This window comes from Camelus bactrianus, chromosome 11 (genome assembly GCF_048773025.1).
Source record: "Camelus bactrianus isolate YW-2024 breed Bactrian camel chromosome 11, ASM4877302v1, whole genome shotgun sequence".
Taxonomy (NCBI): domain Eukaryota; kingdom Metazoa; phylum Chordata; class Mammalia; order Artiodactyla; family Camelidae; genus Camelus; species Camelus bactrianus.
In genome coordinates, this window is record NC_133549.1 from 41,331,405 (window position 1) to 41,469,518 (window position 138,114).

The 138,114-nt window shown below is 50.4% G+C and overlaps 1 protein-coding gene across 5 annotated transcripts; it reads right to left on the minus strand.

Moving 5' to 3' along the window:
• Positions 1-20,154: 20,154 nt before the first annotated feature.
• Positions 20,155-101,072, minus strand: PAX2 (paired box 2). 5 transcript variants are annotated; one of them, XM_074373762.1, is made up of 12 exons: positions 98,857-101,072; positions 97,699-97,809; positions 94,115-94,280; positions 93,166-93,363; positions 67,593-67,678; positions 65,966-66,085; positions 60,318-60,386; positions 41,944-42,119; positions 39,569-39,695; positions 25,442-25,543; positions 23,087-23,173; positions 20,155-22,641 (listed from the first exon to the last, which is right to left on the minus strand). In XM_074373762.1, the coding sequence occupies exons 1-12, from the start codon at positions 99,059-99,061 to the stop codon at positions 22,565-22,567; spliced, it is 1,524 nt and encodes a 507-aa protein (XP_074229863.1). In that variant the 5' UTR covers positions 99,062-101,072; the 3' UTR covers positions 20,155-22,564. The 5 variants fall into 5 exon arrangements, with proteins under 5 accessions (XP_074229863.1, XP_074229861.1, XP_074229862.1 ...); XM_074373760.1 differs by having other exon boundaries at positions 20,155-22,622; positions 94,115-94,283; XM_074373761.1 differs by having other exon boundaries at positions 94,115-94,283.
• Positions 101,073-138,114: the final 37,042 nt, after the last annotated feature.

A 138,114-nucleotide genomic window follows, 5' to 3' on the forward strand; every position in this document is an offset into this window, starting at 1 on the left:
CTGCCAACAGTCCATGAAGGCATGGTTGGCTAGTTTAGACAGACAAGGAAAGACTATTTCTAGCCTCTAAATATATTTCCAGATCCTCAGCCCTGGCTTAAATCCAGGATGCAAAAGAGGCTTCAGGAGCAAGGCCCAGACACAGGGTGGGAGCAGCCCCTGGAAGGGATGGAGCCCTGGAGGCCAGGCTGTCAGGTGTCCAGGCCAGGGCCTCCTGTCAACCTCCATTCCTTGAGAGGACAGCTCTTCCCTCTCCCCCTGGCACCCCACCCCTGTTGACTGCCTTTTGATTAGAATGTGAGCTCTACCTTGGAATTAACCTGATTAATGTAATGAAGGTAGGGCCGGCTCAGCACCGCCTGGTGATGAGGGGAGATGGATTGGGAGCGAAGGTGCTTGGATGGAGGCGCGGCCGTAATTGCTGCGTTTACTGCTACCTGCCTCGCTGACCCTGCTGTTTAGCCCATTAATGATGATGCACAAGCCTCACTTTCCAGAGATAATGACAGAGGATCTCGGGGGAGGGTCCAGGAGGAAGGAAAGGGAACTGGGGGTCTGGGGTCTGAAGGAGGCATCAGTCTGAGGATGGGAGCCCTGGCGAGAGTGAGGGGGTGAGAGGCCAGAGACACGGCAGTATATGAGGAGACAGAGGGTGCAAAGGTACATGATGGGGGCTTTCTGCTCCTTTAGGATAATTTAGGTAACTGCCTTGAGCAGGGGCTGCTACAACTGACAGGGCTCTCTGACTGTATGGGAGGCCAGTACCACTGCCTCCCCAATTCAAGAGGGCTTCCTGAAGGAGGGGTCTCGGAAAGAGGAAGGAAAACCCAAGGAGTTGGACAAAGACTGAGCAGTGCCTTTCCCTTGGCCTCTAGCACAGCCTAGAGCAAGGAAGAAAGCACTGTGGGAGGTCAAGGCAGAGTCTTTGGGGGCACGGTGTGGACACATATACCTGTGTCTATATATTCAGCACGAAGAATCTGTGCCTAAGTCAGTGGGAGGACCTATCACTTTAGCTTCTCATTGATGCCTCGGAGAAGATGAAATGGATGTTCCTGATCTCATCTGCTGCCCCTCCATGTACTTTATCCTCATTTGTGTACATCATTCATTCATTCATTCATTCATTCGTTCAAGATGGTCAAGAGTTGTTCTAGCTCCGCTGAAAATCTGCTGACCCCCCTGGGCCCCTTCCGCTCTGGGCCTCAGTTGGCTACTTTGTAAATGAGGGGGATGGAGCAGGGGGTCAGCCCTGAAATGTGACGAAGCAGGGATGCGGTCTGTCTTTATCAACACCTGCAGTTCCTGGAGCCCAGGTAGGTGGAAGGCCCGCAGAACAGCCCTGAGGACAGTGGGAGTGTCTTTCCAGCCTCTGCTGGACTCCTTTGGGGCTGCCCACACCTATGTTCTAGCTTTTAGCAGTTGGTTGGCTTTGAAGACCCACATTAATCTCAGGGCAACAAAAACTCCTTGCTTTTTCTCACAGAAGCTACTGACAAACCCAGACTGTCTCAGCGCACTGGGGTGATGGATTCGTAACACAAATCCAGGACTTCCCATTTAGCCCTTAAATTACATTATGTTAATTTTGACCCATTATTCCAAACTGTCTGTGAGGCCCTAATATTTTTCTCTGCCATTTAGTAAGTTTTCTATCTTCTGATAATCTGATGAGCTTGGAGGTTATTATTAACAAAAACAGGCACTAGGAGGGCCAAGAATGGGACCAAACTCTAGAAATTTCTTTTCAGTCTTACACCCATCTACTTTGTCCTTTCCTTTCTCCATTTTGACTACTGGTTCTCAGGCAATCTACCCTGATCATTACTGTGCATGAGTGTTCTCTTTTTAGTGCCCATGCACTGTCAATGATGTATTTTCCAAAGATGAGACTGACAAGAGCTGAATCTCTAGAATTTATAAACAGCTCATACAACTTAATAAGAAAAAACAAACAACCCAATCCGAAAATGGGCAGAAGACCTAAACAAGAAATTCTCCAATGAAGACATACAAATGGCCAATAGGCACATGAAAAAATTCTCAATATTGCTAATTATCAGAGAAATGCAAATCAAAACTACAATGAGATATCACCTCACACTGGTTAGAATGGCCATCATTCAAAAGTCCACAAATGATAAATGCTGGAGAGGCTGTGGAGAAAAGGGAACCCTCCTACACTGTTGTTGGGAATGTAGTTTGGTGTAGCTGCTATGGAAAACACTATGGAGAGTCCTCAAAAAACTAAAAATAGACTTAGTCATATAATCCAGCAATCCCACTCCTGGGCATATATTCAGAGGGAACTTTAATTCAAAAAGATACATGCACCCCAATGTTCATAGCAGCACTATTTACGATAGCCAAGACATGGAAACAATCTAAATGTCCACTGACAGATGACTGGATAAGGAAGCTGTGGTATATTTATACAATGGAATACTATTCAGTCATAAAAAGTAAAATAATGATATTTGCAGCAACATGGATGGACCTGGAGGTTGTATTAAGTGAAGAAAGCCAGAAAGAGAAAGAAAAGTACCATATGATATCACTTATGTATGGAATCTTAAAAAAAAAAAAACAGACAAATGAACTTATTTACAACACAGAAACAGACTCACAGACATAGAAAACAAACTTTTGGTTACCAGGGAGGGAAGAGGGTGGGAAGGAATATATTGGGAGTTTGAGATTTGCAGATACTAACTACTATATATAAACTAGATAAACAACAAATTCATACTGTGTAGCACAGGGAACTATATTCAGTATCTTGTAGTAACTTATGGTGAAAAAGAATGTGAAAATGACTCTATGTAAGTTCATGTATGACTGAAGCATTGTGTTGTACACCAGAAATTGACACAACATTGTGAACTGACTATACGTCAATAAAATATATATATATATATATATATATAGTAATAATAAAGTGTAGGAAAAAAGCCAAAAAAATGCATTTTCCAGCCAAAATGTAAACCCTATGAAGGCAAGAGCCACATTTGCCCTATTCTTCACAGACTCTCCAGTGCCCCGCTCTCTGTCTGAGACAAAGAAGGTGCTCAGCAGAGAGTCACTGAGAGAATAGATGACTTCTCTGTCAGAAATGAGGGGGTAGTTTTGTTAGAGTAGGACAATTATGGTGCAGTTGTGCAAGATGTTAGGAACACTTGTGTGTATTACTGCCCCCGGGCGCCCACCTTCTGGACTCTTGCACCAGGCCTTTGATGTGAAGGGGTGGAGAGGAGAGGGAGATTTGGTGGAAAATTTTAAGCGGGAATTCTGGGGTACTTCTAAAGAGAGAGAATGCAGGCATAGGGGGAGAGGGGAAGAGAGAGAGCATGCTTTGGGGTCAGGCAGATTTGGCTTTGAATTGGCTTTAGTTATTTATTAGCTGTGTAATTGAAGGCAATTGCTTATCATTTCAGAGCCTCCATTTTTCATCTGTAAAATGGGCCTAATAATACCACCCCCCCATCATTTGTTGTGAGGATTAAAGGCAGTGAAGGAGACAAAGCCCTGGCTGAGGCTTGGCCCTGGGCTGTGAATGGGAGCCCAACTTCCTCTCCCCTCCCCTCCCCTCCCTTCCCTCTTCCTTATAATGGAGACTGAAACTCTCAGGGAGAAAGAGAGGCAAGTGTGAAGAATGTTATTTGTGCTCCAAAATATCTCTGTACAATTAACAGAATCTGGGAAGTCATCCTTGACTTTTTTTTTTAAAGCTATTTTCCCTCATTATATGGGTTATGCATGTAAACTGAAGACAAGCTGGAAAATTCAGATGTGTAAAATAAAATATCACATTTAATCCAGCACCCATAAATGTGTGTGTGTGTGTGTGTGTTTATGGGGACATGTTGTACCATTTAGTTTTAAACACATTGACTTGGGGTTTCCAGGGGAAATTCCAGGTGGATGGACTTATGAACCTAAACTGGGAGACAGTGATCTGAGCTGAAAAGAGCATTTTAGGAGATGTCAGTGTGTCTCTGTGGCCTTTGCAGCTGTGGGAAAGCCCATGGTGCCTGAGGAGGGATCCAGGCTGAGGGCTCAGGGTGGAACCCTGGAAAGCACCAGCATGTGAGGGTCAGGTGGAGTCAGAGGAGACAGTCCCTGGAAAGCACCAGCATGTGAGGGTCAGGTGGAGTCAGAGGAGACAGTGATTAAGGCTGAGAATCACCGTCAGAAAGGCTGGAAGAAAATCAGGAGAGTGTCGTTAGCAAACTGAGGGAGAGGAAGGTTCCAAGCAGGTGGGGGCATGCAGCAGTGTGACACACTGCAGGGATGTCTGACAGGAAGAGGCCTCAGAGAGCTCTGTGGGATTTGCAACAGGAGAGCATAAAGACCTTGGCTGGAAAAGTTGTCCTGGGGTACCGGGGACAGAAGCCAGGTGACAGTGGGGATAGGGCTGGAGGTGGGCAAGAAAGTAGCAAGTGTGGAGTAGCAGTGATGGAAAGGAGACTATGGGGTTCTGGCCTGGGGGAGGCAGAGTCAAGCGAAGGTAAGCATGTGTGCAGGCTTGGAGGGGAGGTGTGGGGGAAGGGGACAGTGGGGAGAGAGAAAAGAGAATAGTTGAGGCAAAGTCATTAAAAACATCACTTATGGTTTGTAAAACATCTCTGCATCTTCCCAAGCATGTTGAGGATGTTGTCTGTTCTGTAGTCCTGTGTCCCTTCACAGGGGACCATGGAAAGGCAGTAGGGTGTAGCTGTGAGGGGCACAAGCTCTGCGCTTTGCACACCTGAGTCTGAGCCAACGCTCAGCCACTTACTGGTCATGGGCACTTGGGCAACCTCTCTGATCCTCAGTTTCTTCACACGCAAATTGGGAAATAATATCTAATTCACACAGTTGATATGTAAATTAGGTGAGAGACAAGACATGGCATCAGGCCCATAGAACCCATAGGGGGAAATTATTACTATTACTTATGTATTATAAAGAGTTTAGTTGCAGGAAACAGAAACTCTGTAGTAATTAGAAGGAGATTTAATACTGGAAAAGAGGGGGCTCTAGGCTGATTCTCAGGAATGACTGACCCCTAGGACCAAGAAGCTGAAGTGGCCGGCAGACAAAGGAGGTGGGAGGGACAAGATCTTGTGCTTCCCTAGCAGTAGTATTCCTTGTATATATCTACCACATCTTCTTTATCCGTTCATCTGTGGATGGACATCTAGGTTGCTAGGGAAACACAAGCTTATACAAAGAAAGACAAGTATCATATGATATCACTTATATGTGGAATCTAAAAAAGTGACACAATGAACTCATTTACAAAATAGTAAGAGATTCACAGATACAGAAAACAAATTTAGGGTTACCAAAAGGGAAATGGGTAGGCAGAGGGATAAATTAGGAGTTTGGGATTAACAGATACAAACAATTATATACAAAACAGATAAACAACAAAATTCTACTGTACAGCACAGGGAACTATATTCAAGAGCTTGTAATAACCTATAATGAAAAAGAATATGTGTATATATATAAAAGAGAAAATAGTTCTTCCTTATTTCTCTCTCCCATTTCCTGTGCTTCTTTCTGGGTTAAATATGTAGAAAAGCCAAAAAAAAAAAAAAAAAAAAGAGAACTTGTGCTTCTTTGGCTGAGGCTGTCATAAGCTCTGGGTGCTGGAAAGGCAAACTGGTGTCTCCATCAAAGGAGAAGGCAAAACGGTTAAAGGGCCACCTCACTGCACCCCATCTTCCTAAGAACAAGGAAGGAAGGAAAAACCTAGTAATGAAAAGATTCTGAAGGGGAGGCAGGGAGGCAAAGCCAGAGTGAGACCGCCAGCAATAGCAGAGATAGCCCATTTCACCGTCACCGTACAGGTGCTAAGGGAGGAAGTGCTAGGTCATCTCATGTAGGGAAGCTAAGAAACAAAGTGGTGAGAATTTTGGAAATTTCCCTTAGAGTAGGTGGTGAGTGATGTACTGGAAGGTCCCTGACAGAGATCCCAGAGGACCTTCTGTGGTTTGCATCTGAGGTCTGGCAAAACCCTGCCCAGATGTGTTCAGACTCCCAGATACTCTCTGTAGAACTTTGTGGTCTTAGTTAAAGACACTAAAGAAGTCTGGGTACTCTGGGCTGTGTGGGGAATACATTTTCATTTCTGTGGCATTCAGAGTTCACGTTTCTGGATGGAAGGGTGGAGAAGGGATGTAAACGGTGAGCTTACAGATGGTGTTAAAGTCTAAAGACTAGGATCTCCTTCTGGAGTACTGTGCAGAGGTGGTCAAGGAAATTTTGGGAAGAGACTTGCTCTTTGATTAAATGAGTTATAAACTATAAGCTGACAGTAAGCTGTCAGGAAAAGCAAAGTCCAGATCAATCTGCCAAAATGTGTGCTACGGGGACTCCTCAAAGCAGGAAGTCTCTGGCGTCAGGCAGACCTGGCTTTGAATTTTGCCTTAGTTATTTATTAGCTGCATGGCTGAAGGTGGTTATTATTTCAGAGCCTCAGGTTTTCATCTGTACAGTGGGGCTAATAATATCTACCCCCCTCGATTGTTGAGTGGATTAAATGCACCGATGGAGACAAAGCCCCACTGAGGCTCAGGCCCTGTGCCTGTGAATGGGAGCCCCACTGCTTCTCCCCTCCTTCCCCTGCCTCTTCTTTATAGTGGAGACTGGGGCGCTCAGGGAGAAAGAGAGGTGAGTGTGAGAAATGTTATTTGTTCTCTAAGATCACTCTGTACAGTTACCAGAGTCTGGGACATCAATCCTGACTTAAATAAGAAAAAACCCTTTTTACCCTCATTATATAAGTTATGAGTGTTGATCAAAGAAAAACTAGAAAATTCAGTTATGCAAAATAAAACATCATCTGTCATCCTATCACTCAGATGACCACTGTTAATATTTTGCTGTATAGCCTTCCAGACTTTATTTTTATACAAATAATCAATTTTTTAAACAAAATGGTATTATATAAGACATACTGTTTTGGAAGCTTTTTTTCCACTTAACAATATATATTCATGCTAATAAATATAGTAGAACTATAAACTGTACCAACATCATTAATCGTTGCATAGTAGTCTACTGTAAGGATAACTTTATGGAATAATCTGTTATTAATAGACACTTGCATGCTTTCTGCTTTTGTAAACAATAATGCAGAGAACATTCCTGAGCATGTATGTCTAATTCAAAAGAGGCGTGAGAGAATACTAGTGTGACTGCCTGGGAAGGTCTCTAATGAGGCCAGATTGATTAGGCCAGATTGGTAAGTCCACTTGCATAGAGCATGGAAGGAAGAGTGACCGGGGAAAGGGACATTTGATTGGCAACACACTGTGAGAAGCACCTGAGAGGTTAGAGTTCGAAAAAAGTGGAGGTTGGTAAAAACTGCCTGGCAGGGTATTGATCAAGTAACTCCCCTGTACAGCTATCCTACAATCACAGAGGGAGGCGCTGCCAGGTACTGACACAGGGGGCTCCCCAACTGACACTGTTGAATGAGAAAAGCAAGTTACAGAACAAAACATCTGTCATTTGTCTACATAAAGGCATTGTACTTCTTTTTTTCCAAGAGGAATAAAAAGTTTAGTAAAGTAAGAACAAGATTCTCCCTGAATTTCTCCACATGTTGTAAGACTCAATGTAAATAAGAATCTTAGTGCTAAAAAGTTTTTAAAATACAGAGTGCCAAGGGAAGGATGTAGCTCAAGTGGTAGAGCACATGCTTAGCATGCACAAGGTCCTGGGTTCAATCCCCAGTGCCTACTCTAAAAGTAGATAAATAAACCTAATTCCTGCCCCCCTAAAATATTATTAAAAAAATAAAAGAAGAGAAACATTAAAAAAAAAGATAATCATCTTACTGCCCCATGGTGCCTTTCCTTTTTTTATCGTGGTAAAAATATATATAGCATAAAATTCATCATTTTAACCATTTTAAATTATAGAATTCAGCAGCATTAATTATATTCACAATGTTGTGCAGCCATGATCACTATCTATTTCTAAGATTTTCTTATCATCCCAAACAGAAACTCTGTACCCATCAACCAGTACCTCCCCATTCCCACCTCTTGAAGCTCCTAGTAAACTCTAATCTACTTTCTGTCTCTATACATTTGCCTATAAGATATATCTCCTATAATAGAATCATACAATATTTGTCTTGCTGTGTCTGGGGTCTTTCATTTAGCATAATGCTTTCAAGTTTCATCCATGTTGTAGCATGAACCAGAACTTCATTCCTTTTTATGACCAGGTAATATTCCATTGTATGGATGAAACACATTTTGTTTATCCCTTTGTCTGTTTATGGACAGGCAGTTTCTCTCTTAATGTCAGAAATCCTTTCATTCAAATCACACATTCTTTGTTAATATACTAACTGGGAGTCTGTTTTCCATTATTTTAAATGGGAAAAATGGTAACAGGTTATGTGTCAACTTGAATCTCTCAACAGATTTCCTAAAATGTAACTAAATCTCAGTAAAATGCCTATATAGAATTAACAAATTATTATGATAGGATGTAAAATGCTCAGAATATTGCTTCCTGGTTACCAAACAATGAATATGGTCGTAATGAATGGCTACTTTGTTGGCAATAATAAGGCCTCTCAGTATCAGCCACACTCCAGACTCACCTCCTCTTTGTTCACACTTTTCAAAATGTCTACGCATGATTCTGACACCTTACCAATTCTACCTGAAAAATAACTTGGCATTTTCCCTGTATATCATTATGCTTAGAATGCCATATCGAGCTTTGGGGGTACATATACTGTATATGTTTTCCCTAAATGAACAGCAACCGAGAAACATTGTTGTGAGATACATGTGTTCTATAAAGTTTGAGTGCTAAAAACCTGGAGATGTTCTGCCAGCAAAATGTTAATGTGGTAATATGTTCTATAGGATATGTCAACATAGTTAAAAAAAAAGCCCAAATATATGTTTTTATGCACATAAATGTGTGTAAATGCATAGAAGAATATACACCAAGCTAATAACAGCAAAGAATGGACTAGAATTAGAAGGACTGATCAATGAGAGTTTAACCTTATCTGTAATATTTATATTTTAGTAAGTATTACTTGTGTGGTTAAACATGAACGAACAGATGAATGGATGGATGGATGAATTAATGAATGAATAATTAAGTAAATAAATAAATAAAATATGTTTAATATCCAGAACAATTTTTAGGGTAGAAAGTCATGGTATGATGCTAGCCAAAGACATAGAGAAAAGCTGCTACCTTTCCTCTTTTCTTCTTTCCAGAGTGTTGAGGAGAGTGGCTTCAAATCAGAAATAGTAGGAAAAGATAATGATAAAAAGTTCCAGGTCCAGATAGGTATCAAGGTCATTTGTGATCAGGAATTTGCTTTCAGTGACCTTTGGAGAATCTTGGAGGGTTGGAAGGGTGCTATGCGATGGAAATTCACGACTACTACCATTATGCTCAGCAAGGAGTAGACAATGCATTTGGATATTAAAGGATGTCAAGATTGATGTTGGTTCCTGACAAAATTCTGGAAATGATGATTATATATGAGGTCTGGCAATGCCTAACAAGGAGAACGTGTCTACCTTTTGGCAGAAGCCAGAACAAGTTCTCTAAGAACACATGCCAAAGATCAGAATATCACACTTCTTTTGTTAATAAGGACACCTGAATGAGGAGATTAGGGAAATGCAGAGGATACTGTTTTTTGCTTTCAACAGGATATGAAGCAGTTTTTCATATTATTCTCGTGGATACAGTGAAGAAATGTGGGCTGTATGATGGCCCTGCTTGGAGGATTCATAACTGGTGACTCACTGCACCCAAAGAGGTGTGATGATGGTAGGGCTTATGTCTTTCCAGTAGAAGGCCTTTGAACCTGTGGCTCAGCCCTGGTCATGTAATATTTCTATCAGTGGCTCATATGAAAATGTAGGTGTCTAGCTCGTCAGACTTCCAGACAACACAAAGAGGAACAGAATCACTAATATGCTGGATGACAGAATTGCGATTAGAAATGATCTTGACAGGCTGGAACAATGATCCTACGTGAACAAATGACATTTGGAGGAGGGTGGATATGGAGTTCTGCAGTCAAGTTAAAAAGATCAAAGGCACAAATATAGGGTTGGGAGCCCTGGTTTAAGAATGAATCACTTGAAAAAGACCAAGTTTATGTGACAGATAACTCATTGTGAATCAGTTGCGTGGTGCTGTCAGGAGTAAGATGATGCCAGGTTCTCAATGTGCCTTAATAGATGCAGAAAGCTTGGAATAAGAAAGGTCAATGGTCCCACTAAGGTTCCAAATTTTGCCAGGTTCAAGGCTGAGGACCATTCTTAAGAGTCATGTCCAGGGAGGGCAACACCCATTGTAAAGGATCTAAACACAGAGTCCTATGAGTAGAGTGACCATAAAATATTAGCTAAACTGGGATACATTTGAGAGTGAAAAAAAGTGTTATTAATAACTGCAATGTATAATTTTACCTTTGAGGTATCATTGGAAGAACAGGGACTTTTTATACTGGAGAATGAAAGAATTATAACAGCCAAGTGGTTGTCATTTGAGAAGGGAAATAGATTTATATGGCCCATTATTTTTAAAATTATTATTTAAAAAGGAACTCCTTCTTATTGAAAAAACTTGAAATGATAGCCAACTCTTTTCTGTCAAATGGGGATGATACTAGTACCCACCTCAAACTGTTATGAGGATTAAATAAACAGTGCATGGCATAAGAATTTGTAAGATAAGAATAAAAATATAACCGTTTAAAAGAAGAAAGGGTTCTCCCTTTCCCTACTACCTCCCATCCCCTATTTCAGTCATAACTCAAAAATTAAACTGATAGAAGTTAATAGCTATCCCTTACTAGCTCCCCATAGACTACTATTTTAAAATTATTTAGCTACATATTCTGATATTTGCTTACTTATTTCTATTGAAATATGTTTATCTTGCTTTTTTTGACTTTTCATTTTTTAGGTATTATTTATTGACTATCTGTTATTGACTATTTGAGTCATGTGACTTTCATCACATTTTATTTCTTGCATAACTGTTTGTTTTTCCAGTTAATAATTGCCTCAGTTCCCCCAACAAGCTGCTAAATTTTCTAGCTACTTATTCCTAATTCATGTCCAGATTCCAAAAAAGAAATATGAATCATACTTTTTGTCAAGCATATTTTGTAATCTATTGTTACCATGTTTTTATTTGTGACATCATTTTTGGACCTATGATTTTTCCATTCAGGGCCATCACTAACACAAATGTCCCTTTAGAGTAAATTTTTTAAAGGCACCCCCTCTGGACAGATGAATTGTAAAAAGGAGATTCCTGGGATGACAAATTACAGAATAGTGCTCTGTTTGGGAAGATCAATTAGTAAGGATGTCTTCTTCATCTAGGTTTGATGCATCAAGAATATGACTTGGCAAGCATAGTGCAAGATGAATTTTGGTTCTCATTTATGGCCCCCAAACCAGACACCTGTGGTCAGTGAACAATTTACACAGCTATATGTGGTGTACCTGTTCTAATGCCTGTCTGTACTGGTTACTCCATGGATATGTTGCACAACTATCATTATGAAATTTCCCTTCTCCATCATTTTGGGAATTCTCCTCATCCCTCTCCTGTGTTAAATCTTTTGCTAGACCTAAGTGTTCCTCTTTTTTGGTTTACTCATTCATTTTTTGATGAAGAACATTATCCAGTAATTTTTAAAGAAAGAATGCATGGGAATTTTGGGGAAATTTGGAAGTGTGAAAAATATTTTAGTCTCATATTCGATTGATATTTTAGTTGGGTATAGAATTCTAAACTTGAAAGTATTTTTCCCTAAGAATTTTGAAGATATTGTTCCTTTATCTAATAGTTTATTGTTGCTGTTGGGAAGTTTGCTGCCACTGTTATTTTTAAATTACTGTATTTCCCCTCTTTCTCTCATTCTGGAAGTGTCTCTTTATCCTTTGGTGTTCTAAAACTTTATGATTATGTGTTTTGGTGTGGAAATTTTTTAATCCATTGTGCTGGGTATCTAATAGTCCCTTTCAGTCTAGAAATTCATGCTTTTCATTTTGAGAAAACTTATGGAATATTTTTTAAAATAGTTTTCTCACTTCCATTTTCTTTGTCCTCTTTTTCTGAGACTCCCATTAATCAGATGTTTATACTTTCTGTATTTATCCTCTATTTTTCTTATTTTTTCTTTCCTAATTTTATCTCTGTGGCTATTCATTCTAGTTGCTGGATGTTTTCTCATCAGCCTCATCCCAACCCACCCAGGACAGCTGATTTGGGTCAGTCTGATGGGCTCACAGGTTGATTGAGTGTTCCCTGGGGGTTTCTCATCTTCCCAGCCACCCCAGCGTGTCTTGGGCTGCTAGAAGAGGTCTGACTGCAGAGCTTGGCCCCAGAGTTAGGCCAGGGATAGAGCCAAGACAAGATCAGGGCTTTATTCATTCATTTATTTATTCAACAAATATCTTCTAGTATCCATTAAGTGCCAGGCTCCAGGGATAAAGACATGAACTCCATTCTCATGAAACAACATTTTGGTGGAGAGAGAGGACGTGGACAAGTAGGGTGACATGTTGATGAATGGGGAAGGTTGGGGCTATAAAAGTACCTCATGAGGTAAGTAAGGAAAGGCTTCCTGGAGGGAGTGGCATTCTGAGATCTCAAGGATGAATAGGATTTGGTCAAGTGAAGGTGGATGTCACAGGGTAGGAAGAGTTTTTCAGGCTTTGAGAAGATCAGTGTGGGCAAAGGCAAGAAGGGAAGGCCAGTGGGGCTGGAGCAGAGACAGCAGGGGAAGCGTGCTGGAGGTGAGGCTGGGCTTGTGGCAGAGGTTAGGGCTTTGTGGTTTGTGAGTCAAGAGTTTGGACTTGACCTCCTGCAAGCCCATGGTGGTCTACCAAAGAGTCTTAAACTGGAAGTTATTGTGTATGTGTGAGTATGGTGGGGAGCACAGCAGGGTATTATTTGCATTTTAAAAGATAAAATCAGCTACAAGCAAGAGCCTTAATCAGGAGAACAGGCAGAATTACTGATGGTGGTAGGGGGTAGCTAGAAGCAGGTGGCCTAGATTTGCTGTGTTACCAGGAGGTCGAATAGAAAGTTGAACTGATGGCAACTGGATCTGATTGGCTGAGTGGGATGAAGAAGAGGGAAGATTCAATGATGACTGGTGGGATTCTCACTTGAGCAGTTGAGTGGAAGATGGTGCCATTCCCTCAGATTAGGACCAACAGTTGGGACAATCATGCCTTGGACTCTGCACAAACTATCACCCAAGATGGTTGAGGATAATCATAGGGGAGCACAGGGAGTTATGGAGCCCTACCCAGTCAACGGGCCAAAGAAGCCTTTCTGATTAAGATAGCTGATGGCAAGGCCTTGACTAAATGCGACTGAGGGTCTAAGAGATGAAGTTGGGCCTAGGATTGGGATCCGGGGGGACCTGGAAGCTGAGGGAACAGGAGGCCTGGAGACTTGGAAATGGACTCAGGGTGGCCAAGTCCTGGGTAACTCTAGCCTTTGTTGGTGACAGACGGCTGGGCTGGGCTGGGCTGCCCTCTCCTCCTCTGATAATTAATCCCGCACAGGGGCCGCGGGCGATGACAGGGCTGTCTAGCGTGCACTTAAGCATTAAATGACCAATTTCTGTCAGACTAACTTCCCCAGCCTCCTCATCCCCTCCTCTGCCGCCCACCCCCCTGCCTGCACCCCCTCCCTCCACTCCCCACACTCTGAGTTTTTCAGCAACTGATGGCTCCTGGTTCATTTCTGTGGAATTAATTGGTCCCTGAATGAATTCTGTTGACAGGGCAATTTATCATGTGTTTGGGCTGACAGTGCGGGTGTCGGGGGGTAGGGGGATGGGGAGATGAGTGGGGGGCTGAGATGAAGGGGGGAGGGGGTTTGGGTGGGGTGAGTAGTGACCATAGGTAGAGACCTGAGAGGTGCCAGCCTAAGGGCTTGGGGTGCCTTAGAGCACCCCAATCATGGCTGCATCCTTTGCTATCCATCCTTGATCCCACAAGTTTGAGAGAAAACCCTAAGTTGGAGAGGACCCTCCAAACTTTGCCTGGCTTCTTCCCAACCCTTCAATCATCTGAAGTGGGGTGTCTTCATTGGGGGAATTCAGCACTACCCTATGTTAACCCTCTGAAGACTGGAATGGGGACTGGGGCTCTGGGAGAGAATAAGGGGGAGAGAGAGAGAGAGAGAGAAAGAGTGTGTGTGTGTGCATGCTCATGCACTCAAGGAGCAAAGGGATTGATTAGTCTTGGGGGTAAGGGGCTGGTCCCCAGGGAGTTGGGCGCTCAGCCGGCCTGGCTAACAGGGGCCTAAGGGACTGGCTAATTAGGGTACTGCGATGGTTTGGGCAGGCGGGGGTGTTGGGGGAGGTAGGAAATATAGTTGGCCCCAAATAGCTGCTTCCTTTGTCTCCCTCCCTTAGTCCCCTACCCTGCACCTTCAGTGGTCCCCAGCATTCTTCTAGAGATCTCTGGACAGACACTGGAAAGAGACATGGGAAAATGCAGTACTGACTCCCAGATGGGAAAGATGGCAACAAATAAATAAATCTATGCCTCATTTTCTACCTTAAAAAGTCCCCCATCTCCTTCCCCAACAGAATGAACCCACTCCACTTCCACAGAGCTTTCGTGAACTTCTCCTGGCCGCAGAAATTGCCTCGCCACCTACCACATACAACTGCAGAAGCTTAGAATGTCAACGTGGGAAGGAGTCCTAGAGGTCATCTGGTTTTACACATGAGGAAACTGAGGCATAGGCAGAGGGAAGGGCTTGTTGATCTTGGGAGCCAACTTCTGGGTCCCTTCTGCTCTTAGCTTGGAGAGGTCTTTTCGTTCTGCCTCTAGGTTGCATCTGGGTGGCTCTTCTACCAGGAAGTTGAGGCCGAACCTGGGCACCTGAGGATGGACAGTCCCAAAGATCAGATCATGGGAATGGCCCGAGGAGCTGCTGGGGTTCAATCAAGTAGTGAGGCCACATGGAGGAAGGGGATGTGGATCAGGTGGGGGAGGGGAGAGTGATGCAATCTGGGGGCCCTGAAACTTGTGTCCAGAGACATGGAGCCCTCCAGGGCAAGCAGAGCCCTGGATCAAGGCAAGGATCTGCCACCCCAGGTGTTCTCCCTACTGCTGCCTGGCAGCATGCTCCTTCTGCTCTCATAGACTACCTTCTAAATCTCTGAAAAGGATTCTTCTGAAACTCTTTACCCTCATCAAGGCTGGACCCAGTCCTTCTCTCCCAACTCTCAGCAGACAGCAATTGTGTCTCCTGTAATCTCTCTGAGCAACTATACAGCCCCCACACCCTCATGATCTGCCTTCCCTCAGCAAAATTCTCTAATTCTCCTCCACCACTCACCCCTATGCCTCCATGCCATTCTTTCAGGCCTCCTTCCATAAGCCCCTCAGTCCATCTCCAAACAGCCTCTCTTCTTCCGCCCTGCCTCCCACCCTCTGCCTCAGCCCGCAAACTTGTCCATATCACCCGTAGTCTGAAAGGACCCTCCCTTGAGCTCACTGACCCCAGCATCTCCTGGCCCTCCTTGCGTTCCCCTCTCTTCTAAACTTTTCAAAAGAATTGTTGACACTCTGCCTCCATCTACTTCCTCTGGTCTTAGCCACCCCTCCCCTAGAAGCCCTCCCTCTACCTTCAGAAAAGCACTAGCTTTCTGATTACCAGGTGACCCCTATTCACCAAATCCAATGGCCCTTCCCTCAGTCACACAAGAAAAAAAGCAAACTCTGGTTTATTCATTAAACAATTACGCTTATATGTGTTGAGGACCTGGTTGTCTGTTTCTTTACTTTTTTAATCTAAATTTTAATAAACTCAAAATTACCTTAAAAAACATATTCACAGTTATCTAACCCTTACCCAGTCCCCACCCACAGTTTCCTGCTCAGAGATAACCATTTTCTAAATTAGATTATTATTTATCTTTCCAGCATTTATGTGTATGAGTGAATGTGATAAAATTCTTCTTTCCCCTTTTTCCTGCACAATGTGTTCACCATTCCGCATTTTTTTAAATGGAGGTACTGGGTATTAAATCCAGGACCTCGTGCATACTGCATACTAAACATGCACTCTACCACTGAGCTATAACCACCCGCCCTGCACTTTTCTTCTTTTACTTGAAAGTCTAACTTTGTCATGTCTCCATGTCAGGGGCCTTCCTGAGCTAATCCTTAGTGTGACCCCACCACCTCTTGCCTGGACCAGTGTAGTGAGCTCGTCCCGGTCTCTGTGTACCCACTGTCTCTCCTTGTATCCCACTCCTCACATTACAGATGGAGAGCTTCTCCAAAAACTCAGGTCTATCACACCATTCTCTCTTGTCCAAAAACTGTCCATGGCTCTCATTGCCTATAGAAAAAAATCCAACGTGCATAACAGGGCATTCATGCCCTCCAGAACTAAGTCAGAACTTCTAGGTTACAACTGGCAGGTACCCAACACGTTTTGCTGAAGTGAAAAAGAGGAGAACATACTGGCTTATGACCCTTGCAAGTGGCCTTGCTTTGGGCCTAGCTGGCTCCAGGGGCTTGAATGATACCACCAGAGCTCTTTTTCTGTCTGCCTCTCAGCTATGTGTGTCCTTGCCTGACTCTGAGTGTGACCACTGCACTCTCGGGCAGGCACTCTCCGTGTGCTGGGGAGCTGTCCCTAGGGTCCAAAGCCCTCATCACTGCAGCTCACAGTCCAAAAGAAGAAGAGACCCCCTCTCTTCCAGTCTCCTATAACAAGCCTTCTGAGAGAACTCTTCCTAACTTGGCTCTATGTGCTTTGAACAGGGACATGGCGTTCCCATCAGCGAGACATAGGTCTCAGGCCCACATCTATGGTCAGGAGCTGACAGGGCATTCTCATTGACAGTCCCATGAGAACTACAGAGAATGATGGAGGGACAATTTCAAATGAAAGGGGGTGTGCAGAGATCTTAAGGAAGTGAGGGAGCCAGTCATGGGGCTGCCTGGAGGAAATGGCACGTCAAGAGCAAACGTCTTGATGTCTTGAGAAGGCTTGTGCTTGGTGTGACTGAAGCACAGAGGTCAGCAGGCTCAGAGCACAGTCAGCTGGGGGTGGGTGGTAGAGGTGGAGGTGAGGGGACAGGGTGGAGGATAGCCAGAATATGTAGGGCCTGATAGATCAGTTTTAGGATCCTGACTTTGACATTGAGGGAGATGGGGAGCCACTGGGGAGCTCTGAGCAGAGAGGAGCATGCTCTGATTTTCACTTTGGAGGATCACTCTGCTGCTGGGGGTAGAATAGACTAGGGTGGGTGGGGCAAAGATGAAAATAAGAAGACTAATTAGAACTATTTTTGCAAATCAAGGTGAAGGATTATAGAGGCTTGGACCAGGATGGTACAGTGCAGATCATCGGAAGTGGTCAAATTCTGGATCTGTTTTAAAGGTAGAGTTGTCTGATTTTCACTAGTAGATCAGATTTGGAGTGGGAAAGACAGGAGGAGTCAGGGAAGATTTGGGGTTTTGGCTTGTGCTACTGGTCCTTGACTGAGATGAAGAAGACTAGGGAATCCCCTCAAGGTCTCCACTGGGCTTTGCCTCTCATGGTCAATGGCCTCATTCTCTCCATACTTCCTATTTCTCTGTCCTAAGAGAGGGAGACTGATTGGCTGAGCTTGGATTTGTGCATGAATCCAATTGCAGTAACAATCATTGGTGGCTACATGGGCAGGAGGGGCTGTGAATGGGGCAGCTTCTTTAAAGAAGCCATTAAGTGATGGATACCATTTTGACTTTTCCAATGTACTGGCTCATAACTACTTTTAGCTTCACCTCCTGCCATTTCCCCCAACCCTCTCTGTCTCTCCCCAGGTAGCTGATACTCTAGCCACATTTTATCTGGTATATTTCTGTGTCTTTGTTTCTGCTGCTCCCTCAACCTGGGACAGTTTCTAACTGTCATACTTGGTGCACCTCAGCTGGGAGCTCTGTGGGAGTGGGGTAGGGACAGGGCTAGTAGAGTCAGAATTAGGTGAGTTCTGGGGAAAAATGAAGCTAGAGAGCAGGCCCTATTTGCAGTCAGGATGGGTAAATGGGACTACAGTTAGAACAGGCAACTGGTCAAGGACTAGAGAACATGTTTTGGGGCCCTCAGGCTAATTCCAAGCAGAAATCAGCACCTCAGGAGGGGCACAGCAAGAAAGCTTCTGGCCAGAGGTGGTCACTGTTGACAGCAGACTGTCACTGTCTAATTTGGTATGTAGGAGACCAGAAATAGAACAGAAGGTAAGAAGTTCTGATGGGACCAAGGTAAGAGGCCCTGGCTCCCAATCTGATGAGTTGAGCAGGACAGGGCTCCCATTGTGGGGGCACCAGGAAGCAAAGCCAGGTGATGGGGGCCAGGCAGCCTGCTCCATATGACCACAGCACTGACTGGGCCAATCCAGTACTCTGACAACATCCAGGAATTCACTTGCTGGGCATCAGGCAATGATCAGGAGTTATGCCATGCTGGGTTTTCATGGGTTCTGAGCAGGATGTCTGAAGTGGGGTGCACATCTTCCAGGGGGTGCAAGATAATCCATTGAGGTATGAGAAGACAGCATTAGAACTTCTATTTCTATGTATTCCAGTTTCATTCTTTTTCTGTTTTATGTCTTATATGATTCATAATATGCTAGTCTAGTAGTACATTTATGGAATTTGGAAATAAGTAAATGTACTTACATTGGGAGTACACATTCAGAATGCTTTTTACAACTAGGGTGTATGATCAAAGAAATTTAAAGACCACTCTTCTAAGAGACTGGTGATCAAGAGGAGCAGCACTGGGCAGGATGGAAGGTGGGACTATCATTTGCTAAAATGGGGAGGAGGGAGGAGACACAGGTGGGCAGGGAGAAGGAAGGGGGTGGACCTGATTAGAGGCTTGCTGATTTGTTGGGGGTACCTGCAGTGTCCTGATGTGGGCAGGCTGGGCAAATAGGCTTCGGGAAAGGTAGGCCTGTTGGAATCATGAGGGGAAGGAAGTGTCTAGGAGACACTGCCCTGAGCCAGTGGGAAAAGTCACTCCTTAGTCTGCCTCTAGGCTCTGCTTGCAGCTGCCCAGCCATTCCTGGCAGCTCAGAGCTTCAAGAGCCTTTCAAGTGGGAGGAGGCAGAGATGGAAGCTGAACTGGCAAGGTTTCCCAGGGGCAAAGCAGGAAAGCATCCAAGGGCAGAGACTAGGTGGACTCTGTGGCCTTTGTTGGAGAGCTGGAACTGGGAGGCCACTAAAGGTAAGAAGAGAAGACCCCTTACAGGTATCTCAGAAGCAGCCAGGACAATCACTCCATCCCTCCCCCAAACAGGAACAGAAAGACACAGACACACTGATCCTTCATTCGACACCCAGGCACAAGAACAATAAGGGTGTCTGAAAAAATAAACAGTTCTCCCACTTCCCCACCCCTAGACCCACCCAGGGACATGCAGACCCACGCAGACCAACAGAAATGGGAGCGACCCACCAACCACCCACAGACCTAGGCATATGCGCGCCCTCTCCGGGATAGACCAGACCGCACCAATCCAAGCTGCTGCTCGCCCAGGCCCGGACACCGAAAGGCACAAGGGGCGCGCGAGGTGGCTTGAGCCCGCAGGTTCTCCGCGGGTCTCTGCAGTGCTGGGCGCTGTCCGGGCAGGGAAGTAAAAGCGCAGCGAAGAAACCTGTGGCAAGCGTCCGCGGTCTCAGCGGTTTGGATACAGATCCGGGGGATAAAAATTGCAGCTGCGCGGAGGAGCGGAAGAAGGAGACAGGACAGCAACCCTCCACCCACGCAGAGAGGGCCTCCATCGTCGCGTTCTGAGAGCCTGCACCCTAAGTTTGGGTGTGGTTAGAGAGGCAGGGCGACCAAATTGGCTCACTCGAAGTTATTCTGAAGTTTTGCAAATCGAAAACTCAGCCCCAAGGGCGAGGTCGGGCTGGGGAGGGGAGAGTTACTACTGGCGGGCAGGCTTGTCTGGGCCACTGCCTGCTTTCAGCCAACAACGAGAGTGTCTCGGCAAAGGGGTGGGAAGGGCGTCGCAATGGGAGTGTAGCTAGGAGGATTATGAAGTATTTTTGGGGGATCGACCAGTTTGAGGGAAGGCCTGTTGGCAGGTAGAGACAAACCTGGAGCCATGGGGAGTGACATACAAAATTTTATTATTATTATTATTTATTATTATTATTATTATTAATTATTTATTTCTCATGTGCACACACCAAAAAAAAAAAAAAGAAAGAAAAAAAAAGAAAAAAGAAAAAAGAAAAGAAAAGAAAAAAAGAAAAGAAAAGAAAAAGAATTAAAACGAACCGATGCGCTGTAAGTGGCCAAGGAGACCAGAGCCATCGGGTTTTGAGGGTTTGGCTGGGTCCTGGGTCTGGGGCCCCTGTCTGGCCAGCCCCACAGGGACTGGAATGGGTCGGGCCTCGGAGTTTAAACCTTGACTCGCTCGCTGCCCCGCTCGGGCCACTGGAGCCTGGCTGGGCAACGGCAGTTCCTTTAAACTAATCTCTTTTCTCGTTTTTCCTTTTCAAATAAAAAGGCTCGAAGGGGAGAGAGAGATCTGGGCGAGGACTCCAAGCCTTTTAGGATTTGTTCAAGGATTTTTATTTATTTATTTATTTATCACTTTTATTGACTTTGTTTCTGTTATTTCGAGTCGTCACGATCCACGGGTGAGGAGACATGCAGGGCGCATCGCTGCTACGGAGAGAGCAACTACAGGGCGGGGCGGCCCGGCCGCCGGCGGCCCAGGGCGCGCGGGGCACAGCCGCGAGGGGCAAGCCCTGGGGCTAGAGCTGCCACCTCTGATCTAGCCTCAGAGGGCAAGGCGGCCGGGGCAGGGCTGGGGAGAAAGGCCGAGGGAGGGACAGAGAGAGACAAGAGACGGAGACGGAGAGAGACAGAGACAGAGGGGGAGAGAAGCAGAGGGGAGAGATGCAGAGGAAAAGGATGAGGAGAGAGCGAAAACACGGAATTACAGAGAAATAGCCAACAAAACAGAGGCGAGAGGAGTCCACAGGACCATGTTCATCATTTTGCATAGAGATTTTTCTTTCGTAATTTTTTTGTAACGTAAAAAAATGCCCCCCTCCCCCAGGACGTGCTGTGCTTTAGTGGGCATGTAGCTGTGTCCCCCCCCTCCCCCCCAGCGAGCGGCGACTCTCACAGCACAGACAGCGGAGCGTATCTACAGGCAGGGCGGGCGGGCCAAGGGGACTCTACTGGGCGGGGCGGGGTGGATAGGGCGGGGTTATATACACAGGGGTTCGCCTTCACACGACACACACCGTCTTTCTACAAAGCAGCAGCCTGTTGGGGTTTTGTTTTGTTTTCCTTTTTGCAAAGATCATCATATTAAATAAATGTAGACTTTTTGCGGTTCTGTTCAGTTACTGCCAGAGGGGGAGGCTGGGGGTGGGCAGTCCCCCACTTCCACCCCGCGCAGCTCAGACGGCAGCCCAGAACCTGCTCCTACCACCAGCAGATTGAGAGTCTGTATCGGGGGAGGGGGACATCAAGTAACTGCTTGGGAAAGACCAGTGCCCTTGGCCTGCGGAAACTGGTCCTGAGGCAGGCAAGGGAGAGCCTCCGTTGGGGCTGCGAGTTAGGGAGGAGAGATGCAAAGCGTCGTGGGATGGGGAAATAACGGGCAGGAGGGGGAACTGCGAGGTCAGCAGATGGAAGAGATGCTGAGGTAGGGGCAAGGCGAAGCTGAGAGTCTGGTCACTAGTAGGAAGTGCCTGGGCCCTGGGGAACTGGGCTGTTGAGGTGGAGTAGGGAAGAGCCAAGAGTCGGCTCTGTGAGTGCGGGCTGCTGGAGCCTGCGTGCCTTGGGTCTCAACCTTAGAAATACCTGGCGACCCCAACCCGTGTCCCTAGAGCCTGGCCCCCTGTACACCACCATTCCATTCCACCTTTGGGGCAGGGCACACTGGGAGGATGGTGTCAGTCCGGCTGGTGCGGGGGTAAGGACTTTTCCCCGAGGGCTCGGCAGGAGGCTCTTCCTCCTACAACAGAAAGTAGTTTTGTTCTTAATTTCCTTTGCCCAGTCCCTCCAGCGAGGCTTCCTGGCGCGGAAGCGTCCGAGGCGGGCTGCTCCAGGGCTGAGCCGCGCTGCAGTCCGCGCTGATTGTGTGTCACAGAAACGTGTCCCCCGCGCGCAGCGGCGGGCGGGGCCAGAGTCCGGCCATGTGGCTGATAGGCTCCGGGGCCAGCTTGGGCGAGGCGGGGACAAGCTGGGTCGGGCCCTCCTCGCGACGCCGCGCAGTCCAGGCAGGCGGGGAGCGGAGGCGGGCGGGGTTGGGGGCGGCGGGCCCGGGCCTGAGGGTCCCGCCCGCGATTCCGCCCGCAATTCCACCCGTCCTGTCCGGCCTTCGACGGGGTGAAGTGAAGGGCTGCAGGGGTCCTGGGATGGGGCTGGGTCTGGGGCGGTGGCCGGGAGGCTTCGTGTCGCGTCGGTCCTCCCTCCCTCCGGGGTGGGCGTTCAGACGGGGACGATGTGGAGGCCGAAGCTGTCGGCCTGAAGCTTGATGTGGTCCCCGCGGTAACTAGTGGCGGTCATAGGCAGCGGCAGCAGCGGCAGGGGCGGAGCCCCGGGGGGCGGCACTATAATAATAAGGGGAACCTGGAAGTTAACACAGGAGAAGAATGGGCTGGGTGAGAGGACAAACAGGAGAACAAAAAAGGAAAGAAAAACAAAGAAAAAGACCTCCCCGGGCTGGGGTCTGGCTGGATCCTGGCAGGGAGACCTTGGCTGGGCTGTGGGGCCGGTTGTCCCCAGGAGAGCTGCATTCACTGGGTGGGAGTGGGTCCTGATCGGAGACCGAGGGTAGGGGCGGCGCAGAGCCTCCCTGCGACCCAGGAGGGAGAAGAGGGGAGGAAAGGGGCGGGAGGCGCGGGCGTCCTCTAGGGATCCCGGGGCCTCAGCGCTGCGCTAACGAGCCTGCACGGTTGGGCATCCAAAGGTTGGGTCGCGGGGAGTCGGACCCGCGTCCGGAAGCAGCACGGCCGAGGTGGCCGGCGGGCGGACGGACGCGGTGAGCCGCCGGCCAGCCAGGTGGCGTACTCACTTAGTAAGGCGGGGTTGCTGAATCTCCAAGCCTCGTTGTAGGCCGTGTACTGGGGGTGGCTGTACGGATTGCCGGAGAACTCGCTCCCTGCGGGAGGGCGGGGGAGTGGGGATCAGACACGAGCAATGCTAGGGCGGACCCGACGTGCCCGGCCAGAGGCCTCCCCCGGGTCCGAGGTGCAGGGGCGGCGGGCAGGGCAATGCCCGCTGCGGGCTGGCGGCCGGGTGGAGGCGGAGCAACCCACCGGGTCGGCGTGGGGAGACCCTGCGGTGGGGGGATGGTGCAGAAGCACCGACGCACCTCCTACACTGGCGTGGAGGTGGCTGCGGGGCACTGCCCGCCCGGGGCTCCCCAGCGGAGGCGCTCCGGGCCACCCAGGAAGGGTTTGTTCCGGGTCCAAGCCCGCCTACGCCGCTGCGTAGGGGGCTAGGGCCTTTTTAGTGGAGACTCTGGTTCTAAGAGCCACAGCTCCATAGGGTGGAAGAGGGGGAGGGTGGCCAAGACAGGCCCTCGGGACACTTTGTCCCAGAAAGTCCAGAGAATGGCGTCTCAGCACGGTGCCAGTGCAAGGGGTGGGGGTTCTGCTGGGAAACACCCCTCTCCCTCTTTTCCCTCTAGAGACTCGATACGTGGGCCAGCAGGGGAAGGAGGCGGCGGGATGCAGGTGGACTGCCCGCCGGTCCGCGAGCGGTGAGCGAAGGGCCCCGTGGGCTGGGAGCCGGAAGCTGCTTCCCTCCCTCCGCGGGAGAAAGGCCAGGCCTCCGGGTTTCCCCCTCGCCCTTTCTCCTGTGTGATGACCCCAGACTGTTCACAGTGATCCCTAACCGCGGGTTAAGTAGAGGAGAAGGGGCCCCTCTCGGAGAGGGAGCTGGGGTGGGGGTGGGGGATGCAGCCACTGGAAAGCCTGTTTATTGACGAGGAGGGAAAGCATGCGTGCAGCAGGATAATGAGCTTCTGAGCTCAACTGTGACCAAGAGGAACTGAGCTATCTCCTTCCCCATCGCTAATGAAACAAGTGTAATTTCCTCATCAGCACTAGATTCTGTTTAACGACTCCCCCCTTGCCACCATGAGCTCTCTGCGGCTCCCCTCATCCCCACCTCCTTGCAGACTACCCCCTCCCTCACCCCCACCTCTCTAAGACCTTCTCCAGCCTCCACCTGCTCGCTGCTGGGACCTTCTGGGAAGAATCTCCCTGCCCCCAACATTTCCACCCCCCCCCCACGCAAAATCTGGGAGGGATTTCCTCCTACCCACACCCAACTCTTCTTACCCAGTTCCTCCAACTCCCTTCAGCCCCTGTTCTACACCACCTGACAGCAATCTTCCTCTCTGCCATCCCCTCCCCAAGCTCTGCTTACCCAAGGCTGTCCAGGAATGGGGCCACCCACCCTATTCTATACTCCTCCTTGAGAGATTCTTGAGAACTGAGCTTCAGGGAAGGGGCACACAGAAGGCAGCCAGCAGGAGTGGGTTGCAGGCCCAGTGAGTCTCAGCCTCTTTAAGACAAGAGGGTTTTTTTTTTGTTTGTTTTTGTTTTTTTTTTTTTTTTGGTGTTTATATGAATAGGAGCTTCAACTCTTTGGCTTCAAGCCCAGCTCCCAATCTGGGGTGAGGGGTTGGGAAGAGCACAACCTCCAGCTACAGTCACCAGACCCCAAATATAGCCTGTCTCTCTGATCCACACAGCCCAGACCCAGCTCCTGTCAGGCAGGGATGGACCAGGGCCCTGGAAGAGCAATGAGGGCCCGGGGATCTTCTGAGGAGATGTGGGGGTGCTCTAGATTATTTCTCTGAAGCTAGTCTCTCTGATTCCTGCCACAGCCTGTCTTCTGTTTGTCTTTCCTTAGGGACTAACTCCCTCTTCTCCCTGGGGTGCGGCCGGCTCTCAACACTGGTCTTCCCTGTGGGTTGGTGTTGACCAGGGTGGCTTTGTCTGAATGACTGACATGCCCCTGGAAATGGTTCTTGGCTCCAAGTTTCCATGGAAACCAGGGCAGGCTCTTCCAAGCAGTGTCAGCTGGCTGGAGGTGGGCTAGGGCACTGGGAGCAGATCTGAGGCTGAGTGCTCCCTGGGCACAGGCTGGGGTGGGTGGGCACTGCAGAGGGGCCAGGACATCCAGTAGGGTGCACAAAGGGGGCACTTTTTCAAGTTCCCTCCCTAGGATGTTCATGAGGGAGAATGAAGGACTGGCTGCAGCCTCTAGGGAGAGAGAGGGATAGAACAGCAGTGGTTTGGGGCGAGGGGATGTTGAGTCACCCCCCACCCCCAGCCTCAGACTACAGACCACTCAGTAGCTCACCCACAATTTAGTTACCCCAACTAAATTAGGCAGCTACAGCATTGTCACCTACCAGGCACCATTCCTGCCAGGGTGGAGGTGGGGTAGCTTCCCTGGCCAGTGGGGGGCACGTGAGGGGGGTAACCAGGCAGAGTGGTGCTCGCCATGTCACGACCTGGAAAAACACAAAGGGGAAGGGGTGAGGCCTGGAAGAGAGGGGCCTGCCTCTGCTCCCACCAGGGTGCCCTATGGAAAGGAAACTTAAAGCCCTGAGTACAGTCACATAGGGGCACATCTGAATGAGAAGGTCCAGGTATGCCCTCGCATGTGTCGAAGCTTGTGACCTAAATGTCCTATGATCAGCTGGGTGGGTGCACTTCTCCTCTGTGTAGCTTTGTGGGTCTCTCTGTGCATTTGTGTGTGTGTGTGTGTGTGTGTGTGTGTGTGTGTATGTGTGTCTTGTCTGTCTTTGCTTGTGTCTCTTTCTAGTCTAAACCCAGATGGAGAAGGGAGGGAGATGGCTTGGATTTACTGCTTCCCAGTGAGATATTCAACTGTAGTCTCTCCAGTAGCCAAATGGACCTCTATCATCTTGCTCACCTCTCCCCTCTCTAACACCCCATCTTTCCTCAGGCTTAGAGGATGCCCCACCACCACCCGTACAGGAGCTGATGGGTATTCCTTGTCCTCTCCAAGTAGGGCTGCAGGGGTTGGTCCTGGCAGGTATGAAGAGCAGGGAGGCCAGCCCATGGGCTATTTTGCTGTTAGTGTTTACGGCAGTTAAATGATAGAAAACCATCCCTGCAGTAAATCGGGAGCTTTGAGCTAACAGTGCAAGTGGATCAGATCAAGTTCCAATGAGCAACATCTCTCCCCCTCTAGCTGGTGGACTTCTGTCCCTGGAGATGTCTATTAGCTAGAGTGTGAAGGGTGGGAGGAAGGGCTTTCCTTAGTGTCCTGGAGGTAAGGCAAAGCAAGTCAATATTAGGGAGACACCCATGGTCCAAAGACATCTCCTCTGGAACACAGCTGCACCTGAATGGCCTCCCTTCCTTGCCTGCCCCTTCCAGCACCATGAAGGGGTCACCACCGTCTTTGCAATTTGGCACACTCCAATCTCTAATGACAACAATTCGCCCTCTCCCATGCTTCTGTGCCTCAGAGGCTACTCCATCCTCTTCCGGGTCCTGGGTCCCCTTTATCCTCTCCACATTCTTATACCCCTCTTCAGCCAGTGCCACTCTCCCAGTCTAGTGCCTCTGTCCAACCCTGGGAAGACAAGGTGTGGCTGGTGGCTGGAGGAAGTCATAGAACTATGCATATCTGGCCTACTTTCTTTTCCTCAATTGCCCTAGTCCTTATCCTCCTGATGGCTATTCCAAAGCATCTCTCTTTCTCTCTCCTTTCCCCTCTGCCTTTTAAGTTGACCTCCCCTTTAATTTTCCTGAAGAGTCTGTTTTCTCACCGCTATGTTAACATATCTGAGTGATTCATACTTCTCTAAGTGGACAGAGATACAGGTCAGGTTTTTGCATTCCCAGCTCCCTGTGAACATTTTCATTAGCTGTCCCACTGTCACCTCAAACCTAAGAGGAATAAAAGCAGATCATCTTCCCCACAGTCAGTTCTACTGACCCACATGAAGACCATCAGACCAAAAACTTTGGAATCCTTCTTACATAGGCTTCCCCCACCCGTGTATGAAGCACTGTCAATTCTCCTTAGCCATGTCTATTACATCTGTCTTATCTCCATTTCCTCCACCACCTCCATAGCTCAGTTCCTAAGCACCTGCCCTTGGTTTGCCACAACAGTTTTTTATTTGTATTCCCTCCCTCTACATTCTCCTCCTTCAATTTCAAATGTCGCTGCTTGGCTAGTCCTCATGAAACATTGATGTGCTTTCATCACATCACTTCCCTTGAAAAAACCATCATTGATTCTCCTTAGTCTACAGTTTGAGTGTCTCTTTGGCAGTCTAGTCTGCCAGGCTTTCCAAAGCCTCCAGGTACTCTTCTCCACCCACTGTTTTCAGCTCTGATCCTTTGATAAACCCCTCCTGGTTTAGTTTGACTGTTTTCCCTGGCTGGATGCTGTGAAACCTCTGCTTTTGCTGTGTTATTTTCTTCTTCTTACTATAGTTTCCCTCCCCTTCCAGCTCAAGCCTTAAAATCCCTACTGTTCTGCCCATTGGAGAAGTTTCTTTCTTTTAAACTGCTATAGTGCCTGTGCTCCCTGGTTTACCATGTCAGTATATTTCATGAAGCATTAGCCCTGTTGTTTCATATCATGCCTTGCTTCCTCAAACAGATTATAATCAAACTGAGGGCAGTGTCCTGTCTTCCGCTCTAGTTTGCAGTTGAGAACATGGTAGATGCTCAATAAAAACATTGATTAATTCTCTATCAATCAATCTGTTACACTTAATAGCCAATAGCCAATTCTAGGTAAGTTATATTGTTTTCTAGCTGTTTCATATATGTTGGTGTCCTTTGAAGAGATAAAGGGTGGGCAAAATGTAAATGTTTGAATCTGCTTTTTCTCTGCAAACAGTTTGAACAATGGATCATGAATCTTTATAGGATGATGAAAGTGCAGGACTCAGTTTTGTCATGCAACAGAATGATTTTCCTCTCTACCTATCTACTATAGCCAATATCTGACATTTTAAAGCTCAAGAACGAACAACAGAATCGAACTGTCAAATAAGAGATCACTTTGGACTCCCAGAGAGATAGAAGAAAGAATCTGTGTTTGCCGTGTTGTGGATTTTTGTTTTTGGTTTTGGTTTTTATTGACTTCTATTGTCAATTAAAGGTACATTCCTCCTGACCATCTCTCAGCAGAGAGGACGTGAAGTGGACAAGCCAGGAATATCAATCCCTAGAGAGATGAATAAAATGGCATTTTGTGGTTAAAAAAGGCCCAAGACAGAGGAGAGTTAGGGAGGATGTAGAGGTTTTGAATTAGAAGAATACAGCAACCCAGTTCTTGGTCTTGTGAGCCTAATGTCCACAGAGCAGCCAGGAAAAGAAGGATGCTTCTTTCTCAGTAAACTGGAATTTAAATGCATCTGAATTCTGATTTTCAGCTGCATGGTTTCCACAATATGTCACACACAAATTCCTTGTACTCTAAGGTTGTGTCATACAACCCCTTACATAGCTTCAGGAGAGAAGAGGAAAGGTGGGATACCAGAAAGGTGTTTCCAGCTAACCTGGAGGTACCCCTATGGCAGTGTTTATTTCCATTGGATTCTTCTCTTGCAAATGGTCCAACTTCCAGCATATAGAAACTTTTGCCTGCTGAAAATCAGCACAGAACTATTGATTGAGAGACACATTTCCAAATTCTGTTGAAAAAAATGAATCTGGGAAGTGCTTTCAGACATTTTTTAAGTGTGCGAGAAGAGACCCAGGATGAGAAAAAGAGCATAGAAGCTTCCCGATGCTCTGCATCCAGCTGTGCTTCTGCCGCTGCAGATTCTGTAAAATCAGAATCATCACCAAGAGGTGCCTGCTCAGGACCCCTGAGCCAACACAGGTATAAGCCACTGCATACAAAGCACTCTCAATGGCTTCATTAGCACACAGGTGATACCTGAAGAGCAGGAACAAATTGACCAAACTCTTGCCAGAGCCATATATTCTTCTAGAACACCATTGTCAATAATGGAAAACACCTACTGCAGGAAGTTTTCAAATTACTAACACCATCATACCATTTGCCCAGCAGCATTCTTTGAGCAAGCCTCTGCTAGTGAGATAATATGAATGGAGAATGGGGTCTGTGCAAGGAAGAATCGACAGAGAACTGGGCCTTGCATTACTACAGATGGGTGGACAACGGGGAGCAGAGACGGACTCTATAACTGTGAGATGGCACAGCCACCACCTTTGAACAAACAAAAGTACAGAAAGAGAGGAGGATATAGCTCAAGTGGTAGAGCGCATGCCTAGCATGCACAAGGTCCTGGGTTCAATCCCCAGTACTGCCTCTAAAATATATAAATAAAATGAAACTGTTTACCACCCTGCCAAAAAAAAGCACAGAAAGAGGACAAAAGAGCTTCACAGCAGAATACATCAGTTATAAAGTGTGTATCATCTGACAGATGATAGAAGGCAGTAATGCATTAGTTTTGCTCACTGACAATGCTGGGAACATGAAAGTGGCACCAAGAATCATACCTGGATAAGACCCCATGTATTACAAGAGGATGGATATTTCATTTTGAATAATTGCTTCCTAAGATTACCAAATTTTAAAGATGGAAGAGACTTGGAGGTCATCAGTCTAGCTTCTTTGTTTTAAAATTGAGAAAACGGGGGCACAGAGAGGCGGCATGACTTTCCTATGGCAGCAGAGAAAGTAAATGACAGAGCCCAAGTCTGAAACTATGTCCATACCACACTGCCTTTTAATGATAACACAAAGCCAGATACTCCCCAAAAGAGCCAAAGAAAGAACAAAGAAGTCATCCGACTAGCAAAATCTCATATTGTCCCTGCTGTTGTTAAGATGTGGCAAGAAAAACAGGACACAAAGAATAAAATACTGACACCGAAAGTCTGTAGTAAAACTCCATGGGGCGGAGTATTAATCTCCTTTGAGAGTTTTCTGAAAAACAAAGAGGCTCTTCAAGAAACAGGAGTCGCTGGGAATCTAAAGTACCCAGAAGTGTTAGCAGCACTGTACTTGATGAGGATGTCTTCTCAGTTCAACTGCAGAAGTCCCTGAAGATTCTAAAGCCAATTTCTACAGCAATCACTACATCTGAATCAGACAGTGCACTTTTGTCAGACATTCCTTACCAAATGGGCCAGATCAAATCAACTGTTTTGGAGAATCTAAGTGCAGTTCCTTTTACGAGTACAGAGAAAAGCAAAGTGAAAGACTTTATTAAGAAAATTTCAGTCACTGGGTTATTTGTGCTATTTTGTCAGGTCAAAGATCCAAGGGCAGAGTTGCGGTTCTACCGGCACCTAGGCTAGCTAGCATTCACTGAGCACCTACTATTATGCTAGGCACTGTCCTAAATATTTTCTATGTATTATCTCATTTAATCCTCATATCAGCCTACTATGTTCATCTGTTTTTAATCCCCATTTTATAGATGAGAAATGGAAGCTCAGAGGGGGTAAGTATTATGTCCAAGATTTCACAGCTAGAGGGTGGCAGAACCTGGACTAGAGAACGAGCAGTATACTTGGGAACTGATTCTAGAATGACCTTCTCAAATACTGTAGACCCGGAAAACAGATAGCTATTTGGTCCAGGAAAGTAACCTGGGATGATGCTAAGCGAATCCTTCTTATAACAGAACATCTTGCTGGTTCTTGTTTCTTGCATGTTTCAGGTTCTCCCATTTTCTACAGCAAGGGTTTGAAATTGGGGTTCACTGATCCTGTGGGACATCACAGATGTGCTTCAGGGAGTCTATATAAAGCTATATGTAAAAGGTTATAGATACACACATGTAATGGCATTTATCATATTCTCATGAGTCAAAGATTAATAAGCCCTGTTTGTAAAAGGCACAAAGAACCTCTGTTCTTTGGTGTAAAAAAGACACTGATTTCTTTGAAACTATTTGAATTATACCAACAAACCAGATCATATAAAGAGTGGTCAAATAAGGAAGTAGCAGGGTGGCTTATCTCAAGTAAGGCAAATGTCAGCAACCAGAAGACCAAGGAAATAAAAGGAAGCTGCCAAAGCAGAAGAGATGCTGCTTGGTGATGGCAAGACAACAAGACTTATTAGACACAGATTTATACAGCAAAAGTTATATCCAGTGAGTTTAGAGATGCTTTCCCTTAGCATCTTTCTCTGAAAATGAGCACTTTTGCTATCCACTTGACACTGTGGAGGACCCTAAGGCCAGAAAATATAACTCTTGTTTTACTCTCCTAACCTCAAGTTTTGTGTGCTTCTCATAAGAGAGTGAAAATGAAGACATTAGATTGCTTCAAGGTTGGCAGTCTGTGCCTGCCTTTGACACAAACATAATACTTCCAAAAACACACAGTTATTAAATTTTTAATTACTGCCTAAATATACTGTACAATTACATTTACTATACCAATTATGACCACTTTAGGACCAATCCAGGTTATACAGAATACACTAAAGTAACAAACTTTAAATCTGTAAAAGATGCTTTAAAAGGAGAAGGAAAGAGTTTTCTACATATTTAATTTTGTTCCTTATTTCCCAAATTTCCAAATCTTCCCAAAGGTTTCTCCTGGGGGTAGAGATGCCCGTGTGAGGGGCCCCAGCCCCAGCCCCAGGCTTGGCCCTACAGCTCCTCCTCCTGATGCTCGCCTGCTCCGGGTTCCAGTAGAGGGGGCTGTGCCGGGAGCTCAGGGCAGCTGCTCTTCTAGCTGAACTCACTTTCCACTGACAGCTGGACCTTTGGTCCCCAGTGTGTCCTAGGCAGGGATGCTGCCCTGATCTTTGTGGGCTAAGTGAGGTCTGCACCTCGACAGCCAACCAGCCAGACACAACCAGTCATGCTGTTCCCACCCCTTCTCCTCCCAGCACACTGCCCTTGGCTCGGCTGTGGTAGCCTGCTGGCTAAGGGCCCCACAAGAGGTGGTTTCCTTCTAAGCCGGCTGGATCAAGGATGGAGCTGCAGCCTCGGGATTCTGGGATAAGGACAGGGAGTGTTGGGGAGAATCACATTTTCAAAGAGCTGAAACAGAACTTGACTATCATCTAGTCCAAGTCCCTCATTTTACAGAGGAAGAAACTGAGGCTCAGAGAGAGGGTAGACATCCCAGCCCTCTCCTCTTTTCATTTGCCCGGGCTAGGGCTACCGTTTCTGGCTCCATTAGCAAATCAAGTGAAGATTGGAGCTGGGCAGGTGCTGGCACCCTGGAGGCTGGGCCCAGGCTTGCTGATGGGCTCAGAGCAAGAGAGACCCTCGTGCTGGGTGGGCAGAGGTTAAGCCTGTTTGCACAGTCTCCCGATACTCCAGGTCTCCCAGTTCCTCTCTGGCTTTATTTTGTTCTCTGAGAGCGCTGAATTGTCAGCTCTAATCCTTCCGAAAGTGCAGCGTTTTTCAGGCGCTCTGTGTAAGTGAAACCCTAATCCCAAGGAAAACGGCCACTTAAGCTGCTGGAGCATTAGGCTGCTCTCCGAGCCTGCCACAGGATTTCCTCCCTCCCTGCCCACCAGCTGGGCTGCCACCGAGGAGGAGAGGAGAGGATTCCAGACTGAAGGTGTGCAAAGCCCTCTGCGAAGTAACAATAGTGGCTGGGCTTGCCTCCCAAAGCTCAGGGTTGAAAAAGTGCTGGCTTGTTTGTCCTGAGGCTACAGCTAATAGTAGGGAAGGAAGGATTCTGATCACCTTGGCAGGGAGGGTGGGGTGGGATCATTCTGTCACCTTTCACGGTGGCTGGCTCTCTGGGGGAAACAGGCTTTCAGGTCTTACCTAGGTGACCCTGAGACCACCAGGACATTTCTGGGCCCTTGGTCCCAATACATACCTGTAACAGTCACTGGGACACCACTATTTAGGATTTCTGGTCATTTAGAAAGGCTGGGTTGACTGATTTCACTTTTACTTAGCCAAACTTTTCTTGTTAGAAAGTGCCAAATAATAAAGTAAACAGGCTTAGTGCTGGGGGATCCCCCTTTGGAGACCTCTCCTTTGGGACACATCAAGCATCTCAAACATCTGCAGCAGCTGAAAGGGTCCCTATAACCCGGCTAGCCAAGAAAACAGTGCCAGTGTTTTCTATTAGGCAACACTTTGTTGGCCTGAAGTTGGCTATTGCTTGCACTTGAAATAAAGACCACTGATTTCTTGAAGATATTTTGATTCAAATTCAAACTGTCCTCCCTCCTTGATCTCTAAATGAATTAGTGAGACCATGCTGTGGAGGACCCAGCACAGTTCATTTGGCATGCGCCACCTTTGGGTCTCATGGACAGAGGGAAGAGATAAAGGGAGGAGTCAAGAGGAAAGGCCCTTGATGGTGATGGGCCAAATCTGAGCTCTGTTTAGAAGGCCATAGAAACTACATCTTTGTTAAGATGCCTGGGAACCCTTCATACCTTCTTCCTCCTCCCCATGCGTCTCCTCCCCACTGTAGCTCCATTAGCAGCCCCATGTGCTTCTGTCCAAAGCACCCTCCTGGGGAGGGCAGCCCATCACCCACTGGGATGGCTGATGGGTACAGACATGGATGTGGAATTGGGGCTGGAGATTGGGGTGGTACAGCTTTTATTCTGTTCAAATTTATTCTGTTCAAATCCTAGAGTAGATTAATGCCTTTTCTTTGCAATGTCTTCCCTCCAGAGGTAGACTGGATAAAGGAGGAAGGGAAAGAGCCCTGATCCGATGACTCCCTTGGCTGCAGACCCAAGGCACCCACATTATCTGTCAATGTCTCATTGCTATGGAAATGCCCCCGTAATTAAATCAAAGCTGAGGTCTGGGGGCTGGAGGTCCTTGGGGATGTGGTTGGAGGCTAGCTTCTTTCCAATGGGCCTTCTCAGCTGAAGAGAAGCCCTTTGGCTTGGTTCAGCCTCCACAGCAAAAGGCTCTCCGACTGGCCGTGTGTCTGAAGTAGCCCCAGCCCTCTCCTTTCAAGGTTGGAGAGGAACTCTGATGTCTGTGCCCTAAATTCCTCTAGCTAATCAGGGGCTTTGAGCAGACAGACAAGGCTAGGAGACTCCCAGCCTCCTTCAGAAACATTTCTCAGCCTTTATTGCCCTCTCCTCCCCCAAGGGGCTGGCCAAGGGCTAAGCTGTTTGTTTTATGGAGGGAAATGCAGTCCCATTGGAAGGGGGTTGTTAACTACAGGAAAGAGGCACTTCCCAGAGGTCCTCAGGACTCCCTGAGCAGGAGGAGGAGGATTTTCCAGGGTCCACACCTCTATCTGCTAAAAGGCCACTTTGCTAACCATCCCAGATGCGGGCAAAGAGTCTGAACTTCTAAGAGTTTGCAACTCTTTCTCCGAAGCTGAGCCCACACTACTCTCCCCTGTCTCTAGGCTCCGGCGACCAGCCCCTGCTTTCCTTTGAAATTTGCCTTACTGGCCTCCTCCACCACTGCTCAAATTTGTCAGCTTCCAGGAGACAGCATCTTCTGCTCCCTCTCCCTGCCTTGGGTACTTCTCTCTTAGGCAGCATCCACATCTCCTCGTAGATCTTAGCTACAGATTTCTTCAGAGCTGCAGTCTCTGGGCATCAAGAGAAGTTTCTCCCAAGCTCTTGAAACAAACCACTTTCTCCCCACCCAGGGTGGGGAAGCTAACAAGGCTTTTTTTTTCTTTTTTCTACGAGGGAGGAATGGACTGTCCCTGTTATGGTTCTCCAACGTTCAGCCATGTTTCCAAAGAAAAGGGAATATTCTCTGCTGAGACTTAGCAGTCTGGGAGCTTGGATCAGCCGGGGACAGGCTCTACTTTCAGGGCTGCCTGTGACTCATCTCTTTCCATGCCTCCTGAGCCCCAAGCAATACACTAGAGGTGTATTCTTTGCCCTTTAAGATCTCTATTATCTGACAATTTGCTGAGCGGTTGTGGGGAAGGGGATGTGGGATCAAGATCTGTGATGAACACAAATCATACTTCTCTTTTATCTTTCTTAGAAATTAAACATACTTACTTTATAGTTGCTTTTGGATTGTTCTATCATCCCTAGTTCTTGGGGTTGTAATTGTCCTATTTATTACTTCGGCAAACTCTCCCTCATGATAGTTTGTGTTCATATGTGTGTGTAATTTTTTATAGCAAGGTCATCTTTTGTGGTGGATTTTTTTTTCTGTAGGAGTCCCATGTGCCCTGGATTGTAGAATGTCTCTGCAAGGAAAATTTACTCTTGTTCCTGCTGGGATTTCTGAGCAGGTTACTATCCTGGACAAATTTTTATGTAAGTTCTTGGCTGGGGGTTCCTGTCACATCCTCATGGTATAAATTTGGACTCTGAACCAAGGTCAGGCTTGGGAAATGGAGAAATGGAGACATTATTTTCTCTCACTTGCTTCCCTGGGCCACTGGGATGAGTTTGTGTGTTTCCCTTTCATGGATAGTGCTGTCCTGCTTGGTTCCTAGCTTTATGCAGGGGAACACTCAGTTCTAGCTTCCTGCTTCTCTTGGGCCCAAGGTCATGTCTTCTGTCTGATGTGTTACAACCTTAGCCTCCCTGCAGTCAGGGTCTACCTCCAGTGTGATACCAGGAGGCTCTCATACAGGGCTTTGAGTCTCCCTCTATTGCTGGCACCAGAGAGTGAGGTTTGGTTATGAATTAACAATTCTTGTTTTTATATTTATCCAGCTGTGTTCTGGTGAGTTTAGCCTGCCCTGTTTCTGGACATCAATCTCATTCCTCCATTACCCATCCTGGACTAAAATGAGGGTGGTGAGGACTATGCTTGCACAAAGTTCTCCCAGTGCTCTGCAGTGAGGCCCACTAGAGGCCCGTGAAGCCCACTGGTGCAGCAGCTCTGGGGCCCGGCGCATCCCTCGGCTTCTAGAGTGAGAATGGAGAACTGCTGTACAACCCTGACATCCTCCAGCACCATCTTGCTCCATTTGGGCTCCAGGGTAGGGAACCTGCTCTCAGCTTCAGGGCAGACTCTCACCAGCTCCAGGGACTCTCTAAATGCTCAGAAGCATCTCCAAGTGACTTTGGGAATCTGAAGCTACTATTTATCTTCTCCTTCCACATCAACTTAAGGACATCACAGCCAAGGTCCTCTCAAGCTCCCCTGTGGCTGCAGACCTGGCCAGGCACCAGACGGGAGGGGTTGAGGTGAGGAGGTCATGGGGAAGGGGGCTCTTTTCTAGCAGTGTTGGGGACTTGAAGGCACCAGCACACAGTTGGAGCCAGAGTCCTCACAGAAGAGGCCCTGACCCAGAGGCCCCTGGGACTACTAAGGGGTTGATGGCAGCTGGCTGTGGGGTCCTCTGGAAGAGTAAGAAGGTGGCAGCCACAGCCAGCCAACCTGAGGAAGCCCCCACTCTCTCATCTAGTTGGTCCCTTTTTCCTTATCACTTAGGAGAGACTCGGCTCTGTTCCAGACCAGCAGCCTAGAGCAGTGGGCTGGAGAGAAGAGATGCCGCTGAGCTAGAGCAGCCCAGCGGCGGAGGGGAAAGTGGGTGATAAATTTAAATAACCAGCTTGACTTGGCAGCTTGCTGAGTTGTGATGCAGTGAAATTAAAATCTCGGCAGAACTTGCAAACACTACCCAGAAAAATCAGTCTCTCTCCCTGGTTTCCTGATGGAAGGTGGGGAGGGGAGGCTTGCAGGACGAGCCCCAGCCTCTGGCAGCCACCCTTGCTTGCAATGTGATTAGCTGTGTCCTGGCCCACTGGGCCCCACTCTCCCCTCCACACAATAGTCCCGGCTCCTCTCTCCTCTCAGTCCTGACCTTGTGGAACAGCTGCATCAAGTGGCTGGTGAGGTTTGAAATCAGCCTCCAGTGCCAGGAGGTGGCAGGAATATCAATAAGGTTGGCTCCTCAGGTTGGGCTAGAGCTTCCTGGGCCCGTTTCCTTGGGACTCAGTCTCAAAGGTTTGCAGCCTTAGCTGCATGTCCCCAGGGAAGGAGATGAGCTGGATGTTAAAGACGAGGGGGATGAAGACAGCTCCTTGAACTCCTCGTCACACTCAGGCCAGGCTGCGAGGACAGGCTGCCCTCCCTGCTCTCTCACCTTTAGCCCACACCTGGCCAGGATCACCTACTGGAAAGGGCTTCCCCTTTTCCTTCTCCACCAAAGCCCTTCGTATTCTCCAACCAAATAAGCTTTTAAAGAATCTTTGAGGGGAATTTTTATCAATGCACCAGAAGCCACTCCCATATCCCAGCTGTGCTTGGAGCCTGGTTCTCACAGATGCCAACATCTTTCTAGAAGAACTCACCCAAGTCCACCTCTCTGGCATCTGCTCCCCTTACAGCACTGCTCACCGCTACCCACAAACTCCTGGCCCGCAGGCCAACTTGCTGGACCGGCTCCTGAGACGGCACTGCCAAACTCTCCAGGCACTGCCCTGTTTCTCACCTTGACAGTACGGCCAGCAAATTCTGTTCATCCCCATAATAAACACATCATGAATCATTCATCTTTAATAGATTATGCAAATTAGGGGGACATAAAATCAACAAAGATCAATACCTGCAGCCGTTTAATTGCCAGCAAAAACATTTTAAGAATGAGCAGAATCTGTAGCCCTTTCTCAGATAATGGCACCATTAATCCGAACATTGGATCTTGGCCTAAGTGTAGAAAAATCATTCCCTGCCCCCTACCCCTTTCCTCCTCCCCTCCCCCACCTCTCCACACACTTCACTCTTTTTGGTAATTTCCAGTTTCTGAGCTAGTTTCCCCGTCATTACCACTGGTGAACAGCTCCGAATGTTAATGGTTCTGCTTTTGTTACTCCTCGCTTGATTGAAATGTCGCATACAGATTGAGATGTTAGTGCTAACTTGCCACCTGGGAATGTCAAGCTGGGTCTGAAATGAACTTTTCTCACACTTGGATCCAGATGGATCAGCCGGAGATGTTCCCAGGCTGAGCTGGGACCATTCCAGGGCCATGGGTGGGAGGCGGGCAGGGGATGCTCAAGGTGGAGGCACTTTTCTGCACAGCCCAAGTTCTCCTGCAGCAGGAACCCTGTCCCAAAGATCCATCTCTCCACCCCAGAAAGCCCCTGCCTTCTGAACTGTGGCCCTGGGCTCAGGGAAGCCCAGCTGGGGTTAGAGAAAAGTCTCCTGGGCTGTTTTGCCAGCTGCTTGGGGTGGCCACCTTTGGGAAGTGACCACTGTAACTCTCAGCAGATCATGAGAAAATGTGGCCTGCCTAGGCCATTGCTCTTCCTTGGAGCAGAATACCCATAGCTCGGAGAGTTTCCAAGCTGGGCGCAGGAGGGCTCCTGCTGAGGGCCAGTTGATGATAGGCTATGTCCTGATCCAGCTAGGCTGTCACTCCCAAAAGCATGCCCAGTCCTCCAACACTTCCAGAACGCAAACTCTGATTGTCTAGCTAAAGAGCTCAACTCTGTCTAGGCCAGAAACAGTTGTACCAGACACTCCTTAGGGAGAAACTGGGAAAGCTAACAACGAGGCTCTCCCAAGCCCTCCAGGCAGAGGCTGGGTGGCCACTCACAGCCCGTCTCAGGCCTGAGCCATTCTCAGAACAGCTCCAGATCAGAAAGAAGCAGGGCCCTGTCCTCCAGTGGGGTCATGCATGCTCCCTGTCTTTGCCACTGGCCGTGACCCTGGATGTCTGGTTCCCAGGCTCCCCATGCTCCGCAGGTAATGCCTCAGTGTCTCCCAATCCCCACCAAGACCCTTCTCAATCATTCTGTCTCCCAAGGAACCAACGGCACATTGGCTTTGTGTCTCCAGAATAATTAGGTGAATTTTAATAACACCTCAACACGTGTCTCTCCCACTCGGGTTCCTTCCTGGCCCGGAAACCCTTCTGCAGTGCCAGGTGCCTTCCCTAGTCCGCAGCTCTGCGGCCTGGAGCTTGGTTGGCCGAGCTGTCACTTGCGCTGCACCTTGGTCTGCTTCCCCTCTAGCTGCCTCTGCTGCTCCTCATTCATGAGGGCCCTTGGATTAGGTGCCCCCTCCTCCTGCATTTGACTGTGGGACAGGCAGGACCCTGTCTGGCCTTGAAATCAAGCCTCAGTCTCAGTGATTTCTCTGGGAAGCTGGAGAAGAGCTGAAATAATTGAGCTTATCTATAACCACAGAGCTGGATGCCATGCCCTGATGCCCAGAGCCACAGCTTTGACACACTCAGGCTGCCGGAGGAGAGGAAAGCTGGTCCTCCAGGAGCCTGGGGGATACAGACTGTGGAGGCTCGATACTGGGCACTCATGCTCCACCGTTTGTCCCCTGCAGTCTTCTGCGCACATTCTAACAAGAGGCTCATAATTCTGGCCACCTTGGTGGAGGCAAGAAAAAGGGCAAAGATAGGCAAGAGGATGGACAGAAAGAACCAGCGATCCCCTCTTCTGGCTTGGCTCTTTCCAGGCTGAAGCTCACAGAGACCCTGACCACGATTTTTTCTCCCACTTCTGAGCACATCTGTTCAGAAAGCACCCTGGTTTTTGGAGGCTCCCTCTCCTCAGAGATCATGGCAGGGAGCCCACTTGTCACCCTGGGCCCCAGATGGCACGGGCTGAGGCGCTGCCACTGAAAGCAGCTTCCCCACCCTCCTGGAAGCCCCCTTACCGGTCACAACAGGGTATGTCTGTGTGCCTGACACGTTGCTGCCCAGCTCAGGGTTGGTGGATGCAGATAGACTCGACTTGACTTCATCAAGCCCAGGGGTCAGGGCTGGGAGGGAGTACTCGTTCCCCTGGGAGGAGAAAGAAAAGAGACGGCTCACTATTGATGCACACAGGCGGAGAGAGGGCTCAGTGTGCAGATGGGGAGGAGGAACGGGGAGCCCTCCCAGATGGGGTGGAAGGAGATGGCCAGGCAGAGGGCGGGGAGGGTGGGAGGGGTGGGTTTGATGAATGATGGGGAGTTGTGTGTGGGTGGGGGCAGACCTGACTTTGGGAAGCTGAGGTGCAGCTTGTACATTCTCGGTGGTTATCCCAGCACCCTTTACGTTTCTGTAGCATCTCCTGCCTCAGAAGCCCCAAGGGTGGAGTGTAGCAGTGGGGATCCCCCTGCTGAGAGGCAAGGGGTGTTTTAAGGTCCCCCTGGAGTGGCGAGTCTTGGGGAGGAGGGGTGAACCCTGACTCGATGGCAGAAGCAGTAGTTGGGGGAAGGGCCTAGGGGGGCCTCCAGCCTGGCACTGCTGGGCTGGCTGATCGGGTGCTGGCGCCCCTTTTTAAAAAACAAACAAAGACAGCCCCACAGGCCCCTCGCTCTCTGCCTGTGCAGTGGGGTATGAAATTGGGGAGGGGGAGAGTCCACATGGCTAACAGAAGGGTGGGAGGGGGCCAGTCATTGACTCTGAAAGGGTGTCCTGCCCGAAACACTCGGGTAATTGCCTTTTTATTGCAGCCACCGCCAAGCCAGACCCCAGAGCTGGGCCGACCAGGAGCCCGCACAAAGCAGGAAAAGTTGCTCTGATTAATATTACGTTAAATTAAAACTGATTTTCTGCTCTTTCGGGTCCGTTTTTTTCCCTTCCGCTTCCTGGCCCCCCCAGAGGGCCCCCTCCCCTCCCTGGCTGGACAGGATTGCCTCGTCATTTCCAATTCCTTCTCGTATTGATCTTCCTGTAGAAATCAGTTTTGTAATTAGCTGCAAATTAGGCCTTCTACTGGGGGTGAAGCTGCCCCCTGATTTATCACCAGAGTAATTCGCTGTGATCGGAGAGAAATTAAAATGAACTCAATTAGGCTTCGGATTTGCTTTATGGGCCCTGCTCCGAGTTTCAGGGGGAAAAATGACTGTGCTGGTGTTTAATAGTCTAATGAAAGTAAATAAAGGTTATTCATTGTAATACAGCCGGGGACTCAGGGAGGGTGCACAGAGCTGCCCGCCTCGGCCGGCTCCTCCTTTGTTGGTTTATGGCTCAGGGCACCTTAAAAAGACTTTTGATTTTTGTTTTATGAAGACAAACAGCTTATGGGATAAAAGGACGGGCGGGGAGAAAGGCGAATGGCTGGGAACTGCTGGAGTCCTAGAGTGGAACTCTGCTGCACGGAGCCCGTGGGGCTGTGCTGGTGCGCGCACACGCGCGCGCGCGCGCGCGCGCGTGTGTAAGCACTGTAGGCTGTGCTGCGCTGCAGTTGTGGGCCTGGCCTGAGCCGGAGTGTGGGGGGAAGGGGTGTGTGCTCCCGTGTTGCGGCGTGTGCACTAGGGGTGATCCTGATGTGTGGGTGGACTTGGGCGTGGAGGTGTGTGGAGCTGATAGTCTGGGGGGACCACACACCTGGCTGACAGGGCTGTGCTGTGAGTCCTGTGGGTTGAGGGGGGATGGATGGTGGGTGGTGGTGGTGTGTGAACACATGCACACGGGTAGATGTGGGGAGTTAGGAGAGGTGTTTTTACGCTATGTATTGTGCCAGTGTGTCCTGGGCTGCGTCCCATGCTGTGTCTGTGGGAAGTATGGACTCTGAGGCGTAGGCTGTAAGCCTATCTAGGGTCACACTGGACAGTTGGATTAGGGAGCAGGAGGCAGGCACAGTGGGCTCACCTCCCACCAACGGGCAAGAGGAGCAACCCAGGTTTACATGGACTTTCTATAGGGTCCTGGAGACATTTAGGCAAGTGACATTCCTGAATATTCTATACCAGAAGCACGGAATGGCAGGGCTGGAAGGGACCTGTCAGATCATACATCCAAGCCTTTCATTCTATAGACAGGAAAACTGAAGATAGGACTTAAACTGGAAAGGGATAAGATTTACCTAAGGCCACAATCATACCCAGACCTTATGATTTCTAACTATCACATACCATGATGATTTTTCTTAGCTCTGCTATAATGGCCTCATGTGAGCGTGTTCACACAGTGTACACACAGTACACCTATATTGCATGTGCAATGCTGGGTGTGCACGTGGCAGGCCTGTATGCACATCCCCCAGAGGCCTTGGTCTGCCCAGTCCCTTTCCATCTATGCAAGCAGAAAGCTCCTTCCTCACCTGTTCTGATTTGATGTGCTCTGATGCCTGGAAGACGTCAGGGTAGGAAGGACGCTCAAAGACACGGTCCAAAGCTTCCAGCTGCTGCTGGGTGAAGGTGTCAGCTCGCAAGTGCTTCCGCAAACTATCCACGCCACTCTGGGAGTCTCCATTGGGGACTGAGCCCTCGGACACATCTGGAGGACACATGGACACTTGGGACATGAGCACAGGCCAGCAGAGGCAAAGAGCAGTGCAGTGGGCAAAGGGGGTGGGCACCTGGCTCGGCACCCAAGGCTTTGCATCCCTGCTTGGAACCCTTACTCCCAGCTTTGAGACTGGAAGTGCTGGCCCAGGGGCTGGCCATGCCTCAGAGACCTGGCTGAGGGAGCCAGAGCCTCTGAATGACCTGGGAAGAGAAGAAGTTGTCACAGCTTGGAGGGTAGGGGGATAGGGTAGGGTGGGAAGGACTAGGCAGAGGTGGAGCCAGAGGGGCTCCTAGAGGCTGTATCCCCAGGGCATGGCTACCTCCTGAACCCCTTCTCTCCCCAGCCTGGGTCATCCTGAGGGAGGAGCTGGGTGTCTTGGGCTGGCATTACCAAGCCTGTGGAGAATTGAACTGGGCTCTGAGATGAATTTCAGTTCCACTGACTCTAAGGGTGGAAAATCATCAAATCTCCGAGGCTGAGTGTTACATGGAGACTTGGTGAAGTAATTAACTTCACCGCTGAGGAAGGAGGGACTCTGAGGGCTAAGCAGAGGCATTCTGCTCGCGTTGGGCCAGGCCTGAGATTGCAGCAAAAGGACAGCTGGTGGCACGTGAGCGTAAAACGCCAACTTGGGCAGAGACTGAAGACCACTGCTGTGCCAGGGCCACACTTCTCAGCCTCTGTCCCTGACCTGGACCCCGGCTAGGCTTCCACCAGACACCCAGTTCCTCCTGTGGGTCTCCACTGGGAGCTAAGACTTGCCCCCGTGTAGGAAAAGCCACGACGGTGCCACAAAGTGCTGTCTCCCTGGGGCTGCAGGCCAGTCCCATCTGCAGACTGCTCTCCTCAGGCTTCCTCCCCACTCTGCTACCCCTGCCTCCCTGGCCCTACCTTCCACATCCGGTCCGTTGGGGTTTCCAGAGTACCTGTTTTGCCTCCGCTCCCTGAACCCCGACCTCGCAACTCCCCTGGCCCAAAGCTGGGTCCTCCCAGCCACAGATTGGCCACTTCTTGGCTTCCATCAGCCCAAGACCAGCCAGGGAGCCTTGGACCTGGGGCCAGCCCATGCTGTAGGCCCCAGGGTGTTCCTCTGGGACTGTTATATATATCAGTTTATATGTGATTATACGATATGATATAATCAATATTGCATTATATACAGTAACACCGTACAGTATCATTCAGGAGACCATAGAAAATATTACATATTGATTAACCTCAACCTGCAGCCATCCTCTCTTGCTGGCCTCCCAGATGGAGCAAGGGGGTCTGCTTTCCTAATGGGACTTCCTGTCTTCACTCCATCTTGGAAGGGGTGGGAAGGCAAAGACAGTGTGTGTGTGTTTGTGTGTTGTGTGCATGTGTGTGTGAGAGAGAGAGAGAAAGAGAAAGAGAGAAATGAAGACCAGGAGCACGTCCGAGGTGGACAGACACAGGGACAGCCTTGAAGATATTTCCATGTTTCCTAGGTTCCTCTGGCCACAAAACTTGGTTGTCGTGTTTTTGTCTGTGTAAGCCTCTAGAATGATTTTCTGTCGTAGGAGTGTATGTATCTCTCTCTATGAGTTAGGGTGTGACACATTTATTTTTCCCTTTTGTGTATTTTCTGTGTAATGCATTTGTACACGTATAAACATCCAGATGAATAAGTGTCCAGGTATGGGTAAGTGACAGAGCAAGAACCTTTTCGAAAAGATGTGTGTGTCCGTGTGTGACTGCATGGGGAGCCTGAGCCCCCATCCCCCAGGTTTCTCCTGTGCCTGCTTCTCTTTCAAGGATGTGCCATCCTCCTCATTCCACCCCTTGGAGCTATTGGTATGTTTCATTGTGTCTAATTCTTTCCCACTGGAGTCCTCCTACCTTTTGGGGAAGCCCTGCTGTCGGGGCTGAGGAAGACAGCAAGCGTCTTTGTGTGTGGTTACTACAGTGTCACCAGTGGGTCCTGGGGAAAAAAGAGCATTTGTCTGTGAGCCTGTGCTCACACATTATGTGCATGGGTGTGTGCATATGTGTGGTGAGACTCCTACTATACTTCTGTGTCGATTTGTGTATATGTCTGTGTATGGCTTGGTTCAGCCCGTGTGTGTGTGTATGTGTGTGTGTGTGTGTGTGTGTGTACGTAGGGGCTGAACTGAAGCTTTGTCCTCAGGTCACTGGCTGGAGGAGTCTCTTTTCCTTCATTTATTCAGGGGCCCTTCAGATCTTGACAAATCTGTCACTCTAAATTTGCGGGAGATTATGGTGCTCTCTCCCCAGCCCGCAGAGAGGTGATATATGATATCTGCTGCCCCTATTGATTGCCTGATCTGGTGGCAGAGGCCGGCGAAATGAACTTGAAATGAACATCATGCCTCAACTCATTGTGCGTATAATACACTACTTAATCCCACATTTTTCAGCCGCTATGGAATTCAATTGATCAATCATGTTCCACTGATAGTACTGTTTTAGGGGTTATTGCTGCTCCCTCCACTCACTGACCTTTTTATTTATTTATTTTTTTTGTATACTCAGGCCCCGGTGATAAGGCAGGTTACAGAGGCCTTGATGGAAAGGGGGAGGGAGGAAGGAAAGGTAAAAGGAAGCCTGTAGCTACTGGAAGAGGTGGCCAGGGAAGGCGGGGAAAGGAAAGAAGAGGAGAAGGAAGGGGGGTGGGGTGAAGAAGAGCTAGAAGGTGCCAGAGGAGCAGAAAAGCCAACGGGGTGATGAAAGCAGGAGCAGGAGAGGCTGCAGGAGGCATGAGGAAACCCCCCAAAGTAGAAGCAAGGTGATGCGGAGATGGGAAAGGCAGCAGTCATGACAAAGAAAGTTCTGGGGAACAGGGAGGAGAGCCGCAGGGGCAGGGAGAGGGCAGTGGCATTACTGAAGGGGACAGGGAGGCAGTGCCCCCCACATCAGCCAAAGGGCCCAGAGGCTCTCACAGGCTCTCTCCAGAGGCTAGGGTGGCGCCCTTCCCTCAGCTAGAGAAGGAAAGGCGGCGTGAAGGCAAGAGGAAGGGCGGCAAGGGGGTGAGGGAAGGAGGCTGGGAGAAGCCTGCGCTCAGAGGTCCAGGGAGGAGAAGCTCAGGGAAGGAGCAAGCCCAGAGGCAAAGGCAGGGCAGAAGGGGGGCGGGGGGAGAAAGGGAAGAAGCATCCCACCCCAGATGCCTCGGGAATCACAGGCTGGGCTGAGGGCACTTGCCACAGGAACAAAACCACTGGCTCTGCCTTCCTGGAAGCCTGGGTATCCATATAAGGAGAGCAGTCCAGGGCGTGGGTCAGGGTGGGGTAGGAGGGTCGGGGTGGAGGAGGGAAAGGAGACGAGAGTAGAGGAAGAGCAGAAAAGAAAAGAGAACATAGAGGAAGAGAATTGAAGAGAGATCGATTTTTTAAAAATTTTTTAAAGAATAGAGAGAAAATGAAGCTGTTGCCAATGCCAACCACTTGTAGGGACCTCCTCAAGTTGAAGGAGCGGGAGGGCTCAGGGTGGGGCTTCCCAAGGACAGTCTCAGAGGTGGCGCAAGGGAGAGGGACTGGAGCTGGGCTATGAGAGCCCTCTAGGCCCAGACACTGGAGGGCTCTCTGGCAGAGCTGGGCTAAAATGGAGGAGGAGGCAGAAACAAGTGTTGATCTAGGCTTCAAAGTGAGCAGGAAGGAAAGTGTGTGAGTGATTAGCATCCACCCCCTTGTGCCAAGGAGCCTGACTGGGAGCTCCCTGTGGTCAAGAACCATGACCGGTGCCTCTCTGTAGCACCAGTGCTGGGCATGGAGCAGGGCGTAGGGCTGATACCCAATGAATGATGAACGAACAAATGAATGAGGCTTTTCTGGGTGGCATTCAAAGCCAGACCCTTGGCAGAAGGTCTCCAGACCAGCCACTTGACTGGCTTGGCACCCCAGGGCACCCAGTCACTTGTCAGGCAAATCCCCTACATCCCTAGCTGTCAGAGGATGTGAGGAGACCCACAGCAGACCCCTGGGTAGACTCACACCCCTTCTTCACCTGCCCTACTGCTTGTTAGCTTCCAGCAGCATCGACTCTGGTCCACAGGAGGCCCTTGCCACACTCACCAACAGCCTCCTGACTGCCTATGGTACTTTGACCCAAGGGACAGAGCAAACTGTGTTCCCAGTTTAAGAATGAAACTTAACCTTCGAGCTGCAGATCTGCCATCTAAGGCAGCTGGCAGAGGTTGCTTGAGAACGGGGCCCAGAGATAGCCCCTACATTGGATTCCCCTCACCAAGGCCCTGGTCACAGCAGGGTTCAAACAAAATGGGTCTATCTGCCCATGGTGGGAGTTGGTTCCAGGGAAGGCCTTTCCTAAATGACAGAGGAGGCCCTTGGCCTTCACCTTAATGGACAACGATTCTACCCCTCGTCAGGGCTCCAAGAAGAGGGCTGGAGTATTGTGCCACATGTCCTGGGTTTTCGGGAACAATTCTGATTTCCACTATCCTTTCCTACTTTCAGGCCACTGTTTTAGACTGAGGTTGGAAAATGTTGCTGTAGGTTTAGTAGGACCCTCCCCCGCCAGAGCAAGGAAGGGACCACGTGCTAGTCAGTCTCCATACATAGAGGATTCAGTCCTGTTCTGCTGTCCCCTGCCCTGCCACCAGCGCTGGCAACTCACAATACTGAGAGCTTATTACATGCCATTTAGTCCTCCCAACAACCCTGTGAGGTAGCTGCTGTGATACTTATTTTAAAGATAAGGAAACTGAGGCAAAGAGAGGTTAAGTAGCTTATCCAAGACGATGCAGCCGGTAAATGACAGTCAGGATTTGAATTCAGGTCTGTTTGACTCCAGAGCCTACCCTCCACATCATTTCACTCTGTTGCCTGGGTGCCAAACCCAGGGGACCCAGCTGAGGGCCATGTGGCCTCACCCGGGACCCTCCCAGCATCCCCCCTTTTCTGCTTTGCATCCTCCCTACACTGAGCTGGCTACGATCCCTGAGCTGGCTGAGCCCAGACTATGTCCAGAATGATGAGGGGACACTTGGTCCAAACTCCTCATTTTACAGTAATGAAAACTAGCAGGGTGGGCAGTAAGGTGGGGGAGGGGAGGTGACCAGTCCAAGGTCACACAACTGGGTAGGAGGATTCTTGGGACTGGAGCCCATTCCAGGTGCTTTGTCCATGACGGCATGAGCACTCTCAAGGAGAGCAAGCTGCCCCAAGTCCTTTTCAGAATGAGGCAGGATATAAATAAATTAATTAAATTAAACAAACTGCTGAGTTAAAACTTTGACGTAGATTATTCTTTCAAGGGGAACAAAGGCTCATATTGTCTTCTCCCCTGACTACTTCATATTTGCTTAGCAGTTAACAAAAAGCTTTCACAGCCCTTACGTTATTTGGACTTCCTAATCACTCTCCAAGGTAGCTGGGGATTATAAACCCCTCTTAACTGGTGAGGAAACTGAGGCTCAGAATAAATAAAGTGCAGAGTAAAGGAGGGTAGGTCAGGGGCATATCCACCAGCGAGCCTGGTGCAGGGAAGGTGCCCGTGGAGAGTTGTAGCCTGCGCAGCAGTAATCTGCAGCTGCCCGCCTGCCCTGCCCACATGCAGAGCCTGCGCTCCAGCAGTGGGGCCATGCTCTCCATGCAAAAGAAGAGAATTGTAAAACCAAAGATCACCTTGACTGGAAGGAGAGCCAACTACAGGATAACAGTGGTTACTTCCTGATCATGAGCGAATTATTTCCTGCTCATCTAAGTTTTGTCTCATGGTTGAGGCTTTATACCATAAGCACATACCACTTCTAGCATCATGAATAAAAATGGCTTTTACTCCTCAACAAAAAGACATAATTTCCTCATTCACAAGTGGCCTTGTCACTCCCCATCTATTCCTGGGCTGCCCTGGAGCAGAGCCCTACCTCCTACCTCTCTGATCCCAGGCTAGAATCTGTCTCTGGCCAATCATGAATAGGGCTGTCCAGGGAGGTCTCAGTGGCTTGGGGAGGGTGGTGGGCACTGAGCACCACATATTTGGGATGAAAGCTACAGACAAGAGGCAAAACAGAAATGTTCTGTCTTCCTTGCGTGTTGACATTGTACCTGAATTTCCAAAGCAGTCACTGCAAGGGACAAGAGAAATTCTTGTGCACTGACTAAGAGGGATGTTGGTAATACACAGAAGGAAATAATGCCACTTCCTCGGTCAGAAGGCACCACGGCTATTAAAGTCTATAAAATCAAGGTGGAATGAACGGGGGCTGCCCACAAAATCCCAAGAAGTAGGAATTAAGCATTTGAGAGGAATTCTCTTAAAGTATAGAAAAGAACTAAACTAACTTCAGTTTTCTAAGCCCCAATACATATATGTACCTGTCTATGGGGAAACTGACAATATTAGGCCTTCCACATACACTCATTAAATCCATTCAACTTTATGAGGTGTTAATTATCATTCTCATTTTTCAGATGAGAAGGAAAATTATTTGTTTAACATTATCCAACTAGTAAGTAGCCAAAGGCTGGATTTGAACACAGCAATGTCTGACTCTAAGCCTCTCCAGTCTATCAAATTTGCCTTCTCTGTCAAAGATCATCATCACTGTCATTTACTGAGCACTAACTATGTACTAGGCAGGCTCCAGGCCCTTTATAAACATTACCTCTAACCCCACAGAACACTGACAGAAGGGATATCATTAGTTCAATGTTACCAATGCAGAAATAAGCTGAGGGAGAGTAAAAAGCAAGTGCATGACCACACAGCTAAGGAGAAGCAATCTTGCGGAAGGATACGGGAAGAAAAGAGAAAAGTGTGGAGAAAGTGGGGATAGTGGGTGATGGGCCTCAGCCTCTAGGGGGGCTTCGGGGAACACAAGGGTTCAGGGGGCAGGGTGGAGGCTCTTTGCTCCATCCCGTTCTGACTGGTGGCCTCTGCTCCCATTTCTCTCTGCCTTAGCTCCCATAACACCACCTTTCCCCTCTGAGGGGTTCACCTCCAGGCCGGCCCCTAGTCTCCCCAGCTGCCAGTAGTTGCAGTTTCAAACTCAATTGTTCTCCTCGGTACTGAGGCAAATGGAGTCATTAATTACCTTCTATCGGCTGGGCTGAGTTCAGAACGCGATCAATATCCCCGCTTGTCATTCAGGGCAGCCTGCCTGTGCAGCCCCGGCCCCACCCCCACGGCAGCGCAGGACCGTGAGGTTTGGGCTGCCACCCCTGCCTCGCATCTGACTGAGAACAGGGAGAGAGTTTGGGGATGCTGAAGAATAGGGCTGCTCTCTGGACTGGGAGAAGAGCAAGGATCAATGGCATGGGGAGGGGCAGGGGCAGAGGGGAGAGGGAAGGAGAAAGAAAAGGGAAGGAGCATGAGAGAATGAGGGAAGGGCAGAAGACAGGAAAAGAAGGAGGGAGGAAAGCAGGGTCGCCATGTGCTGAGAAGGGGCTGCAAGGGCAGGGCTGGTGAACGAGCTGGTGCAAACACTGTCCAGGAAGATGGGATGACATTCCCTGTTGCCTCTCCTCCTTCCACTGGATAGTCGTGAGACTGCCCTGGCCAGGCACCCTGAGCCAAGCTCAAGAGGAGAGTTTGAAGAAGCCCTTGGAAACCTGGCCCAAAGCTTTGGCTCTGAGCAAGACCAGGTTCTACCCAACCCTCTGGCTCTGGCAAACCTGCAGTCCTTGGCTGAGCCCAGCTTCTAAATGCTCCATGAGTACATGATAGGGTGGAAGGCAGTGGGGTTGTGGGAGGACGGTAGGGAAGACGGTGGCTACCTGCCTGCCTGACCTCAGTCTTACTGGGCCCATTTACACTCATGTGCCTCTGGAGACACTAACTACATTAGTGGCCCTAACATAACACTGGACTGTGAGTAACAGCTAAGGGGTTGAAATCCTAGTCTTGTCCGTCACTTGCTCTATGACCTTGGCCAAGTCCCTTGAGCCTTTCTCGATTGAGTTTCCTCAGATGAACACCAGAGGGTTGCTAGCTCCCATCTCAGCAGTATTCATTTCTCTGTGTTCCAGTAGCCATCTATCCAAACTTCTATTGTAGAAATAATAACAACTAAAATTGATTCAGCTCCTATTATGGTATCAGACGCTATGCCTAACATAATCCACTGATTCAATCCTTAAAATAACAGCAGCTAACATTAAGTGCTTACTATATACTGGACGCTCACCTGAGAATTTTACATATATTAATTCATTGAATTTTCACCGGAACTTCAGCACGAAGCTTCTATTATTATCCCCATTTTGCAGGTGAGGAAATGGAAGTGCAGAGGTTCAGAAACTTTCTTAAGGTTACACTGCTAACAAATGATCGAGGAGGCAGAAGCAAACCCAGGCCATGTGCCTCTGGCAGTTGAGCTCATAACCTGGAGAAACCAAGCGATAGAGAGGCTGGGACACTTGCCTCGAATTATTCACTCCAGCCAGTAAGTGGCAGAGCCAGGTTTGGAATCTATATGTGTTATAGTTATTTTTTAATGTTTGTTTTCTCCATGAAACTGTGACTATTTTAAAGGCAGGGACCCGTCTTTTTCCTTTTTTGTAAACCTAGCCCAGGGCCTGACACATAGTAGGTGATAAAAAATGTTGCCTAATTTGTCAAATAGAATTCCAAAAGCAAAGATTGACATATTCTTTACTTGCCTTGCAGTTTACCTTTTAGAAGGAAAAAGAAGCAGCATAGGAAACTGCTTCTTTGGATTCAGTGTTATCACACTTGATAGCTGGAAACTATCTGGAGATAATTTAATCCAATTCCTTCTTGGAGATTTTTTTTAAAAAGGTCAGAAAGGTTGAGTCATTTTCCCATGTCACACAGCTAGTCATCGGTAGGATAGGGACTGAGGTTCTCAGCTCCCATACCCTTTCCACTAGTCCAGGATGCTTAATTCTGACCAAGAAAGAAAAATTGATAAAGGGAAGTGTTGGGGATATGAGGAGAAAGCAACCACATCAAGGGCTGACAGCGGTGAAGGAAGGATTCTGTTGGGCAGAATCTGACTTGAGGAAAGCAAACTGCTATGTGTTGAGGGAAAGAAAGGCAGTATGATCCCATGGCAAGAGACTCTAGAAGGGACTATAATTCCATGAGGACAGGACGCTCTAAAAATGAAATTCTGCCTCACAAGCTCAAATAATCAACCTGACAAAGTAAAGGGAGTGGGAGTAGGGAGGGGTGGAAAGAGAGGGCACTTAAGGGAAGTCATTGTTGTTGCACACGAATAAGCTTTAAAATATGATGAGTCTAGATTTTAAAAGGACATGTACACTGAACAGTGGAAGATTATGCAGCCATTAAAAAATCATGTTTTCAAAGAATATTTAATGATATGTGAAAATGGTCTTATATAACGTTGAATGAAACTAGCGAGACACAAGCTGCATATGTAGTATCATTGTAATTTTGATAAAAATTATATATTATATATATAATTATACATACATGGGGAGAAATGACTGTAAAGTATATGCCAAAATTCTAACAGTGGTTCTCAGTGATGAGGTTATGGGTGACTTTTTAAGAAATTTACTGTATCTTCCAAATATTTTACAATGAGCATGTATTACACTTACTATCAAACTAAAGTTATTTCTTTCCTCTTATAAAGGACGCACAACAGATGGAAGGAGGGGACCATAGCCAGGGATGGATATAAGAGTGGCAGGAGTCCATCAGGAAGACAAAAGCTCAGAACAAGCTGAAACAACAACAAAAAAAAGGCCTGGGTAGCTACGTTTGGAGAAAGAACAAAAAGGAAGGCAGTTTTAGGCTTGTGCTCGGGAGACAAGGTAATACAGAGAGAAACTAGAGAAAAGGCAGAACTTCTCAATCACTGGCTTGCCTCTGTCTTCTCCATTAAAGGAAAGAATCTTCAAAATAGGACCAGCAGGAGTTGCCCAGGTCAGGAAGAAGTTAGGCAGGTAACTTTTAACCATTTCAATTGAGTTCACTCTCCTCCCAGTCCCAGATAATTCATATATCAGAACCTCAGGTGTGTGTGGGGCAGGTAGATATGACCCTAAATTTTTTGTTGATAATCTTTGAGAAGTTGCAATGAGAGGGCAAGGCAGTGAAAAACCAATGCCTTCTTGCCTAGCAAAAGAAGTGGAAAGGCAAGCTTATGCAAACAACACTCTAATACATTTAATATCAGGGTCTGGAAATCTTTTAGAAGAAATTATTGCACAGTTAATATGTGGGCACTGGAAAAGAAAGTGGTGATACTGTGGAGTCTGCATGCACGCACCAAGAATAAGCTGTAGCACATTAACTAGTTATCAATGCTTAGAGCCAATGCCATCCCCACCAAGGCTTCCTCAGTTGCCCTGGTGGGAAGCTACTGCCCTCCGTCTTTTACGTTTATCATAGCACTTTATACCTGGATCATAGCATCTATCACATATGCCTGTACAATGGTGTGCACCTCTATCTCCCCACTAGATTAGAAGCTTCTCGAGGTCAAGGACTGTGTCCTGTTTACCTGTGTAAATCAGTCCTGCTATGCTTTGTACATAGCAGGCATTCAACCTGCTCATCAACTTATATTGGATTTTAAAAAATTGATTGATTAAGGAAATGCTGTGGGTACAGAGAATGTGAACATTTCATGGAGAATCTTCCTAACTTTATGGACAAGATGAAGAACAATGAAATGGTTGACAGCTGTTGGGCTCAATAGTACCCAAAGCAACCAGGAAGGAGGTCTCCACTGGTGGGCCATGTGGCTTTCCTTTATTTTAAGGGAAAATAACTCTTTAAAAAAAAAAATACTTGGATGGTGACATAGAAGACATCCATATGATCTTAATTGGGTGGAATTAAGAGCCCAAACCAACAAGATGAAATTCAACAGGGATAAATGGAATGCCCTATGTTTAGGTTTAAAAAAAATCAATTACGCAAGTGCAGAATGGGGTAGACCTGACTTGATAGCAATTGATGTGAAAAAGTCTCGAGGTTTTAGTTGACCAGGAACTCAATATGAGCTTGAGTCTGACACGGCTGCTAAAAAATCGAATGTAATCTTAGGCTACATTATGGCTGTAGACTCTCCAGATAGAGAATGGCAATGGTTCTACTGTACTTGGCTTTGGCTAAACTGTCTCTCGAGTTTAGTGTTCACTTAAGAGGGACTTTAACTGTCAAGAATGAAGTCAGAGATGGTAACCAGGTTAGTGAGGGACCTCCCTTCAGTACGGGGATCACACTATGTGAGAAACTGAAATCCACCCGGTGTCTTTCCAGGTGCTCAGTAAATCAGGTGGAATGAATGGAAGGGAGGCATCAAATGAAGATCTTTACCACCATTCTATGTAGTAAATGTCATTATCTGTATTTTCAAGATGAGGAAACTGAGATTCAGAGAGATTAGGCAATCAGTCAAACATCCCAGAGCAAGTAAGGAGTGGAGATGGAGCTCACATCCAGACATTTGGATTCCAGGTCCCATGCTCTTCCCTCAGCACCACAACTGACTCAGTATAAAGGCAGTGCTGCTAACAGTGACTAACTGTCCATCTGTGTCCTATGTCCAGGCAAGGGCTGTGACTTGTTAGGCAGAATTGCTGGAGGGCAGAGTCTTATGTGAGTGGCAGATAAGACCAGGTGATCTTTAAGAATCTGACTCTGCCTTGTCACCACTCTCAGCCCAGCCACTGGCCTCCCTCCACGTGGGAGGTGTCCCTGGAGACAGCCTCTCCAAATCTCAGACATTCCCAGCTTCAAGTCCCATTTCCTGCTTGCTCTTATGGCCACTTCCCCGGATTCCTACTGAACGCTCAGCCACATGGTTCAGCATTTAATTAATAGCTTATTGTTTAATCTGTGATAGCCTTGCCTCTCCATAGAAGGTAATTTCCTTGAGATCCACGTCCTGCATTATTTGCTTCTCTCAGGTATCCCAACACAGTGGGAACTTGGGCCCAGAGATCCCCAGAGGGGTCGGTCGGTGTAAGTTTGCTTAATATCCCACCCATTTACACACGGAAGCAAAACTACAGACTCTCAGCTCTCTGAAATGGTTTATGGGAAATCTGCCCAGACAGAGGACAGAGGGATGGCCTGAATGGTCATTTAGGGCCCTCATATTCCTAACCAACCAGTGGAGAAGAGGAAACCCCAGAGAATTATGCCAGTACAGTTATGTTCCCCGTTTGAGTAAGTCAGCCCCAGTCACCTGTAGAAAAGAAGGGCATGGACACTCACTGCCCACACACAGCCGGCCACGTGCACGCGATTCACGTGTGAAGAACCAGGAGGGTAAGCAGGCATGGATGGGGGTGGGGAGCAAACAGGTAGTGGGAGAGAGAGGACAGCTGCACAGAGGAAGGGGACTCGTGAGTGCTGGGTGGGTTTGGGTGAATTCCCCAGAGTGATCAACTTTCCGGGTTGAGAGCATGCACTGCACCTTCCTGCTGGCCTGTGGGCAGAGGCTGGGGCCCCGGGCTCACTGGCTGCTGGCAGGGAAGGAGGGCTGGCTGAGGGTCTGTCTGTATGGACCCTGAGTCCTCCTTCAGCCCTCTCTGGGCTCTTGGGAGGGGCTGGGGCCTTCTGCCTGGTGCTGGGCTCTAGCGGGTACCAGAACCAGTTGGAAGCCTCTCTGGAGCCAGAAGGGAAGGGGGCTTTGTTAGCTCAAAGGACACAAGCAAGGCAAAAAATTACATACCAGGCCGCTCTAAGTATGCTTGTTTAGAGAAACTGCTTGCATTTATGAAGTCTTTGGTGCGGAAAGCAGGGTTGCAAATGACTGCATCAGAGCGACAGTAAAGGCCATTAATTTCCTGTTATGTTTTCCTGTGTTGGGGGCTTTATTAATTTAATTTTACACTGTCGAACAACAGCGAGAGCTGACACTGCCACACCACCACGGCTGGGGTTTTCTTTTTGTGTGTGTAGCAAGGCTTTGCCTGACATGCAAATCAACGCTATTACCGGAACCAATAAAGATGTGTGGAGGGAAGAGGGGAGGGGTGAGGAGGGGGAGGCAAGGAAGGAGGGAGGGGAAAGGAGAGAAAAGGGGGAGAGAAAGGGCAAAAGCCATTCTTGGCCAGTTGCTGCCTCCCTCTATGCCTCACATCTCCTGGCTTCCCAGAGCATCTTCCATGATCAGCAATTTCTAGCCATCCTTTCCCTTCCCTTGTACTCTCTCCTCCCTTAACTCTCTGCCTCCAGATGATTGTATCTCTGTTGTCCTCCTCTGTCCCAGCTCCTGGAGGAACTTGAATAGGGACACAGAGTTCCCAGGAAGAGGTGGGAAGTAGATTTCTCCCCACTGCCCATCCCCAGCCCAGGTGTGTCTTGGAGGCAAGAGGCTGGGTGTTGCCAACACCCCCTGATCCCCACCCCAGCCAGAGTGCAGGTTACAGATTATTAATGAACATGCACATGAACCCATGTGTTTGTGCACATGAAGAAGAGTCTAGAAAGGCAGTTACTCCACCTTGCTTATAAGTCCCTCTGAGAGTTACCATATCCTAACCTTGTCAGCCATTTATTTCCTCCATATTCCCAGAAAAAAAAATACTGTATCTGATGGTTTTTCCTTAAGACACTCCAGCAGCTGTCTCCAGGAGCTGCAAGGTACCCGGATGGTCTAGACCAAAGTGCCAGAGTAAAATGGACGCCCAGCATCAGAAAACAGACAGGTTCCTGGGAGACCACATTCCAGTCCCTTTTACTACCTAGACCTCAAGACCACCTGCACCGCCCTTCACCCAGAGCAGCTTCCACCAGCTGTTTGTGGTCCGCACTGCAAAGGAGATGGAGGTGGGGATCGGGAGGTAAGAGGGAAGGGAAGCTCCTAGGGTCACTCCTACCAAACACACTCTCCTGTGTTCCTCCATCCCAGGCTTTGCAGGCGGCTGGGACCTAGGGAGATCTGTGACAGCCAGTGAGAGAGAGAGAGAGAGAGAGATTGTGTGTGTGTGTGTGTGTGTCCGTGTCCATGCATCTCTCCCTCTGTCACTGGCTTGCTTTCACTCCTGCCCACACTTTCTGCTCCAGGAGCTGTCTGGCAGGCTCAGAGAGGCTGTTGGATGGACTCCAGCTCTCCCCAGGAGGAGAGCATAAACTTCATAAACTGCATTTACTTTAATGCAGGTTCCTGGGGCTGCTTTCCTCTGGCTTTTCTTCCCTCCCCTTGTCTGCTCTGTCTCGATCACATTTTATCCCTGCCCCTGTGTGCACCCAGACCTCTCTCTCTCTCTCTCTCTCTCACACACACACACACACACACACACTATAGCCAATGCTCCTGAAAAAGATGACGCCAGGCAGGAGGAGAATGGGCAAGGTGTAAAAGCTCTGTCTAAAGAAGAAAGCCTCAGAAAGACCCCCATGAGATGCCCACAAGCTTGTCTTCAGTGGAGATGAGCACAAAGGGTGCTTTGAGGCAGGTGGGCAGGCACCTCAGGGAGGGAGGGATGCTGACATTTCCCAGGGACCTGACGGCCAAGTGAGGAGCCACCTGGAGTCTGGGCTGCGGGCTCCAAGGAAGGGAGGGAGAGGAGGTGAGGCCTCCATGCAGGTTGAGGTCTGTGAGGCCTCCCTTGTCTGGTGCTGTCAAGGTCAGCAGGTTTGGGTTCACCGAAGGGTCAGGATGGTTTGAATTACTGGCTCTGCTGCAACTCAGCTCTGAGGCTCGTGATCGGTCTCCCAGCCCTCCCCCCAACCCTCCCTGCCTTCCCACCCTCACGGGGTAGAATGGGGTGGGTCCCTACTGGCCACCAGGGCCCTGAGGAAGGCAGCAAGGAGGGGCCCTTCTGGTGTAGCCAGCGATGGTCGGGAGGCTGCTGGGACCCATTCCTCTGGAAGGCAGCAGTCCTGCATCGCCCCAGCCTACCTTCTCCCCCATCCCTTTTTCTGAGGGGTCCTCTGGCCCCTGCCCTTCTCAGCTGCCTGCAGGCCTGCAGAAGAGATGGTGCCCAGGGAGTGGCAGGGACCCTGGGGCAGCCTCGGTGCCCAGCTCCTCCTTCCTGAGTCCATAGCCCCCGCCTGGGGGAGACGGGCAGAGCTGAGGCAGCGGATTTCTCGCTTGGCACCCTTGCCCACGGTGGGAGGAGGACGATGCCTATTTGCAGGGCTGGAAGGTAGTTGCCAAGCAGAAGATGAGGGGGTGAAGACCTTTCCTGACAAGATGGGTGTGCATACACATGCACGGGGCGCCCAGCCTCAGGGGTGGGGAGGACCCGAGGCGTCTGCTGAGACAGTTGAAACACTGCGCTACATTCACCCTGACTGCCAGCGGTGCAGGGTCACACACAGGCCCCTGCCCTGCAAATCTGTACGTTCTCTCCTGGGGAGTGGGGTCGACCTAGCTACTCTGACTTTTTGGCACTTTAGGGAAAAAAAAAAGTACTCTTTTGTGCTAAATCACAACACACTTCCTCCAACAATCAAATAAAACTTCATCCACAGCTGCATGATCAGGTAGGGAAACTAAGGTGGTTAATAACTTGGCCACAATCTCTGGTATAAATGCAGGGATTTATGTACAAATTCATGCACCTATGTCAGCTACACACAGCCATGGCTAAGCCCTGGAACCTCCCCACAGAAAAAAGTAAGTCCATGTGTGCACGGGGCCCAAGGTGAAGGTCGTAAACCTACCTCTGTATAATGACCTGGTTGGGGTTCAACAGGCTCGTAGCCAACATTTCCCTGAGAGTTTGGCTAAAATATGTGATCCAACTAAGATAGAAAAACTCCCCCTTCAGGTATGAACGGTCTCATTTCCCAGGTTACTAGGAAGATATAATCAAAACAATGAATGTGTGTTCATAAGTGGATTTTGGGGGGCTGTGTGTCTTAGTGAATGCTGACCTGTGAACTTTAGCTCTCTCTTGGACTAGAGTGGACATTAGCCAGGTTTTGAATATTTGTTGGAAAATGAACATAGGTCAAGCCTTGCTAATGCATGTAAAGTTGGGCACTTGTCCAGACAGATGATTACCTCCGTGCAGACTTGGTTTCTGGACTCTCAAAGGACCTGCCTCCTGAGGGTCAGTGTCTGTGACCTGTGCTAGGTAGTACAGTATGTGTGAAATCATCTAATTCTAGCAATAATCCACAGAGGCACTTTCCTTAGAGAAAGTCAGACTTTGCTTGGCTTCCCTCTGCCAATATACTGTCTCCTCTCAGTGCCTGGCTAGATCTTGGAGGAGAGTGAAAGCAGAAAAAGGCTCTGCGACGCCCTGCCCATGATGGAAGCTCACTTCAGAGGTCTGAGGGCACAGCACAGCACCCCAGATCCACACTCCTGGGTGGGTGGGTATTCTCTAAGAAGGGAATCGGATGGCTGGGAATGTGTGTGTGTGTGTGTGTGCATGTGTTTAAGGACTGAGTGGCAAACAGACATAACTGTGCCCAAGTGCTGGGTTTAGGTTAAGGAATCAGTGCAACCTCGTTTTGTTTATCCAACATAGTGCAACCTCCCCTCGTCTTCTGGGCCCTCCTCGGCACCCTTCCCAGCTCCTTCAGGCTGTATCCTCTCCCACTAAAATGGTGCAGACTCGGCGAAACTTCTCTCTTCTTTTCCCATGCAGGGAACGCTCACATCCCTCTTGGCTTCTGCCAAGCCCCCGCATCAGGACCAAAAGGCCACAGAGAACAGGTACTGTGGGCCCAAGAGAGTCAGGCTCTGGCTCCAGCCTCTGCCCCTACATGTCCGCCCCCTATAAATCTACCAAGGAGCCCTCACCTGTAGACTCCCCCCAGCAGCCTCTTCCAGGACCACAGGCCCAGGCCACAGGCATCCAAAGTCCCCAAAGTCCCCAAATTCCCCAGGCCTGGCAGCTGGCCAGTGGCAACGCCTCTTCTTCCCTGGGGTCTTCCTGGCCTGCCTTTTCAGACACCAGCCCTCCTCTGCTGCCCCTCCAGAAAGACAGCAGGGAAGAGATACTGGTGGCCAGGGCATGCCTGGTTTACATTAATGAGATACAGCGAGTGTAATCCAGCCATGGAGGCAGCCTACAAAAGGAGGTGATCGCGGGCGGCCAGGAGCAGAGCCGCTCAGGTAATTGGTTTATCTATCTGGAAGCAGGGGGAGCAATCTCAGCACAGACAGACTAGCAGTAAAGTCTCTTCCTTAAGGCTATTTCCTTTGTCTTTTCAATTGCTTGCACATCCATGTGAGAGAGGGAGAGAGTGTTAAAGAGAGAGGGAGAGGGAGAAATGTTAATTTGTGAATTAATGGCTTTTCTCAGCGGAATTGTAAATTCAAATGTCACCTCACACGGTGACACCACGGCTGGTCTGCTGAAGAAGCAATGATAAGATCCCCCACCTCCCTCGGTGCCCCTCCCTCCCCAAAGATAGCTGCGGAGTGGAACATGCTACTTTTAATTTGCAATAACAACACAACAGAGGTATGCAGTAATGACTGCCTTCTACCCTCCTCCTGGCTTCCTTCCCCCGAGTCCGGTTGGCTCCCCACTTCCTCCCTCCCACCCCTCTGCTCTTCTGCAACAACACCTCACCTCACCCCGGCTGCCCCCCACCCCACCCCAACCAGGGCCTGATCACATGGGGGGGGTGTGCCTTTGGAATCGACGATGCTGCAACCCTCTCTTCTCCTTCAATAATCAGGGAATTAATGACCCTGAAGTTAAAGTGAGGCTGATACCGAGGCCCTGCCCAGCGTTGGGAAAAAGCCTTCATTGTTTTCAAGCAGGAGGCGGGCAGCAGTGAGGGAGATTCATGGATGGAGATTGAATATGCAATTTTCTTTCACCTTGCCAAGAGCTGCCCCTGGGCTGTGCCTGGCCTAAATTTTTCCTTTTACCATCTCTGCCTTATCCGGCCCTCCCACCTCCCTTCCATTCTTTCCAGAAAATTACCTTCAAAATTGATTTCCACTTTTACAAACAAATATAATGGGAACACAGGAAAAAACTTGGGCCGTGATGAATTAGGGCTGTCAGGTGCTTCCAGGTCTCCTTTGCTTTTGTTTTACTACCCGATCTGCTCTTTGTTTTTCCAAGGGCTGGAAAAAGTGCCCCCCAACCACTGAGTGTCTGACCCTCCAGGCCACGGGGCCTTAGCCCCAAAACCCGGCAGTGGCCCATGGCAGAGTGAGCCAAGCCCTGAGACTCCATTAGTCTCTTGGTTTCCCAGTGGAAGCCTGAGCCACCTTCTCCTATTCTGCTTTCTGGTCCTTGAGAACCCATTCTAACCACCCCCTCCCAGCTGTTACCCCTGGCCCCCGCACCGTGTTCCCTCTGGCCCCCATACCTCTTAAAGTCCAGACCAGATGCAAACCTCCACCTCCTCTAATGTGGGCAGGATCAGTGTATACCTCGACTAGAGCAAATAAGAGACAGACAGACACTGAGAGATCGCGAAAGACAGGAGAGTCAAAGACTGGGGGGGCAAGCCCTGAGATTGGGAGATCAGGCTCCTCTTCGAAGGGCAGCAAAAGTTCCAGTCAGCAACTCTCACACAGCCTGAGGGTGTAAAGGTTCCCAGCCTCAGTCTCCCTTGCCTCAGGCCCCAGGCCACCCCTGGAGGCAGGTTCAGGACAGCCTATCCGTTTGCGAACAGAATGCAGAGTGATGACAAAGCGCCCTTTGGGCCAAACTCTTTATATATACCTGTGCCTCAGGACCATGGAAACTTAGCACACCCAGGCCTGGCTTCTAGCTCTCCCTGCTCCCTGGAGCTGGTGACAGGGATGTGGACATGCACCTCCTCACATTTGACCATTGAGCGTATACACTACCCAGAAAACTGTGTGCCTGTCCAATACACAGCCTTCCCCATTCCCTTTCCCCCAAGATCTCAGAAAGGTAGAAACACGCAATACCCATATTTGCATAAACCAAGTAAAAAAGCCCATGTATGTCCATAAAACAAACATACATTTCCCAAGTAAATAAATACATTTGTATGTGGGAGCGGAAATACACAGCAAGGCTAGAGGAAGGAACGCCTCCACGTTAGAAAAGAAGGGGTCCTATATTTATCTGCACACATCTAAAATGCCTGTGGAGACCCTAGTGGGTAACTGCAGAGTAAATGTTCCAGCACAGATGGACAAAGGTCCTCCCAATCACATAGGGGAGGCTGATGTCTTTCCCCTGGTGCCCTGGTCCCATTCAGGTTGGCTTGTCCCAGCATCAGCTTCCCTAGGCTGCCCTGCTTAAAAGGGGCTGCAACAAGATGAAGGAGTCTGGACCCCCAAAACTTTCTTTCTGACACAACTTCACTTCCCCTTGAAACATAAACCTGCTGATTACGCCCTCCTTCCGAGACACACAGCGAGCCATCTTCCAGGATGGAGTTGGCTCAGCACTTCATATCTGTGATCTCAGGTGGTCCTCTCCACAGTCCCCATGAAGTCAGTGCCATCACCATCTCCAGTTTACAGATGAGAAGACTAAGCTGATGAAGGTTAAGTGAGTTGCCCAAGGCACTAGGATTCCAACAGGGCTGTGCCTCCCTACAGAGCCCTTCCGCAAGGATGTATGCTGCCCATCCCCACTGCACCCTGGGGACTGCCTGCTGGCCTCCACCCTGAATCCTTCTTCCTTGTGGGAAGCCAGGGCTCCTAGACGGGCCAGATGCCACTCTTTTCCACAGCCCAATCCCCTCATTTGCTCCAAGTCAAACCTGAGCAACACACTAGGGGACGTCTAGGAGGAAAACTAACTAAGGAAATAAACCGCTTCTTGCAATTATGGCTTCATCCAAAGCAGAAGGGAGCGATTAAAGGCAGTGACAGGGCTTGGCCGTTTGCAGCCCTGCAGCCCGCCCTGCCTGCAAACGCACAACTGCACTGGTTTGGCACCTCTCAACTGCACAATTCATTGTGCACCTAATTAATGGAATGCAAAATCACAGCTCCCTGCAATCCCACACATCAAAGGATGATATCAACACACCTCCCCTCACACAGATCAAAAGACTCAGACCATATGACTTCATTTGGATTTTTGGACAAGTTATGTAATTGCTCTGGGCTTCAACACCTCTGATGGACAGCAATGCTTTGGGCCACGGCTGAAAGCAACTGGGTGAAGGTAAAGGACTTTGGTCTTTCAGCCTGAAAAATTACAGAAGTCCCTCTTGCAGCCACATAAGGAAAGCATGCAACATTCAGGGAAGCAGTGTTCCCTCAAAGGCCCCTAATATACCCACCCATACTTGTAGCTAAGAAGAGGTGATAGCAAAGATTTTAGCGGGGAACTGAATGGGGAGCTACCTTCTCAGACTGCTGGACAGCCTGTCTGCTGGGTGCTTCGTGACATAACTTCCTTCTCTACCCCCGGTCTGTCTACCTGTCTCACTCTGGGACCTCCTGGACTCTTAGGGGGAGAGAGGAGTCAAAGCTTCTTGACTAGTACTTTTCATAAAGGAAAGTCTGGGGATTTTTCCCATTCTTCCAAAGGCCAAGGCATGAGGGGGCATCTCAAGCAGGCTCATAGTCACCGTCAGTTTCATTTTTCCCCAGAGTCACAGCTGATCGGCCCTTTAGTAATGTCTCCCCAAATCTGATTTCTGCAGATACTAATAACGCTGTCCATATTCTGAGTGCCAATGCCAATAATGCTCTGGGTATTATCACTGTGAACACCAGTAACTACTGCTGAGATTTGTCTCCGATAATGCCAGCACACACTGCAGTGATTGTCCTCGCTAATGCCCACCACCGTGACATTGTTAGAGCTGAAGAATAGGCCGAACTGTACCCAGAGGCAGAAGCCGGAGCGGCTTCCTTGAGGACAGAGAGGCTCACGGCTTGCCCCCGGGGCATGACACTTCTAGGGAGATGCCCCAGTGCGTGGCGCCAAAATAGGGCCAGGCTGGCAGGGGCACAGGGTCCTCCTGGGGGAAGACTTGCCTCTCCACTCCCTTGGGGCCTACTCCCTCTGTATGCATCCCAGTTCCCATGCTGGCGCTCCTTGGGCCCCCAGTCAGTGTTCTGCTTCGCCGGCAGTGCTGGCCTGGGAGCTGAAGGACACACCTGGGTGTCTGTGCAGCCCGTGCCCGCGGCCGCCGCCCGCGACCGGCCTGCCAGCTGCCGAGCTACCTTGGCCCGGCTGCCTGCCGAGCTGGGCTACATCATCTTGACACATAATTATCTCCCCTATTCTTAATCATCGGAGCTGCTTCCTAATGCAAACTGGGCCTGGATGCTTGGAGGCACCCAGAGTTGGGGGAGGGGGGACAGGCTGCGAAAGGTCTGCCTTTGCTCTGCCTTTCCTTTCCTTCCCTCTCCCTTCCCACCTTTGTCCGACTGATCAAGTGTGTGTGAGTGTGTGCGTGTGTGTGTGTGTGTGTGTGTGTGTGTGTGTGTGTGTGTGTGGTGGAGCAGTGTTTCGAGGGGGGTCAGGGAGAACTGAAATTCCTCATAGGCCCCCACCAAAGGAAGGACTGTTCCTTCTGGTCTGTGGTTGGTCAAGAGGAGAGAGAACTCCCCCCACAAAAGAAGTAGGGTCTCTGATCCTTCTTGCCACCTGGTCAGGCCCAGGGCTAAGTGTTTAAGCAGGAAGGGTAAACTCAGAGGCCGCCATTATCTCTCACTCAGAATTCACTGCTACCTGAGCTGTCTCCCCGCTCACCAGGGTCCTGCTGGAGGAGTGTCTTCCCAAACTCAGCCTTGCTCTTCTCCCTTCCTGCTCAGACACCTTCAATGGCTCCTCATTCCCCCTAGAAAAAGTCTTTATATGGTCCTGTCTTGGCCTGCTTGCCTGTGACCCTAACCCTCTACTCAGCCTTCCCTCCATGAGGTCCCCTATGCCCTTTCATCTCAGCCAAAGCGCCCTGGGTTTTTTCACCACAATACCTTATGGTCACAAGGCTGAGTCTATGGGATAGAATTTCACACTACCATTGTCTTTGCATCATGCCCCTGGTCCATCCCTCAGGCTCCTCCTCAAAGAGCAGCTGTGCCTGGAGGTTCACTCCCTCCCTGCTCTGCATTCCCATGGCCTGCAGCCCAGACCTCCAACACGACATAGATATCTAGATATCTGATGGGCCTTCCTGCTCTCTGGGCTCACGGGTTTTACGTGCCCCACTAGACTGTAAGCTCCTTAAGGACAAGAATCATATCTTGTTCTGCTTTGGGATCCTATAGCACCAAGCCTTTCTTGCAATGGTTGCCCAGAAAGGGTTCAGTGAATTGAATTGACTTGAAACAATGGGTGTGATCAATTGCTCAGAGAGGAGAATGCTCTGTTCTGGGCCAGCAGGGCCCGACTCGGGGTGGCCAAGGCCTCCTGCTGGTGCCTCTCTACCCCAGCCTCCTGTCACAGACCGTAGGAGCCCAGAAAGCAGAGGACATGCTTTGCCCCAGCCGCAGACCAATGAGGGAGAGTACAAAGGGGGTCCCTCGACCTCCCCCGGCCCCTGGTCATCTCACAGGTGCTGGTGGTCAAAGAAGAAATTCTCAGGGTCTGAGGCAGAATCTTCCAGGCCACTCAGGGTGCCAGAGGACTTGGTGAAGGCCTGAGTGTGGGAAACCCCCAGGGAGAACTGAGACCCAGGCCCTTTCACAGCCGCCCCCTGCCCATCAGTGGTTGCCGCCAAAACAACCACAATGAAATTTAGTGAGTGGCAAAGGCCGTGGCAGCCAAATGGGTTTGGATATTTTGGAAGAAGGAGAAATAGAGCCAGACAAGCTGTTTTCCTGTGAAACGAGGCCATTAGGGCTTCTGGAAGGAGGCCAGGCCCAGGTCATCACTGTCTTGCCAGACCCAGGCCTCTCCTACTCGCTGTCCCTTCTGCTAGAGGCCAGGGCTCTCACACTCTCTTTTCCCTCTGCCGGGGCCCAGGAAATCTCAGCTTTGTCCCTTTTCTCTCTTTTTTTACCCTCCAAAGCTGCCCCAATCAAGGGCTTGTCTATGCTTGGGATGACCACATGATTTGTTGTCCAAACAGGACATTTTTGAGAGAAAAAGGAGATGCTGACTGGCCAAGATGCAGAGACAAAGGCATAAATTGGGACTGTCTGGACCCATGGGATATATATTCATCCCCTCTATGTTCATTTTAGAGGGTTCTGTCTATTTCATGGGAAATACCCTTAAAATCAGACACCCTCCCTAGACTGGGAGGCTACTGCCACCCCAGCAAGGACCATAAGATCAGGGAAGGAAGCAGGCTTTAGCCACTCTTGTCTCTGGGCCTGCCAGCACGGTGCCCTGGCCTCATGCATCAGAAGAGAACCAGATGGTCACCAAGGGATCCTTAATGTTATTTGAAAAATTCTTTCTCCCAAGTCATTACCACCACTCTCTCCTCTGATTCCCTTCCCTGCTCCTCCTTCTCTTCATCCCCCTCAACCCTGAACTTCCTGTCTAACAGCTGGCTGCACCTGAGGGATTACAGGGAATGAGAGGAAGGGCCAGAGAGGAGCCTGGATGATGTCTCTCCCAATGGAGAAGAGCAGAGAAGGCCCACACCCAGCTCCCTGAGTGGGTTTTAATGGGCACAAGGTCCACGTGTTACAGGGAAAGGACACCAGGGTCAGCTGTGCATGACATCACTCCAGCATCTCCTGATGGGTTGGGATCAAGAGAGGACAAGGCAGGTTGGCCTTTCATCCTCAGGTCAGAAACCAGCTGTCCCCCAACCTCCAAAACCTTCCCACAGTACATGGTTCATGCTCTTCCTCCTGGCAACCCACAGGGATATTGGGGGTGAATCCTAGCAGAAGGTGAGGCGGTTGGGGCTGTTGAGCAGATGGTGAAGCTGATGGCCCCACCAGCAGCCCGCCTCCCTCTCTCCAGGAGCCAGCAGGGCAGTGGGGGGACCTGGGCTTTGCTACTAAAACTGATCTCACAGCAGAGCAGCTGCGAGGCCGGTCCGAAACCGGAGCTCTGAGTCCAAGGACAAAGCATGCACAGAAGAAGCCAAGCCTCTTCCCTCCTCCCTACCTTCATCACGTTTCCTCTTCTCGCCATTGGAGCGAGGGATCCCCAGGATCCCGTTGATGGAGTAGGATCCCACTGGATCATTGGAGGCGCTGGAAACAGGAGGGGAGGCCGTACTGGGAACTGGATGAGAGTAAGGAGGAAATGCCATCAGGATAGTGGTTGTGATCACAAGCCAAAGCCCCAGGACTGGGGGCAGAGAGAAGCAGAGAAAATGAGGAGGGATGGGGAGTCCACAGTCTCCTTCTTCGTCTGAGGTTTGAAGGGGAATATGTTGCTACAGACATTTCAGGCTATTCACTGCTGTCTACCCCGGGCTGAATGGTGACCAGTCAATTCCAGCCTCCTCTGCAGACCTAGAGATTTCACTCACTGAACTTGTTCCCTGAAGACGGATGGAAACAGCAAAGCTAACTCAATCTAGAAAGTGACTCAGTGGACCTGCAGAGAGTATAGCTCCTAGGATGCCTCCCCCCTTGCACAGCTCATCCCATCCCGGGGGGCCAGGCAAATCCTTCCAAACAAACCCCAGCCCATTGTTTCTAGTCTCCTAGGAGGAGTTGTTACCCGTGCTGATTTGGAGTTTCTGGCTTTCTAAACTCTGTCTCTGATTCTCTCAGAGACACAGGACTGGTCCTGATATTCCGCAGGAGCATGAAGCTCCTCTCCCCCAGTTGCTTCTGGTCTTGAAATCACATAAGTTCCTAATTCCCTCTCCAGGCACAGTGTAGTGAACACATTCACTCCCCCATGATCAGCTCAGGTAGAGCCCGGCCCAGCCCTGCCTCCCAGCACACGCTGTAGCCCGGGCTAGTAAACAACGCTCCTGCCAAGTCCAGGAGGGCTGGGACCAGCCGTTTCTACTTCTTGCTGGTCAAGAGAGAGAGGATAGCTGCCAAGAGAGGTGGCAGGAGGAGTTTAACCACATCCCAGCTCCTCAAGCCCCAGGCCTCATATATAGCTTCAGCAGCACCAAGTGCCCTTGGGCCAAAGGGAAGACAGTAGGTGTGGGGTGTGAGCAGATGTCTTGGTGGGCCTGGGTTATATCTCTGAGAGGCCATGAGAGAGGGTCAATTGATGAGGAGGCTGGAGAGGGATGGAGAGTCACCGAGTGGATAAGAGAGAGACCAAGGGATCCAGAGAGATGGGCCAAGAGGGAGGGGGCCATGAGGAGAAGGGGAGAGAGACAGATCCTCACCTACAGAGAGGAGAGGAGAGAAAGGGAAAGGCAGACAGGAAGGAAGAGGGGAGAAGAAAGGAGAATAATCTTAAAAATGTTAAACAGAAATGGAACAAGCAAGTAGGTAAGAAAGAGAGAGGGGCAGAGAGGGAGAAAGAGAACGAAAGATGGAGAAGGGGGAGGAGGAAGGGAAGGAGAAGGAAAGCTAGAGGGGAAAGAGAGAGACAGACAGACACACAGACTGATAAAGGCAAGGCAGCTGGGAGGAGATGCGGGTGGGAGGCAGAGAGGGGTCCTGGGGAGCTAGTTTATCAGGCAGATCCCAAGCCTCTAGGAGCCCAGGGAGAGCACAGGCTTGGACCTCAGACAGCTGTGCATTTCCCAGGGATGAGGCTGCGCTTCCCAGCTCTCAGGGTGCCCAGCTTCCTCACTTCCCCCCAGCCCTCTTACCAATGGTGTGGCCAGGGGCAGTCACTCCGGTCCCGGCTCCATCCGGCGTTGGGTGGAAAGGTTGCTGAACTTTGGTCCGGATGATCCTGCAACAGCATCACAACAGCATCACACATCACATGCCCTCTCCTGCCCTGGCCAATCCAGCCCAGCCCTGCAGAGGCGCTCCCCCAAGCTCCTCAGCTTCCTCCTCACCCATATGCTCCCTGAACCTCTGCCCTCTCTGACTGCTACAAGGCATGAGCTTGCCCTCACGTTGGCTCTGTGGATCCAGCCTAGCGCAGCCCTGGGCGGAGGCAGTCTGCATTCTGTCCTGCAGCCCTGCACAGAGGCGGTCTGCATTCTGTCCTGTCGTGTGCATCGTCTGAACTGCAGCTTGATGTTTGGTAGCAAGGATCAGGGTAGCAGAGTGAGTGGAGCACAGCATCCTTCCCCTTCCTGGGCATGGGGATTGCCCTGATGACTTGCTGTCCACCCTTCCCTCCTCAACCACACACATCTCCTCCTGAGAGGAGTCTGGAGATCATTTTGGAACTGACTTTCCTATTGGGACTGTATCACAGTCCTCCAGAGTCGGGGGACGGGATGAGATTTCCCCATTTTGTGAGCTAAAGGGAAGTACCCAGGGAACCGCTGGGTCACAGGTAACCAACCCTTTTGTCTCCAGGATCCTGACCCAGCACATGGTCCCTTTGCCAGATGTCAGGCCCTAGGCAACTTCCTGAGCCCACTTAGTGCTCTCAAACTCATCAAAGCTCTGCCCCTGCCCAGCTCGCTGGCCCACTGCCCTCCTCCTCAGAGACCTTACTTGGATCACAGCTTCTCTGCTAGGCTGGGCGAAAAGCCTGGTGCCCTCCCTATGCACTCCCAGGGGTGGGGGTCCAGATCGAACATCCCAGGGATGGGAACTGTCAGTGACCCAAGGCCCCAGGGCTCAGCGATGCAAGAGACCCACCCTAGGGGCAGGATGGAGGAACACTCCCCTCCAGCCACTGGTCAAATCGGGTGCCCCTGGAAGCCACTTTTCTGAAGGCATTGCTTCTCTCCACAGAGAGATGGGTGAGCCAAGTTCATCTTTACCAGCCAGGTGAGTCACAAGCCATGCATGGAATGAAGCTGGGGGGAGGACACATACCCAGAGAAAGCCAAGGAACCCTTAGGGGGCCAGGCAGTAAGTGCCTAGAGGATGCAGGGGAGGAATCATCCCCCTTGCAAGTGGGAGAAATGGGAAAGGAGTCTTTGGAGGCGGAACTTGATGTAGATCTTCAAAGCAGAGTAAGGCTGAATACACACACACACACACACACACACACACACACACACACACACACACACACACAGGAACCAGAGGCACAGTGGATAGTGGAAAAAACACCAGGCTGCATGGCTTTGACCTCATCTTTATCTTTTTCCGGGCCTCAGTTTCTTCAGCTATAAAGAGGTTAGACAACAGGATCTTTAAGGTCTCTTTCCCCCGTAAATAATAACATGATTCTAAGATGAACATAGAAGCAGAGAGGAGGGGGTTACACGCAGGCGCTGGAGGAGGGTGGAAGCAAAGCCTGGAAGCCAAGCGCACATGCCAGGTTAGCGGTTAATGCCCAGACCAGGAGCTGTGGCGGTATATGTAAGAGAGTAAGAGGAAATAAGGCTGAAAACTTGGAGGTAATGATGATAATAGGTATTTTCCACTTATTGAGCATCCATTATGTGCCAATATTCTACGCAATTTCTATTCCTGTATATACACTACTGTAAATTCTCAGACAACAACCTCCAAAGTAAACACTATTATCCTCATTTTGCAGATTGAAAACCGAAGCCGACAGTGGTTAGGAGCTTACTCAGAATCACACTGCCAGCTCAGGCAGCGTTCGAATTCTGTCTCTAAAATGTGTGCTTTTTGTTGCTTTGTCACACTTCCCCCAGCACACAGGAACCAGGTTTAGAGAGTCTCAAGCCATGAGCAATTTCTAAACTGAAGGGGACGTGCACAAACCAATCCAGGCAGAGTTATCTACAGGCAAGAGGCCATAAGGGGCTGGTCTCAGAATAGAGAGGGAAGAATTCACAAGACATTGTGAAGGCAGAATGGTCAGGATCTGGCAACTCACTGGAGACAACCAATGGCTCCAGCATGCCGGATGACTACACCTGGCAGGCTGGTGGTGTGTCCCGCTGTCAGAAAGAGGGATGCGGGAAGATGACTGGTTTGGTTCTTGACATGCAGCATTTGAGGCGGTAGGCAAGTGTCAAGGGTTGGTGGGGAGGGCATGGCCCAGCAGGTATGGACTGGGGAGATTGTCAGGGAAAGGAGTGTTGGTTGAGACGAGAGGCCTAAGAAGCAGACGCTGGAGGACACCAACTATCAGAAACTGAGGAAAACAACCTGACCTTGCACAGGGGTCAGAGTTGGTCTTACAGGAAACGGCAGAACCAGGATCAGGCAGTTTTAGCTAAGTCAACAAAGAACATTTCCAGAAGGGAAACATAATCCACAGCATCAATGGTGACATATAGACTGGAGGGACTTGGGAATAAGAAGAGGCACCAGATCTGGGAATTTGGTGACCACTAGTGACCTTGGGAGGGCAGCCCCAACAAAGCAACTGAGGCAGAAGCCAGACACAAAGAGCAGAGGAAGTGGACAGGCAGAGGGAGGCAGTGGACGGAGACTCTCGCTTCAGAAGTTTGTAGAAAAGGAAAGGAGAGGAAAGTGTGGAAGCTGAGGATGGAACCGGCAGCTGAGTGGATAGAAGGCTGTTTAGAGGAGGAAGGACCTGAGTAAGCTGAGGAGGAAGAACCCGTGAAGAAGGAGACACTGAAGCTGCCTGAAAGTGGATGACGGCGAGAGAAGGCAGAGCAAGGAGAGAACGGAATGGTGGGCTCAGGGAGGAGGTGGCAGGAGACCGTATGTTGTGAAGATGTCAAAAATTCTGGGTTTGGAGCGTGATCACAATGGGGAAGACCTGACAGTGGTGAAAGGCAGTGTAGGCTGGTCTCTGGGAAGAGTCTAGAAGGAGGCTGAGCAGCTCAGAGCGCCTGCTCCTCATTCATTGCAGCAAAAACTTCTGGGATTTCAGTGGGTCTGTGGGTGGCTCTGGCTTGAGGGCTGACGGGTTCTGGACTGAGGGAGCCACAGGACAGAGGCTAGGGGAGACAGACAACTGGATGGCCTTGTGGAGTTGCTGTCTTTGTTACCCAGAGCCTCTGACCCCTGGGGCACTGGTGCAGAATTTAGCTGAGGCAGCAAGTGATGGAAAATCACTACTCCTTGACAGCGGCGTGGTGGTGCAGGGGAGAGGAGCTAGGCAGGGTGCCTGTTGTGAGTTGCTAATGCTCTTGGTGTCCGTTCCCGTGTCCCAGGCGGTGGGCATGAGCTGATCTCAGGTTACAATCAGGAACCTTGGAGGGCACGTCTCTACTGGGGGCTGGGAGGTGCCATTTCTTATTTCTACAGAAAGACTGCCCTCCCGGGATACCTGCTCCCTACTCTTCCTTCCAGCAAACTCCTTCACAGGGATGCGCTCTCTCCCCCACCTTTCCGGGGAACATCCTGGGCTTTGCCTTGGTCCAGCACAGGGACTTCAGGCACTTAGCATCTCACCCTCACGAGGGTGTGAGCGGAGCAAAGGGAAGAAGTGGACAGGCTCTGGGCTCAGTCTCCTGAATCTGAGTCCCAGCTCTGTTACTTGTTGCCTGTGAAATGCCCAGCAGTTTCTTATTCCCTCATCTGTAAAATAAGATAATAATACTCTCCACTTCATAGGATTGTCATGAGGATTAAATAGGATAATTCACATAAAATGATTAGTATGATGCTTGGCTCAATAAATGCTAGCTATAGTAATAGCTACTGGCAGTAGTATTCCTCTGAGTGACCCCAGGCCTGGCTGCTTTCTATGGAGGGGCTGAGCTAGGTGCAGGCAAGAAGGTCTCTCAGGCCAATATGCCCAGCCTGGTCAGAGCAGCTGCTGCGGGGACCCTGGGAAGAGCACTTGAGAAGACAGGAAACAGCAGCAGGTGTCAGAGCCTGACCCCAAAAGAGATGCATCAGAGAGACTCTCCGGAAGACAGACTGGGGCCCTTTGCTTGGGGGCGCTGGGAAGGATTCAGAGACAGGATGAGCAGCAGCTCCCTCAGGACCCAAGAGAGGCCAGGGGGCTACGGCAGAGCTTTAGAGTAAGGGATGACAAGGCAGGTGAAGTCATTCCCTCTTTGGTTAAATTTCTGGGAGGTCGCCACCCTCCCTGCCACGCTGGAGATCAAAACAGTCACTTGGCTCTGTGAGTTAGCATGAAAGCATGTAATGCGTCTCCTATTTACAGTTTGTTTAACTCATGAAGCAACAGAGACACTCTCAGTTCTAAGAAAGCACCAGGGAGATTCCCAGCTCTTCTGATTCTACTCTCTCTCCCTCTTCCTCCTCCATCTTTTCCACTCATCCTTCCTCCGTGCTTCACTTTCTCTCTCCCCTTCTGTCTGTCTCTGCCCTCTCTCTGTCTCCCCTCCCTCTGTCTGTCTGTCTGTCTGTCTCCTTGCACCCTGAAGTCCCACTGTGGCTATGTGAGCTTATTGATTCCTGGGAGCTGGGGGAAAGTGGGAGGCAGGGCTGGGGTGCAGGCTCGGGGATGGAAATAGAAGGCTATAAATTATTTGTGACAGGAAAGCAATAGTGGCAGAGTGCTGAGCACAAGTCCTGTGTCACTATTAGATTCCTTTTAGCCTGATGACACTGTAAAAAAGGTTAAGTGTCTGCTGGAATCGTACACCTGGGGGGCCGGGGCAGCCTGGGAGCAGAACAAGCCACTGAGAGCAGGTATATCAATTCTCCAGGCCAATAATATTCCTCTCATTGATCGCCACGCAAAGTTCAAAAATCTCATTACAGCCAGGCAGACCGGGAACTTTTTACAAATCAATAGAATGATATAATGTATGTATACTTAGTACAAATGTATCTATTCATCTATCCATCCATCCACGGTCCGCCTCAGGGTTTCCAAGTTAACCTACCCATCATATTATGTTATGTTATGTATGATACTATATTGCATTGCATTATATGATAATAAATGGTGTGCAAAAATGTCCCCTGAGGTGGAGACAAGAAGAGGTCCTGTTAGCATTAAGGTGACCTCAGACAGCTCACCTTGGAGGGAGTTAGGTGGCAGCATTACTAGGACTAGGCTGGGCAGGATTTCTAGGAGCTATGCTTCCTCATCGGAGGTGCCAGTAATAAAATACTATTGTCCACTGAGTATTTACTTTGAGCGAGGCAATGTCCTAAGTGCTTCAAACAAATAGTCCATTAAATCCTCACCAGGACCCATTCTGCAGGTAAGGCATATTATAACTTGCCCAAAGTCACCCATTTAAGAAATGGAAAACCTGGGCTTTGAATTCAGGTAGACCAATCCCAGGACCTATACCCTTAGCCGTGAAGCCATACTGCCTCCAGGAGAGAAATATTCAAAAGCCCAAACTCCTGGATCTGTTGTTCTAGTCTCCTGTTCTATGGTGTTCTGAGAAACAAAGGCGAAGAGGCTTCTTGAGCTTCAGCACAGCCCTCTATAAAATGGGAGTATTCCACCCACTGGAACCAGCTGCTGACAGCATGATGCACACGTGGAATCTCCAAGCATGTCCCTGTGAAATCCTGTCCCAGTGCCCAGGACAGACTGCCTTCTCCACTTTGGAGTTACTTCCTAGTAGAATGGCTGGCTGGCCCCAGGCCTGGTCATATCACTGGTTTGCTCAAAGAGTCTTTGGGGCAAGAAGTCAAGTATCTACACACATGTGTTATATACCTGTATAAATCAGTTTAAATTGCCTAGTTTAGTCCTTGCAGAAAATATTTAATCTCTGGTATGGGGAAATCTTTTCTGATTGGGTAAATCAGAGGAACTCCGGGGTAGAAATGTGCCAGGCTAGCTAGCCCCACTGCCCATCAAGCCAGATGATGGTGGGAGGGGCCTCTACCAGTGACTTCAGGCTGCCTAGGGACTACAGGCTGATCATCCAAGAGGGCAAAACAATATTTGCTTCAGCGAAGGATATTTTGCCCAATGAATGCAGGTAATTGCTTTAACTCAGGTCTTTTAGAGCTGCCTACATCAGACACGTGTCCCTAGCTCTGCCCTGAGGCAAATCACAGCAATGAAAACAGCTGGAGACTTTTCATGGCAGAATCGCAAGTGAGATCTCATAGATCATTCAGGAAAATTTCACCTCTCCCCAGTATGGTTCTTACCTTTCCCTACTTCTGAGAACTCTAAGGGCATGGAATCTCCCCTCTGTGTGTCCCAGGAACTGAAGAACTGAAATGTACTACCTCCTCCCCGCAGGAACCAAAAGGAAACAGCAGCCACCCTGCCCTCCCTGCTGGCAGCCTGGAAGTGCTTCACATGAATTCTGTTTTCTTAGGCTCAGGCTCCAGTTTGGACAATTGACCATACATCAGGCAGGGTTCTGTGCGTGTGCTGGTGACAGGAAGCTATGGGCAGGACCTTCCATTCTGGCTGTAGCAGGATAAAGCTGGAATACACAGGTTCCAAGGTGACCAGGGTTCCCCCCAAACATGTCAAAAGTTTCTGCCTCTCTTGTTGCTTCTAAAAAGTCACAACTGAGCTCTGAGAGATGACAGTCCTATCTAAAAGCTTGCACAAAGTTGTCCTCAAACTACTGTCTTTGAACCGCTTGCATTAGAATCCCCTGGGGCACACGCTAACATGCAAATCCCTGGAGCCTCCTTCAGACCTTTGACATTAGAATTTCTGATGGTGGTGGGGCCCAGGAATCAGTATTTAAGCAAATTCTCTAGATTATTCTTAAACTCTCTTATATTTGAGAAGACTAGCTTAAGCCAGGAGATAAAGAAACTACTCCTGAAAGAGTTGGGAGAATGTCCTAGTGAGTTAAAGAAGGTTCTTTACTGATACTCGATCAATCCACATTTCCCTCCATCTGCTAATCCTGACCCCATCAGACGCAGGAACCAAAATTCAAGAAGCTATTGGTTCCTCTGTGGAAACTAAACTATAAGCTACAAATTAAAAATAACTTCAAAATAGTTTTTGGTACCTTTTAGGCTGATAGATTCCCAGTGGTTTCCTTAGGTACCAGGCTTATTTTCTGCATCAATTTAGCCTTCTAAGACTGGCACTGAGGGCGATAATCCTTCTACCATGTGTCCCCGGGAGCCCAGGCCAGATATAATTTACCAGGCTAGATGGGCCATGGGCCTGGCCCAAGGGGGCAATAGTGATGGTTTATATGATGAACGGTAAGCATATGGATTGATTTAACTTCAAGATATGCATAGGATTAAAAATTAAGGGGCAATGTGTTTAACTAACCATTTGGAAACCAGTCTGCGGTGCATGCCAAGCCCAGAGCGTGACCAGACTAGCTCCTCTCACCACTGGCCCTACCTTCATCTGTCAGGGCTTCTGGGCTAGAGCTGGGGTCTACCAGCTGTCCACCCAGTGGTGAAAGGGGTGCTGTGTGGACTTACTGCTGGGACAAGTCCTCCCTGTCCATCCTTCCCTTCCCTCCACAGGCACGCCACCTCCCTCTGCAAGCAGAAGGGAGCCTGGAGGGAAGGGGCCCTTAGCAGCAGCAGGTGGGGCCTGCTATCGACCACCTGGCCTCCCTGCCTCTAGCCCCTCCCACTTCTCACCTCATTAAGCCAGTTTTCAAAAACAATCCACCCAGTCTCCTGAAAGAATGTGATGTGGCTAAACCCTACAATTGCTTCCTATTACCTACAGGATAAATTCAGAATTCCTCAGCCTGGCCTTCAGAATCTTTCCCAATCTGGCTCCGCCCTGGTTTTCCAGTCTATTTCTCTCTGTTCCCCTCTTCCACGTAGGGTCCAGCCCAGAGGTGAAACCTGTTTTCTTGCTTACTCAACTCACAGTGAGTCCTCCCCTGGACTCTGAGCTCTGCAAAGAAGGGCACATGTCATGCCCATTTTTCTCACCATTGTATTTTTGGCACCTAGCAACAGTGCCTGGCATAAGTACTTAAAAACCATTTGTTGAATAGCAAGTGAATGTTATTAAACGCTATTACTAATAATAACAATAACATAATTTTAAGGGACATAGTGACCAAATATATGTTCACCGTGTGCCAAGGCACTGGGCTAAGTACTTTACATGGATTGTTTAATTTGTATTTCACAATTTCTTATGAAGATCATTATCCCTGTTCTATAGAAGTGGAAGCTGAGGCTCAGAGAGGTTAAGTAACTTGCCTAAGGTCACACAGTTGTTAAGTAGCAGAGCCAAGGTTTAAACCTGGGCACCTGACTCTAGAACCCACACTGCTAACCACTGGGTAGCATAAGTCAGCTGTACCAGAAACAGACCAGGGAGGGGAGGGTATAGCTCAGTAGTAGAGTGCATGCTTAGCATGCACGAGAGGTCCTGGCTTCAATCCCCAGTACCTCCATTAAAATAAATAAATAAAACTAATTACCCCAAAAAAGATTTTTAAAAAATTAAGAACAGATGGTAGAATCTATGAGAAACTGGGCCTGAATAGAAGAGCTATATATAATAATAGTAAAAGTACAACTCATTTATTTCATATTCACTCTATGTATTGTAGAGTAATGCTATGATAATGTAATGCATTGTAATGTGAATTTTCTCATCCAAATCCTAACTACAACTCAATGAAATAGGTGTGTTCTTTGTTTTACCAAGGAGACAACAGAGAGGCTAAGCAACTTGCCCAAAGTCACATGCTTCATAGAAATGGAGCCAGACTTTGGGTCTGTGACTCCAATCTCTGTAGGCTGAACCATGTGACCTCTTCTGAAAATTTATATATTAATAGTTTCTTTGTGTTTATTAACTATTTGGGCATAAGCAAATTTTTTCCTTCCGTCTTTTCACATCCATGATCTGGACAACTGTGCAAATGTGTATGCAGACAATGAACAGAGATTGCATGTAGCTGTGATTCTAAACATGCTTACTCTCTCCTGTGCATGTACCATAGATGTATTTGATAAGCATCATGTCTGTGTTATAAACAAACCTCAATTTTAGGTTAAGTGGCTACAATTTCAGTATATTTTATATTCATTTGTAGTTTTGAGGATAGATTTTCTAAATTCTCTCTCTATATGTTTCCATCTCTATCTCTCTCTCCATTTCCCTGTCTCTCTATCTACTTTCCAAATCATGTACAAGATCATGTGGTGATACTGAATACAGGTGCGTTTCTCAGTTTCTGTTTCTAGAAACTATTTCTATGATTAGTGTATCTTTATATTCATGTCTGCTCTAATGCATTGATCCAAGATCTATAATACTGGATATATTTATCCAAACTCTCCTCATGAATTTCTGCCCAGTTATGCCTTCCTGTCAAATCTGTAAGCCACCGTCATACACGACTCCACACTCATCACTGTTCACTTCCAAGGTGTTTCAGATGCTCACATCACAATTGCATTTTTATATTGGTCTGGGCACCAGTATTGATGTGCATAAATGTGCATTTGTATACCTGTGTATCTTTCTGTCTATGGCCAGGATGGGATGGGGTGGGGGCATGTGGAAATGAGAGAATTATTAAATGCCAAGTAGATGTGCAATAAATTCCATTGATTTTATAAACTCCAACTTGTCTTCAGTCTCCTTCCTTTCTTTATCCTGGGGGCATTGCAACAAAAACCTATTTTAAATACCTTTACTCCCCTCTCCCCCTCCCCAAAAAAGTGTCAATATTTTATTTGGATTTTTAACTTCGCTCCATAACAGTTGTTTGACCTCCTGACTCGTGTGAGTCACATAAATTCTGGGACTTTATTCAGGAGCCATGTTCCTGCTATTGAATAAGCAATTTGGGAGGGTGAATTAATGACTTGTGCTGTAGCTGGAAAGTCCCTGAAGAAATATTAAAATTGCTTGCAGACTGAATCGATACTCAGTGAACACCCAGCAAGAGGGCTCCAGCTCTGGAATGGCCACTGAAGGCAGGGCTTGGTGGAGGAAGGGGGATTCCTGCACCCAGCTTGGCGAGCCCCCTCCCACCCCACCTGCACCTTGCCCTCCACCCCTGGAGCTCTGTCATTTTCAGTAACAGTGAAGTCTTATTAAACCCCAACCAGGAGAGAGCTGATTTGTTCTGTCTCGGGAAGCAGGCTCAGGGGACAGTCTACTCTCTTACTAGCAACGAGAGCCCAGAGGCCTTATTGGAGGTGATGGTCTAGACACATACACCTGCTGGAGAAATGGGACGGCACTACTGCTTTCTGGCAGCCTGCACTGTGCTGGGGATCAGGAGATCACTGGTTTGGGGAGGCTGCGGAGGTGACCATGTCCTGCTGGGGATGCCGGAGGGTTGGGAGTTGCACTGCTGGCTCCATCTGTGTGTGTGTCTGCCCAGTGTTTATGATCGCTCAGGTGGCCACATGATTTCAGCCTTTGTGTATGGGTGTGCCTGTGGGATGGAGAGTTTGAATTGTGTTGTGTGTTACCATGTATTGCACCTTGCTGACACATTCCGGCAGCTGGCTTAAGGTTTGTTACTTGATGTTTTGTGGTATTGTACCAAGGTGACTGCACTTTGTGTAACACTGAGTTGGAGGAATTTGAGTATTGTTTGGTGGCAATGTCTGTGTTTCTGCTTTGAATTGCTGTGTTCGTTGATCATATCAGCATCTTTCTTTTTCGTAATGTATGTCTCAGAGATTAGGTTAATGGGTGTCTCCTCAGTGATGTGGGTTGAGTAATGATGTTGGATCAGGGTGGCAGTGTATGATTTAGTAACTACTTTCTTGGTGTGGCTGTGGGTGAGAAGACCCATTCTTTAGCTTTTTTAGCTTACTCTGACTTGGTCACTTGCACTGCTCATTTCCAGAAGGAGGATTCTACAGGTGCAGGACGAATCTCTTATCGATGACCAAATGCACAGTTTCATTCTTCCGGGGAACAAGTTTCCCTTGCTTCAGGGAACAGTTCTGACCTTACCACAGTGACACAGGTCCTGGTGTCACCCTCCCTGTATCTGCCTAATTTGGAGTGTTAAGCCTCAGGGCCAAACCCTAAGCCTGTCGAGAGTCTAGATTCCTAGGGGACTAGAGGAGGATGGATGGGAATGGGAACTCTAGCTCCGAACATGCACTCTGGTTCTGAGAATCCCCAGTTCACTCTGCTCTGTGACTCTAGCCATCATTGTCTTCCTTTCCAGCATCCCCAGATGATGTGGCTCAGCTGTGGCTTGCACCCGCAGGGCACATGCACACACACACACAAACACCACGGAAACGCAGAGAAACTCATACTAGGCATGACTTTCTACTAGGGTGGATGGTCTTTGTTCTGAGGTTGTACACGCATGACTATATCCTACTGCCCAAGAGATTACACTTGCCTGCACTCCCTTTGATCCAAAGCTGATACAACGTATGGAGTAGTGGAAAAGCACATGAGTTTTAGAGCCAGTACTGCATGAGTTCAAATCCTAGTTGTGTTACTTAGCCTGTGACCTGAGCGAGTTGGTCAACTTCTCTGTACTCTAGTTACCTTACCTATAAACATCCTATAAATCCCTGTGGGGTTGTTTATGGGACTTAAATCAGTTAATACATGCAACATGCAGTAAACATTTGTTAGCTATTATTATTGTGTGTATAAGGACTTACCGAGTAAAGCAGCTGTAAGATTGGCCTGTGCGTGTATATATAACCACATGTGTGTTAATGTGAATAAAATCTAACATAAATCAAGGTATGTGTGTGTGATTTAAGCAGAGAAGTGCAAAAATTAGTCAGGTAGCGTGAAGGCAGGGGGTAGTTTTCTCCTTGGCCGTCTGTCCATGTGGACGGGGCAGGGGTTGGGGGCTGATAAGAGTCTACCACCACCCACCTCCATGCAGAGGGCTGCACTCAGCACTGTGGGAATGAACAGGCAGAAAGGAAGAGGTGGCCCTTACACATTTTGCCATTATTAAAAAAAATTTGTTGATAATTGAGCTCTCAACATTCAAACTTGGCTCATTAAAATTATTTACTTTCTAATTTTAAAGATCAGGACCTTTGGGGGAGGGTATAGCTTAGTGGTAGAGTGCGTGCTTAGCATACACAAGGTCTGGGGTTCAATTCCCAGTACCTCCGTTAAAAACAAACAAACAAACCTAATTACCACACATCCCCAAATTTTTTTAAAAAGGAGAAGGCAAAAATCAGGACCTTTACCAGCTAATAGGTGTAAATGAGGAAGAGTGGAATCTAGGCATTAAACTGGGAATTAAGGAAGAAATAAGAAAGGAATCAGATGAGTGAATGTTAAGGCATTTGGGTGTGGATCTTACAGAAGCCCACTGAGCTGGACTTGGTTACCTAACTAGGCCAAAGCAGCAGGGAGAACCTGGGGCCTCGGCCTTATTCCATAGGCTTTCCCATGAAGATGGCGAGCCAGAACACATCATTGTGAGTTTAGAAAACGTCGGTTTTCATCTTTGTTCATACTGGGCACAGGGTAAATAGGAGAATTCATCATGTCCAGTTACTTTGAGAAATTACACTGAAGACTTTAAGCCCAAAGTGAATTTTTTTCTCCTGAATTTTTTTTCTTAAAATCCATTCCATTCCCTTAGCTATAGAAATAACTGCAACTATGATCAACTTCCCATGCGTCCCTGGAATAGCTAGATATGCGGGATCATAGCAGATAAATTTGGTTTGAATCTGTCAAATATTTGCTCACTTATTCCTCTTCTCTTTCTTCATCCTTTACCTTATTTCCATTTTCTCTCCTCTCTTCCCCTCCTCTTCCTGTTTACCTCCCTGTCCTTCCCCCTCTAAGACATTTATGAATCAGAGGAACCCTTCAAACACATCAAATAAGGATTTTTTTCCCATTACCATTTCATTTCCTCTTAAAAAAAAAAAAGCTACAGAATGCAAAGCACCACAACCCATGAAAATGCCATGAAGCCCAGAAAATGCCAACCTTCAACTCTTCAAGCAGTAGTAGGCTCATCCCAGAGGAGGAGTGTGCAGTCATAAGGAGTATACACACACACACACACACACACACACACACAAACACACACACAGGCTGGGCTCTCAAACAAAGTGGACAAAGGGGACAATTATCTGACTAATTCTGTTCCATGGTCAGAAACTGAGTCATCAAGGTGGTTGTTTTTTTTTTTTCTGGAAGTACACAGAGCAGGCCCCCTTCCTAAATCCAGCTGGGCTCATGGACCATAATTCTCACTGGCATTCAGGATACACAATTCTGTTCACAGAACATCCTTTTGGCTCCTCAAGCATTTTTAAAAGATTTCAGTGTTTCTGCACACACAAGCCAGCATTGACACACACTGACACAGACACACTACTTGATGATTCCTACTGTCCTAATAATAACCAGCATCTATTGAGCACTTGATATCTGCCAGACACAGTTCTAAGCAGGTTTATGGCGAACAGCTCATTTAACCCAGACGAGACCTATGACAGAGCTATAGCTATGTGAGTCTCCCCAGATCAGATGAGTGAGGAAACTGAGGTCCTGAAAGGATCTGAGATTTACCCACAACCACTAGCCAGTGAGTACGGAACCTAGACTCAAACTCTGACAATCACTTCCCACAGCCCACTTTCTTACACTTTCTATGCCAGGTAGGCTTATGTCTGGCACATAGTAGGTGCTTAGCAAAGGTTTTCTGAATGGATGAGTGAAAGAATAAATAAAGGATAAACCATATATGTTGAGAACTCTGATATTCCCTTAAGAAGGCAAAGTGGATTATTCCCTTACGAAGCCAGGCCTACGAGGTAGCTTAAGCTTTATTTGGACAAAGTGAGCTACTCTCCCACCCCACTTTCCAGGGAAAGTGTCCATCAGCTGTGCTTGTTCAGATACTAAATACTCCTAACCTAACCACCAGCTCTCCACTTGACTTTCAGGCCAAGCCCAGAAAAGCAGAAATGAGACCCAAATACATCAAAGATGTTTTCTAACCCCGACACTTTCTTTCCCAGAATATTTCCCTCTGAAAATGGGTGTTTCCCAATGAAATGAAACACCAATGAAATGAAAACAGTGTTGGTACTGAGCCTGGATAAAAACTAAGAAATTCAATTAATCATGTGGATATCTCTAAACCCCCAGATATTTGGCATCATATTGACAACGTGTACAGATGACTGACTAAAGATTTGGGTTTTCATCCAGGTGTTTGGGAGCTGTCACAGTCATTAACCTGTTTGTCAGCAAGTGCACGTGCATTTCCAAGAGACGTAAGTGAACACTAAAGAGGAAAAGAGTAACTCAGGATAAAATAGAATAAAGAGGACAGGGGTAGCGGCTATTCGACAAAACTAGTCAAGCAGACTCCATTCTGGGAATGGGTTGCTGCCTTCGAGAGCCATTAGAACGTGGATCCAGCTCACAAGAGACTCATGTGTTCAAAGCCCTTTAAAAACCTCAGAAGGCTGTATCCTTGACTGCCTATAGAACACTACCCATTTGATCATTGCGTGACCAAGCTGATGGACCAGTTCCAGCATCCGGTGCGGAGAGCCCATGTTGTGGTCAATCCGCCTTTATACTGACACGTCCTCATCTGCTCTCTGGATGCCTGGTGCCTGAGTGTGTAGTCTGTCCACGTGCTGCCAGTTCCAGCTGTAGATTTTGCACAGCTTGGCGTAAATCTGGTTTGTGACTTTGTACATGTACCCCTATTTGTGGTTTAGCGCTCTGCCTTTTATCATCTCTCCTACTTCCATTCTCTTTCCCTCTCTACTTTTTAATGCTATTTACTATTTCCTTATCCATAGAGCAGCACAGCAATCTTTCAGTGTCTCTACTAATAAACCCCAATGATTTTTCCTAGCCAGGTTTTCTCTCCACTCGACTTAATTTATGTTTTGGTAAAAGGAACTTTAGATCGTTCCATTCAATAGCATTTAGAGTTACCACCTTTATCGGAGGGATCACAGCACTAAAGGACTCCCTGCAAGGGACATTTGTTTATTCTTATGAGTGATCAGCTCTCCCCACGTTCGAGAAGGCTGCGTGCGTGCGTGCGGGCTTGCATGCACAGCGTCCTCGGTTTGAGCCTCTATGCTCCACTGCCCTGTGTCAATGCCGCTTGGCACTGGCAGGAAGAGCCCGGTGAAACCATTATGTGGACAGCAGCCGCCCCTCAAACTGCTGTGGGTAAATCCAGGGCCCCGGCCCTCCCTGCTGATGACCACTCGGTTCTTTGAGGAGAAAGCCCAAATACATCTGGCAGGGCTACCTCCTCCAAATTCTCTCTTCCACATCCACCCTTCATCCTGGAACTGCAAGGAAGGCTTGTGATGACACAGTTCACAAGCAAGGTCTGGATCTCTTCTCCCAGAGAGGTGAGTTGGAGGAGGAGGCTGGGAAATCAGGACAATGTCTCTCTCTCTCTTTCTAAACTGTTTATTGGCTTTTTCTCCTCTTCCGTTCTTTCCACATCTTCTCCTTTATTTCTAACTCAATTTGACCTTGAACTCTGGCCTTTCCCTTCACACCAAAATGTGTCCCAAGGGGAACAGAACCTCCCCAAAAGCAGTTACCTGGCTCGACTGGCCTGGAGGCCAGTAGCTAGAGGGGCCAGCCCATTGCTCCACTCCTAGAAATAAATCCCATTGTATTTGCATTTTAATTTTCCACATAAACAAACGCCCAGAGTGCTCGCTTGGGCAGCATCACTGGAGGAATTTAATTAGAAATGAAAAGTTTATAGGGCCCTCTTTAATGCGATTAATGCTCAGTTAACATTTATCACATTTGTATGCTGGAATCGCCTTTTTTAAGCAGCCACGGGCCATGAAATGAATTTCTCTCAACTTTTTTGGTACCCAACCTGGGAGGTCATCTCTTAAGAAGTCTGCACTGCCTTCTAGGCTGTGTCCCTGGAACCAGGAATTACCTGGTCTTCAAAGCCAAGTTAAAGGGAAGTGAGGGTTGGGGAAGAGGCAACTGTGTGCTGGGTTGGGAGGGCAGAAGGTGGGAGAGTGAGGGTGAATATTATTTCTAGAAGAAGCTGAACCAGAACCAACGCTGTGTCCTCTGCAGAGAACTGAGTGCTTAGCCCAGCAGACAGGATAAAGACTTCAGAGCCTCTTCCCTAAAGAAATAACCAAAACCAAAACCAAAACCCCTTCCCGACACACCCAGCCTATTTCTGTGTCCAGAAAGCCGACTTTAGCTGGAGCTGGTCATGTCCATCACCTCTGCTCTCCCTTCTGTCCTCCCATCTTTGGCCGCCTCTCTTCTACTTTCTTTCTCCTTCATCTGGGGCCCTCAGACTTTCCTTCCCAGGCCCTTGGTGACTGGGGAAAGGAGCCCAAGTCTCCAGCCTGGGGATACCTCCTTTATTCTGGCTCTCCCAGTCACAGTCTGTGGGAAGGCTGCCTGCCCTGGTGTCTGCTCCTTAGGGAAGCGGAGTGGAATGGAGGAACACGAAACCTCTTTTGGTCCCTAGAATAAGGATGGCCTTCCTTAGCTTATCAAATTCTCTTCACTCTTCTTTTAGGGCCAAATGAGATTGGCCTCCTAACCCAAACCAGCTCACCTGAGTAATGATGAGGAAGAGGAAAGAGAGAAAGGAAAGGATACATGATTGGGCAGCGGGGAGGGGAAGGGAGGTGTTCACTCTGCAGATGATGGAAGGAGATTAATAGCTTGACCTTTATCCCCCGCTAAACGCACATTCCCTATGAGGACCTCAGCAGACATAAGCCAAGTGGCTGCTGCCAGTTTTCCCAGGAGTGTGTTACACACTCCTCCCTGACATTGCATGAAGCAAGTGCACACGTGCCTGCATACAGACTAAACATGTTGGGACACTCTGCATCTGACAAGACCCGCCCACTGATCCACCCACTGGGACACTGACCATCAGTTCAACCCTAAGCTTTCCAAATAACAGTTGCTAGCACCCCAAACAGGAGGGCCATCCCAGTGATGGCAGAGACCTCTGTTCTGGGACCAAAAATGCCTTCAGCCAGAAACCCTCCGAACAGCAAACCATCAGCTCCCTGTTCGATAAGATGGACGCCTTTTAAGAGCTACAGCTTCCTGGGGCATGAATGCCAGGCTCAGCCAATGCCACGAACCCACATGCTCTTTCCAAACCAGAACCACACAGAGGCCCCCAGCACAGAGTCACCAAACTCTCCTGGTACCATACCCAAGGCAGGCACCATTTTGTCCTTGAGAATTAGGACAAAAGGTCCTGGGATAAATGGTAGGATGAGGGCCTCCTTCCTGAACATCTCTGTGGCAGGTCGGGTTGGATGCTGCCTATAAGGCTCCTGGTTTCCTTCAGTTTCCTTCACCAGCCCAGCAAAGACCCCGGGGCCAAGAGGGAGCCTGAGGACCGGGCAGAGCAGCCCTGGTGCCCGTTCCTGTCTATTCAAGCTCCAAGGCCACTGCTGCTCTCCCTTCTCACCCTCCTGTCCTCTACCCGTCCTCTGAGTCCCTCTCTCTAATTCTTGACCTTACTATGCCTACAAAGTGGGTACAGCTCCCCTTCCAGCCAGCTGCCCTGTCTCACAGACCTTTCTCCTCCTCCTGCCAGGAGCTGCCAGCATGACCTCTGGTTTCCTCTGTTCCTGGATGGCTGCAGGGGGAGCTCACTGCAGAGAAGCTCTGGCGGAGCTGAAGGCAGGCAGAGGAGGTAGTCCAGAGCAAAGCAGCCAGAGGCCTCTAGGGGTAGAGGGGTCTAATCTGGAACACCCAGAAAGCAGGGACCTCCCTCCTTTCCTCTTGGCCTTTCTCCCACCCTCCCTTCTGCCAGGGACCAGGCTGGGCGCTGCACTGCGGCAGCCCCACAGCCACTGACCGCGTGCCTTGCGGCATGCTGCCCAAGCAGCCAGGGGCTCCAGGTGCTGTGACTTGACCTCCCACGCCACTTCCTTTGCTCTGCCACATTTCTCCTCCCTGGCTGGCCTTCCTTTTTCTCCTTAACAACCTTCTGAGCCCCTCCTGGGGGTGGTCCCACTAGCCACCCAGAGCTCTGATTCCCCCATCCTTTTCATATGCTCCATTCCCAGGCAAGCCTGTCCAGGTTCAGGCAGAGCCAGCTCCCTATTACCTCTTGGCTTCATCACCTCCTTCCTCACTCTTCCAGTCCTCATTCTTACTTCTTTCCTGCCCTTTCCCTCTGAATTTCCTCCACCCTTCCCCTAGCCATGGGGAGATACACCTCTCCACTTCCCTTCCTTGGGGGCTTCTAGCCTCAGGGGCTCAGGAAATGTCACATTCCCCTGTATCTGCACCGATGTTGCTGCTCTGGTCTGAAGCAGAAAGATAAGTTATGTCCAGTTACACAGACCAAGGGCTGCAGACCGCTGGTCCATGAACTGAATCAGGCTCAAAGATGTGTTTTATTTGACTAGCACAGAGTTTTTAAAAATGAAATCTTACTGCCTCTAGGCTGGGCCTGTGTACTCCAGCTCCTGTTGGTTTGGCTCTCACTAGCTCTGTCTCAGGCCCTCCCACTGCCCTTCCCAGCCGTGGTCCTGGAGGCGCTGGTCCTTGTGACCCCTGCAGCCACATGGCATCTCTACTAACACATTTCTCCCCAGGCTGGACTTCACTACATTCCCCACACCACAGTCCTGCAATAAACCTGAACCTCTCCAGAATGCCACGACTCTGCCTCTCTGTGTCACAGAATATCTTCTTATCATATTATCTCTCAAAAACCCAAAGAAAGATTCCAGTTATTTTTGTGGTTGTTGAGGATGCATTACAAGAGGAGCCTGGCTCTCTGGCCTCTCCTGTCTCCCTCTTGCAGGCCTTCCTCTCCTACCTGAGAGCTCCCAGGTCGACACGGGGCCCTGATTCTTCTTCTTCTCCAATCCCAGGTCATCCTCCTCTTGTTTCCCACACTTCCAGCAGCTCCCCTATGCCCAGTGCTTCCCAGGAGAGCCCAGACATCTGCCTCTGCCATCATGCCCTGCATAGTGCCCAAACCTTCTCCAGTTCCCAGCTGTGGCTTTCTTGCACCCAGCTTCTTCCTTATTTCCTAGGCATCTGGATTACTGGGGAAGGATTTAGAGGCTGGGCCTGGGGCCTGACCTTTGGGAGAACTCTGCAAATGACTGTGTCCCAGGGCTGCTGCCATGCCTCCTGCTGAGGGGACCTGCAGGTCCCTTGGCAGGCCACTGCACTGTAACTCTGCAGAAAGGGGATGCAATGGGAAGAGCATCTTCTTGGCTGCTTATGCAGTTGGCCCCTAACTAGTTCTGACGACTGGACTGGGACTCAAGTGTGAAAATGAAGACAGAGAGTGGATCATACAGCTCTGCATCACAAAGGTGGCATCACTGCCACAAAGCCCCTCTTATTAGGGGCTAATTGGACTATGGAGTGTTATGGTGCAAATAAAAATTGAAGGAAAATTTGGCCGTAGTTTTCTCAAATTAGGAAATGAGGAATCTTCAGCCCAGCCCCGTGACTGCTGCCCAGTGGACCAATGACTACCTCACTGACTGACCTGATGGTCCCCAGGACAAAGTGTCCAGCCTTTGTGACTACAGGTCACATCCTATGGGTCTTCCTGCCTTTCCTCCTCTTGGCCTTAGAGCCCATTTACCTACAAGCAGGCACAGGTGGGCCCAAACACACACAAATCCATACACCATGAGGATATCAACCTCTGTGTCCATACACCATCATGAATATATTCAAGCTGCACCTTCAGAGCACCAAAACAACCTGCTTAACAGGAGAGAAACATTTCAACCTAGTAGTTTAATGGTAGACAGATAAACCCACGGTGATTTAAATTTTCCACATGTGTAATATTTTACTTGTTATTTGGGCATTGTTTATGAGACACTGTTTCCCATCCCTGGGATCTATCAGGAACCCATCTCTCATTTCTAGGCTCATGCACGTGGCTGGGTGAGCTGCCCTGGACACAGCCGCACCAGTACCTGCTTTCCCCACATGAATCTGAACTCCAAAGGCAGGAAACTTGTCCTGCAAGACTCTGAACTGGGAGGGTGGTACGGAGTGGGGGTGGGGAGTGGATAAAACAGCAGGGATTCAGAGAAGTGGCAGGCCAGGTTCACACTATTTAGTGCATTCTTTTAAAGAACAGGAAGTGAGAAAGGAATTCTTTCCAGCATACACAGTTTCCTCTTAATACAGGAATTCCAACTCCAGGTAACAAGAAAGGGCTAAGGAGAGACCTGAGATCGAAGAGGCAAAGTTGCAGAGTAGCTGGAGCTTACAGCCAAACAGACCTAGGAAGCTGGGAGCCCCTGGTTTCAGGTTTAAGATGTTCCTTTGTGGGCTCAGAAAGAGCCCCCTCTTCAGGGTGAGGCTCTAGGGGGTGGTTGCTTCATCTTCTGCACCAGTAACTACTGTTGCTGCTCTGTCTCTAGAGGCATAATATTCTTGTCCACAATACACACCATCACATATACAACCACATTATCCCATGTGCACCAGAATAAGCCCATTCCCAACTGTTCCCTATCACCCTAACTTCCAGTGGCACCTCTCGTCCCCTGGATCTATTTTGCACAATAATTCCCCCCTTGTGCCAACATGCACACAAAACCATTGCACTCCCCTGCCCCATCGCACTCCCCTGCCCCATCCCACTCCCTTTCCAACAGTCCCCCTTGTCCAGGCACCCCAGTTCCCTCTCTAGGGGCTGCTCCTGCCTGGCCCCATCTCCACTTGGCTCATTCCCCCTGTGGCCCCTGTGGCCCCTGTATTGAACTGTTGTGTTGTCCATTTCCCTGTGACAAGGGCTCTGGTTACAGAGTTATTGATTGGTTTTCATGCAGACAGATGGGCCCTTCCCGAGCTCCCATCAAAATCCCTGGTTGTATGGGCTGATTGTTGCCTCTCGGGGTGTAGGATTGCACTGGAGACCACCCTCCACGCAACCTCCTTTGCCCAGGCAGTGGACGGTAATAAATGGAGGCAGCCTGAGCGATAATAAAAGCAATTGAGTAGGTTACCTGTGCAGACACAAGATTTATGCCTCTTCATATTTGATGTGATTGTTTTATTGAGTTCTCAGAATAGTTGAGGCACACTTTATTTATTTATTTAGGATTTTCCCTCTCTTTTCCTCTTTGCATCACCCTCCAAAACCCACCTGGAGCTTTCGTTAGGGACCACACCTCCTGTCTTCCTCTTTCCTAGAGTCGCCCGCTGAGGTAAGAATTCAGGGCAACCAGCCGTTGCTCTTGCCTGAAAGCCGTTTTGTGGCCTGCCGGCCCATTCGGTGCCCACCAGTGGGGAGACACTCAGACCAACACAACTGCTGGTCAAGAAGTCTAAAACAACTAAGGGAACAAAAACGGCTTTTCAAGGGGACAGCTCATTTTAAGGAATAAGAAGACCAACAGTCAGGACTATTTCTCATGTTATTCTAATGACCAGCTGCAGGAGGTGCTCTCTGGGGATGGACAGGTGAGCAAGAAACTGGCATGACTGTCTGTGGCCCGATTTGTAGCCCGATCTGGTAGGACTAGGGCCACGGAAAACAAGTTCTCTGTCCTTAACTTTCCCATTCCTCTGTGGGGAGAAGTCTTCTCCTTTACCTACCAACCTGCCTTGGCTCTTTGCCACAAGACTGACAGCCCTGAACACCACACAGCTGCAAGGGTCTGGAGAAGAGGTGGCAAGGCTGCCTCTCCAGCCCAGCTTCATGACATGCCAGGTCCAAGAGTCAAATGTGCAACACTCTAGAACCTGAGTTTCAGAGAGGGAGACCCAGGCCCCAGCCCCGCATGTGTCTTCAGAATTCCCTTGGCTAGGATGAGTGGCTCTCAGTTTATTTGGAAAGGTCTTTGAATGAACAGCTAGACCACTGTCACCCCAATGCCAGACCTCTGATGAAGACCTGCAGATGATATGGGATGGAATTCTTTAACAGCCCTGGGGCTGTATCCTTCCTGAAGCCAGTGTTGCCACTGCAAGAAGAATAAATGTGCTCACCTAGAGCCAAACAGCCTAAGAGAGGGTGTGGGTAGCAGGTGATCAGTGAGAAAATGACTCTGGAAGGGTCCACTTGACAGATCTGGGAGCAGGGCACTCCAAAGCGTATAGGGCGGGCTGGACAAGTTAAGAGAGCGATGGCCTTCTCAGCTCATTCCAAGACAGTGCTCTCAGGGGATCGTCAGTAACCCTAGACTCTATTTGCACCTGTGCTATCAAAGGAGCTGTATTCCCTGCCCAGAGCAAGAGCCAAACCTGAAAACTTTGGCATATAATCAGGAAACTCTTTTCTGCCTAGCCAATTGCTCAGCAGTGTAACTAGGTGACTTCCCCTCTTTCAGAATCATGGATCTCCTCCATCTCCTCCTTCCTCTGGGCCATCTCCCACACCAGGTTTCAATCTTAAGTCACCTGTTTATAAACACTCACTCTCCACAGCGGCGGTATACAAGCTGAAGAGCCGGCAACTCCACATTCAGCGATCAGTAACCCAATATTGAGAATCATTCAGATAAATTCCACACAATTCTCAGCAATCCAGTCAACTCTTGAAATTTTTGACAGTGGTTTTTGGGGGTGGAGGTGGGGTTGGGAGGCCTCCCTGACTTACTCCATTGGTTCAGATAGGTATTTCTATGAGGATGTGCCAATGGAGAATGGGGGTTTGATGCCCAAGCATTTATCACGACAGGATCAGAGAAAGCCAAAACCATTTTTAAAGCATGAAAAGCAATTTAGTTTATAACCATAATAGCGTATTTCAAGTGCAGCAACAGCATCTGTTTAGGGGAGGAGAAGAGGAAAAACCTTACCATTTGGCCCAGGTGGGTAAGCATGTGTGGACTTCCTTTCTTGCCAACAGCCAGCACAGGCACACCCTTACTGGTGATGGTTATAAAGTCCCCAGCACAAGTGGGCACCTCACCAACAGTAAAGCTCTAAACTCAAGAACCACCCAGTCCCCAATGCACCACACTTTCTGCACAGAGGAAAATGCCCTGGCTCTTCCTACAGCAAGTGAGAATCCACAAAGTTCCTGGCATCACCAGTGCCAGCAGAAATTCCACTCTTATCAGGCTTTAGGTTGAAGCAACACATCTCAGATACACCTTCCCCCTTCAGAGCAAAGCACCGAGAGGGACGAAGCTGAGGGTATGGGGCCCAGATGCATCCTTGACTCAGCAGCACACTGGGAAGCTCCCAGAATTCTTTCTAAAATATGAGCCATGGTAGGATTCTGCCTCAAAGTGAAATAGAGAATATTCTGACTGTGCCTTGTTGACAAAGCAAGCTGGGGAGCCAACCCACAGACCCAGGGCTGGCTGCCCATGCTGCCGGTGGCTTCCCCGTTCCTCTCCTCCTACTCTCTTGCTGTCGCCAGCGACACCTGCCCATGTATGGCTATTTTTCCACAACCAAAGGAAGCCTCCGTGCCCCTTGGGTGATAGGGCTCCAAGCTGAGCAGATTCTGCTGCTGTCAGAGCTGTCCAGCTGAGGTGGTTCTTTCTCCCCCTCTCATCCCACCCATGGCTCACCCCTCCACTTTCTCCGAATTCTGGTGAGTGCACCCCAAGGCCTCTGCAGCTTGACCCTGGGGTCACCTGTCCTCTGCTCCCAGAGACTTTTCAGGATGAGAGTATTCCCCAACTTTTGCATAAGCCAGCTTCCTAAAACATCTCTGCCAGTGAGGGGTATATGTTGGGGAGGAGGGGACAAGGGGTGCTAAACATGGCGCTAGGCAAGGGGTGCTGCCACCACACCTGCCTTGATTGCTCCAGTCCTCCATGCATAAAGAGAAGCAAATGGCCTTAACCATACACGTCTTAAGTTCCTCCAAAGGCTTGCAAATCCTATCACTGACAATCAGCATTTCTCTCAAATGTTCTCCAGAACACCGGTGCCTAGTCGCAGCAGCACTGCTCCTCAGCAGGCTGCTCCCCTTCCAAGGCCTCAGTACCAACTCACTCCCAGGACCAGCAGCCAGCCAAGAGACCTAGAGGAGCTGACACTTTATTTCCTTCCCTTCCCTAACCATCACCCCGTCCCAGCCACAAAGCTTCCCCAGCTTCCTCCTCTGGCTTTTAAATGCAAAATACTCATTCTTCTCCCCAAAACCACCCGAAGTCTTTCTCCAGCTCCTTCCTATGGTGTCTGGGTCACACTGCTACGATTTCAATACCTAGCTGAGCCAGGCCCAGGGAGCTGGAGGGTTTTCGGAAGGTGTATAATTAGCTGATCAGTATTATGTTACCCTGTTCATAACTGAATAACCATTTTAATACAGATGGCACACACTGGGATAATTTCTGGGGTCGCCTCGCAGTACGTTACAGCAGGAGTGTGGCAGAGGGAATCTTCTTTAGCCAAGGTACATTCTACCAGCTAATTTTACCTGCTGTTTTCAGGATGATTTGGGATAATTCCATATCATTTGCAAAATATTTTTAAAAATCTTAATACATGATGCCAGTTTCAGAAAAAGGCACCATCTGAATTATTAGTTGTCCTGATAATGAGCCTGTGAAGAGTGTAAAGAAAAACAAGGGTATGAAACCCTCAGCTTCCTTCTCATTTGGGGATTTATCTTAAAATGGGGTGAGAGGGGTGTGGACAGGGGTAGAAAATCTGTCCAAGGCTGTCGGGAACTTGCACAGCATCTCTGCTGATGTCAGGTTGTACGGTTCTGTGATGTGGAAGCTGTCCTGGGCTCCTGAGCCCAAGTTTTTTGTGCTGTACTGGCCACATGTGCACACTTGCCAGGGGTAATCATGGAGTGTGCACATGTTCTCCCAGAGAGCACAGTGGACTAGCTTGGGGATGGGGAGACTGACTATCTTATGCTACTGTATGGCGAGCTGACTCTAGCCTGATTTATCCCCATGTGCCTAAGCCTGTCGTTAGCAGAGACTTAGGTCTGGACATAGGCACCCTAGATGATTGGAGGCATCTCCTAAGGTTCAGCCTCAGGGTCCGGAGTTCTTCCTCCCTATCTGGTGTCCCACTCCTTGCCCAGCTCCTCTCTTTCCTGCCAACTGCTGGCTGGTGGCTGGCATTTGCTCTGCAGGCCTGGATACTGGTGCTAGTAGGCCAGAAATTTGTGCAGAGCTGGCTAGCAAGGCCTGGGCTCCCGGTAGGCCAGCTTTGTGGGAGTTGGCAGGGAGGGCAGGGGAGGCCGGACAGGTGACTGGCCCTGGGAAAGGGAGCATGCCTTTAGAAAGGGAAGTCTGTTTGGAGGTGATGAATAGACACTGGTCATTTTAAAGGCTTCGGCTGTGGGCTGTGATTGTCTCTAGATACCGAGGCGCGTAATCTTGGAGTCTTAATTACCACAAACACTTGGGTTCATTTCCAGGAGGCCGGCGGGAGAAGCCTGGCAGGGAATACCCAATCCTGAGCTGGAGACAGCCCTGTCTGTGTGTCTACCTCTCTGTCTCCGAGGTCCCCTCTCCCTGCCCAAAGGACTTTGGGGCTGGGAGAGGGGAGGAAAGCTGGAGGCTGGAGAAAGAATGGAGACTCTGTGCCGGGAGAAGCGCTGGTGGGCAGGAGCTGGGAGCTGGAGCCCCATTCCCCCATGCCATGCCCGGCATGCTCACCTGTTGATGGAAGAGACGCTGGGCACTGTGTCGTTGTCACAGATGCCTTCTGCCAGGAGCCGGTCCCGGATCTCCCAGGCGAACATAGTTGGGTTCTGTCGCTTGTATTCGGCAATCTTGTCCACCACTTTGGGCGTTGCCACTTTGGGCTTGGAGCCACCAATCACTCCGGGTTTGATGCTGCCTGTCTCGTAGTACCTGCCCCGGGAAGGCCAGCAGGGTCAGCGAGAAGCGAGTGGTGGCAGGGACAGAGGGGCTGCTGACTCCGGAGCTGCTGAGCCACGCTCACACCCAAAGCAGCGTGTCTGCGGCTCAGCGTGTCTGCGGCTCAGCGTGTCTGAGTCCACTTGGCGGAGGATGAAGGGGAGGACAACTGGGATGCTCCTTCTCTCGGGAGGTGGTCATACCAGGGGCTGTGCTCACACCAGGAATAGGCACCCCTGATAGTGGAAGCCTGGTCTTTCATTTGCGAAGTGCAGGAGGAAGAGTACTTGGAGGCTTCCATGCTGACCAGGACCGAGGGACCACCTCCAGCCCTTTCCCACTGAGCACAGAGCTTCTTTTGGAATAGAACAATCCTTCTACCACCCGAGGCTGTTTTTTCTCCTCTCAGGGATCCGTTTTTACTTTCCACCCTATTCCTCCAACCCTTCCTCCCAAAGAGAGGAACCTCCTTTCCCTTTCTGAAGATGGGAATTGGGCTACCTCCTGGTAAGGACCCTGGAGCTGGGCAGGAGCTGGATGGCCCTGCTCCACTCTGGTTCCTGGGGCCCCGGTCACCACCTGAGTGCCCTCTCCAAAGGAGTAGCTCTCCAGATACCCCGAGTCAGGAATCTCCCTCTCCCGCTGGCGACCCAGACTTATAGCCAAGCCCTCAGCTGGAGACCCAGGGCTATCCAGCTGGGGAATGAGACAGGGCATCTCCCAGGGGCAGCTCCGAGGCCCTCACCTGCCCAGGATTTTGCTGACACAGCCGTGGCTGACCCGCAGCTGCCGGGAGATGTCGCAGGGCCGCACACCCTGGTGGGCCAGCTCCACGATGCGCTGCCTCACCACGTCGGGCAGGGGCCTGCCGTTCACAAACACCCCCCCGAGCTGGTTCACACCCCCGTGCCCTGCTGGGGAGAGACAAGAAAAAAACACAACACCCCACACACAGCAGGGACCGGCTATTAGTCAGGGTCCGCGGCCCAGGACGTGTGAAGGGAGCAGGCAGGGCGGAAGGGCATGTTCCCGGAAACGCGGGAGAACGGTGGCCGGTGGCCTGCCGACCACAGTGCGGAGGATTGGGGACTGGAATCCGCGGGGCCGTAGAGACGCGGAAGCGCAGACGCTGGACAGAGGACTGGGAAAGAACGCGGCTCTAAGACCCATGCGACGCCAGGGAGAAAGTGAGGGAAGGAATGGAAAAGCAGGGCGAGAGAAAAAAAGGGAAGGGGAGAGAAAAACAGCAAAGTGGAAATTAATGCCAGCAGGAAAGAGAGAAGAGGAAGGGCCGGGCAGAGGACAGAACCAGCGCGGGGCGGGATCCCGCCTGAGCCGGGCAAGACGGAGATCCCGGAGCGTGCTTGGAGGCGGATGATGTTGGCGTGTTTGGGTCCCGTTGACTGTACATAAGGGCTCCAAACACAGAGAAGGGCAAAGTCCCTAACATCCCCCTTTTTGCTTCCTATCTCTTTCCTTGTATTTATTTTAATTCGAAGTTAGAGTTTTCCTACCCTCTTCCCTGTGTTTTTGTTTTTTGATCAGTTTTTCTTTCCTTTATGTTTTCTACCTTTAGATATTTGGGGAGCCATATTTCCCCTTCGCCTCCCTAGTGTCTAAAGTTCAAAGAAAGGCAAGTGGGGGAGGGAAGACTGAAGAGGCAGGGGCCCAGAGTCTGCTGCGCTCAGAGACAGAGAATCAGTGGAGAGCCTCGCGGTTCAGGTAGCAGCCACAGAACGCAGACTGCTTGGGTTCGCCGGCCTGCCGCGCTGCACCAAGCTTGGGGCCCACGGACTTGCCCAGGATGCATGGTACAGGTCGCCCAAGCTGACTGAGGGCTCACGGGGCACCCTGTGCAGGTAGCCCGAGCCAGCTCTCCCTCTAACCTCTTAGACCTCGGTAGCAACCCAGGAAACCGGGCGGCGAGGGCGTCTGCTCTCTTGGGCAAGATGAAGGTGCTGGGTCACCAACCTCGGAGCCAAGGTGGTCATCGGATACCAGGCCTGAGGGTGCTGCCTGGCGCCCCATTCTCCCTGACTTACAGCAATCTAGAAATCCTGCACCCAGAGCCATCAACCTGCAGCTGCAGTTACTGAGCAATCCAAGAGCAGAGTTCTAACGGCAGAGTCTGACCGGACCGGGCCAGCAACCTGCAGCCCCTGTTCTGCTGGCCTCAGGTGACTTTCGGAGAAAGCGGGGAGATCTGTACCTCGCTCGTTCCTCTCCCATCCCCTCCTAGGGGTACCGAGAATAGAGGCCTGTGGAACGCCTGAGGAGAGGCCTCTGATCTAGAGGCTGGGGGTGGGGGAACCGGAGCCTCTTATTCTACCCCTCATCCATGCTAGTCTCCCTGCCTCTAACCCCACTCCTCACCCCTCCCCTCCCTCCAAACCCGACCATCAATAATTTAGGCCCCGGGAGAACTCGCGTTACCGGTATGAAAAGGCGGCAGCTGCGGGCAGATTAAAGATGAATAATTCAGCCTTCCCGGGCTCGGGGCCTGGCCCCTCGACCCCAATCTAAGGGGTGGGCATGGGAAGGGGGCTCGGCGGGAGTCCAGGGCTCGGACCGAGAGCCGGCGCTGAGTTCCGGCCTGGAATACGCCACTGCCGCCGGCGCCGACTCCGGCTGCGGCTGCTTGCCGGCCAGCCCGCCCTCCTGCCCGCACCTTGGTCTCTCCCTTCCTCCAACCGCCTTCAGCTCGCCTGGCTCCCCTTTGGGTTTCAAAGTGGCACCCAGTAGGCGGCCAGAACTCGGCAGATCCCCCGAGGAATCGGCAAGATAAGAGAATGGGAGCAGAGGCAGCAGGACCAGGAGGTCGGCGGTCTGGGCGAAGACGGCTTGGGACCGGGTTCCACTCTCTCCGAAAAGGAGCCAGGATTTTAGGCTTGGCTCGCGGAAAGCAGCGGCAGCCGGAGGCCCCTGGTTCGGATTTCCTGTGCTTGGAAATTATTTAGGGAAATATATTTTACCCCAGGAGTATGTTTTAAAGCTCCCCTAGATACATGCTAAATATATGCTTAGGGAAAAACACAGCTCTCCCTCCTGGGCTCTCTTGTCCGCAGCACAGATCCAAGTCAGGTCTAAAAAGTTTCCCTGTGAAAAGTTACAAATCATGCTTAATTATTAATCCACAGAGGAGGAGAAGTTTTCTATTTAGAATCTATTTGTCTAAAAAGAAAGCCTTCAAAAAACTCTGGATTGTTTTCCAAGGTAAAGACATATGACAAGAATTAGATAAATTCAAATTTCATCAAAATAATTCTCTTTTCGTATTTTTTCATTTATTTTCTCCCCTTCTCTTTTTTCCTGTAACATCCTTTCTCTTTTCTGGCTTTTCTTTCCTTCCCCTTGATTGATTTCTCTCTTTTCCCCCTAGCTTTGGCATTTGCCTTCCTTTTGTTCTTCCGCCCTCCTTTTCTCTCTCTTTTCCTACCCCCCTGGCCAGGTTACTGGCTGGACTATCCTTACCAGGGAGTGGGAGGCAGGCAAGGAGCCTCCAGAACTAGAAGCAGAGCTTTGCTCTGCTCAGGGACCACCTGGAAGGCTCCTCTACACGATCTATCGCTGACTTCGACTTCTCCTTGGAACCCCTCTTTGTTTTTAGAGCATCTCCCAGGGAGAGGCAGAGAGATGACCACCATGTACTGCCAATCTCAGACTTCCAACTCCAGAAATGGGCAAGGAGAAGGAAGGGAAGTAGGAAAGAAAAGAAGAGGAATGATTTCAAACCATCCCACAAGAAGCTTCGGCTGGGCTGGCAGGGCCGGGAGATGCTGGGAGCAGAGGGTCAGAAGGGGGCACACCACCCCCACACTCTTCTGCCTGATTGTCCTGACACTGAGGCTGTCCCTGCTAGGAGTTTCCTCCTGGACAACCACATTCTGAGTTTGAGAAAGGTAGAGATGAGGGGGGGGCAAACAGAAAGAGAGAGAAAACACGACACAAAACACTGAAAGCTGCCTGCCCATTAGCCCCCCAGCCCTAGGCAAGAGGGTTGCCAGGGAGTAGGGTGGCTGGAGCCAGGGTCAGGGGCTGTGGAACCACAAACTAAGAAGAAGCAGGTGGAAGGAAGAAAGGTGATGGGCACCAGGGAAGGTAGGAAGGCAGTAGAAAAAGTATGGGTGACAGAAGGCAGAAGAAAGAGGAACTGGGGGCTTTAGAAAAACTAGGAAATGAAGGAAAGAGGAAGAACGAAAGGGGGGACCAGGATAAGCGAGGGTGGCCTCCAAGATGGGACATGAGTGCTAGGGGCCAGGACCAGGCTGGGAAAGGACAGGTGGGACAGGGAGCCCCGAGCCGGGACAGGAGCCGGGCGCCGGTACTCACGGTGCATCGCGGAGAAGGGGTCTGCTTTGCAGTGCATATCCATGGGGAGGCAGAGGAGCGGGAGCAGCGCGGCCGCCGCCGCCGTGTCGCCTCTCAAACTCAACTTCAGGACTTGAGGAGAAAAGGGAGGGACGGTGGGGGGGGGGTGAGTGGGCGCCCGTCTGCGGCGGGGTGCTCTGGGGCGGGGGGCGCCGCGCTGCACTCCCCGCGGGGACTCCTCCCGGGCCGGCCGGAGCTTGCAACCGCAGCGGCCGCAACTTCCCACCGTCGGGGCGCGGGGCTGGGCGGTCAGCAGAACGGCCCCGGGGCGGCAGGCCGGGCCGGGGGGACCTGGGGGCGCATGGCTCGCGCGGCAGCTGCGGCCAGAGCTGAGGCTGGGCGGGTGAGGCGGCTCGCTCAGTTCCCCTGGAACCCGGTCATCCAGAGGCGGCGGCCGGAGAAGCCGAGGAGCAGGGCGGCCCGAGGGCGCCGGGCAGGGGGCCGGGCCGCTCCAAGTGCCAGTGAGTTGTCGAAGTTGGCCAAGAAGTAGCAATCCTCGGGATGTCCGAGCGGGCGCCTTCAGGAGGGGAGAGCGCGAGCTGGGCCCCCGCCCCAGGAAAAGGCAAGCGCGCGCCGCCGCGGCCGAAGGGCCGGGATGGAGGGAGGGAGCCGAGCGACGCTGGTAGCACTGGACTGGCCCCAGGTGGGTTGCGTTTGCGAGAAGACTCGGCCGGAGACTGGAGCTTTGGCTCCCGGTGTGTGTCTCTCTAAAAGCTGCAAAGCCCCCCTCCAGACCCCCTCCCCCTCCCCTCGCTGGGAGATGGATGACTTGTCAGACAAAGGCAATAGATTCCACCACTCTGTGATTCGCCAGCGCCGGAGCCCCGAGCTTCGGCGAGGAGGGCCCCGCGCCTGTCACTCCGGTGCCGGCGAGGGGAGGGCAAGGGAGGGGGAAACGGGAGGGAGGGAGCAGCCTGCGAAGGAAGAGGGAGGGAGGGGAGCGGGCCAGGGGGAGGGGGAAGGGGAGCCCGGGATTAAAACTACACTGAGAAACGAAACTTGCTGATAAGATAAACGTTAGATAAGGATAAAGAGCGGCCAGTCTAATGAATATTCAGGCAACGACAGAGGGCCGCGGAGCGCGCCACGCTCGGAAGACGGCTCGCAGACGCAACTCACCCAGCCCTGCCATCCACCGGCCAGTGCCCGCAAGAGCCATGGGGTCCTGAGCTCCGTCCGCATCCCTAGTCCTATTCACCTCCCCCCCCCCCCCCAGCTCTGAGTTCCCTTCCGTTCCTCCTGGTTCTTCCTTCCTCTCTCTGGTCCTTCTCTTTCGCCTTTCCCTCTTGAGGTACCTCCCCAACCACGCACCCCCAATTCTCATTCCGGGGCAAAGTGCCCGGCAGTTTGTCCTCTCCCGTCCCACGCGCGGCTGCGCGCAGGGCTTCCCTTGTCCCCTTGCCTTACGGGGTCTAGACAGCCCAGAGCGCTCGGATTAGTAGCGAGCTGGAGACCTCCAGCGGGGACCCACCTGCCTCAGTGGGACCCAGGCGACCGTGGGAGAGCCCTGGGACTTGGCTTCTGGACCCTTGGGTGGCCAGGGAGGGGAGCTTGGGGAGACAGTGCAGAACGACTGGTCGCTGGAGACTGAGGCTTGGTTCCCTCTCCCCGGCTGGGGAGAAGAAGCTGCGAACGAGGCTGAGCGCCGCCCGCTGCCAGCTCGGCGGATCCGGAGCTAGTGCAGAAGGCGCAGCGCGCTCGGCCCGGCCTCGCTCCTGCCGGAGCCGCTGGCCCAGCCTCCGCAGCCGTCATCCGCACTCGCTCCCTTGCTCGCTCAGGTCCGTTCGCACGCACCAGGCAGGAGAAGCCCTTTGTCTCCTAACTGGTTAAGTACAGAATATCCGGGAGATCTTTATGAAATATTTTCCCTTGTCTCATAAATCATCTTGGCACTTCAGCTGATGTTTTAACTCTCTCTCCCTCCTTTGCTCCCTCCCCCGCTTTCTGGGTCTGCGAAAGGGCGGCGCAGGGAAGCCCGCGCTGCACTCTTGCCGCCTGGACTCGAGGCGACTCTGTCCTCTGCCTGCCCACCCTGGCGCCCGCAGAAGCGCCGCGGACTCGCGCCACTGTTCTGGCCGGAGCCCAGGCGGCAGCTAGGTAGGGGGCCGAACCGGCCTGACTCAGCCAGGAGGAAAGTCCTACTGGGCCTCTTGCACCCAGGTTTTCAGAGCGCCCTTCATCTTCGGGCGGGGCTCAGGGCTGGCTCAGCCTGACGGGGTTCTGAGCCTCCCACTCCTTAGGGAGCCGGGTATGCTGGGATCCTAGCATTTGCCCTTCTTCATGGAGCTTCCAGAGCCCGACCCATTTAATCCACCTGCAGAGTAACTTCTGGGAGTAAAAATTCGCTCCCAGCCTGTCCCCTCCCTCCCTCCCAACCTCCACCCCTACTTCCCTTGGACGTTAAAGCTGGCTCCCTTGGGCTGGAGGTGGAAGGCGCAGGGTCCAGCCCCAAAGGTCAGTCTCTTCATTTCGAGACCTGCAGATGGCGCTCCTGGGTTTGCTTTGGCCTCACAACCCCACGAACACGCATTAACTTGGTGTGGGGGGTGAAAAAAGGAAACTGAGTTCAGGCAGCCTGAAGCGAAAGGCTCCTGGGCTTGAGAGCAAGGGCCTCTCATGTGGTATTAGCTGGTACAGCCTTGGGCTCCTTTCAGGGAGGTAAATTAACCCAGAACTGGGGAGAGAGGGTGGCATATAGGAAGGGTCCTTACTGAGAAGAGTTCAGAACTAAAGGAGTTCTTTGCCCCAGGTCTCCCAGTGTAACTCTAGGAAGTTGTCTTAGGGAGTCTGAACTCTTGGACACATCCACACAAAGACTCAGATTTTTCTAGAACCAGCTAGACATATTCTTAGGTTACACACACTATGAGGAAGTGTGAGTGCAGACAACAGGCATTTTTTCACATCAGGCAAGAGGGGTTTCATGTTTTGTAAAGAAGGGGACTTAATGCACAAAGTGTGCTGGAAGTGCACTCACACACCTACACGTCACACGGACCTCCTGAGGAGTGAAGACCCTTCCATGATAGTCCACTTCCCAGGCAGACCCTGAGACTCCAGCACCCTACGCCCCCTGCTCCTAACACACTCTTTCCAGCACTGCACTAGCTGGACATTCACCCTCCACCAAGCCAGCTCCTGGCAGCTTCCTCCTTGGCACCAGCCTATTGGTGGATCTAGAAGGTCAAAAGGCAATGCTCCCTGATGATTAGAAATCCCTTTAGCCTTCTCCCAGGGCTCCATAGTGAAGGTCTGGAGTACAGATTTCTCTCCAGAGGCGCTGGCCTCTCCCTCTGATGCTCCCTTTCCTGTTCTTCCCTTTCTTCTATAGTCTTCGTAGAGGAGAAAAAAAGCCAGAAGGGAAAAAAGGGAAGAAGAAAGAAGAGGAAAGAGGAAAAGAAAGAGAAAGAAAGAAAACAACCCAACCCCAAACACAACCCGGGCTCCGACCTGTCAGGGTTCGTTGCTTTTCCCGTCTGCCTCTAAATGAACCTTTTCTCTCTGGTGTTTTCAAAGCGGCCCTTCCACCCCCCCCCCAACCTAGGGGCATTTACACTTCAAACAAGGCGCCCGCCTCCCTGCGGAAATTTAAAGGCAAATAAACTTTTGGGGAGTTGCTCTGATACCCATCTCGGGATTTGCTTCATTAGCCGCCTCTGTGCATCTGATCTGCCCAATAAATCTTCCTTGTGGATCTCCGTTCCTTCGCCGTCTCCTCTCCCTTCCCTGCCAGGCTCGCCTAGCGCTCAGCACCCCCGCCCTTGCCTCCTTCCTTGGTGCTGAGCTCCCGCGCCGCCTGGCTCTCTGGAGGTCCCAGGCCAGTTCTGCTCAGTGTAGTTGTCTGAGAGGTGGTGGTCCCAGTTGAACAGCCCTCTCCTCCCCCACAGTATACATACGCTAAGGTGCCCCAAACCAAGCCAAGCATGACAAGCACCCTGAAATCCCAGATACATTTATGGGCAGATTGTGCATGAAGTGATGTGCTCGGTAACCCCTGTCCACCGCCCCTAATTGCACCTTCTCCCTGCATGACCCTTCTGCTCCTTTTCTGGTTTCCCATTCCCTGGCCCAGCTCTTTCTGCTTGGACAAGGAAAGGCAGAGGCTTGGCTGCCTCGCCTTTGCATGCAGGGCTCTGACCTGGGGCCCAGGAGCCTGACCTCAAGCAGTTTGGGAAGGAGGCTGGGCCTGTGGGGGGACTGCTGGCAGGGGCCCCGGGGACCATCCCACTCTTTCCCCTCCCCCATGGCCTGGACCAACCTTCCTCCTTCCACCTCCTGGGGAGCAGTGAGGGGAGCCAGGGAGGAGGCTCTGAGGGAAGGGATTAGAAATTCCGAAATTAAATGTATCTCCCTAGGAAATACTCCCCACAGCGCGGACCAAATTAAACGCATTAAAGTTCGGGGGGTGGGGAGCTGTTTAGAACCAAGGATGGGGGGGAACTAGTCCAAAGGGAAGAAAAGCTGAAATGGAGACGGGAAGATAGGAGGGTAGAGCAGAGCAGCAGCTCCGCAGCCAAGCTCCTCTTCTGAACTATTCCCAGTTTTGGAAGTCATCACTACCACAAAAAAAGAGAAAGAAAAGAAAACAGAAGTTTGCCTGACAATTCAAGTCTGGGACAGCCATGGCCCACTTGCCCCCAGGGTCCCCATGCACACCCCTGGGCGCATCCTCTCCAAGATCAGATCCTAAGCAGCTGGCGCCCGCACTCCGGCCCCCTCTCCAGCTCGGCCTGACCGGCTCCGGCCGGGCCCTTTCCCCTCCTCCTCCCCATTCTCTCCCCGCCCCTCCCCCTTCCTAGCCCTCTGGTCACGTTGGAGGATGGTTTTTTTTTTTTTTTTTTGGAAGAGCTTCTGGTACAATATGGAGCACCATGGGCTGCAATTTCACACTCCACGGCACATTCCCCCTAAAGCTACTTTCTTTTTTTTTTTTTTATGTAAGACCCCCTAATTTCTGCTTCCTCGCTCCCTCCCTTGCTCCCTCCCTCCCTCCTGCTCTCACTCTTCTTTTCCTGCTTTTGTTCCCAATATTTGGGCTCCCCGCGTGAAGCCCGGGGGGCCTGACTCCCAGCTGGCCCCGCCCGCTCTGTCTGTTGGTCCTGTGGAGGCCGGCGCACGTGCTGCGCCTTTATCCTCCCTGGCCCCACCCCCCTTTAACCCAGCTTCTCCTCACAAGAGGTCCTAGCAACCCGCCGGCCCTTCGCAGCCCCTTTGAGGGGAAACGACAATGCAAGCCACTTGGCCACCAAAGCGGCCTCTTAGTGACACGGGCCTGCCAGGTGGCTGTCACCGGTAGGCCGCCCAACTGGGGAGCTGAAAAAAATTGTCAAGCCAGGAAAAATTGGGCCAGCAAATCTATAGGGTAGCGGTGGAGGGCTCTGTCCAACAGAGAACAAGCTAGGGGGAGGTGGGGGGACAAGAGACCCAGTGAGGTCCTGGAACTCCTGGCTCAGACCTGAACACACAGCCTGCCCCCCGACATTTTATGGACTTCTGTACAGCTAAAGGGGCCACTCACCCCAAAGCCCAGGGAAGGAGCAATAACTATCACATGCTCAGTCCCTTTGCCTCTTTGAGCCTCAGTTTTCTTACCTGTAAAATAGGGATAATTACATTTGTCTTGCCTCTCCACGGAGCTAGCCAATAGGAAAGCATTTTTAAAAAACCCAACATTTCTATAGCAGATTAAGGAATAAGTGCCTAGCTTTTTGAACCCTTAACCTTCCACAAAGAAGGAAGGGAGGGTTTGGGGTGCTTGGGAAGGACAGGGGTTGGTGTTTTCCATCCAACTTGTAGGGAAGTTACCTTCCCTGTAAAGGTGACGAGGATTCTTAACCGCCTTCCTTCCTATATTCCTCCCTTTCAAACTTTTTTCTTTCTATTGACTATACCACACCCTGTCCATGTTCATCACTCTGCTTTCTGTCTCTCTTGCCTGCCACTCTTCCATTCCCACTCCTTCCTGTGCCCCTTGCCCACTGCACCTCCCCAACTGTCAGGGTATCAGTTAAATACTACCCCTGCCCCCACCCCACCAACAGCCGGGTTAATTGTGGCCTCCAGCATGGTCCCCTTCCGGCAAGCTGGCCAAAGCCGTTGGGAGGAGCTGGCCCATTGGCAGAGACTTCGGGAAGGAAATCCTGTCCAGCCGGGTTCCAAACAAAGAAAGCTGGTCCTCCCAGAACCTGCAGTCAACCTGTCAAAGTCAGAACAGAGATGAGATGGTGGGGAGAGGCCTGAACAAGGGGAGGTGAGGAAGAGAGGAGAGAGTAGGAAAAGAAAGGGATGTGAAAGGGGTGCTGAGGGACCAGAGAAGGCACCTGTTTCTGAAAAGCCTGAAGAGGCTGGTTTGGGCGAAGCTGACTCCCCTACCTAGCCAACGGTCCCTTCCTTTCTTCCCCAAGGGTGAGAGTCCCAATGAGACTGAGGGTCCGTGGCGAGTAATGATTAACCCTCTTCTCAGCCAGGCCCTGAGCCCTCAGCCTGACCTGGCTGGTGGGGGGAAAGAGTGCCAGCGGGCCTCGGACGTCCCCACCGCTACTCTCCACCAACAGGGCGACGAAGGGGGCTGCGGAGAAAAGGGACAGGCGGTAGCAAGGGGCAGCCGAAAGGGAACGGAGTGCAGGGCAGGGGGAGAGCAACTTCAGATACCGGGCAGACCAGGCGAAATAAAATAGCCACCGCCAATGTACAGGGAAAGGAAGGGGCCAACCGTGGGCGAGGGCGCGCGGCTCCGCGGAGCTGAGGAATAGTTGGAAGGGGGCGGGAGAGCCCCGGTAGGCTGAGTTTTCCCGGAGTTGCGAGCAAGCATCAAATCTACTCTCTCGGATCCGTCCGCGGCGCGCCCGCCCTCCCTGCCTCCTCTCCCAGCTGCTGCGCGGATGTGAGGAGCAGGCTGAGAACGCGCCAGAGCCGGGAGCGGGTAAGGCAGGGGAAGCCCCGCCAGCCAAACAGGGAAGCTAGGGGCAGGGCCGCCCAGGCAGGGGATATAGGCTGCTCGGCGCGGAGAAGTGGCTGGAGACAAAGGACCGGAGTGGAGGGGAGAGGGGATCACGGGGGAGAGGCCTGGTGAGATAGGAAGAGAACCACGGAAAGGGGGTCTCTCTGGGACCGGCCGAGGTTCGTCTACTCCTGCCGCCTCCACCCACCCCAGCCTGGAGCCGGGACGTCCCGGGGGCTCACTCTCGATTGGGTTCCAGGCCAAAGGGCCTGCGGCCTGCGATCGGGGCAGGGGAATGTTGCTGTGGCTATGGGGGTCGTGTGTATGTTTGTGTGTGCGGCGGGGGGATGCGCGCGTGTGGGGCGCGACAAGGTTCAGGCAGGCGGGGGAGGAGCGGGGAGGGGAGGGTCTTCGTTGCTGGGTTAGACCCCTGCCCTAGGCGGCTGCAAGCCTCCGCCCTCCACCCTCCGCGGTCCAGAGCTGTCCATCCCTCGAACTTGAAAGAAAAGGGCTGAACCAAATCCCTTAAGGAGTCAGGGCATGGGCTCTTTATGGAAAAAGTGCTTTGGTTTGAAACTTAAAGGGTTACCGCATCCAGGATTATTTCTTAATTTTCTGCAACTGTTCCTGAGGGGAGGGGGGAGATGCAAAGTAAATCTCGGACACAAAAAAAGCCCGCGTCCCAGTGGTTCGTTCACCTATGTCTGGACGGGCTGACCGTCACGTCTAGACCCGCGGATAACGAATATAGTGAAGAAACTTACTAATGAAGGGAGGAAGCCTCTTTCAATTTCTAAATCAATTAAAGAGAATTTCTGATGTGTCTCCTTGGGGGCTGAATGCCTCTTGGTGAAGGGATCATGTGAGTGTGAGTGTTGTGAAGGCATGTTAAGATGTGTGTGAGTAGAGTGGAGTGGGTGTCTAGGCAAACAGCTGTGTCCCAGGCAGGGCTGAGACAGGAGCTCAGGACCCATATCCAGCACCTCCCCCTCCTCCCTCTGCCTTCGGCTGAGGCTGCACCGAGGCCAAGGCCTCGGCAGCCTCTTCCAGTGGGGCGGCCAATCAATCCTGCAGGTCAACACAGCAATTAATAACGGGGTGAGGAGGCCTGGCAAGAGAGGGCGGGGATGCATCCGGCTGTGTCTCCCCCAGGCCCTGAGGGCCCGGTGGCAGGACCAGGGAGTGGGAGGGGTCTCTGAGGGCAGAAAGATCCCTGGGAACTCAGTGTGGGCCCAAGGCCCCAGGAGGGAGAGGCAGGGGACCAGCGACAGGGAGCTAGAGAACCAACTGGGGCAGGGCAGCCCCAGTAAAAGGAAAGGCATCAAATAAAAGGCTTATTTTTACGGTTCTGGAAGTAGAGGTGTCGATGGCCAAAGACCACAATTGACCTGGCAGCCGATTTTCTCCCCTTACCTCTCCCTTGGTTTTTTCCTGATGGTATTCGCTGTTCCCGAGCAGGCTCAGCGAGACTAAATAAACCCGCATCCTTCGCAAACCCGGCTCCCGCAGTTGCGCCAGGGCGTCGGCCAGGCACGCTCGATCGAGCGCGTGTCATTGTCATTTTGAACTAGCCAGATGGGGCTACAAGGGGCGTAGGGGCCCTCTGGGGGACAAGGGGTCCCGAGGGAGCTGAGCCCTTGCCAGAAGTGTATAAGAGGTGAGGGCCGAGGAACCGGAGTGACCGGTGGAAAGAGAGAGAGAAGGCGATTCGGAAGGGAACAGAGGTTTCCTTCTCTCAGACCCAGCCCTGCCTCCTGCCCAGTTCGGCAGCTCCTCCCCACCCTTCCCCATGCCAGTCCTGGCGGGAATGTGAGTCCCGCTCCGGCAAAAGCGGGAAAAGGAAAGAAAGGAGGGCGGTGCGAAGCTGGTGCTCCCGGCCGCTCGGCCACGCGCGTGGGAGAGAGGCTCCCTGGGCAGACGCAGGTAGGCGCAGGCGCCCCTGGGTAAGCTCCCTCGTCCCTCGTGGAGTATCCCGGACGCCAAGAAACTTGGGAAGACGGCCCTGGGAGGTGCTCAATGATGCCCCCCACCGCTCTGTCTTGTCCTTCCTGAGGCGCTGGGGAGAGGGCCTGGCTGCTTCTTCCCAGAGATTTGCGGGGACTGGGAACTAGGTCCACACACCTCAGGCCTGAAAGGCAATGAGAGCCGCCTTCCAAGAGAGAAAATGGAAAAGTGGGAGTGTCGGGGGCCTGAACAGACAGGACTGGGAAGGAAGGAGGGGTGAGGGTAGCAGGCGGCTGGAGGCAAAATAAAAAGATTCAGACAGAGTGAAGGAGAGAGAAGCCCTGTGCTGGAGAGGAAGAAAGGGGGAGAGAGTTTCCCAGGAAGGCCCAGCCATTAGGTCTGTCCTTGGGCTGCATATTTATACGGTCGAGGGGGTGCACAGATGGGCTCTCAATTGAATTCCATCTTCAACACCATCAGAGATTGATTTTGTACTCGCTTTTAATTTTGCCATAATTAATTAGATCATTACAACTGTTTGCTATTGATCTCCCTACTTAAACCTCTGGTACGGAGGGGTGGCCCAGAGCCCTAAAAGCCCAGGAGGCCACAGTAGACACTCCTGGGGGCCCAGGTTCCCCATTAAGGACTAGGCCCCCCAAAGGGGAATGGAGATAGCCCAGGGACTAGGCAAAGAAACTATGGGAAGGGCAATGGTGATGGTGGAAACTGGATTATCAGCTGAAAGAACTAGAACCTGAGCTGCTATGGGATGGAGGTGGGGAAGGAAGGTGATTTGGGGAAAGAGAAGAGTGAGGTGAAAAGGGCCTGGAGTTAGTCCCTGACCTGCGGAATTATTTGAAAAAACTTAGAAACCTGATCCAAACCTCTCCTTCCTCAACAATCCAAAACTAAACTTGGGTCCCTGGTTTCCCACCCCAGCACTACACCGGGACACCTAGTGGGCAGATAGCGGAGTTGTTAGGCCTGGAGTCTGGGGGTGGTGGAGAAAAGAGAGAGCAGCTTTCCACTTCCTTAGCCCTTTGGATAAGGAGCTTCAGATTGTCCTCCTCACTGGGGTCCCCTGGGGCCAGCCACCGCTCCCCTTGCCCCAGGCCTCCCTTGAGTTGTTTATTTTGGGAGCAGCCTTCTCTCCACACACATTAGGCACATCTACACCAGTGCTTTCCCTTTGGTTCACACTCAAATACGGAAGACCCTCACACATGTGCACACAGACATGTGCACACACTATGTCCCCACCCACTAGCACACACGCACAGGCACCCACACTCCATTCCCGCTAGAAACTAAGGCCTTCTCAGTGCTCCCAACTTAAAGGAAGTTGTGCAAAATATTTCTTCACTGAGGGAAAGTGGAAAGATACAGTCCTAAACGCACAGCAGAAAGGAAACACCAGGTTCGGCAAAGAGACCAGGGGAAGTTGTAAAACTCTCGTTTTCAGGGTGGAAAGTTTTTAGTAGATTTAGAGGACACTAGGAGGGAAGGACTGGAGGCCCCAGCGGTGAGAAGAGGCCACAGAGCCCCAGTCCCTAGCCATTAGAGTGGCCCCACCCAGGCAGGCACAGAAAGAAAGGAGTGGAGTCCCTTGGCTTGGCCATCTCCATCCATCTCGGTCACCCCCCACTCTGGTCCTCCCCGCTCTTACCTGCCTGGCCGGCGCGCTGTTCCATGCTCTGCTCCTCGCCGCTGCAGTTTGGGCCTGGGTCTCGCTTCTCCGCTCCTCCGCGGCCCGACAGCGCGTCTCGCCTTGGCTGCGGCCGCCCGGAGATCTGGACGCAGCCACCCAAGACCGAGAGGCTCAGATAACCCGGGCTGCCCGCCGCCTCGGCTGTGCGCTCGGCTCGCGCCCGCGCTCACCCCGCCACCCGCGCCGAGTCTCAGCTACGCGCCCGGGAGCCCCAGGCTCTCCGCCCCGCGCACACGCGCGCACACGCACCCCGCCGGCCCCTAGCCCGCCGCAGGCAAGCAGCCGCCGCGCTGCCGCAGGCACCCGAAGACCGAATCCCCAGCCTCAACGCCGGCACACCCTCTCACCCCACCCCCTCTTCTTCGCTGTCACTCGTTCCCCGTCGGTCGACAGCCTTGCACGCAGGGGCGCCTTCACTGTCATGCACTCCCCAACTTTGTGCGGCTCCCCTTCCCCACGGCTGTCAGTGCTCGCCCCATCCTACTTTCTCCACCAGCAGGCTCCACAGCCTACCACACACCCCTCAGGTCTCCACCCCAGTTTCCAAGATTCCTACAGTCGCACCCCAACTTCCTCTGGACATATAGTCACTCCCTATCACCAATACATTATGAAAATGCTCACTAAATCCCTCACAAGCCTCCCCTGCTCTGAATGAATTCTCTTTTCTTTTCTTTTTTTCTTTTCTTTCCTTCCCTTTTCTTTCCTTCCTTCCCCCCCCTTCTTTTTTTTTTAAACACTCAGAATAAAAGGAAAAAGTCTTGGCTTCCTTGCCTTAAGGAGTTGGCAGAGCCCAGAGGAAAGGGAGAATGACCAGACCCCTCCCCAGCTCCAGCTAAACTCACATGCCTACTCATCTGAACTAGATCATTCCACAATATTCTGGTCCTCTCACTCCAAGTCTCTTGCACCCTGAGATTCACACCCTCCCCAAGCACACTCATGCTTTCATCTCTGATCAAAGGCTCACTTGAGCTTTGTCCTACATTGTGCTCTTCCAATCTGGAATTTAAACCTCTCACATCTTTGTCACAAGTTCTCCCTATAGTCTCTCCTACACCACTTTGCTCATATGCACACTCTTGTACTCCTACTTCTTACACACTTGGACACCTCTCAAGCAGTACTGCTCCCACTCCTGTGCCCCATGCACCCCTTTCTCATTTGCCCTGCTTTATACCTGCACTTACTTGCTCTGGACCTCCCAATCTCCCACAGCCTTGCTGACACATGCTGAGTAACACTAAGTGGCCAGCATGGGAAGTGCTGGGTAAGCCTCAGTGTGCATGCAGGGGTCTGTAGTGGGCCCATTTCCAGGCCTCGGGCAGAAAGGCACCAAGGCAAGGGCCCCAGGACCTACTGAGCCCACTTAAGTTAGGAACAGAAGCTCTTCACTGGGAGTCCTGCGGACTGGGAGTTCAGCTAAAGTTCCTCCAGAAAATTGTGCTCCTGGGGGTAGCAAGGCTGGAGGGGCACAGGAGCACGGAGGCAAAACCTATATCATGGTTTCCCAACTTACATTTTTAAAATATTCCTACAAGAACATGAATTTCTACTCTTTGAGGCAAATTATGGCCAAATTGCCATCTTACCAATATTTGTGACTTAAAACATCAGATTTTGCTGGTGTTTCTTTTCTTTTTTTCCTTAAAAAAAATCAAACAGTGATTTTCCAGTCTAAGAGCATGGAAATTTAAAAGCAAAAAGAAATTTTTGTTTTGCTTTCTGTTATACACAGAACACCATTCCCAAGGACAAGGATGGGAGAGCAAACTGCATAAATGAAACCCTAGTCACACACACACACACACACACACACACACACACACACACACACACACACACTACATTCTCATATGGTTACTCCATCACACACACGTGCAATGTTCACACATATAGCCTGTCACCTACTCAGAAGTGAGCCCAGTCACACACATGGGCCATGACATGCTGAGTCACACCTTCCCTGAACAAGACTTCGTGCTTTTGTTACCTCTTCTCTAAAATAGTGGTTATCATCCTTGCCCTTCTCTTGAAGGTTTCTCTTGAGAAACTTGGGGGGATGTGATTGATAAATTGTGAAGTATGACCAGAGATAACATCCACTGCACTTCCCCATGGGTTTGCAGAGACAGCAACTGAGACCCAGCCTTACACACACACACACACACACACACACACACACACACAACAGGGAGAAACCCACTGGGGAACCAGGTGTTTGGAACTGGGGACACTCACACACTCAGCCCAGTGTCCCTGCCTGCTCCTGAGCCAGCTCGGTCACAGTTACCTGAACATAGGGCCCAGGGTTGGGGCAGTGCCAGGGCTGGGGCCTAGACCCAGGAGAAGGCAGCTGAGGCCATTGTGCTAAGCAGCCTGTCACATACCAGAGGGACCAAGAGGAGGAAGGAGCTTTCTGAGCTCTTGGCTCTGATGCTCTTGGAGTCTTGGGGACTCCAGAAGCCTGCAAAGTGATTCCAGTCAAAGGGCAGGCTCTATACCTCAGCATCCCTCCAGCCTCCTCCCTCAGGCTCTGCTTCTCTTTGTCTCCCAGCCTTCACCCTTGTCGCACACTGTCCCTCAGGGTCCTCTGCTCATTGCCCATCCCATTGATTGAAAGTCTCTCTCAGGTCCTCCAAGGAATCCCAGGAAAAATGATCCTCCAGTCTATTGATTCTTCATTAGAATTACATTTTCACGTGTGCTAAATTGGTTTTAAAAGCTTCTTCTGTTGTTATTGTCTTGTCAGACCCTGTGGTCCAGGGCAAACCAAGTTAAAACGTTGTGGCTTCTTAGGGGAAAAAAAAATCACCAGAGTCAGGTCTGTGATTACTTGCTTTCTTGCCTTATTGTTGTCATGATGGCAATTGGGTATGGTTTAAGTATCTTTAGGAAAGGGGTCCTGCAGGAGGCTGCTTAGGTCAGCTGGGGCTGGCTGGGGACGTGGGTGTTTGTGGAGAGGGCTTGGAAGCTCCTGGAGGAAGGACACCAGAGCAGTTTTTCTTCCCTTGAAAATGAAATTTAGCACTTAAACCTGTATTAATTGCTTCTGGGACAAGAGAAAAGGTGAAAGTTCTAAAAATTACTTTTATTTTCTCCCCCCCCCTTCTAGATGGAATAGCTCCCTCCCCTTTCCCCTAAATAGCTGGGGAGGGGGTGTCAGTCTTTCACAAGGTGCTGAGGGAGAGGTTGCAGCCTCCCGGTTTGTAGCAGGGTGGAAGCCCAGTCACAAGGATGCTTTTAATCATTACATGAAGAATAAATCCAAATGAGGGTGGAGAAGTGGGAAGAGAGAAGCAGATACTCTCATAGAGAAAGGGGGGCTTGGGGCCCAGACTATCAGAGAGAGATAGACAGACAGACAGACAGTCTGATGGACTTTTCTTTGCAGAGAAGTCGAGGGCAGAGAAGAATGAAAGGTAGGAAGGAAGAAGAAAAAAGGAAAGAAGGGGAAAGAGGAGAGACAGAAAAGGAAATGTACAGAGGAAAGGAAAGAGAGAGAGAGAGCAAGGTAGGCAGAGGAGCAAGCCCTGGGGAGCTGGCAACCTCTCCAGCCCCCACCCTCCTCCTGGCCTGGCAGCCGGCAGGCCCTGCTGGGGAGTGGGCACCGGGCGGCTGCGGAGCCCAGGCAGGAGAGCCGAATGTCTCCGTGATGTGTTTATCCCCTAATCAGTTCATTAGTTATAAACAACATGACATTAGAAGTTAGGAGGCAGTTGATATTAATTTTTATTTAACTAGTTGATGTTTAATCCGTCACGCCAGGCTGGGTAGCAGCGAGAAAGATCTTCCTGACACAAAACCAGTTAGAACTTCATAAGGCGCAATCAGTGTCCGCGCGTTGAAACAAACAAGAGAGACAGAGACAGAGAGAGACAGAGAGACAGAGGCAGCCGCCAGAGAAGGAGCTGGCGAGGCGGTCGGGGAGAGAGCTAACCCCGGGCGAGGGTCGGAAGGAAATAAGCTAGAAAGGCTGAGTGCAGAGAGGTCGGCTCCACGGGTGGCTGGTAGCCCTAAACTCGGGCCCCGAGCCCAGAGCGGCCTGACGCAATAGAGGGACCAGGGCCCAGCGCCCGGGGAAGGCCCGGCACAGGCAGCGGCGGGGCTATCCGCCAGGGCCCTACCAAGCCTCGCCAAGCCCGGCCGCTGCAACCACCTGCCTTAGCCAGGGAACCGTTGGGTGTCCGGCGGGCAGTCAGAGGCTAAAGTCCCAGCGAGGCGAGGCCCGGACTTTCTCGAGCTGTCCTCTCCCAAGTCCAGAAGCCAAGAACTCCCTCCGTCCGGCTCCAGGAAGAGCGGGCCCGGGCAAGAGAGGAAAGGAGGAAAAGGCGGAGTTTGTGCCCAGCGGCTCAAGTTTAACAAAGTTTGCAGCGGTCACAAGCCCGAGCAGGGTGTGTGTGCATTTGTGTTGGGGGTGCTCGGCAGTAGCAAAGGGGGAGGAGGTGATGGACAGTTTAGGGGTTCTGCAGGTGGGAAAGGGCTTTCCCCCGAGTTTGCCAAACCCTCCACGGCTGTCCGCGGGTGCTAGATTGTGTAGAGACCCGGCTGTGTTGGTCGCGGGCTCCTCGGGTGCCCGTGAGAGGTTAAGCTCCCCCCTCAACCCCGCCCCCAAGCACCAGCCGCTCGGCTTTTTCCACCTTCACTCCGGGCACTGGCCGGGCACTGGCTTAGTCACGGATTCGTGAGCAGGCACGGGCGGGGGAGGGGGTCGCCTGGGCTGTAGTTTTCCGCCGTCGCGAAGGACACTGTTTGGAGGGGCAGAGGCATCCTCACCCGCGCGCAGACTCAAGCCGAGCATCTCACCATTTGCATGTTAATCTGCCTCCACCGCGGAAAGGAAATCGCTGAAATTCCGAAGAAAATTGCCTCTTGCCAGCGGTTAATAGTTAACTCAGACGGGAAAGTTCCCAGGGAAAGGCGAAAGCCAGGGCGAGAGGCGCTGGGGAGGCGGCCTGGGAGGGCAGCGGCCCGAACCGCCTCTCCCCCTCGCCCGGCGTGCTGGGCCTGGCGCGCCTCCCCTTCTCCAGCGGCGCGTCCCCCACCCCGTAATTAGCATCGTTTAGTTCACAAAACCCTTCCTGGGAGAAATCTGTTCCCTCGTTCCGGGGCTCAGTTCAGCACCTGACTCCGCCGGGTGAGGCGAATAAATCACTGCGGCTGCGGCGGGGGAGCCGGACCCGAGCCCGCCAGACTGGGGCCGCCGGGAGAACGAAAAAGTGAGAAAGAGGCGGCCGAGTCAGGAAAAATAATGCAGGGAGATGGCGCAGCCCTAGCGCAGGGACAGCCAAGGGTCTGGGAAAGGAGACCCCAAAGAAAGACAAGACCCCAGAGGCAAAAAAGTGAACCAAAATAGGAGATAAAGAAAAGGACGGAGAGAAGAGAAACAGAGAGAGTGAGAAAGAAAAGCGAACGAAAAAAGGGAAAGGGGGGAGGGGAAAGGAAAGTTAGAGAAGAATAAAGAAGAGCGAGGAGAGAGATTAGGAAGGAGAGGACAAAAGAATAAAGAAAATAAAAGACACCCAAAAGAGCAAACGCTTTTGTTGATCTACGAAAATACCCCTCGGCAGTGAAAGCGCGCCTCGTGGCGGTCAGGACTCAAGTCAGGGGCCAAAGACCCAGGAGGCCCGGGTGGGGAGCGCAGGTTGCGCCCTCGGCGCTCTAGGCCGGGTCCGGTGCAGAACCAAACTCTTAAGTTGAAGTTTCAGGGCTCTGGGCGCACATGAGTATCTGCCCCTGGAAGCAATGGAGTTTGTGTGTGGGGTGTCATCCCGGATCCATGGCGAAGAGGGGATGACTAAATAAAAGGCTCAAGGCTCTTTCTTGGGCGCAAATTGAGCGCCTGAGACTTCCTTCCCCAGCGCGAAGGGAGGCGAGGACTCGGGGAGGACAGGCTTCGGCCGCTTAGCGCAGACCCCCCAGCTTTTCCGTTGCTAGGACCATCCCCCTACCCCGCCCCACAAACACTCCTCAGAAGAGCCTCGGAGAACATCTTCCCCTTGCAGATCCCCAGCGCCCAGGCGGGCGCGCGGAGGCACAGCTGTGAGAAAAAAGTAACGCAGCGAGAACCGCGACCCGGCGCCAGCTGAGGGCGCATTTCCTGAACCGCCTCCCCGAGGCGACTGAGAGGCGCGGCTCAGGTTCGGCTCACTCTAGGGGCCAGGGGCGGCACTGGGCTGCGCAGGCCAGAGGGTGGGGAGGACGAAAGGAAAGAAGAGAAAGAAGAGGGGAGGAGGGGGCGGGGGCCTTGCAGAAGAGATGTAGAGGGAAATGAAGAGTGGGAATGCGGACTGGAAGGAAAGGTAGAGCAAGGATATTGGCGAGTGTCTCCCCTCTGGTCTCTGCGTTGGCAAAAGTGGGAGCGCTTCCTCCTCGGGCTCACTCATTTCGAGCCCCTGTGCTCTGGCGCCCCCAGGACGCCGGGCTGAAGACGGAGACCCCAAAAAGCCTCTGTGTACGTGGGACCGAGGATGAGAAGAGGAAGTCTTCCCTGCTCTCCAGGCAGACCCTAGGATGACAAGGGCCCGGAAATTTTCCGACCTTTGAGACTTCCGGGTCCATGTGGTCCAATTCACTTTGTTCCTCCTCCCCGCTTCTCCCCCTCCTCCTGCCTTCTTCATCTGGCGGTGTCAGCCACAGAGCTGGACTAGAGGAGTCGGGGGAAATACCTCCAGGAAGAAGATGGTAGCTCAGTCAATTCCTACTTTTGCATGGAAATAGGAGAAACTAATACCTAGACCAGAATCCGTTGGGCTGGGATAAGTGGGAAGGCCTTGACCAAGCTGGACCAGCTCGGAGGGCACCACTCAGTCAGTCCACCTGGGCCTGCTCTGTGATGGACACTGGGGTTATAGTGGTAAATCGGACACTGGTCCTGCTTTTAAGGATGGTCTTATCTGGTGGTTAAAAGAGAGCTTTGCCAGGAAACTCTGGGAAGTGTCAAGATATGGACTGGAAGGGTGATTGAAACACAGAGGGTGTCAGAGAACTTCATACAGGGGATGAGGCCTTGCAAGATCATGAAATGTACACTAAGTGCATGGGATAGCTGGGTGAAATATTCCCAGGCAGAAGGTGATCAGGAGCAAAGGCATGGGGAGGGGACGGCAACCCACCTGCAAAGGAGTTGGTGAGGCCAGTATGAATGTGAGAGTTGAGGCAAGGGGAGTAAGGCTGGGAGGTGGGCAGGGTCTAGATCAAGGAACACTTTTGTGAAGGAGTTTTATTTTCTCCTTTAGGCTATGAGATGTCATTGAGGATTTTAAGCAGGAAAGAGAAAAGATCTGATTTGGAGGGAAAAGACCACTCTGCAAGTATGGACAGTGGGCTGGAGGTAGAGAGAACAGCAGAAACTAGGAAAACAGTCTCAGCAAGAGAAGATGGGAAGTCTTGACACAAAAATGTCTGAGGAAGACAGGATGGTCAGGACTCAGGCACAGATTGGATGTGTGCCTGTGTGTGTGTGTTGTGGAGTGAGGTGATAAATTAAGGTCTGTCTAAGTCTGTGGGTAATTTTAGTCTCAATTCTGACTGCTCCTCTCCCCCTTGCAAACCCTTCCCCGTTAGTGGTTACAGAAGTAGAAACCCCCAAGTATCAGGTCTGGAGGCAACTCTTTTCTCCCCATCTCATGCACCCTTACCCAGCAGCCTCATGCGCACTACAGAAGAGAATAACTTCTCACTGACCCCAAGACAGGGAAAGCAGCACCCAAGAGTGAAAAGTGGAGCCAAGTAGTCCTGAGGTAGACCCCACCCATCTCTCTTAATTCTAAAACACACCAGTTTTGCGACCTTGGACATTTCTCTTGAACTCACTGGGCCTAAGTGTCCACATCTATAAAACAAGGACAAGAATATTTGCCTTATGGAATTGTTGGGTGATATTAAATAAGGGGTATATTAATCCCTGGCATATAGATGTTTGACCACATGAGTTCATCCCCATGCCCACCCCAGGTCCACACCTCTCTGTGCGTACCAAGTGAGCATTGTCTCCTGCCCAGGCACAGGGTGTCAGGCTTCAAAGAGCAGTAATATAAAGATACTCCGAGGAAGTTGTCAATCCAGAGAGAAGGCCAGGTGCCCCGCTAGAGCAAGGTTAATAATAACAACAAAAACAACTAACACGTCTGAGGGCTTACTGCACATCAGGCATTGTTTTACATCATGCTTTACATATACTCATTCCATGAATTCTTGCCTACTCTTTATTATTAACCCCATTTTAAAGACAGGGAAACTGAGTCACAGAGAGTTTTAGTAACTTGTCCACAATCACACAGCAAGTAGGTGGCAAAGGATCTGTACCCATAGACTGCGTCCATAACCTGCACTCCTAAGCACATGCTGTACTAAATATTCCTAGTGCCCAGAGGGGAGTCAGAGGGAGAAGAGACACTGGCTGTGACTTAGAGGTAGAATGGGTCTAGGAGGATTCCAGGGCATGCAGTTGGTGAAACCTAGGAGCCCTCCCCACCTTTCTCTTCCAGATCTTCACACCAGTCTCCTTTCACCATCTCCATGTTCTTTCTTCTCTGCCTGGGGCCTCTGAATCTGGAAACTCAGAGCTGGTTCCTATGACTAGGCCAGCCAATTCTTTCAGGCTGCAGGGCTGCCAGCCTTTACCCAGCCTTGCAGGAAGCTGGGAGCCCCACCCTAGGAGTTTTCCAGCCAGGTCTTGTCCCTTTCCATGGGCTCTCAGACTTTTCCAGCTTCTAGGCCTGCAGCTGCAACATGGGATGGGAGGCTCACCTGCGTGTGTCACCCCAGCAGGGCTCAGCCTCTGGCCAGGCCTTGGTGGACCCTGATCCTCCACACCAGTCACAGACTAGAATGCCCTGGACAGAACTTGATGCCCTCCCCCCCAACCCCCTCCTTAGGCCTGAGCTGGGTTGTCCCATAGGGATCCCATGAATTTGGCTGAGTTGCCCTAGGAACTGTAGGGGAGTACAGAGGTCCCTACTCATGAGCCCATCCTCTCTCCTGGCACCTCTGGGACCACACAACAGGCACTGTGTCTGGCACCTCAGAATTGACTTCAATGGGCAGAGAGCTGCCTTCCCCTATATGCCCAACCCAATAACCCCTCCTTTCCCTAGGTCCACAGAGGCCTGTCTTTTTCCCCTTAGGGTAGGAGTTATCTTTGCCAAAACACAGAAGTTGAAGAAGTTCTGGAATGATCCAGGTCTGTGGAAACTGTCTTTAAGCCATCCAAGAAGAATGAGGCAGGAATGAAGTATGTCTATGGGGAGGAAGGGTCTGGGCCTATGTTTGGAGGGGTCTCATTTTTTACTGGAATTTAACTTATTCCCCACCTAACACCAAATAGCCTCTTCTAAATAACTTGTAAGTTCTTTAAAATAGTCACTGTGGCCAGGAAGGTATTATTCCCAAAGTGCCAGCATCATGGAGCAAAACCACTTATGGATCTTTTAGGTGTCTATCTTCCCAGGATACAGCCTCGTATTTTGGACATCTTCCTCCAAGATGGACAGTGTGTTAGGCAATGCGCCAAATCACTCAGAGCAGACACTAAGGATGAAGGTGACTGGGTGGATGTAAATTAGAGTAGCTTTCTCTCTTGCTGCCCCCTTCCTCCCCCGCCCCTCAGCGCTCGGTCTAGGGAAGTTGTTGGATGGAGGGGGGCGGGAAGAGGGGACTGCCTGCATCATCCCTAAAGTAAATATATCCCCTCCCAAGGACAAGTTACTAAGTCTTAGTTTCCTCATCTGAGAAGTGGGGAGGCTCATCCCTTCCACACAGGGAAATGAAAGCATTAAAGCACCCAGCACAGCTCCTGGAACACGTAGGGGCCGCCAGAAATACCATTGTTATTATCCTATGTCTTTTAAAAGAGCCCGCACTGCGACAGTCACAGGCTTGGGGTTCACGGTCCTACTCAACACCTGTGGGAGCTGGGAGTTGGATGCCAGGAGGGTGAGCTTCCTGCGGCTGAGCTGCGCCTCCTGGCCTGGTCAGCGGACCCACTTGTCCCCCAGGCGCAGAGCCGAATGCTCGGCTGCAAAGGCGCGCGGGCCATGGCAAGAGGTTGGAAGGAGGGTCGGATTGGGGGTAGGGGTGAGGGGTATGGACTGCTTGCATAGGCCTCTGCCGCCCCAGACGGTGAGCGAAGCGGGCCTGGCCGCCGCTGCCGCGGAGCCCTCCGGGCTTGGAACTGCCCAGGGCCCCGCGCGTCCTCCGCGCTCCTAGCGCGCTCGCCCGCCTCCGGGCCCGCCCCGCCCGCCGAGCGCAGGCGCTCGATTAATAATCATAAACCCCCCGCTCACCCTCCTCTTAAAATTAATAACTCTGTAATTAGAGTCATTTCAGAAGCCTCCTGAGCCGCCGAGGCCGTCCGGGCGGCTGGCCGCCCCGCGCCTGGGCAGGAGGGAGGAGGAGGCCGAGCGCGGCGGCCGCGGCATCTGCAGGTAGAGAATGAGAATTAAAATCGCTCTCAACAATCCAATACACTTTTTATCAGCCATCTATCTGAGAGCTGGGCCCATTCATCATCCGAGGCATTCTCCCTGAAAACAAGACCCATTCAGATTTTATACAAATTATCATATTTATCATCGTCTCCAACTCCAGAGTAACATCTCCGCAAAGTGTCTGCCGTCTCCCCAGGGAGCCGCTCGGCTCTGAGCGCCCGAGCGCCCGCCTGGCAATTCCCCCGCCAAGCCCCCTCCCCTCGCCCCTTCTTCCTCCCCCCCCCCCCCCGACATTGAGGGCCCTGTCTCTGGCCTTTGATCCACTATCTCTGCTTTCCCCCAAAGCTCTTTTCTCCCCACTCCCCATCAATTCTCTCTTTTTCTCAACCCTTCCTCGATCTCTTCTCCCTCCCATTTCTCCCTCTGGCCTCTATCCACTGTCTCTCTGCTTTTTCCTCCCCCCCCCCAGCACACTTACACTCCCCGCTACCCCACCCCTGCAGTGTCTCTCACCTGGTCTCCAGGACCTGATCATGTCTTCCTTCCCTCCCTGTCTTTCCCCCTGACTTCACTTCTGTCTGTCTCTCTGGGTCTTTGCTTGATCCCCACTCAGCATTCCCATTTCTCTGTCAGAACCAAGAAGCAGGAAGTGTGGTTAGTGACAGAAGAGCTGAGGCCTCAGGGGTGGAGGAGGTGTTCCACAGTGGGGATCCCTAGGTTGATTCCAGGGGTTGCCTTGGGCCCACATCCAGGAGTGTGAGGAAATGAAGCAGGGCTACAGGAGAGACAAGCCCGTGCCCATCACACACTACAAACACACACAATCTACAGCACATACACAGCCACACATACACTACACATACCACACACGTGCACACACACAGCCTTCCCAAGACACACAGCCTGCTCACACCACACAACACAGCCCCCACTACACATCCCCCCAACCACATTTACACTACATACATAGCCCCTAATACACCCCTGGCCTCTACCATACACTGCACATAACCCCCAACACACAGCCCTCAATACACAAGCCCGACAGCCTTTGCAGATCTCTACACATGTAAAGCCCCGTCATACCACACACAGCCCCCAGTACAGGCCTAGATCCCTATCACACCCATGGCCCCCAGTACATACAGGCACACATAAGTGCAGGAAGTCACACACATCCTAACACACAGCTGTACACCCTGTCCTTTCATGTTGTCTTACCCAGATTCTCAGCCCTTCCTCTTCCTCTCTCTCTCTCAGCACATACATACACTGGAGGTCCAGGCAGGAACAGGTCAGGCACCACAGCCTTGGAAACAATTTCTGGCTTGGGTGGGGCAGTTTCCCTGTAACCAGCAAGAATTCAGCTGCCCCATTTAGCTCCTGGAAGTGCTCTGTGCTGACTCCCAGGGTTAAAGAGGTCTCCCCAGTTCAGGCCCACAGACACTGGGGCATTTCAGAGGGGATTTTATTCAGATTCTAAGGAGGGAGCCCTCACAAAAGTGACAGCAGGAATGTTCAGAACACAGGTTTCTGACTCAAATAACCATCTGTGGGTGACTGCTTCCTTTCTAGGCCTCAGTCCTGGGGGTGATCCTGCTGGCCTCCCTGGGGACAGCCAGACTTCTGTATTATATTGAGGTCCCCTCTGACCTCGCTCATCCTCAGCTTCCCCTCAAAAACCCGCCTCAATGGGATGCTGTGGAGGAGCCTGTGGCTGTCTCCTGTGGGCTGTTGGTGGGGTGATTTATTCGTTCCCCAATCATTCAGTCAATAACCATTACTGAGGGCCTTCTCTGTGTCAGCTCTGTGCTTGGCATGGGATTACAGTGGTGGACAAGAGATCCTGAGTCCCTGCCTTCGTGGAGACTACAGCCTGGAGCACTGCTATCCAACAGAACTTTCTGTGATGGAGCAAATGTTCTGTGTCTGCACTTCAGTGTGGTGGCCACTAGCCACATATGGCAACTGAACACTTGAAGTGGGGCAAATGTGACCGAGGAATTGATTCCATTTTATTTATTAAAATTTTTAATTTAAAAATCTTTTCCCCTTAACTGAGGCACTGGGGATCGAACACTCGGCCACATGCATGCCACCAAGCACTACCACCAAGCTATTCCTCCCACCCCCTCAAACAAATTCCTTTCTTTAAAAAAATTTTTTTTGATGGAGGTAGGGGGTATTGAACCCAAGACCTTGGTCTTGCTAAGCATGTGCTCTACCACTGAGCTGTATCCACCCTCCTCTGATTTAAATTTCATTTATTTAACTTAACTTTCATTTGATTCAATTATTTAATTGTGGCAGATGGCTACTATGTTGGCCAGCATAGGTGTCGCAGGCAGGTTAGTTTTCATTTTATTAAATGAAGCAAGATATAAGCAAAGGGATTGCCTCCCTCCTTCCAGAGCTGTGGAAGGCCTGTGAGTGTGAACCAGGGGCCTCTGAGCATGGCTCCTCTTCCTGTTTAGACCACAAGTTCTCCACATGCAACAAGAAGGCAACCCACCCACACATGTATGAACATAAGAACCTGTGCCCCTAAGACAGGCCCATTCAGAAAGCTGTGGATGGGTAATTCCCCATGAAAGAGTAACGGGAGCATTTCTTGAGTATTTTGAGTATTTCTGGGCTACCAGACACTATATACATATGCTACATCGTAAGTCTTACCAGGGGTTCATAAACACTGATGCCTGTGGGGACAGAAATGGTTGAGCAGACAGCAGCCAGGGGGGTTCTGGGGCAACTGGAGAAGGCAAAGTTCTCTCTAAAGGATGAGACTGTTGTGCAGAAGTAGGGATCAGTGATGCCAAGTTGTCTGATTTAAGAGCAACCTAGAATCTTGATTTTTATTTGAAAATCGTTGGAAACTATCTAAATTTTTTTTTAAATGACCAAGCAGATGACCAAATGAAGGATATGCAAGGATGTACAGCTGTGTTTGCAGATTAGAAGTAATCTAAATGTCCACTATTAGAAGCCTGGTTAAATGACTCATGCCATAACTATTCAATGGAATACTAGGCAGCCTTAACCAAGAATGAAGTGAATCTTCATATATAGGTAAGGAAAGATCTCCAAGGTGAACTAAGTTTAAAACGTAAGGCATGGAACAGTGTGTAAGGTACCATTTATTGAAAGAAAAAGAAACACGCATACACATACATGCACACGTTGGTACCTGTACAGACTAGCTCTGAAAGATGTACAAGAAACCGGGAACAGTAGTTGGCTCAAGGAAGGGGGCAGGGGGTAGAAGGAAGACGTATTTTTCTCTGTATATGCTTGGGCATTTTTAAAATGGAGGTTCTGGGGATTGCACCCAGGACCCCAGGACCTCGTGCATGCTAAGCATACACTTGACCACTGAGCTATACCCCCTGCCACCATATTTTGACTTTTGCACTAACTGTATGATCTACATATGTACAGTGTAGGCTGAGCAAGCTTAGCTAAAGGCCAGCTACGGCTTTGGGGCCACATATTTATTTACTTATTTTATTTGTTTATTTTTAATTAAGCCAAAATCTTTATTAAAAGATGAGAACAGAGACCCTCCTTCCCCGCAGTCCTGGTGGCATTAGGCTCAGGTTCTGAGCATCCAGGCATCTCGCATACCCTACATATAAACTACATGTTTATAAACTATGATCCTCATAGGTAGATGTTACTGACATTATACAGATGAGGAAGATGAGGCTCATTTGGATTAAAGTTGCACAGCTATTCAAGTTCATATAACTGATCAGTGGTGGAGAGTTGATTCTAACCAGGTCCCTCTGGCTCACAGACCACAGCACCACACTGCCCCTTCCCAGGAGAGGGGAGGGATAATGATGCCAATAATATCAACATTGTCAACAACAGTGTTTATTGGGGACTTGTTATATGTCAGGGACTGTGATAAATAGTTCATGTCTCGTTTAATCCTCACTACAACCTTATCAATTAGACACCATTACTATTCCATTTTACAGATGAGGAAGTTGAAGTAGAGAGGTTAACTAAGATCCCACAGTTACACTGTCCAGAAGTGGTGGAGCTGAGCTCCCTACCTGAGCATTCTAATTCCAGAATTCAGTGCTTAAACATCTCAATGCACAAAGAGAACTCCACATCCTATTTTTGTATCCCAGGTGGGCTCATCTCAAGAACACTCTATTACACCTCCCTGAAGCCTGCCAGGAGTGTACAGTGACCTCTATAGTGTGGACCCATTTATTTGCTCAAACACATCTGCACAGCCCTGAAGCAGATGCTCTCAGGGGACAGACTTCCTGCGGTATCTTCCGTGGTGAGAAGAAATAGACATCTAACTGCTAGCAATGGTCCTTCAGATTTCTTGTGACTTGCCCTCCTACTTGTGTCTTTGCACTGCCCTGTGCCCAGGAGAGACCAGACTTCTTTTTTTCTCCAAGTGAATGTGCATCTGGCTCAGGGGCCCAGGCATTAACAATACCAAGTGATTGTAGACATGTTCTCTTTCAAGTCTCTTAGCATCCAGTAAGGAAGAGAGGAAAGGATTACTATTCCCTTTGTGTGGATGAGGAAACTGAGGCTCACACATCTCACGCATTCACACACACACACACTTGTAAGAATTAAAAATATATTGTGGTGTAAATTAATCCATTTATTCCATTATCTCATGGTAATGTTTCCAAAGTCCCTCTCCCCATGGGAGGATCATTACACAGGGGCCCCAAGCTGGAGATGGAGGAAGAAAGCAAAAGAAGCAGAGAGCTAAGGGGAGAGCCATGGCCATTGAGCAAGAACTCCCCTGATTGGTGGCTTGCATTCTATGGCTAAAATTGTGACTGAGTGTGACCAACGATCTGTTGTAGCTTTCTGTGCATCAAGCCAGCTGTATACTCCACTGGCTCTTAAGATACCATCTTCCCACACAAGTTTCCCTTCCTCTACAATAACCCTGACTTCCTGCCAAGACTGTCAAAGAGCAAGTGAGCTGGAAGGTTCGAAGATTCTCAGCCTGTCCCCACAACCCTCTCAGCCACAGGCCTAAAAGCATGTGCTAACATTCCCCAGTGCATGATCAACAAGGAAGAAGAAGCAAGCAGATATTGAGGGAGCATCCCCTCCACCTCTCCCACCCCTACAACTGTGTCCATGCACATGATGGCAAAACACAGGCTCTGGCAGGATCCAGAATGTTGGAGGGTCCAGGATAGCAAGAGGCAACCTTATATGTGGATGGTAAATCTGGCAACTGACAAACTAGGCCTCGCCTAGGGCCTGAAGCATCACCTCCAAGGAATTTATTTAACAAACACTTACAGTATACATGCTATGTACTTGGCACTGTTGGATGTCCTTTACAAGTGTATTTGTTTCCAATTGCTACTGTAACAAATTACCACAAATTTAGTAGCTTAAAACAACACATTTATTATCTTACATTTCTTAAGTTCAAAGTCTGAAATGGGTCAGCAAGGCTGTGGTCCTTCTGGAGGCTCTACGGAAGAATTAGTTTCCTTACCTTCTCCAGTTTCTAGAAGTCATCCACATTCCTTGGCTCATGGCCACATCACTCTGTTCTCTGCTTCTGTCCTCACATCTTCTTTGATACTCCTGCTTCCCTTTTCTAAGGACCCTTGTGATGATGTTGGGTATGCTCCAATAATCCAGGATAATCTTCTCATGTCAAGATCCTTAAGGGTTTGAGGGGGCAGCTGTTATTCTGCCTACCACAGCAAGTATTAACTCATCTGATCCCAATAACAACTCTGTGAAGTAGGTGCTATTACTATCACCATTTTGCAGATGGGGAAGCCAAGGAAAACAGAGGCCAAATTTGGTCAAGGTCATACCCTTAGTACATGACAAAGCCATACTTCAATTCAATCCCAAACAGACTGTCTCCAAAGCCTGTGCCATTAACCACCACACTACAAGTATTTGGGGGCTGATAGAAATAGACACTCTGTGACATCCACAGACACTCCACATACTCAAACATCTCACATAATGTCTGTGTGTTTTACACACACATATAACACACATGCACATGCTCTTCACATATGTATTCTGCTCATCTAATATGCTCTATAGATACTTGAATATACACAAAATACCTGGACATACACATTCACATTCTCTGCTCACATGCACTCATACTGCACACATATACACATGCCCTGAACACATATGTACACATTTATGCATACTATCCTATACAGAGGTTATGCATAAATACATATTCTGCACACACAGCAAACATATTATACTTTCTATGCTATTTGCACACACAAACCTCCTGTGCCCACAAATAAATAATGCCCTGTGATATATACACCTTGCACATGCATGCACACAGAACCAAGCAAACATATATCCTCTTTATAAACACATCTTGCAAAAAGACATGTTGTATGCCTGCAGTAGCATACATATCCCATACAAGACTACCAGGTACACACATGGACTCAGGAAATACCTAGCCTGTCTAGACAGGTATCTTACCTACACATAGATGCTATGCATATGTACCCTACAAAGAGATTCATACTTGGCATATATACTTGTTATGAACACACACATCCTGAACCCCAAAGCTCTGTGCTCTGCATAACCTACCTACATACACATTTACATACTGTGCATATATTCTCAAGAACCATACACATGCATACAGAGGCCCTGGATACACACATCCTGCACATGCACACATAGCCCACTCTGAATGCATACAGTCATGCACACATACACTCTTTTCTTAATACATTTTACATACACATCCTGCCGTTACAGAAATGTATATCCTATTCAGCAGGAATAAATCCACGGTGAATTGTCTGCTTTAATTAGCACTTCACACACACAAATAACCTCACAAGTATACAGCTCCACCAGAGGTTTTGAGGTGCTTCCTTAGGCATTCCCCAATACTTGATGGGGGTTGTTATCCCCATTTTCCTGGGGAGGAGGCTGAGGCTGAGGCTGGGAATGGGCGGGGCTAGCCCAGGGCCGCCCCGCCCCCTCCCGCAGTCGCTGAGGTGTTATCAGCCCCCCCCGGCTCGTATCCCTCAGCTTCAACAGAAAAGTAGTTCCAATACCATGTTTGTTAACTAGGTTATCTAGGCTGTGGAAGATTTTAATGTTGAATTTTATAGCTTTACCACGCTCTGCCGTCCTTGTGAATATTGTAATATTGCGTTTTTTACAAGTTACTCTTCTGTTAATGTTCCAGCTAGTAACTTTTATAATCCTCCTCAATGAAATTTTTTTGTATTCTTCCGCACCGTTAACCCCAATGGCGGCGCCTCGGCCCCTGGCAGGAGGCAGATACGAGATGAATTCCTCTTTAATCAGAAATAATAATAATAAAAACACACACACAGCTCGGCTGCCTCTCACTCCGGCTTCCCTCGCCGCTGCCTCCGCCTCTCAGGGCCGCCTGTGGGCCCCACGGCCTAGGCCCGGGGCGGCTCCGAGCCCGGTGCCTGGCTGGAGCAGGACCAGGTTACCGGCAGTCTCGCCGCATCTCAGCCGCTCGCCCCTTGGCGTCTCCCTCGCCGATGGTGCTGCTTCTGCTCCCGCTCCCGCTCCCGGAATCCGAGTCTCCGCTCTTCAGCTCCCAGCGCAGCCTCCCATCCCTCTTTTCCATCCCTGTTTCTGCCTGTCTGTCTAGGCCTCTGGCTGCCTCTGCCAATTACTCTTCTCCCTCTTCTGTCTTTAGGTCTGCCTCTGTGGTGAATCTCTTCTTCCCCTGTCTAGGTTTCCTCTCCGGCTTTCCTTTTTTCCACCTCTTTATCGTCTGCATTTCCAGTCTCCACATCCTTCCCCGTTTTCTTCTCAGAAGACCAGAAGCCATTTGGGATGGAGAATGCGGAGTCTTGGTGATGAGATGGACCCTGCTTAGTGAAATGGAGCTTTGGACTAGGTTGAGGCTGGACTGGGATTGGGGGTACATTTGGGGCCACTAGGGAATGGGAGTGTCAGAGAGAGTTATGGTGTCTGTGGCCACGCAGATGGAAGGGGTGAGCTGGGGGCAGGGGGAGGATATCCAAGACTCAGGGAAGGATAAGTCAGAGGTGCCTAGCTCCTGGGCCTGGGGAGAGAAGGCAGCTGGCCAAAGGAGTCCTGGCTTAATGTCAGACATATTCTTGCCTTGGGGTCCCCTTCTATCTAATGGGAAAGACCCACCATGAAGGTGGGTGGGGTGGGTGGTGGGGAATGGTCTGTTTCCTAGAGAGATGGTGGGGGGTGGTGAGTGTGTGCATGCTTAGGTACATGGCCTAAAGGGCCTGTCTTCGATGATTATGGCACAAAAAAATGTGATCCAAGACTATAGCAGATCACACAAATTCCTCCACCCAGGCAACAAATATTTATTGAGCATCTGCTTTGGGCACCTGAGGCTCAGTGCTAGACCCAGGCAACACAATGGAACACAATGATGAGTGAAAACACAGTCCCTGGCCTCGTGGAACTTATGGGCTAGTGACAGTGACAGGCATTAATCAAATAATCACACAAATACATCTTTGCAAACTGGAATCACTGCTAAGGATTTCTCAGCTGGAGACAGGGTACATCCCTCTGGCTTTCAGGGATCCTATGGAGGCTTGAGGAAGCAAATTGGCCTCAAGGCTTGATAAGGGCTCCAGAGCTTCTCATCTTCCTCCTGCTCAAGCTCCCAAGAAGCAGGAGGGACTCCTGGGCCCCATTTTATGGAGGGCATGACTCCCCCACCTGAAGTGAGATTTTTATCAGCTGGTCTTCAACATGCCACCCCGCCATCCCCTCAGATTTCCCTAGGGATTCCCAGATTTGACCACTGAGGTGCTCTTCTCCCTTATAAAGCAGAGGGGAGTGTGGTCTCACACGTGACAAGAGAGATGCCCAACATCTGGAAATCACAGCCACAGCGCAGCCGAACATCTGGAGCACTAATCGCAGGAGCCTCGAGCAGCCCCTGAGGTGGTGTCGGGGGAATGGGATGGGCGAGTGGAGCAGCTCAGCTAGCAGGGGACTCCCTGCCCGGCTTCTCGCACCCTCCGCCCCCAATTTGGACCTGGCCAGGAATTCGCCTCAACGCACTACTGTGGGCCGCCCCTTCTGAGCCAGTGCCCCTGAGTGTACCCCGTCCAGCGGAGCCCCAGGTCTGCTAGGAAGGGTTAATGGCCCTGCGCCCCACTCCCAGCTCCACCAAGGACCAGGAGAGTGCAGGTGAGGGAATATTGTTATAAACAAAGACCAGGGGGTGGGGGGAAAGTAAGAGGTACCGGAGGGGGAAGGGTGGGGGCCGGTGGGAAGAGGCGAGGCGGTGGCGCCCGGCGCGCCTATGCGGAGCGTGGAAGCTGCGAGCGCCCGCGACAGTAAAACATCTGTAATGTGCCATTCGCCGCTGCTCGCTGTTTGCTCATGGATTAAAGATTAAAATCTCGGCTTTGGCAGATGGGGAGAGAGAGGAAACTCTTACGAGCACGTTTTGCATCTGCATTTCATTCTGCTCGGTTCCCTGCGCCACGCCTGGTGGCGCCCGCCCTACCCCGCCCACTCCGCTCCCGGCTCCCCGTGCGCCAAGCTGGGCCAGACCTCTCGGGCCACCGGTCCTCTTCTCACCCTTACTGTCGCTCTGAGCCCTAAGCAGCTGGCCCCCCTCGTCTCAGTCCCATTTGGGGTTCTCCCCTCTGATCCAGTGTTGTTTCCCCACCTGCTACCCAGACTCCAAGCAGGGCAGGATGAACCTCCCCAGAAAAGAGGTACGCCCCTTTCCACCGGCTGAGGGTGCGCCCACACTCCCACTGTCTTGGCTGCCTACCCCTGTCGAGTATGGAGGCTGGGGAGGGTGGGACGCGAAGGTGGATCCAATGGTGGTACTCCTGGTCCTTGGAGATGGTGAAAAGTAACTGAGACGTGGCCAGGTGGGCTCACTTGGGTGGATGTGTCCCCTCTGTGTTTTTCACACTGAGCTGTTGGTGGAGGCTGGGAGTGAGACAGGAGAAAGGAGTAGAACAGGAGGGCTCTTAGGGGCCCTTAGGGCTGGGAGGGCTACTCCTGGAATAGGGTCGGTTTTGGCTTTTGGATAATCTCTGTAAATTAGCCTAGTCCTGGACCACGGAGGAGTTGAAACGTGTGCTCATGTGTTCAGGCACCTGGGGTAGATCCACTGGCTTTCTCATTTTCCTCTCCCTTCCAGAATGTGTCCCTGGCATCAAACTTTGTTGTGGAGGAAAATCCAGGTAGAGAGAACTAGAGACAAAGGACTGTCAGAAAGACAGACAGGTATTAGAGAAATGGGAAAAGGAACAAAAAGCAAAGCTGCAGAGAAGCACGGCAGATGTGAGCACCTGCATCTGGGGGGGGGCGGGTAGAAGGCTGGGGAAATGTTGGGAGGGGGCCCTGCCTGGGTTCTCAGGCCCCAACTAGGAGGAGGAGGTTGGTTCAGGGTGAGCAGAAGAAAAGCTGAAGAAGGATGAACGAGAGGAGGGTCGGTGTGGCAGATATAATTAATTACTGCATATTAAAATGTTTGTTTACAGAGATGAACAGCGGACGGAGGTCTGATGGTAATTAATTCACAGCATTTCCCAGCCCTCTTTGAGCCCAAACCCCTTTGGGGGCCTGGGGTGGTGAGGTGCTGGCTTGTTCTTGCCCTCCTCCCCCTGGAGACTAGAGTCCAGATTGCTGACACTGGAGGGAGCCTGAGACAGCACCTAGGCAAGCCCCACCCAACTCTACACTTGGGGAAACCCAGACCAGAGCCAATCTGCGACTCGTGATTTGTTCAAGCCACCAGCTAATCAGTGATGGAGCCAAGACTGTAGTCCCTGTTTTCTTGCTACTGGAAATATGTTCAAGGCCAAACGAACGCTGAGGAGATGGTGATCTTGGGCTGAGATGATGCAACACAGAGGGCCGAAAGGGGAATTAGGAGAGAAGAAAGGGCTTGGGAAGAAGGAGATAGACTTAGGGCCCATGGTGGAGAGGGCACCAGAGGCCTCTCACTCTGGAGAGGTTGGGTTGGGCAGCTCGGTTATCAGAAAGCAACTCCAACCCTCTTCTTCTCCCCCTCTGCCCCCCACCCCAACTACACCATCCTGGGCCATGAGGAGGGAGGCAGAAGCAGTTAGTATCCTTGGCCTTTGGCTTTAGAGTCTGCCACTCCCAGCCTTGTGACCTTAGGGAAATAATGTAACCTCTCTGAGCCTCCGATTTTTTCTAAAACAGACACCTCCACATAGGGTGGTTGGGAGGAGTGCTCTGGTGGTTAATACTTTCACAGAGGGATCTGGCGTGGCACTTACCCCATGTAGCTGCCTCTGCTCCCACATCCTCTTCACTCACACACAGTCACACTCAACACCCAGACAAGCCACGTTCATGAACATCCTGCGGCTCATTCATCGTTCATCAAGGAATCAGCTGAGGGACTTCCAGAAAGATGTGGGAGGAGGGCCAGCAAGATGAAGCCAAGATCTGTCCCTGTTTGTGGGCACTCACAGGATACACAACCATGAAGAGAGAATCAAAGGTGAAAGCATGAAAGGAAAGTCACCTGAGTGAGGGGTAAAGTCAGGAAATAGGAGTCCCAGGGACAGCCAGGCCTCGAGTTGGTGGCTTCAGGGCAGGAGGCTTCCTGGAGAATCTGGGCCCCAGGCTAGTCCACAAAGGATGGGCAGGAGTGAGGTAGGAGTAGTTGGATGGAGGGAGAGGAAGGCTCTGTGGTGGATGTGGAGCTGGGCAGGTCATTAGTTCATAGGTAGAAGGCAGGAGGGGCCTCTCCCACCAACGTGACTGGCTCTCCTGGGAGCCCACAGGGACCCCACACAGGCCTCTCATTTGGGGAGGCATACTGGGGGGATCCCTCATTTTCTCCCTCAGGCTTTGCGTCTTTCATACCAAATAAGGGGCTGAGGTCAGGTGTAGAGCAGGCAAAATTTCCCTCGTATCTCAAGACCAACAAGTGGAGTAAGAGCTTAGGGGAGAGGCTGAGGGCGAGGAGAAGGTTGGGTTGAGGTAAGAGGCAAAACAGCTGCAGAAGGAGGACTGAGGGCATGTGAAGTGAATGGGGCCTTAACTCGCTGCAGGGTCTGAGCTGGAGGCAGGGTGAGAGCAGGAGGCCATGACTGTGCGGTGTTTGGCTGGGGCTGTGAGGGGCAGGCTGAGTGTGTGAGTACAGCAGGGCCTCAAGGACTCCTGTCAGCACGTGCCTGGGAATAAGGGCATTCTTGGGTGGGTGGTCATGACCAAAATGATCTGCTTATAGTGTGTGAATGCAGGTGTGAGTGTGGATGTGTGCCAGCATGTCAGCGTGCCCCTAAGTGTCTGAATGTCCGTGTGTGAGGAAATGCTGAAAGGCTACTTTTGTACATCTGGGCCTTTCTCCCACAGCCAGCGCACCTCCCCGCATACCTTCAGCCTCTGCAGGTGAAGTGGGGAGAGGGTCAGGGTCCCACAATGAGGGGGTCATTCCCCAGTGGCTCTGACACCCATGGCCCTTCCAGAATGCATGAGCCTCCCTGTGGTTGAATCAGTGCCAGAGCCTGAGATCTGGGCAGGAGCTTCCCTCCAACAGCCCCTCTGCCCTGGTGTGGCTTTTATGCATCTGGGGGGAAGTCACACATGGTATGTTTATTGCAAACACACACACAGACACAAACACACAAAAGAAACCCAGGAGATACAGATAAGCAAAAAGAAGAATGAAAAAGAAAAACCCACCTGTCAATTTACACCCAGGGACACCCCTGTACAAGTTGATATATTTCTTTCCAGTCTTTTTTCTATGTGAACACGATGAAAGCAGAGGAGGGGTCGTGCAATGCAAACTGTTAGGCTGCCTGCTTGCTCCCTGCCACCGTGGACGGCTGCCACGTGCTTCTCCGCCCCTCTTGTCCCCACTCACCTCACCTCGGCTCCGAGGCCTCCCCTCTCCCCACGGAGGGCTGGGGAACGACTTGTTGGGCTGGGCCTGCAGCAGGCAGGACAGCGAGGCGCAGGGGAGGAGCCGCGGGAGGGAAGGGAGCGGAGGGAGGCGGAGCGGGGCTGTCGCTTCCCATCAGGCGGAGGATTGTTCCCGACACGCGCAGGCCCCGCGGCGTTTCTGTGTCAGGGAGTTTTGCCGGCGCCGTGACCCATGCGAGGAGGGTCGGGCTGCGCGCGGGGAGCGGCCAAGAGTGACCAGCGCGGCCGGCCGCATCATCACCACCTGGCCGGGTCACTGCTTCCCTCTCCTGCCTAGAGCGCGCGGAGCAGGGGCGGGGCTGCGGGATGGGGAGGAGGAGGAGGAGGAGGAGGAGGAGGAGGAGGAGGAGGAGGAGGAGGAGGAGGAGGAGGAGGAGGAGGAGGAGGAGGAGGAGGAGGGTTTCTCCCTGTATCACTGTCCCTCCCTCCCCCTTGGGGAAGGTCGAGTGGGAGAAGCGTCTCCCACGTGGAGGGAGAATCGGAGAAGTCACCACCCAGGGCCTCAATTTCTTCCCTTTGGAATGGAGAAGAGGTCTTCCCTGGTCCTGATTTGAGAATGTCCTTTTCAGTGAGAAGTGGATAAGGCCACTGGCCAGATAATGCAGTGCGTGAGGTTGGGAAGTTCCACAAAGAGGTGAGGAGAAGTCTAGTCAGGCCCGAGTTGGCCCCAGAACCAGAGCTGCTCAGTAGGACTGGAACCTGAACTCTCAGTGGAGTGAGACCAGGGACCTGAAAGGCTGGGGTGGGTGTGTCCATGCAAATAAGATGATAATGTAGGTGTGGGTGGCCGAGTTTCCAAAGCTGGGATGGAGGGTGGAGGAGGGGCTGCAGGGAGGGAGGGGCAGGCTCCTGACCTCTTCCCCCCACCCACTGGTCCCATCTGAAGTCTGCGGCTCCCATCTTCAGCACTTAATGATTTTAACGGGCCCCACCCGAGCACCATCGGGGCCTTTGTGTCTGCCAGACCAATGGCCCCTCTCCTGGGCCCACCCATCAGTCACCCAGAGCTCCAGCTGTTCCCAGCCTTTGGAGCAACCTCGGCCGTCACCACTACAAATTGGCTCTCAACAGCCGTTTGGAGACCCCTTCTCTGCCATTGTCTCAGGACAAATGGCCCTTCCCCTGCACACCGCCCCCCAGGCCCAGCCTGGGCTGCCTGCCACTTCTGGGAAGGGGAGGGGGAGCCCACTAAGCTCTTCCCGGAAGCCCTCCTCCTTCTCTAACCCCAATAATCTAGCCAGGCTGGCCAGCAGACGGTCCCCTCTGCCCAGTTTTGGCCTAGATGCCCTATGTCCTTTCCTCATTCAGGTCTGGGATTCCTGAGGCCTGGGACTGAAACTCCTCTTTCTGTTTCTCTCACAGCCCTGAGAGCGGAAGAAGTCTCCTTCCACACTTGTTGACTGAGGCTGAAGTTAGGGGTAAAAGAGGAGGGAGGGAAGGATTGGTGGAGGAGGGCCTGGGAACGGGGAACCAGGGTTCCCAGGAGCCACCACAGCCAAGCGCAGAGCCAAGACAATTACATGCCTAGTTTTGCTGATTGCATTAAAACCATTAGAATGAAGGATCTGAAAGTCGTGCATTAAGGGGTAGAATTAGAAAGGGCTTTAGAGACTGGCTCAGGCATCCCCAAAGCGAATCTGGTACAATTAGCTCAAATTGTGTTACACAAACACTTCCACATACCATCTCAGTGACCTTCTCACTACGGCGCTCCATCCTCCCTCTCTTTCCTTTCTCTCCCACCTGCAAGATCTCTGCTCAGACTCCTCTTCACTCCTCCTCCTCACTCCTCCTCCTCTTTTACTGTCTTCTTCTCCCACACTCCACCTTCTCCTCCAGTTATCTAGGTTGTATTAACAAGTAGGCTGAGAGGATACAGTGAGTGGGGTCTTGGCTTTGGGGGTGGGAGACAGATAGACCAAGACATCCCCCAAGGAGCTTGCCCTTAGTCAAAATGCCCATCCTAGCATCTGTCTCAGTGTCTGTGCCAGGGCAGCAGGAGAGTTAAAATGGCCTGGTTTGGGGAGGGGGGGGGGTGTCTGCTAGTGCCTGCGTGCCAGGTGGCCGAAGTGTCAGAGTCTGGATGAGATTGACTCTATGACTGCCTTTGTGAGGATATCAGTGTGTGTGTGTGTGTGTGTGTGTGTGTGTGTGTGTGTGTGTTTGTGTGTGTGTGAGATTCCCGGCTGTGCCTAATCCTGTTGGTAGCTAGTCTTCCTCCAATGGACATTGCTCAGAGTTCTAGGGAAGGAAGCCAGAGTGCCTCTCTTCTCATCTCAAGGAGCAGCAGGCTAGAGGCTGGGCTGCCACTGGGTGGACTTGGGCCTGGCTAGACTGGGCTGCCACGGGGAGAGGTTGTGGCAGCACTGGTGAATGGGCCTATCTGGCTAGGGGAATGGTGGAGAAAGGATAGGGCGTGAGTGGGGGTGGAAAATGGAATTGCCAGCCTGGAATGAATGGATGGTGGAGTTTCTCTTTTGTAACCGGGAATAATTAAGATAGATGTGTGGATGGATTAGCTGTCCTGCAAGGTCAGGAGCGCATTGCCGGATCACTCTATTATTTCGCTGCACCACAGCTACCCGGCTAACGCCTTTTTCATGATATTTTGAACATCCGTGCAGAAAAAAACCAAGTGAGTGCACGAGAGATACAAATGGATCGTTTGGTGGAGAAATCCGTCTTCGTCACCGCCGCCAGGCTGGGATTAATGCGATTGAAGGCTCCTCCAGGCTCCGCCAGGAAGACGGGCTCAGGAAAGCAAGAGAAATTGGTTTGTACCCCTGGGAGCACGATTGATGGGCCGGGCCCGCCAGTCTGGGCTGGGCAACCACGTTCTCAGGCAAGGCTGGGGGTGGGGAGTGGGTCTGGGTCCTGGCCTTGGCCTGGGTGGGGCCCTGCCCTGGAGGAGAGGCCTAGACCCCTTTGGAGGCAGTGGGTGTGCTAGTGGGGAAAAGTTCAGGTTCTGATGCCCCAGGTGGGCTGAGAGACTTTAGGGGAAGAATGAGAATGGAGGGGCCTGATTCCCAGTGACACCCTTCTTTAATTAGTGGCCAGAAAGGCTCCTAAAATCTTACCAGAACACAGCTTCTTGGGGGAGGGTCTGGACAAGGGCAACGTGGCCCCTTTACTCTCAGAGCAAGTATTTTCTGACCCAGAAGCATGTGGCAGACACTGCACTAGGGGTGATAAATGCAGTATCGTTCCTGTCCTCATGGAGCTTGTAGTCTGACCGGGAAGAGAAACACCAAACCAGTTATACCAACAGAGAGTGAGAGGGCTTGTGACAGTGTTCAGTCTCCTTGACTAATAGATTAGGGGGGTTTTCTTCAGGAGTGACCTGAAGGCTGAGTCTTGAAGGATGGGTAGGAGTTACCAAGACAGGGGAGGGAGAAGACTGGTACTTTATAGGCAGAGCGGACAGACTATTGGAAGATCTGGAAAAGGCTGATGGAGAACTCTTCACCTGCCTGATGGAGGAGACAGAACTTACCCTCGGAGAGAGAGGTCCAATGACTTGTCCAAGGTTACACAGCTAGTGAACGGCAGATCCAGACCTAAAACGAAAGTTCTTAGCCTTCAAGTGACTGTAGATTCCTGCTATTCTGGTGCAAGAGCCCAGGTCTTCTGTCTCTGAAAATGGTCCAGTGTGTGAGCCTCATTTGGAAGGTCCCTATCAGAAGAGGGGAGCAGGACACACCTGTGTACCCCCTAGGTTTACTCGCACATTCATGTAATAAAGTGAAGGTGGGCTTGGGGGATGATCAGAGAAAGTCTGAAGATTTTGTTTTTGTTTTTGTTTTTTACTTATTAAAGGCATGAATCTGGTAAAAATTTAAACATTATATGTGGATATTCAGTGAAAATTATGTCCCTTCTTACTTTCATTTTCAGTCCCTATAGTCTCCTTCCCAGAAGCAATTACTGGTGTCTTTTTTGCATGTGGAAGAAGTGTACACACATACTGTAGAAATATTCTCTATAATCACAAATGATAGCAAACTATACACATGGCTCCATGCCTTTTTTTTTTTAACTTTAACAAATTATTTTAGAGATTATTCTGAAGTAATACTTGAAGATCTCCCTTGTTCTTTAGAACAACAGCATAGTATCCCATTCTGAAGATGTACTGTTACTTGTGAAACCAGCATTGATGTACATTTAGGTTGTTGCTGGTCTTCTGCACAAAGTGACTATCCTTGTAGTAGAATTGCTGAATGAAAGGGACTGTGTCAGAGGGAGTTTCAGCTTTGGGTTTGAAGGGAGAAAGCAATGAGGATGTGAGAAGAGTAAGAGGAGATGGACAGGGAGGAGGGCCGGGGGGGATGGTGGGGGCAAGGGGCTCTGAGTTAGCAAGGCTGCGGCCTTGTCTCCCCATCTTGGTTCTGCTTTTACCAGTTCTGTCTGATCTTGAGCAAGTTGTTGAACTTAGCTGAACTTTTTTTTTAAAAGAGAACAATATGAACTTCATTGATCAGCATGAGATTTAAAAATTTTCCATGATTATGTGTAGGGAAAAGAGTGGGCATACTCTATAATAAAAGCAGCAATTATCACTGGGGAGTGGTATTTGAAATGTTTTTATTTTTGTCTTTTATGCTTTCTGCATTACCTATATTATATAAAATGTCTAGAATGTGGAGATGTTGTCAGGCCAGGCAGTCCAGGCCTTGCTGGTTGTGGGAAGAAGTTTGGACTTTATGTTGAGAGCAGTGGGGCATCATGGAAGGATTTAAACCCACACATGACATGATGAGGCTTGTGTTTTCAGCAGTCTCTGCTGACTGCAGAGGAGTTTTGTGAATATGAGGAGACTCTGGGAATAGAAGGTGATAAGGTGGTGGAGGGGAGTAGTGATGGAAATGGAGGGAAAAGGATGGGACTAACAGAAGAGGAGAGGGAGAAAAGTTTGGAGAGGTGTGTGTATGCATGTGCGTATGTAGCCTGTGGCATGTGAATGTAAGGCCAGGATGACAGGTGTAATTAGATGGCCACCTGGAGTCTTTGCTAGTGATGTCCCAGCAACCACCATTCATAGAGTGGAGTGCCTACCTTTGCTGGGCCAGGCATAACTATTTTCGCACACATATCTCATTTAATCCTTATAACCACCCTAAGAGGATGGTACTCTTACTCCCAAGTGATAGATGAAGTTAAGCAACTTGGTCTGGGTTACGTGCTACTTAGAGGTAGAGCTGGGTTTTATACCCTGTATTCTGGTTTCAAAGTGTAACCAACAAGCTACACTGTCACGGAAGCTTTTTGAGTAAAAGAAAGATGTGATCAGGGTTGTGACTTTGGAAAACTAATCTGATGGCAGTGAGTCAGACATATAGGTGGGGGAGAGAAGTCCAGAGACTAATATTTCTGTTGGGTAGAAGTGAAGTCAGAGGGTCTGAGCCATGATGGGACCAAAGTAATGGGAAGGAAGGGATGGAAACCCAGGCCACTGTGAATAGATGGAATTTATGATAGGTATTTTCTCTATCGCTGATGTAACAATTTACCACAGATTTAGTGGTTTAAAACAACATCCATTAAAAAATTTCTTAGTTCTATATGTCAGAAGTCTGAGCGGGTTGGATTGGTTTCTTTTTGAGAGTCTCACAAGGTGTCAGCTAGTCTGGGTTCTTATATGGATGCTCTAGGGAAGGACCTGCTTCCATGCTCATTCATGTTGCAGAATTCGGTTCTTTGTGGTTGTAGGACTTAGGTTCTTGTTTTCTTACTGGCTTTTAGCTGCGACTCACTCTTAGTTCCAAAAACACTCACCTGTCCTTGCATGTATCCCCTCCATCTTCAAAGCCAGCAACAGTGCATTGTTTTTGTGCTTTGAATGTCTCTGACTTCTGCTGCCAGCAGCTAGAGAAAGCTCTTTGTTTTTAAAGAGCTCTGTGATTAGATTAACACCCTTCCCCACTTAATCTCCCTTTTGCCATAGAACATAAACAAAGGAGTAACATCAGTGGGTGAAAAAGTCATGGGACCATCTTAAAATTCTGTATAATCACAGGACCATTTGTGTTTACGTGTCTTGGAAAGCTAGGTGAGGCAGGATAGAAGAAGGGGTGGTGTGGGGACAAGATGGCTCTGAAGTTTGGAAACTAAATAATTGTGAGAATAATGGTGACAACACTGGGAATAGGAATCAGAAGAAAAGTTGGTCTGGGAGGCCGGGAGAAATCCTAAGGTGGACATCTAGGTGGACACACAAAGCAGTTAGAAATTAGCAATTCCCTCTCAGGAGAGTGATGGTATTGCAATTTAAAAAAAACTTATTGTGCCATACCACACGTACAATAAAGAACATCAATCCTAAGTTTACAGCTCAGTGAACTTTTACGTATGCAGACACATGTGCTCCCACCACTCAGGTCAAGACTTCTAGCCCTCTAGGAGTTCCCTTGTGCTCC

Bases quoted from the DNA above. Each gene is read 5' to 3' on its own strand.
- PAX2 (XM_074373760.1), bottom strand. From the start codon at position 99,061: ATGAGAATTGGGGGTGCGTGGTTGGGGAGGTACCTCAAGAGGGAAAGG. The intron at 94,284-97,698 runs GTGAGTACCGGC...GTCTCTCCCCAG, and splicing joins CCCCTTCTCCGCGATGCACC to CAGGGCACGGGGGTGTGAAC. The intron at 23,174-25,441 runs GTAGGTGACAAT...GCCCTCCCGCAG, and splicing joins CCTGGCAGGAATGGTGCCTG to GGAGCGAGTTCTCCGGCAAT.